The sequence below is a fragment of the Bos indicus x Bos taurus genome, chromosome 20 (assembly GCF_003369695.1).
Source record: "Bos indicus x Bos taurus breed Angus x Brahman F1 hybrid chromosome 20, Bos_hybrid_MaternalHap_v2.0, whole genome shotgun sequence".
Lineage (NCBI taxonomy): Eukaryota > Metazoa > Chordata > Mammalia > Artiodactyla > Bovidae > Bos > Bos indicus x Bos taurus.
The window spans coordinates 66,388,905-66,532,625 of NC_040095.1; the positions used below are offsets into that span (position 1 = coordinate 66,388,905).

General features: G+C 49.2%; 2 protein-coding genes across 2 annotated transcripts; one reads left to right on the forward strand and one right to left on the reverse strand.

Moving 5' to 3' along the window:
- Window positions 1–4,114: 4,114 nt before the first annotated feature.
- UBE2QL1 (ubiquitin conjugating enzyme E2 Q family like 1) lies at window positions 4,115–61,798 on the reverse strand. The gene is made up of 2 exons (XM_027520139.1): window positions 60,618–61,798; window positions 4,115–5,444 (listed from the first exon to the last, which is right to left on the reverse strand). Exons 1-2 carry the CDS (start codon window positions 61,413–61,415, stop codon window positions 5,313–5,315), a joined length of 930 nt encoding a protein of 309 aa, XP_027375940.1. The 5' UTR covers window positions 61,416–61,798; the 3' UTR covers window positions 4,115–5,312.
- A 65,888-nt stretch (window positions 61,799–127,686) lies between these two features.
- MED10 (mediator complex subunit 10) lies at window positions 127,687–135,904 on the forward strand. Its single transcript, XM_027520326.1, has 4 exons — window positions 127,687–127,888; window positions 128,901–128,984; window positions 132,429–132,531; window positions 135,285–135,904. The coding sequence occupies exons 1-4, from the start codon at window positions 127,767–127,769 to the stop codon at window positions 135,381–135,383; spliced, it is 408 nt and encodes a 135-aa protein (XP_027376127.1). The 5' UTR covers window positions 127,687–127,766; the 3' UTR covers window positions 135,384–135,904.
- The last annotated feature ends 7,817 nt before the right edge of the window (window positions 135,905–143,721 follow it).

Here is a 143,721-nt window from a genome sequence, read left to right on the forward strand (position 1 = left end):
AAGCGCCTCCTTGTTGGAGCTCGGCAGGAAATAGTGGTGAGTCTGCAGTGAGAAGGGCTACAGCGTTTATCTCCTCACCACATACTGCCTTCCTGACCCGCGAGGAGGACCTTGGAGCCGCCTCCCCCACCCCCGTCGGCTCTCCTATTTACTTAGCCCTATTACGACCTGGTGATAAACACTGGTACTTTCGAATCTGCGTTCTCTTTAAACATTCTGCCTTGATTATGTGTCTTTGGCCGGCACACTGGGCACCTGTGTTTCTTCTGGAGCCGAGCTGACAGTGCTTACTGCCGGCCCTGATGACAACAGTGTGTGTTTGGCTGTCCCAGTTCATTGGCTGGTCATATCTTACAGGTCAGATGGGCCCTGGGATCCAGGGATACTCAATACTATGTAAACTGGAGGTGGCAAAAATCAGATGAGTCAGACCATAGTGTCACAGCTGAAAGTTAAGGAGTGAAGCTGTCTATTATTTTAACGTCTTGGGAGGGGAAGAAAAGTTCTGTGGCCACGTGGACTGAGCTCCAAGCCCCTCACCATGGCTTCCCAAAACAGGAGGGAGTACAAACTGTCTTTCTCAGCAACTTGCTTTCAACGCAGAGTGGATGACTTTGGGTGATTTCCACCCAGCTCTGGAAGGTGTGTGGCTCTTTGGACCCAACAGTGAAATAAAAGGCATGCACTGGGATGCGGGTCGCATGAACTGCCGAATGGTCTGTGGGAAGCACCAAGGATGATCAGAAAGCACCACCAAGACAGTGGCCTCGGTGTCACCTCTGCAGTTGACTTTGAAAAGCCACGCTGGGCTTGGTGCCTCCACAGTAGGGTGTATCAAGTTAGACTTAAGTTCCTCCTAGATTCAGTGGATCCGCCCTCACTGCAGTTGGGATCAGCTCTGCTTCTCTAGCAAGCACATTCTGTGAAAATTCTGCATGCTTTTGGGAGGGTTCAGATGAAACATGGGAATCCAGTTGTTAGGGAAGGGGGCAGCCCCAGAGGCCAATATGCTGTCCTGCCTCCAGAAATCAGATCCGCAGACAGGGTCCCTGCAGGGAGAAGGGACAAGCGGCTGCCCAGTGCCCCATCCTGGGCCAGTGTGGATGGAGACCCTGCCCCATCCTGGCCTTCCCTCTTCCCAGCCATAGCTCAAAGCTGACTCATTCCGAAATCTTCCCTGGTGATCGGCCAGGAACACTCTGAGCCACAACTGCTGCAATGCAATTTAGCTGTCTGTGTGCTATTCTTGTCTGCTGAAGTCCTCCAGGAAGGAGCCGCGTCTTTAACTTCTACTTTCCCCGTATCTGAGTGGGTGCAGAGATGCTCACTGAATGTGCTTTACTGACTTAAAGGAAGGGGCTGAGGACAGAAAGCCAGCGCAGGATTTCAAGCTGACTGCATTCGAGCCACTGTAACGGCTCAATCTGAGCCCACATCCAAGTGCATTGTAATATACATTTCCTCTTACTCTAAAAATGACACTTCAAGTTCACATGACAGTTTTTTGCTTCCCAAGCATTTTCCATTGTTCACGTCCATTCTCATGCCAACCTGGTAGGAAGTTACAGCCCAGAAAACTGAGGCTCAAACAGGTGGTGTGACTTGCCAGTCACACAGACACTGCGGGCGTTTGTGTATCGGGTTTTTTCATGAGGCCAAAGTTCCCTCTCATGGAATAAGGTTGTGTCAAATCACTCAGTTCTGTCCGACTCTTTGAGACCCCATGGACTGTAGCCCACCAGGCTCCTCTGTCCCTGGAATTCTCCAGGCCAGAATACTGGCGTGGGTAGCCTTTCCCTTCTCCAGGGGATCTTCCCAACCCAGGGATCAAACCCAGGTCTCCCGCACTGCAGGCGGGTTCTTTACCAGCTGAGCCACCAGGGAAGCCCAAGAATACTGGAGTGGGTAGCCTACGCCTTCTCCAGGGTATCTTCCCAACCCTATGACAGAGCTATGAGGGAAGCTGCAGCCCAGGGAACTGAGGCTCAAACAGCTGATGTGCCTCGCCAGTCACACAGACACTGCGGGCGTTTGTCTTTCTGTACCGGGCCTTTTTCATGAGGCCCAAGTTTCTTCTCATGAAATAAGGTTGAATTATGATAAATGGAAAGAAGTTGGGGGCTGAAAAATTGAGGTCTAAACCCTGTTGTTTTTTTTTCTGAGTAATGAATTTTAGAAATTGTTAGTCTTCCAGAGACTCTGTGTGAGTGTGTGGAACTTTACTGATCACAGAGAACTTACTGAAAGTAAAAGTGTTAGTCACTCAGTCACATCTGGCTCTTTGTGACCCCATGGACTGTAACCCAGCAGGCTCCTCTGTCCATGGGATGGATTCTCAAGGCAGGAATACTGGAGTGGGTGGCCATTCCATTTTTCAGGGGGTTCTTCCTGACCCGGGAATTGAATCTGGGTCTCCTGCATGGCAGACAGATTCTTTACCATCTGAGACACCAAAGAAGCCGAGGAACTTCCTAAGCAGCAGTCGTTCTTGATCTTTGGAAAGACCGTAAGCTATACGCAGGTCCCACGCACAGCCCCTGGCCTGCTGTGGAGGGGACACCCAGGGGCTCGGGCAGTCAGTCCAGGAAAAGTGCTGGCTGGAAAGGAGGCGCATGGTGGTTTGCATTTTTCCTCCCTTGGTTCTGTGGGCACCGGCTGGATTCAAGTTCCTGTCTGTGAGCGGGGGTGTGGAGATGACAGGCCTTGAACACGTGCTGGCCCGTCTGATTCCTCCCTGCTGTCCACCTGCAGAGCGATGGGCTTCTTGGCCTGCGTGGGAACATGAGCCCTGCCAGACCGACCGAGAGGGCAGGAAGGACCCACACGCAGGGTCATCACGGAACATCCCCTCCGGCCTCTGCTGTTTGGCCAACTCTGTCATGTTTCCCTCCAGCCCCCAGAAAGGGGAATTCTTGCTTCTAAGAGTCAAAGCAATAGTTGAGTTTTAAATTATTCCCTGCTGCTTTTTAAAATAAAAAAGTCTTCCCAATTTAAGTGAAGACTAGCATTTTTTTTTAAACAAAGAGGTATTTCTTCTATCACTTCCGGTTTCTAACAAACCTAATGGAAACACCACGCACAGGAAGTTTAGGAGGTACAGGTTGGAATGGAGCCAAGCCAATGGTCTCCCTCCCCTTTGCCGTTGGCAGTCACCTTGCCCACCACCTGGCCGCCCCTGAACCAACCGTGGCCAAGCTGTTCCATCAGTTAATGAGCAGCACTCAAGTGACCCAGGTTTGGGTCAAATATGTACCTACGTTCCTAGTAGAAAGTTACTTTTATTTTACAATTGGAAGAGAGGACTTCTGGAAAGAAAGAAACCGAGGTGCTCTCCCTGACCAGTGCTTCTGTCCTAGGCCCTCACTCTCCCACGTGTGATTCCATTATAGACTGGAGCCCAGGGGCCCAGGGACCGGAGGCTGGATGTCACGTTTCCAGGACGGAGAATTCTGCCGTGGAGGATCAGGTGAACGGATACCTTAAGTTCATTGTCATCGAATTTCATGACTACATTTACTCAGAGGGAACTTGAACAAGAAGTCAAGCATCTTAGCTGCACAGAACTGCATGTGTATCCGGGGCCATAAGAACATGGTTAAAATAATTAAAGTAGCAATAAAGAGTGGATTCGGGTAAGGCCAAACCCTACTGGGGGAGCTGGCCCTCGGCGTTAAGGTTTGGTGTCTGAGAGCTCTGACCTCCTGGGACAGGTGTGTGGGACGCCAAGTACCCGAAACTGCCTGAAGGATCTAATATAGTGAGCAGAGACGCTTCCTCTTCCTTCACGATGCTAAACTGGGACTGGCAGCATCCGGGTTCGGCCAAATAACCCATCAGTCCTTCCAGCCAGTGTCCTATTGTCTTTCTGGCTGCTTCTGGGGACCGTTCCAATCCACTGGATTTTTGAAAAGACCATTGGTTCCTGAGACTCCTTTCCTGCAACTTATGGCAGGAATGCCTTCCTGGCACGTGCAGTATCTTAACTATGAACCCAGGAATCGAACCTGTGCCTCTGGCGTCTCCTGCATTGGCAGGTGGATTCCTTACCACTAGCGCCACCTGGAAAGCCCGAAAACAAATACTTTCAGTGGAAGAAGAGCCCACAACGACCAGATTCAGGTATGCGTGATTTTATTTAAAATGTGTCCAATAAGATTTTTCCACTTGGAATGAACATTTTACCTCTTTTCCGCATATTATAAGAAACAGTGGTTTCCTCATTTCATGGAACTTCTTGGAAAGGTCTAAGTAACTTAACAGAAGAGAAAACTGAAATTGTGGGGAGATTAAGTAACAGGAGTTTATATCCGAGCGAGGGTGCTCACGCATCGCGGCCTCGGGGACACACGAGTGACTACTGGGCCATGCAAATTGTCCTACCGTCACCAGGCCTCCGAAGGCAGTTCTGGCATTCCCCGCCACGCGCACACAGGACACGGGTCAGGTGGCTTCAGCGGATGGCACACTGTCTTTTGCTTTCGGCGGTGGGTCGACCAGCAGAGAGGAGACAGGAACACGAACGTCGTAGGAGCGTCTGAGGATGTCGGAAGAGACCCCGTCCGCAACCCGACCTGAGCGCCCCCCACCCCGGCGTCTGCACCCAGCTGCCCGGTTGTGGCCACAGCACCCCGCCTTCACCCACGGGCGTGGGCTGAGCTGCGGACCGCACATGCGTCGGCATCGGCCTTGGGAGCACGGTCTAGCCAAGAGGGCGGTTGCTGTTTTCCATCCCGAGAACTTGGCCATATTAAATTTTTTTTGTTCTCATGAACCAGCGGTCATAGAGCACAAACGAGGTCTACATGTCATGACACGGGGCCACAGAAAGATGTGTCTTCAAGTTACGATGTTGACCTGCTGGGGAGAGAAGGAGACAGGGGCACAGCGTACGGGGACTGGACGGGGCACGGCGTTCCTAGGGGCGTGTCAACGGGTCCAGCGAGGGGAGCTGAGCTTCCTGGCTGCTCTGTGGAGCTGCTGTCAGGAGGAGAAGCTAGAGGCCCAATGATGGGGTGGGGGCGGGGAGGGCAGGCGGGCAGGGGAACGTCACCATCTCGACGTGTGATCTAAAGTGACCTAGAGATGATCATTCATTTATCATCGAAACCTAATCCCGAACAGCGTTGGCTCCCCGTCCTTCTCTCTGTAAACACATCTGATCATAAATAACTTAGGCGTCTCCTTGGCATTCAGGATTCCGTTCCGAAGGCTGGAGTTATAAAAAGGATGAAGGGTGCTCAGCGTGGAGAGGAGATGTCAGGTGTGTGTGTGTGTGGAGAGGCAGCTTAAGCGTCTAGTGCACGGCGCGAACATCAGCCGTCAGACACGGGCGGGGTGACCCAGCCGTACTTTTCATGAGTCTTCACCAAACTCTTAAAGGTGGCCTCGGCTTCCTTGCGACTGAAGGACTTTTTCGACTTGCCAGCTTTCCTACAGATCCGCCCCTGGGTGAGAGGGAAAAGATGAAAAGCAGGTTAGAGCCCAGCAGTGATCCCGATTACCGCCCTCTTTGTAAAGAACACTCACAGAGGCGGGGATTTCTGAAGTCCGCGGTGAAAGGAGAGATAGGGAACATCATGGATTTGGTATCAAACGGATGCAGTAATCCAGCGGCAGGCAAGCTTTTGGGGGAGGGAGAGACACACGTGCTGCTGGCGTCCTTGGAAGGCGCTCATCCTTGGATGCTGGCAGGCGGTCTCTGGGAGGACCAGCTTTATCAAAAGAGCATCCATGCAGAACGCAGCGCGTCGCCCTGGAGGCGAAAATGCTATTCTAACTTCTCTTCCCTCCCACCTCAGGGTGCCTTTAATTACAACTTAGAGATAACGCATTTACGTATAATCTGTGTATTTATACATTCACACACACACGCACACTTGAACACTCTGACTTTTCACATTCAAGCTCAGGAGCAATAAGCGACTTTCTTGTATTTCATGCTGCGAGGGAACAAGCTCCTGAGAAGACAGAGGGGCCATAGACAGGAAGGCAGAAGCCTGGCCCTGAGTGTTCCCAGGGAGAGGTTCAGGTGAGGCCAGCGCTTCCCCTACACAGTCCCTGGGGGTGGGGAGCAAGGGAGAGGTTTGCCCAGCTCTCAGTGCCCGGGCAGGCCGTGGTCTGAAGGACGGAGCACGTGGGGCTGCAGTGAACAGAGGGTCTGGCTCATCTCGGCCTGGCCACAGACTCTAGACCATGAGAAGGAACCAGGAGACCCCACTGAGTGGCTGTGACTCAGGCCATCACACCCCTCGGGGAGCCCTGGGGAGGGAGGTTTAACTTGGTGGTGGTGGGGATGGGCGGACGAAGGACCACAGGAGCGGGGCGGGGCCGGACTCCCCGTCAGATGAGCTGTTGCTGTTCTTACTGCCCCTGGCTGGGCCAGTCCCCACGTGATAGCCCATCAGCAGAAACGCTGTCTGAGCCTCTCGGGCACATGTCCTTGCGCCCGACCTCCCTTCGCTCGCCTGTCCTGGCAGATCCGCTTCTCATCCCAAGCATCTCATACACACGTTTCGTAGGTGGGACGCAAACGCCCGCAGTTGCACCCACTAGTGAACACTCACCAATGATGCGCCCTGGGAAGGCTCTCTGCATTCCTGACACGTGACGCACAACACGGGCATGCACCACCCGTGCAAAGGGACCCGGACGGGAACCAGGCTCATCCCCAGGGCCTCACCGCATACCTGCCCCCCGAAGAGGCAGCCCCCAGGTCTGTGCGGCTGGGTGCGTGAGATCCCCCATCCGAGCTCTGATGAACCACTGACAAGTCCCCTGGGTAGACATCTGAATCCACGGGGGAAACGGCACTGATCCCCACGAAGTGAGAATGGGAGGCTGTGTCGCACATTTAAATTCAGGGCTTCTAGTTCCTTTTCAACACGTGCTGTCTTTCCAACAGGGGAGACTCAGAGCCACGCCTAGCCGAGGAGTCGGCCACTGGAGCCCCTGTTTCGCTCTGTCTCCTCTGGCCATCTCTCTGGCTGAACTTTTCCCCCTGCCAGTCAAGGGCAAGACCAGCTCTTCTAATTAGCTACTTTGTGCCCATACTCAGTCACTTCAGTCGTGTCCGACTCTCTGCGACCCCATGGACCATGGCCCGCCAGGCTCCTCTGTCCCTGGGATTCTCCAGGCAAGAATACTGCAGTGGGTTGCCGTTTCCTTCTCCAGTGATAAAGTATGAAGCGAATGAAGTGAAGCCATTCAGTCGTGTCCAACTCCTTGCGAACCCATGGAGAGTCCTGGAGTGGGTTGCCATTGCTTTCTCCGATTAGCTGTTTGGTCCACATCAAATAGGAGATCAAAGCAGTTGATCTCCTGCTAAAGGAAATCAACCCTGACTATTCATCGGAAGGGCTGATACTGAAGCTCAACCTTGCCCACCTGATGCTGACTCAATGGAAAAGACCCTGATTCTGGGAAAGACTGAAGGCAAGAGGAGAAAGGGGCAAAAGAGGATGAGATGGTTGGATGGCATCACCGACTCAATAGACATGAGTCTGAGCAAACTCCAGGAGATGCTGAAAGACAGGGAAGCCTGGCGTGCTGCTGTCCATGGAGTCAAAAGACTCAGACACGACTGGGTGACTGAAGAACAACAGCCATGTCAAATAAGCTGCTAAACGGTGAAGGAAAACGGGAAAAGAAGACAGGAAACCACCATGTACTGACTTCTAGAAACTCCCCGTGTCCTCTTGCTTTGCTTATGGGATGTAGTTATACTAGACACAAAGGGACCACGAGCAGCTAAGACATTTATAATCATCACTGTGTGAGCCAAGATCAAAGTCCAGAATTATTTCATTAAACACAGGCAAATGTACCTTTGCAGGGATGTCAGTATCAATTTCTACATAAGTGGGAGCAGGTATCAAGAGCTAATTTCTTTTGCATAAAACACCACAAGTTCTAACCATATCTATCATTCTTTTCTATGATACTGAAAATTTATGGTATGACTTGAGAATTCTGAACTAACGGCAGCCAGACAAACACCAGCTCACAATAACCTTGGAGTATTCCTGTGCTCTTGGCATGAACGTACACTTGGCTCATTCTTTGTGAAAGTCCCAATTGTTGCAGAAAACAACAGACAAAACCCCAAACGAACAGACCAGTTTTTGTGGCCTCTTCTCCCCGAGAAGAATGATGAACATAAAACACCAGCACCCAGTCAATTCAGCAGCTGGGAGACAGGGTCCGTGGGAGACAGAGTGCGTGTGTGGCAGCCGGGGTCTCAGCATCTCCACTGAGCTCAGCTGGCCTCCAGCACCTCCCCTCTCGCCTTGTGTCTTACGGCCGAGTTTGCAGCTAACAGATATTGCTGCATAGACCGCCTGTCCTCCTCTGATTGGCTACCTAAGCATCGCCCAGTAACACACTGGGCTTGAAAACCAGGGTGGCTGAGCTACGCTTGCTGAAATGTCCTTGAGGAGCCCACTGCGCCTGGAAGGTCAGGGGCACCCTCTCCACCTCGGGCCTCTTGATGGTCCAGGCCACTCGGACGTTGAACCAACTCCTATTCTTTTTTTTTTTAATTTTTTTGACAATGCCATGTGGCTTGTGGGATCTTAGTTTTCCAACGAGGGATTGAACCCAGGCCAAGGCAGTGATAGCAATGAATCCTAACCACTAGACTGCCAGGGAACTTCTTTAGTTTTTAATTGAAGTATAGCCGATTAACAACGCTGTACGAGTTTCAGGTGTATGCAAAGTGATTCAGTTATACATGCACACACACATATACATGTGCACACACATTTATATTAGTTCTCTGAGTACATGCGTTATGGACATATATTTTTTCCATTTTATATTATTACAAGATATTGAGTACAGTTCCCTGTGCTATGCAGTAGGTTTGTGTTTATTATGTATTTTATATACAGTAGCATGTTTATGTAAATCCCATATTCTTAATTTTATCCCTCCTCTGCTTTGGTAACCACAAGTTTGTTTCCTGTGTCTGTGAGTTTCTGTTTTGGAAATAAGCTCATTTGTATCACCTTTTTCAGATTCCACATATGAATGATATTATATGGTGTTAGTATTTGTCTTTCTGTTTCTGACTCCATTTAGCATGGTAATCTCTAGGTCCGTCTATGTGGCTACAAATGGCAATATTTCATTCATTTTTATGGTGAGGAATATCCCACTGTATATATATATATATATACACTCTATGTATATAGTAATATATGTGCATACACTGGGCTTCCCAGGTGGCGCTAGTGGTAAAGAGCCCACCTGCCAAAGCAGGAGACGAAAGAGACATGGGTTCAGTCCCTGGGTTGGGAAGAACCCCTGGAAGAAGGAATGGCACCCCACTCCAGTGTTCTTGCCTGGAAAATTCCATGGATGGAGGAGCCTGGTGGGCTACAGTCCATGGGGTTGCAAAGAGTCGGACACGAGTGAAGTGCCTTAGCATGCACGCATGCACATATATTAATGTATATAACCTCCTTTATTCACTCATCTGTGCATGGAGACTTAGGTTGTCTCCATGTCTTGGCTATTGTGAACAGTGCTGCTGTGAACATGGGGGTGCATGGATTAAAGGGTTTTTGAATTAGAGTTTGCTCCAGACATATGCCCAGGAATGAAATCGCTAGATCATATGGTAGCTCAGTTTTTTAAGGAACCTCCTTACTGCGCCATGGGCTTCCCTGGTGGCTCAGACAGTAAAGAATCCACCTGCAATGTGGAACACCTGGGTTTGATCCTTAGCTCGGGAACATCCCCTGGAGAAGGGGCTACCCACTCCAGTATTCTGGCCTGGAGAATCCCATGGACTGCATATGTAGCCCACGGGGTCAAAAAGAGCTGGATATGACTGACCTTCACTCACTCACTCACACTGCTCCATCGTGGCTGCGCCGGTTTGCATTCCCACCAGCAGTGTCTGAGGGCTCGCTTTTCCCCACACCCTCTCCAGCATTTGTTTGTAGACGCTTTCATGGTGGCCACTGTGACCAGTGTGAGGTGACCCCTCACTGTGGTTTTGCTTTGTGTTTCTTTAACACTTGGTGATGCTGCGTCTCCCATTCTTCCTTCCAGGGAGCAGTCTCCTGGAGTCTGGACTCTGGGGAAAACTGCAGCCTAACTTCTCTGATCCTCTGTGTGTGCGTGCTTCGTCGCTTCAGGCGTGTCCAACTCTGTGCGACCCCATGGCCTGTAGCCCACCAGGCTCCCATCCACGGGACTTCCCATGCAAGAAGACTGGAATGGGTTGCCATTTCCTTCTCCCTGATCCTCTGTACTGCTGCTGCTGCTAAGTCGCTTCAGTCGTGTCCAACTCTGTGCGACCCCAGAGATGGCAGCCCACCAGGCTCCTCCGTCCCTGGGACTCTCCAGGCAAGAACACTGCAGTGGGTTGCCACTTCCTTCTCCAATGCAGGAAAGTGAAAAGTGAAAGTGAGGTCGCTCAGTCGTGTCCGACCCTCAGCGACCCCATGGACTGCAGCCTACCAGGCTCCTCCGCCCATGGGATTTTCCAGGCCAGCGTACTGGAGTGGGGTGCCATTGCCTTCTCTGGACCCTCTGTACGTCCCTCTATAAATCAGGGACAAGACCCACTTTACAGCAGCACTACAAACTTCAGATAAGATACTGAATTTCAAAACGTGTTGAGAGTTTTAAGGTGCATACAACGAATTAAGAACAGTTTTTCTTATTTTCCTAACCTGATGGTTTCTCTTATCCGTTTCCATGTAACTAATACTCAGACAGTCTTTCCTGGAGATTTCCCTTCAAATAACTCTTGTTTTTCCCTAAAACACCTCCACTTTAATGCTAAAGGACCTGATCTGAGAGTTTACTCAGCCTACATGATAGCTCTGTGCTCTCATTAAGAGCTCAGAAAAGTACCCTCTCTCTCTTGATGACCATTAGCCTTGCTCCAGACTGTAAATGTACAGTTATACATAACCATAGGGTTCTGCCCCAATCACCTTAAAAAGCTCAAAATCTCGCTGTAATATTGACACCAAGCAGTGCTCATACGCACCCAGTTCCCTGGGGCTGCATCTGCCAAACACAGCCATTCGTGGGCGCTTGGTTTGATCTTTCTATTTTGCTCACGGATTTTTTTGTTTTGGGGGGGGTGTGTGTCAATCACAATGAACCACATGAGAACACTTCCACAGAGCTAACGAGTGACCCCAGCCTCACGTTCTGGCACCAGCCACCGGGTCTGCTGCGGCTTCTGCTACCCGCAGTGTGCACGCTGGACTTCAGTCTGTCTCTGTCTCCTACTCATCTCTCGTTCATTCATTCGCTCACTTAGTATGTTGAATCCTGGGTGTAGAAAGACAGGGACTGCGGCCCCTGCGGCAGGGCCTAAGATTCATCGAGGGGAGAGAACTGAAGTGTGTTGTCGGTGCTGAGACGGGGGGGAACGTCAGGGTTCCTCAGCCCCAGCACTAACTGACAACGCGGGCTGGGTGAGTCTTTGCTGGGGGGTGTCCCGTGCACAGGAGGATGTTCAGCAGCGTCTGTGGAGATGCTAGCGGTACTACATGAGCTATGACATCCGAAGCGTCTCCAGATGTCGCCAGATGTCTCCTGAGAGATAGAATCACCCCCGAACGAGAGCCACTGGGGTATGGAATAAAGATGGCCCCGAGCAAGGGGGAGACGGTCCATCTCCATTCATTCAGCAAATGGTCGCCCCAGGTCCTCCCGGAGTTACGAACTGGGCTGGTTACTGGGACTGCATGCGTGCGTGCCAAGTCGCTTCAGTCGTGTCTGACTCTTTGTGACCCTGTGGAATGTAACCTGCCAGGCTCCTCTGTCCATGGGATTCTCCAGGCAAGAATACGGGAGTGGGTTGCCATTTCCCCCTGCAACTGGGACTGCAGGGTTTTCTAAATTGGAAACTGCTTCTGATCCTCATGGAACTTATAGCTCAGCAGGGAGGGTGGGGCCTACCTTGGGGAAAGGGAAGGAGAAGAGGTAGGGTTCGTTGTCTGTGGGTTCAGAAAGATTTCCACGTCTGAAGACACTTGAACTGAGCCTTGAAATACAGGTGGAAAGTGTTTGCCAGGTGGGTGAGGATAAGGGACCCCAAAGTGGAGGTTGAAAGACATGGCTGGATTCAGAAAAGGATGGGAAGACACTTGGTGAAGCTAGGGTGTGTGTGTGTGTGTGTGTGTGCGCGTGCTTGGTGGGTGGGGGTGAAGAATTCAATACACCTGGCCTCAAAGCCCTGCTCCGATACCTCCTGGCTGTGTGACCTTGGATGTGTTAATTAACCTCTCTGAATTGCAACTTCCTCACCTGGAAAATAAGCATAATAACAGTACTGTATGCCACTGAGGTTTTATAGGGACTTGCTGGTGGGCTGCCATCTATGGGGTCGCACAGAGTCAGACGTGACTGAAGCAACTTAGCAGCAGCAGCAGCAGCAGCAGCAATGTATTAACAGGTGTAGGATGCTCAGCTCAGTGCCAGGCACAGGATGAACACAATAAATGTGGGTTTTCATCTTTGAAATCATCACAGACGATCTTATCCCTATTCTTTGGCAAAGTTAGTTTCGTTCTGCCCTCCTGGAAAAAAAATGTGTGGATATTATGATGGCTTATCCGGTCACAAAAACATCTTCAGGCAAGTCCAGTATTTTGTATTTGTAGGGCTGCTTTCCTAGCCCTTTCAGTAACATCATTTTAACTGGTTGACATAAACATATTCATTTGACATTTCTCACTTGATTAGATTTTCTTCTATTTTTCTTCTTTGCAAACATACTTTCATGACATTTTCATGGTTCACTTGCCCATGAATTACAAGCTTTGCTCCTTTAAAACTAGTAGGAACTTACAGACTCTTCATGCAAAGTTTTGAGGCTCCTTCACTCATTTCGTGTGTTGAATTACAGAGCGGCTGTAATTTGTTTTTAAAGTCTTAGAACGTGTGACTGTTAGTCTAAAAGCACTCGCACGCCCCACCCTCCCCCCATGTGGGTTTCAAGTGTGTGTAGTGCTCAGTGTAGACTCTCTCGAGGACGCCGCACGTGGAGGAGGCGCTCAGACCGGACCTGTGCTCGGCCTGAGGAAAACCCAGGAACACGCGGATTTGGAAGGAGGTCCGCTTGGAAAGACGGCAGTGATCTCACCTCTCTTTGAAGCTCTGCCATTCAAAGCAGGTCGGCTTACAAGTTCTAGAGGACAGATAAGACTCTGCAGTGAACGAGACCACTTCAGAGCAATGCTTTCCCAAATCAAAGGGCGACTCTGAAACCGCTGACCAGCGAGGAAGGCACTCCTGCTGGATGTGGTCCACTGAGGCATCAGGGAGAGGCTGATGTGGCTGGAAACGTGCCGAGTTGGTTCCGCAGCCTTGACCATGGGTCTGAGAATGTCTGTGTGTGTGTACGCTGCGTGTGCACGTGTACATGTGCATACATATGCATGTATGTACACAAACGCTCACATGTGTGCTTGTATGTGCAAGTGTGTACGTGTGCGGCTACAGTGATGTTGTTTAAACTGCAGGGAGAGAAATGTGAGGGTTCCTGAGCTGACTGGAACCCAGGAGTCACCTGGAGGGAAGCCTCAGGCCTCATACCTGGACTTGGAGGATGGTCAGTTTACAGGGGGAGCCCACCGCTCGTCAGGGACCCCACCCAGCACCAGCCAAGGCAGGGGAGGGGGAGCAGAGGGGGTCAGAAGGGCAGGCAGTGAGGGGGCAGAATGATGCTGTGGGCACGTGCCGTGTGGCCACCTGAGCAGGTAACGAGCTGGTGCTGGAAATGGTTCCTTTGGCTGGAAAAAATTTCCCTTTGGCTGGACCGCATGGCTTGCAGGATCTTAGCTCCCAGAGCAGGAATTGAACCTGAGCCCTTGGCAAAGAAAGCACAGAGTCCTAACCACTGGACTGCCAGGTATTGGGTTTTGACAGCATGAAAGCCCCTGATTGCCCGTGTGGCCCCTGTCCACAAGTGCAAAGGCATCCGCTCCGTGTCCGGCTCATGTCAGCTCCTGTGCTGCAGTGCTGGGGCCGCTTTCACACACTGCATCTCATTACACCTCCAGACAACGCTCCACTTCAGCGTGGTGGTCAGGGCTGGTCAATGGGCTTCCACTGACCGGCTGAACCTCCACCAGGCACAGCTGCTTCCCGCAGACCACCAGGTGAGGACCAGTGGGCCTGGGAGGGCATGGGACCAAGGGAGATGGCCCCGTGGCTGGGCCCGTGGGACACGAAGAGCCCGCCGGGAAAGGGCTTTGCCGGACCTGGGGGGCTCCCTCCCGGCAGCCAGCATGTCCGAGGACACAGAGGCTCAGCTCCCCACCACCCCGCGTCCTGTCCCTGTGCTGGGCATTCAGGTCCCTGTGCCCTCCTTTTGGGTTTTAACCAGAATTCATGCCCAGCATGGCTCCTGTCACATCATCCTCACACCCCGCCCCAGCTATTTGTAATTTAGTCTCAGATCTTATTGGGAACATCTTTGGTGAGACACAAAAAACTAAAAATAGAACACTGTACAAATACACTCCTGGGTATTTATCAAAAAAAGAAAAAAAAAACCACAAACCACTAATTCAAAAAGATACATGCACCCCAAAGTCCATAGCAGCATTACTCACAATTGCCAAGACGTGGAAACAATCTAAGTTTCCATCAACAGTTGAATGGATAAAGATGTGGTATACATAAACAATGGAATATTCAGTCAGTCACTTCAGTCGCTGAGTCGTGTCCCACTCTTTGCGACCAGGGACTGCAGCACGTCAGGCCTCCCTGTCCATCACCAACTCCCAGAGTTCACTCAAACTCACGTCCGTTGAGTCTGTGATGCCATCCAACCATCTCGTCCTCTGTCATCCCCTTCTCCTCCTGCCTTCGATCTTTCCCAGGGTCAGGGTCTTCAGCCACAAAAAGGAACGAAATTTTGCCATTTGCAATAACATGGACGGACTTGGAAAACACTGTGCTAAGTGAAGTAAGTCAGACAGAGAAAGACAAATACCGTATGGCATCACTTATGTGTGGAATCTAAAAAGCAAAACAAATTGGTATATTAAAAAGAAAAAAACAGACTCATAGATATAAGAGAACAAACCAGTGATTACCAGTGGGAAGAGGGGAGCGGGGGCAGTATAAGGGTGAAGGTATAAGACAAACTCCTAGGTATAAAATAAGGGAATACAGCCAATACTTTATGATAACTATAAACAAACTACACCTTCTAAAATTTGCAAATCACTATATTGTATGCCTATAACTTAAATAATATTTTATATCAAGTATACTTCAATTAAAAAATCAAGCCTCTATATCCTCATTGCAAAATACTATAAAGATTCTGCTGCTGCTAAGTTACTTCGGTCGTGTCTGACTCTTTGCAACCCATGGACTGTAGCCCGCCAGGCTCCTCTGCCCATGGGATTCTCCAGGCAAGCATACTGGAGTGGGTTGCCATGCCCTCTTCCAGGGGATCTTCCCGACCCAGGGATCAAACCTGCATCTCTTATGTCTCTTGCATTAGCAGGCAGGTTCTTTACCACTAGCGCCACCTGGGAAGCCCATAAAGATTCTACGATATATTAAAGGTCTTATTTTTATAATATAAACCACCAAAAAAAAAAAAAAAAAAAGACTGTGAGGCAGACTCTAGAAATGATCAACTCAAAACTTTCATCTCAGAAACAAAAAAGCTGTCTGTCTGTCTGGAAGTTATACCTTGAGGATACAAGGTCTGTCCTCTAACTCTGACACTGGGTACTAACTCATAGTTAAGACACACAAAGCCTATTAGAAAAGCGCGTTTCACAGCAGGCCGCTAGACCATCCCACTGGAACAGAGGACGCTGGGGGCAGTGTGCTCGTGGTGCTGGACGGAATGGACCCGCCCTCGGTGGCTGTAGGTGGAAAGCCCAGACTCCTCCGCTCAGGGAGTGGCATGAAGCTTTGCATGGGTGCACTCGTGGCTACACCGTCCTCTGCAGAAAGGCACTGTGGTCCCTCTACCGGAGACGTCCTCACAGAGCATCGCGGGGCTGCACGCATCCACCTGAGGCGGGCAGATCGCCAGCAGGTGATGCCGTGTCTAGGGAAGATAACTGGGTGAACCGGGGGACACCTGGGAGGAGGCCGGGGCTCTCTCCCCATCAGCACACAGCCTTTCGCTGCACACACCCCAGGAGCATTGCTCTTGCGGTCGACCCACCCTGAAAGACAGCAGTCCCCCACCTGTTTGGCACCAGGCACCAATTTCGGGGAACACGATTTTTCCACGGACTGGGGTGGGGTACGGTTTTGGGATGCTTCAAGTGCATTCCATTTATTATGCCCTTTCTTTCTGTTATTAGGACATCAGTGCCACCTCAGATCATCAGGCATTAGATGCCGGACATTGAGAATCCCTGCTTAAAGACAGGCCTGGTCTATCAAAGTTGCTGACGTGCAAAGGAGTGTATTTCCCATAGATAAACTGTATTTCCCATAGATAAACAGAGCAGACGTTGTGCGGGTTGCTGGAGACACCAGGGAAGGGAGATGGCCAGGGCTCGGCACGGGCCTGGCGGGTGGCACATTGGGGATGTCTGGATGAGAGAATGCTCTATGCTGTGCTTACTCGCCCAGTCGTGTCCAGCCCACCAGGCTCCTCTGTCCATGGGATTCTCCAGGCAACAGTACTGGAGTGGGTTGCCATGCCCTCCTCCAGGGGATCTTCTCCACCCAGGGATCGAACCCAGGTCTCCCACACTGCAGGCGGATTCTTTACTATCTGAGCCACCAGGGAAGCCCTGAAGGAGTGGATGCATGAATGCAATTGACCAGACTCGCGTGCCCTCCCTGGCAGGACCACAGGCCAGCTTTCCACAGCACTGACCCTCATCGGGGCCAAGGACGCGTGGCCACTGCCGTCAGGAAGGAAGGTCTTCTGGGCGGGAAGACTCTCCACTACAGTCTCTAAAGTGGTTTCCCAATTATTAAATGATCAATGTCTTCAGATAGTCTCTCTTGATTTTTGTGAACCTCTCAGGATGACAAAGTCAGCATCACTTTTATGTAAACCTGGATAATATTTAATAGAAATTAAAGTGAAGCCATATTATTTAACCCAGTGGTGCCCCTTAGCTACTATTCCTCTTTCTGTGATTTCAGTTACCCTTATCAACTACAGTCCAAAAATACTAAATGGAAAATTCCAGAAATAAAAATTCACAAGTTTTAAATCACAGACTGTTCTGAACAGCGAGATGAAATCTCATGCCCAGGCAGATCTTGGATACACTGCAGGTTTGGTTCTAGGCCATTGAAATAAAGCGAGTATCTTAAAGAGAGTCACATGAATATTCTGCTTTCCCAGCGCATATAAAGGCTATGTTTACACACCACTCTAGTAAATTAAGTGCACAATTGCATTGTGTGTAAAGAAACAATGGAAACATTTAAAAATCAGCATTAAGTGCAAAATGTTAGTCACTCAGTCGTGTCTGACTTTTTGTGACCCCATGGACTGTAGCCCTCCAGGCTCCTCTGTCCATGGGATTCTCCAGGCAAGAACCCTGGAGTGGGTCCCTATTTCCTTCTCCAGGGGATCTTCCCAACCCAGGGCTCGAACCCAGGTCTTCTGCACTGCAGGTGGATTCTTTACTGTCTGAGCCACCAGGGAAGCCCAAGTACAAAATAATGCTGTTGAAAAATCGGCACTGATAGACTTACTTGATGAAGGGTTGCCACAACCTTGAATTTGCTTAAAAAACAACAACAAACAACCCACATTATCTGCGAAGTACAGTGAAACGAGTTGTGCCTGACCGTCACCCGCAGTCCCACCCAGGCACCTGGGACTCGAACCCTCTCTGCCCAGCACTTCCACACAGAGAAGAAGACACAGTGTAGTGTTCAGTACTATCCATGGTTTCCCGAGTCTGCTGGGGGGCCAAGTGTGTCCCCGCAGATAAGAAGGGACAACTTGATAACCGTTAAACCATCCTCAAGCCACTGGCAGCACCAAAGGCGCAGTTCATGGATATTTTTGATTCTTGCAAAACATAAGCATCTCTTTCTTCTACATTTTAAATAAAGTTCTAGCAATTATGGGATCTGTTTTAAGACAGATTGCACTTTCTTAGGAGAAGCAAACAGGGAAAAAGGAACGTGATGATCAGACTTTAAATTATGTAAGATGATTGCTTCAGAATTATTTTTTTCTGGAGGCTCTGCCAATAGTTCTGCTTAAGCAACTGGGTCCCAGTGGGTTTCACCAGCTGTGTGGGACACAGGCAGTGGCAGCTGGACTTCACTCTTTAAAGGCAGTCGTGGTGGTGGCGGTGGCTCGTCCCTGCTGTGCTGGGCACTGTCCTCAGGACCCGGGTTGCATAGACTCCTTAAGTGGGTTGGGGGGTGGTCCCCGGACCCCCACCAGGTGGGCTCTGCTATCTTCAGTCCATCAACCCTGATTCACAGGTGAGGAAACAGACACAGAGAAGCCAACCACATGCTCAAAGTCACACCGGATCCCCCAGCCGAATCCCAGGCCAGGCCGGCTCTCACATCACGGAGCAGCTCCTGGGAGTCAGCGAGGGAAACAGGTACCAACCCTTCGCTGCGCAGGACGCTGCAGCCTGGCTGCTCTCGCTGGATTCGGGGCGCCAGGGTCCCTGAGCTCCTCCGTCCCCTCCCCTCTGCACCCTTCTTCCCACCTGGAGCTCACCCCATGTGCACGCTCTGAGCTGATCAGGGCACCCAATCTGCCTTCGGCACCAAGCGTCTGGCCCTACGGCCACCATCGTGGGGACCTCTGCTCCTGCCCGACTCTGGGGACCTTGGTCAGTCGGGCGCCTTCACCCCCCCAGGGGCCTTGTTCCCTGGGACGCCGGCATCCATGGTCTCCATCTGCTACACACAGGGCATGGGCAGAGCTGCTGGCCACGGGCCAGTCAAGGAGGGCATGTTCCCGTCTGCAAGCTGGAGGGCCCGTTTAACACAGCACAGCTGCCGCTTCTGGGTCTGCTGCTTCTTAGCGGATCTTGGCGCCTGGAGAAGCCGGAGAGCAGACCCTCTGCCCTGCCAGGAGATCCCTGTGGGGGATCTTTATCAGCTCGGTCACGCTCCCCTTGACCTGGCTCCATCACAATCATCAGCCTTCTCACAGGGGCAGCTCCACATCCTGGTGAGTGAGTAGGGCTCGGGGGTGTTTTCCTACCCACCGGACCTCTCGGGTCAGGATCGGGCCAACCCTCTGCCCCCACCCTCGACACATGACATCGCAAGATGAAGACTGTGGATTACTTTATTCTTTACTCTGTGTGTGTGTGTGCACGCTTGGTCACTTAGTCGTGTCTGACTCTTTGCTACCCCAGGGACTCCAGCCCGTCAGGCTCCTCTGTTCATGGGATTCTCCAGGCAAGAATACCGGAATGGGTTGCTATTTCCTCCTTCAGGGGATCTTCCCCACCCAGGGATCAAACCCAGGCTCCCGCATGGCAGGCAGGTGGATTCTTTACCATCTGAGCCACCATGGAAGCCCAAGAATACTGCAGTGGGTGGCCTATCCCTTCTCCCGGGGATCTTCCCGACCTAGGAATTGAACTGGGGTCTCCTGCATGGCAGGCAGATTCTCTACCACCTGAGCTACTCAAGAAGCCCTGTTCTTTACTACTTCACTGAATTTCAGGAAAGCGGTGGTGTTCCTAATGACGTGAAATTTCAATTCTGCCCACTGGAGAGACCCCACGCCTGCCTTCCACCTGCTTCCAGTGGGATGGGTCTGAGAAGGCAGGGTCTGCGGTCAGCTAGGTTCTGTTTCTCAAAGTGCTGGGTGAGGATGGAAGCCATTGAGATGGGGACATGATGAAGCCTCAGACAGCAGCTCAGAACACGGTTTGTCTCTGAAGAGCCACGCAGACTGGGTCTCCGTGCACACGTCCTGGTTCACACATCATGCCCTGAGCAGGAACCCTGGAGTCCACAGCTCAGCCTCCCCCTGCCTCCCAGGTGCCGGTCACTTACTGCTGGACACGGTCACCAGGGCGACCACTGCAGCCTCTGCGTGGACATCTCGGCCATCCAGCTTATCAACCTTCCAATCAGTTTTTCTCTAACTTCCCCATTTTCTCTTTACTTTGTATTTCTGCTGCTGCTGCTGCTAAGTTGCATCGGTCGTGTCCAACTCTGTGTGACCCCATAGACGGCAGCCCACCAGGCTCCCCGGTCCCTGGGATTCTCCAGGCAAGAACACTGGAGTGGGTTGCCATTTCCTTCTCCAATGCATGAAAGTGAAAAGTGAAAGTGAAGTCACTCAGTCGTGCCCGACTCTTAGCGACCCCATAGACGGCAGCCCACCAGGCTCCCCCGTCCCTGGGATTCTCCAGGCAAGAACACTGGAGTGGGTTGCCATTTCCTTCTCCAATGCATGAAAGTGAAAAGTGAAAATGAAGTCACTCAGTCGTGCCCGACTCTTAGCGACCCCATGGACTGCAGCCTACCAGGCTCCTCTGTCCATGGGATTTTCCAGGTAAGAGTACTAGAGTGACTTTGTATTTCTATGTAAGTTTAAAAGAATTTTTTATTGTTCATACCATTTTAAAGGTTTTTTTCCACTGATAGTTATTATGAAACATTGGCTGCATTCCTTGCACAATACGTTCCTGAGCTTATCTTACACCCAATAGTGTGTACCTCCCCCCCTCCTATGTTGCACAAACCCCACCAACTTTCTGGTGCTTCTCTGGTGGCTCAGTCAGCAAAGAATCTGCCATCAGTGAGAGGGCCTGAATTTGATCCCTGGGGAAGGGAATGACAACCCACTCCAGTGTTCTTGCCTGGGAAATACCATGGACAGAGGAACCTGCAGGGCTACGGTCTACGGGGTTACGAGTGTTGGACACGACTGAGGGACTAAACTATCAACTTTCTAGGCAGCTGTTTCTCAAAGTCTGGAACATCCCCCAAGAGTCCCTCGCTCAGCCAAGGAGGCCTGCTGGGCCAGCCCTTCTGGTTTTGAAGGTGGTGGGGGGAGGCGAGTGGGGGCTGGGGCCCTCCTGTCCTAGGGGCAGAAAGTGAGGGACTCCTTGCAAGCTCTGCCCACCCCCCAGCCCAGCGCACCTGCAGGTCACCCCGAGTGAGGGCTGGGAGAAAGTGAAAGCGGAGTCGCTCAGTCCTGTCCATCTCTGCGACCCCATGGACTGTATCCCACCAGGCTCCTCTGTCCATGGGATTTTCTAGGTACGAATACTGGAGTGGGCTGACATTTCCTTCTCCAGGGGATGTTCCTGACCCAAGAATGGAACCGGGTGGGTTTCCTGCATTGCAGGCAGATGTTTTACCGTCTGAGCCACCAGGAAAGCCTGGTGAGGGCTAGGAGCCATGGCAGTGACCAAGAATTCCTAATGGGGCTGAAACCAGGAGCCCCTGAACCTGGCCTGAGATGCTGGCTCCCGCGACATCGCTTTGGCTTGGGGTGCAGGTCATGGCCTGAGCCGGGCTGTTTGTGAGGCTGCACTCTCCTGGAGGGTGCTCAGAGGTGGGGTGGTGGAGGGGAAGTCCAGGGGGTGGCAGAAAGAGACTCAATCTGAGGCAGAAGGCTGTGGGGGCTGATCTGGGTCGGGGGCCATGTGGGAAGGTCTGTCCTGCTGGCTCTGCCCCCTCACGCGACCACAGAGCTCTAGCACTGATGTGAGCCGGTGGTCCCCAGGCTCACAGGTAAGGCCACCCCTGAGGATGGGCATGGAGCGATTTCTGACCCCTCACCTCTCCCTATGCCAAGGCGGGTGGGGTGCTCCTGCCCTAGGAACCATCCCGGAGACACCCAAGTCCAGTGAAGACAATGGAGCTTTGGCTGTAAAAATGGAAAATAAGGAGACTCGTGGGCGGGTGGGCATCACTAACAGGATGAGCCTTGAAACACTGCTCCAGGTAGCGGAAAGAGCCCGGCAAGTGTCACCAGGAACGCGGCACGCGCGGGGCCCCTTTGCTTCCAGGCACGTCCGCACACACTGGCCGAGGTCTGGGGTGGGTTTTGCACGCTTTCAGGATGCACCTGTGTCTTTTTTGGGGGTCCCAAGTTTCCATTCCATCCCACAATGAGTCAACATGGGGGCCCTGGCCAAACAGCCCTGTCCCACCTCCATGGCCTTAAAATGGGGTGTTTTGAAAACAGACCCACAGACAGAAAACAAACTTATGTAGCCATAGTTCAGATTCCACATATAAGCAATATCACTTGGTATCTGTCTTTTTCTGACTTACCTCCCTCAGAAATGGACTTATCTACAAAATAGATACAATTACGAATGGACTTAACTACAAAATACAGTTACAGATGTAGAAAATAAATTTATGGTTACTGGGGGGCAGGAGGGAGGGATAAACTGGGAAATCGGGGCTGACATAGACACACTACTACACACAAATGTATCGCTGATAAGGACCTGCTGTAAAGCGGGGACTCCACTCAATTCCATGTAATGACCTAAATGTATCGCTGATAAAGACCTGCTGTAAAGCGCAGGGACTCTACTCAATTCTACGTAATGACCTAAATGGGAAAAGAATCTAAAAACGAGTGGATACAGGAATACGTACAACCAATTCACTTTGCTGTACGCCTGAAACTAACACAACATCACGAATCACCGACACTACACTAAAAATGTCAAGAAAAACCAGTCTATGTTTACCAAAGGGGAAGGCAGGGTAGGGATAAATTAGGAGGATGGGACTCACAGATGCACACAACTGTATATAAAACAGATAACTGACAAGAGCCTACTGGATAGCACTCAGTATTTTGTAATAACCTATAAGGGGAAGAATCTGAAAAAGAATATATATTTATAATTTACATATATATATGAGATGTAGACTGAGTCACTGCGTACACCTGAATCTAACATGACATACTTCAATATACTTCAATATAAAAGAATGGGGAACTCTCTTTCCTGGGAAAAGTGGCCATCTATGTGTGAAAAACCTTGAGTAAGCAAGCAGCCTGTAGTAAACTTGAATCACGCCTGGTGTATTTGCCCGGAGAACTTGACTCTGACAGCTTTGTGTGCTGGCTGATAATGAGGTGCTAATGAGGTGCAGTGCTGGGGGCAGGGGCAGAGGAAGGGAGGCTGGGAGGAAGGGAGGCGAGAGTGGGAGCAGCCCCCCCGCCTTCCCTCCCCACCCAGACTCCCTCCCCCATCCCCACCCAGACTGCAGACACCCCCTCCCAGGACCCTACCGGGGCAGGCATTTCCCCACCCTGACTCCCGAGGACCCCGGCCTGTTCTGAGCCATGTCAGTGGTGCAAAGATATCCTAACACAGGAATCCTGGTGCACCTGACCTTAAAAACTAAGAGTGTTTCATCGGGTGTACTTTTTGAAGGGTCTTGGGGTGAAATGCAGCACCTGTACCTCGGGTGCAGCACCCATAACCAGGGCAGGTGCTGCAAGCCTGTGCACTTCCGCCGGTGAGCGTCCATCGCAGGCCAGTGTCTTGCTTCCACCGCTGGGGGCCTCTGCCCCTGCATTATGTCCCATGCCTCCCACCCCTCAGCCTGCCCCCCAGCTCCCTACACTGCCTTCCTTACACTGTTTTCTCATTAAATGAAGAAAGTGCTAGGAGTAATAAGAGCCCTACTGCACAGCACTCAGTATTTTGGCCACGTGCTATGAACACCTGCATAAAGGTAAGGCTTGCAAACCATCAGGGCTACATACTGCCATCCAGCCATAGGCGGATGTCACACAGGTGCTGGGCCCAGTGCAGGTGAAACCCAACACCTGCCTTTTCTGTTTGCAAGAAAATGCAGGGCAAAGATAACAGATGAAATAGCTTACTCAGTGCTGAGAAGGAAGGGGTGGGCATCTTTCTAGAAAACACCATGTTCTGTCACCAGAAAACAGTCTCAAGATTGTAATCAAGAAAGGAAGTCAGTTCTAAACTCAAATTTCTAGTCTCTGCCTGAAAGGCTTAGGAAACTGACGGGCTGATTCTGGCTGACCTAATAAAAATTTAAGAAGTGATTTTCTATAAGCACCTGGGATGGCTATTATTGCTTTCAGGTCATTACTTTAGGGATGTTCTGATTTCAGCTCTTTATTTGTATAAGGGTGGTGCTACAGAATCTTTTCTTTTTGATTAAGTCAGAACTATAGTAAGTAGAGAAGTGAATTCAGTCAGTGATTTTTATAAACATCACTGGGAATCTTCAACCAAAATAGACATACAGATGGGAATACCAGACCACCTTACCTGGCTCCTGAGAAACCTGTATGCAGGACAAGAAGCAACAGCTAGAACTGGACATGGAACAACAGACTGGTTCCAAATTGGAAAGGGAGTACCTAAAGGTGTGTACTGTCACCCTGCTTGTTTAGCATCTATGCAGAGAACATCATGTGAAATGCCGGGCCAGATGACTCACAAACTGGAATCAAGATTGCCGGGAGAAATATCAACAACCTCATATATGCAGATGACACCACCCTTATGGCAGAAAGTGAAGAGGAACTAAAAAGCCTCTTGATGAAAGTGAAAAAGGAGAGTGAAAAAGTTGGCTTAAAGCTCAACATGCAGAAAACGAAGATCATGGCATCCGGTCCTATCACTACATGGCAAATAGATGGAGAAAAGTGGAAATTGTGGCAGATTTCATTTTCTTGGGCTCCAAAATCAATGAGGATGGTGACTGCAGCTACAAATATGAAAGACACTTGCTCCTTGGAAGGAAAGCTACGACAAATCTAGACAGTGTATTAAAAAGCAGAGACATCACTTTGCTGACAAAGGTCCATACAGTCAAAGCTATGGAGTTTCCAGTAGTCATGTATGGAGAGTTGGACCATGAAGAACGATGGGCACTGAAGAATTGATGCTTTCAAACTGTGGTGTTGGAGAAGACTCTTGAGAGTCCCTTGGACTGCAAGGAGATTCCTAAATCAACCAGGGATCAACCCTGAATATTCATTGGAAGGACTGATGCTGAAGCTGAAGCTCCAATACTTTGGACACCTGATGTGAAAAGCTGACTCACTGGAAAACACTCTGATGCTGGGAAAGATTGAAGGCGGGAGGAGAAGAGGGTGGCAGAGGACAAGCTGGTTGAACGGCATCACTGACTCGATGGACACGAGTTTGAGCAAACTCCGGGAGATGGTGGAGGACAGGGAAGCCTGGTGTGCTGCAGTTCATGGGTTGCAAAGAGTTCGGCATGACTGAGTGACTGAACAACGAACAACAACAACATAAAGCTTGGGCCGGTCACAGTTCTGAGAGTGACATGGATCAACTTGCTTAATCCACACCATAGAGAGATCTCGATACCCGCCCTCATGAGGAGGAAACAGGCTCAGAGTTAAACAGCCCGTGGTCACACTGCAGGTGGAGCTGGAATCTGAATGCTCAGATGGTAACGAATCTGCCTGCAATGCGGGAGACCTGGGTTGGGAAGATCCCCTGGAGGAGTAAATGGCAACCCACTCCAGTATTCCTGCCTGGAGAATCCCATGGACAGAGGAGCCTGGTGGGCTACGGTCCTCGGGGTTGCAGAGTCGGACATGACTGCCTGGCTACCGTTCTCACTTTTCCTGCCCACCATGGATCTGCTGTACCAGGTAAAGCAATCCTCACTGATGCAGACATAAAGGCTGAGTGGCTCCCACCCACACGTGCCTAGGTTATCAGCAGGTTTGCACAATATCGGTCCAATCTTTAGTTGAGCAGTTCACAATTGTATTTAAATGTTAAATAGATTTCTAAAGGCAATAAACCCCGTTGCACCAATCCCTTTAACAGAAAGGATAGCTTTATTTCTTTATATCAGACTGTTGGATCCTTTCCTAGCCTCACCCCCTCCTCTCACGGTAATCAGGGTTATACTTGTTTCCTTTCATTGTTTGCCCAAATTAATTTTCCTCTTTTGTACAAAGGGACTGAACTTTGGGGCCAGCGGAAGAAGTGTATCCCTCCCTCCAATCCCTCCCGTGAAGACACGGGTCTATTGTTACACACAGTGGGTAGGGGGTTTGTCTTTTCTCAAAACTTGTTGCATGCTGAAAATGGCAGACATGGAACCTCCCCTCCCCTTCCCTTCCCTCCCCTCTGGGGACACGTGTGTATTACAAGCTGGCTGCCAGGCATGCCGAAGGGCGGGCATCGTGATGGAGATAGAGGTGCCAGGTTGACTGATGCCTGACCTGTGGGTACCTTCTACTTTATAATGCTGTGTAAACGAAACCTGTTCTACAAGTCGACAGCGATCCCTGCAAAGCCCGCTATGGTTTCTACATCATTTTCAACCGACCTTTCTCATTTATGTCTTGCTCTTTGGCGTGGCAGAGACAGCAACTATCACCTTCTACGGTAAAAGGTGGAAATGGTTGCTGGTAGGTGGGGAGCAGGGTCACCCCGAAAGAAATGCGGAGTCACGACTGGAACTGGGACCCCATTGATTTGTAAATATCCCTCCCGCATTATCTAAGTAAGCAGCAGCTTCCTAGATCTACCAAACCCCACAATGGGACCAAAAGGAGTTTCTGATTTATACATTATTAGTTACATAATCTCAATGTTGAGACTACACCATGGCAAGTCGAATTAATTTTGTTTTCTTTATAAAGATCAAGTTGGGTAACTATTTGGTCAATATAATTGTACACAATAACAATTGGTGTAGCCCAAAAAAAACCAGAGGGAGCCACAGAGGGCAGAATGCAATGGCACCCCACTCCAGTACTCTTGCCTGGAAAATCCCATGAATGGAGGAACCTGGTGGGCTGCAGTCCATGGGGTCTCTAGGAGTCGGACACAACTGAGCGACTTCACTTTCACTTTTCACTTTCATGCACTGGAGAAGGAAATGGCAACCCACTCCAGTGTTCTTGCCTGGAGAATCCCAGGGACGGGGCAGCCTGGTGGGCTGCTGTCTATGGGGTCGCACAGAGTCGGACACGACTGAAGTGACTTAGCAGCAGCAGCAGCAGACAAACACAGTGGGCTTCCTGGGTGGCTCAGATAGTAAAGAAGCCACCTGCAATGCAGGAGACTCGGGATCGATCCCTGGGTTGGGAAGATCCCCTGGAGAAGGGAATGGCTACCCACTCCAGTATTCTTGTCTGGAAAATTCCATGGATAGAGGAGACTGGTGGGCTATAGTCCATGGGGTGGTAAAGAGTTGGACACGACTGAGCCACTAACACTTTCATACTTTTCATAAAGACATAGCGTTTGAGGAAAAACAAATTCGACAGATAATGTTTGCACATCCAATGCAAACTGTGTTTTGCAGATACGTGAACTTTTTACTTGATGGACTTGCTATTAAGTCTAACAAAAACTATACAAATTGAACCCAAATATATTCTCAAGGCATCTAAAATGTAATACAAATTAAATAAGGTAATTCTTAAAGATTTCTGAGTAAACAACAGCATAATCAAATGTTCTGAAGAATCATCGTTTAAGTTTTTGAAACCAAGCAGGACTCGCCAAGAGTTGGACACAACTGAGCGACTGAACAAGATCAAGGACAGCGTGGGCCCCTCCCAGGGACAGGCTGTCTCCCACCCCTCTGTGTGTCCCCGTCTCTTGTCTGTAGAAAAACGTTAGTCTTCTTGGCCTTCTCAGAGTTCCAAAGAAGAAATTTAATCAGAGAAGTCAAACGATGAGCCCACAAAGGGGAACAGTCAAATAAGACAGAACAATAATAGTTCAGCCATAAAACAAAGTCGAGGGCCTTGAGTTCCTCCCTGAGGACTGTAGAAAATATTCTGAGCTATACCCTTAAGCTGTTTTTCAGATACTAAACCCCCACCAGGTGGGAGAAGTTAACTGTATGCTCCCTACAAGCGTGGAGACCCCAGGCCCGCTGGAACCAGAAGGTTGATGAGGTTGACTCCCAATATTTGGTTATTTCACCAAGAGTCCCTTGGACAGCAAGGAGATCAAACCAGTCAATCCTGAAGGAAATCAGTCCTGAATATTCACTGGAAGGACTGATGCTGAAGCTGAAGCTCCAATCCTTTGGCCACCTGATGCAAAAGCTGACTCATTAGAAAAGACCCTGATGCTGGGAAAGATTGAGGCCAGGAGGAGAAGGGGATGACAGAGGATGAGATGGTTGGATGGCATCACTGACTCAATGGACATGAGTTTGAGCAAACTCCGGGAGACAGTGAAGGACAGGGAGGCCTGGCGTACTGCAGTCTATGCGGTCGCAAAGAGCTGGGCACAACATAGCAACTGAACTACAACAACCACCTCACCACCAACCAATGAAAAAACAGGTCCATGAGCTGATCAGGTACCTTTGACCCTCACCCTAAACATTGTCTTTAAAACCCTTCCCTGAATGCCACTGGAGACTTTGGGTCTTTTGACCATGGGCTGCCCATTCTCCTTGCCCCATGTTGGATGCCTCACAAAAAGCACTGTGCTGTCCTTCACCACAACCTGGTGTCAGTAGACTGGCTTTACTCTTTGGTGACATTTGGTGGGAAGCATGAGAAAGCCATACTGGCTCTCAGGTGCTAGTCTACTGTAACTTAAGAGAATTGTATTTCCATTTCGGAAACTTAAGTTTCTAATGGGCTTCTCTGGTGGCTGGGACCATAAAGAATCTTCCTGCGATGTGGGAGACCCCAGCTTCAATGCCCAGGTTGGGAAGATCCCCTGGAGAAGGGAATGGCAACCCACTCCAGTATCCTTGCCTGGAGAATTCCATGGACAGAGGAGCCTGTTTATGTTTTGGCCACACCTCCCAGCATGTGGGATCTTAGTCCCACGACCAGGGATTGAACCCAGGGCCCCTGCACTGGAAGCACAGAGCCTTAACCACTGGACCACCAGGGAAGTCCCCTGGATACCTAATTTTAACCATGGATATAATGTATGGAGTTAGTCTGTATGGCAAGTTCAGGTCAGCTGTGATTATGTATTTTATGCCCACAGATATATTTTCATATACCTGTGAACACACAGCACAGACTGGAGGGGAACAAACCCCTTCTCACTGTGTGCTGGGAGGGACACATGAGGCTGAGGCATCCCAGCTCATGGTCTCGGGTACCCAAGGCCTCCATGGAGGCATCACAGGACCACATATCCAGTGCCCCGTGCGTGGTCCAGCCTCTTCCCAAGGGGGAAGCAGGGATCCAGGGGAGTCACCAGCACTGATGTGGTACAGGCTCCCTTGTGTCCTGGCCAGAATGCCAGAGCGAAGTGGGACGTGGGCGCTCCATGTGGCATCTCACACATCAGCTCATCTAATCCTCCCCTGGGAGGTGGACACGGTCATAATTTTGCAAATAATCCCGTGGAGAATGAAGGGGCGAATGGCTTCTCTGTGTCAGCAGAGGTAGACAGGAGTTCGTCAGCGACCCAAAGGCTACAGTCCACGGGGTCGAAAAGGGGCGGGTCAGCTGAGCAACTGAAGATGCGCCCACAGCGCCCAAGCCAGCTGCTGGGATCAGACTCGGAGCTCACCGCACCAAACCTGGCATCCTAGGACCGATGTGCGTCTCAGCTTTCACAAGAAATATCACCGTATCATCAGCATAAGAAATTGAATGGCTCTGAGTAGGCCAGGGTATACCAACCTTATCTGATGACAGGAGACCTTGTTCTCACATGCCACCCCCTGCCTGCTCTTGTCCTGAGTAACAGCCTAAGGACTAGCGCTCCTGCTGGAGGGGCCATCTCCATGGTGTCACAGATGGCAGTGCTGGATGGTCCCACCCCGACAGTGTGAGCACAGACCAGTGCTCTTAGCCCTGCAGTGAAGTGCTGGCTGCTCAGTCGTGTCTGACTCTTTGTGACCCCATGGACTTTAGCCCACCAGGCTCCTCTGTCCATGGGTTTCTCTAGACAAGAATACTGGAGTGGGTTGGCATTTTCTCCTCCAGGGGATCTTTCCAACCCAGGGATGGAACCCGGGTCTCCCTTACTGCAGGCAGATTCATTATTATCTGAGCCACCAGGGAAGCCCCTGAAGACTTAAAACCAACCAGCACACCAGTTCTGATCAGAGGTTTCCAATAAGCATCTTTAACAAAGTCAACATTTACAGAAGACAAATTTCTTCCACTTGACTGAAAACAGCTCATGCAATGGTTATGTTTACAGTCGACAATTTGGGATAGGGTTTATTTTGGAGGTGCTAATTAGATATCAAAGGGAGTGAAAGAATTAAATTATCAAAACTGCCCTTTTCCTGGGAATGGGAAAGGTAATACCAGGTATGTTTTGCAGTGATATTTTAAATGTTACAGGGCAATTTTTCACAATATCCTGGCTTTGTCATGTGATGTTCATGTTGGCTTGTGTTGTGATGCAAATATACAAAAATCAAGCTTGCTCGATCTTGATATTTGAAGTGGCAAAAAATGATCATTTGGTTCCAGCTTTGTTTGCCTGCCTTTCATGGTATTAAGAGTTTTTTCATGCCACTGGGATGCAATCGCCTGTTGATCTGGTTATTTGCAGATGATAGAATTGCCTACGCAGAAAATCCTAAAGGCTTAGCAATTTTTTTCAACCCCTGTAAGGCATGATTGACGGGCCAATGCTGTTTGTATTTAATGTGTACAACTTGCTGAGCCTGAGACGTGGCTGTTTTGGGGGAACTTGATGGGGTAGGCGGCATTCCTGCCCTGTGTTCCCACCTCCTGCACACTGAATGGTGGCCGTGTGGCTAGTTCTGGCCAGTGGACAGTGACAGGTTGGCACATCCATTGTGGGCAGCCAGTAGGAGCTGCCATGCTCAGCCATCCTCGTCCTCTGTGGCTGGGAATCTGATAATGTGCCTGACATCCTCTCCATGGAGAAGACACATGGTGGGAAGTGGCGCCAGCCCCCATCAGACCGTGTGCAGGAAATGCACACTCATCGTTGACACTGAGATTTGCGGGCATGCTCTGTTGCAGCAACGAGAGCTCCCTACTGTGATAAAATTCTTGACAAACAGTTGAAAACAATTTACATGCAACATGAATGATCCACAGAGGGCTGAGAAGAGCAGGGAGGGGGTCTTGTCCTACCTGACGCTGGACAGAGTAGCAAGCTAGGAGGTTGTGTCCCTAAGACAGAATAATGTTCGTGCAGGAGCAGGGAGATGGGTGAGCGGAGCCCACGAGGACTTTATGTTTGTGGGGATTGTACATAATCATGAAGGCAAAAAAGTAAAGGGCAGTGGAGGATGGCTAGGTCCCTGCAGTACACGGAGAAGCTGGGCTTCTCATCGCCCACAAAGCCAATGGACCACACTTGAAATGCAAAAGATATACTTATGAAGCTACTGCAAGAGCACACAGGGGTGTATCCTGCGATGCAGGTGTGAGGAGACGGGTCTTCACACACAGTGCTTGCTGCGAAGAGACGAATGGACCAAACTGCTGCAACATCAGCATCTTTTCTTCAATAAAAGACGAGAGAGAGAAGGACGGGTGGGCCACGATTAACCCAATTCTCTCTGCCCGTGAGGCCAAAAGAAAGAAGTCACAGTAAAAATGGGATGGAAATGGACATACATCTGTATGAATATATTATGGATATGTGAAAGTTTGACAGCTTTCCCATATGTCAACTATAACTGTTTAGAAAATGTAACGAAAACAAAGCCTTACTGACCAGATCAGCAAACACGGCCCATCCTGTAATGGGCAGCCTCTAGATCAGATCAGATCAGATCAGTCGCTCAGTCGTGTCCGACTCTTTGTGACCCCATGAATAGCAGCACGCCAGGCCTCCCTGTCCATCACCAACTCCCGGAGTTCACCCAGATTCACGTCCATCGAGTCAGTGATGCCATTCAGCCATCTCATCCTCTGTCGTCCCCTTCTCCTCTTGCCCCCAATCCCTCCCAGCATCAGAGTCTTTTCCAATGAGTCAACTCTTCGCATGAGGTGGCCAAAGTACTGGAGTTTCAGCTTTAGCATCATTCCTTCCAAAGAAATCCCAGGGCTGATCTCCTTCAGAATGGACTGGTTGGATCTCCTTGCAGTCCAAGGGACTCTCAAGAGTCTTCTCCAACACCACAGTTCAAAAGCATCAATTCTTCAGCGCTCAGCCTTCTTCACAGTCCAACTCTCACATCCATACATGACCACAGGAAAAACCATAGCCTTGACTAGACAAACCTTTGTTGGCAAAGTAATGTCTCTGCTTTTGAATATGCTATCTAGGTTTGTCATAACTTTCCTTCCAAGGAGTAAGCGTCTTTTAATTTCATGGCTGCAGTCACCATCTGTAGTGATTTTGGAGCCTCTAAGGTGGCCCCAAATCCCTGTTCCTGGGGTTCCTGCCCCTGGTGACCTGCAACGTGAGTATGGCCAGGACCTGTCACTTGTCACATGCACAGATCACGGCAGAGCTGATGGGATGTCCCTTCTGGGACAGGGCCTCTGCTGCGGGCACACTCTCTTGCTCTCTCTCCAGTTCCCTCCAAGGGAGGCCAGATGCTCCCCAGAGAGCCCGGGGGACGGGGTGGCCCAGCCAGCAGCCACCAGGGCCCAGAATGTAAGTGATCCAGGAAGCAGGTCCTTACCCCGTCAGGTCTTCAGATCCTCAGCTGATCTCGGCCCTTATTTCTACTTAGAAATTTGGCCTTTATAGTGGTAATTAAGGTTAATCAGGGCTTCCCTCATAGCTCAGTCGGTAGTCTGTCTGCAACACAAGAGACTCAGGTTCGATTCCTGGGTGGGGAGGATCCCTGGAGAAGGAAATAGCAACCCACCCCAGTATTCTTGCCTGGAGAATCCCATGGACAGAGGAGCCTGGTGGGCTACGGTCTACAGGGTCGCAAGAGTCGGACATGACTGAGCGACTGAGCACACAGCACGCACGAGGTTAATGAGGTCACTAGTGAGGTGTTAAGTGTTAGTTGCTCAGTCGTGTCCAACTCTCTGTGACCCCATGGGCTGTAGCCCACCAGGCTCCTCTGTCCATGGGATTCTCCAGGCAAGAATACTGGAGTGGGTTGCCATGTCCTTCTCCAGGGGATTTTCCCGACCCAGGGGTTGAACCTGCGTCTCTTACATGTACCTGAATTGGCAGCAGATTCTTTACCACTAGCGCCACCTGGGAAGAACTGGGAAGTCCGAAGCAAGCCCTAGTCCTATAGGCCTGGGGTCCTTATGGGCAGAGGACATTAGGGTGCAGACAGGCACAGAGGGATGCCCACTTACAGGGAGAGACGCCTCAGCAGAAACTGACCCTGCCCACACCTTGATATTGAACTTGCAGCCTCCAGAACGATGGGAAAATAAATGCCGCCTGGTCTGTGGTATGTTGTTACGGCAGCCCTAGCAGACGAATACAGATGCTATACCTCAGTTTTACAAAAGAAATGTTTTTACAGGACCTAGAGATTTTCATACTTAATGAAGTTAGACAGAGAAAGACAAATATCATATAATATCCCTTAGATGTGGGAAAAAAAAAACAGATATCAATGAATGTATTTACAAAACAGAAATAGACCCACAGATATAGAAAAAGAATTATGGTTAGAAAAGGGGAAAAGGGAGAGTGGATAAATTAGGAGCTTGAGATGAACAAATACATACTTGATGCTGAAGCTTCAACACTTTGGTCATGCGATGGGAAGAGCCTACTCATTGGAAAGGACCCTGATGCTTGGACAGATTGAGGGCAGGAGGAGAAGGGGATGACAGAGGATGAGACGGTTGGATGGCATCACTGATTCAATGGATATGAGTTTGAGCAAACTCTGGGAGATAGTGAAGGATAGGAAAGTCTGGCGTGCTGCAGTCCACTGGGTAGAAAAGAGTTGGACACAACTGAGCAACAATATATAAAATAAACAACCAGGACCTACGGTACAGCACAGGGGACTATATTCAATATTTTGCAATAGCCTATGAGGAAAAAGAACCTGAAAAGGAATGCATGTATGCATATACATGCAGAGCTGCATCACTGTGCTATAACCTGAAACTAACACGGCCCTGAAATAAACCAGAACGCGATTAAAAAAGCAAATACAGAGGCAGATAAACAAACAGGGAGGCAGTTCAGTGCAGGGTTTAAGAAAGAACCAGATCTGTTTTGTCAGTGAGACCAGGAAGTATGCATTGGAATAACAAGCACAGGGGTGTGGAGAGGCGTCAAGCTCACGCTGCTGGTGGGACGCAGCCTAGAGTGGCCCTGATGACAGGCAGTTTGACAACACTGTCCCATCCATATGTGTGCCCACCCCCTCGGATCCAGTGACCTGCTTCTGGGAGGGTCTTTCATGGCAACACAATCGCAGGGGAGTGACTGTGATGCACAAGAACGATAAGAGAGAAGGCTGCTCTGTGGGCAGCTCCGGAGCCCACGACTCCACACCTGGGGCGCTTGGCAGCCTTGCGGAGCGACCTGCTCGGGCTCAGCAACCTAATGTTTAGACGTGCGTGGTGCACTGGTGAGAAAAGACGTGTGGACTTCAGACCATCACACACACAGCACGATGCCATTACTGTGGAAGCTGTTACACTGGTGCAACTGTGTGTGTGTGCGTGTGTGTGTGAGCTCACGTGTGTATGTGTGGTGTGTGTGTGTGTAAAAAAATCATTATTTCTGGCAGGTAGAATTCTGGATCTGTTCATTCCCTATTTTGTACATTCTGCTATTGGATGGATTTTGTACAATAAGTATGTAATACTTTCTATAATCAGAAAAAAGCTCAGAATTTTACATGTTAGATAAAACAATGTATAACATTAAAATTTTGCGCATTATCACAAAATCCATGCTTTTCCTGGCCCCTTCAGGAAACACTGAGCCCTTGATATTCATGGTAAGAATAAAAACAAAAATATGATTAAAAACTGCAATAGCATCATATAAGTGTGTCATCACAAGTCTTGCCTTGAGTGGACAAAGGCCACAGCTGGCCACCCTCTGGGAAGGGCAGTCTTCTGAGAGTAGGGGACAAAGGCATCAGGCTGTGTGCTACCTTGTAGGGACCTTCGAGCCTCTGGACTCAGTGCCGGGCACAGAAGCACACCTGAGTCTTGGCTCCCCTCGGCAGCTCACGCACTGTTGGGCTCTGATTGCCATGGACTGATGCGGGCTCTTGTCTGAGTATCATGAAACGTCTCCTGGAAGAAGGAACACACCTCCACTGTTGGTGGGATGCAAACCAGTGCAGCCGCTCTGGAGAACAGTCTGGGGCTCCTTAGAAACTAAATAGGGGGTTCCTTAGAAGCTAAAAATAGAGCTGCCATACGATCCAGCAATCCTGCTCCCTGGCACACACCCAGAAAAGATGTAAACTCTAATGTGAAAAGATGCAAGTGCCCCTATGCTCACAGAAGCACTGTTTATCACACCCAAGAATGGAAGCCACCTAAGTGCCCATCGGCAGATGAGTGAATAAAGAAGAGGCTGTGCTGAGCAAGTCGCTTCAGTCGTGTCCGACTCTCTGTGACCGCGTGGGCTGTAGCCCGCCAGGTTCCTCTATCCACGGGATTCTCCAGGCAAGAACACTGGAATGGGTTGCCATGCCTTCCTCCGAAGGATCTTTCCAACTCAGGGATCGAACCCACATCTCTTACGTCTCCTCCACTGGCAGGTGGATTCTTTATCACTAGCACTGCCTGGGAAGCCCATTCATCCACAGGTGAATGGATAAAGAAAATGTGGCATGTATATACAATAAAATATTACTCAGCCATAAAACCAATAATGCCCTTTGGAGTAACAAGGCTGGATCTAGAGATGGTCATACTAAATGAAGTAGTTCAGACAGAGAATGACAAATACTATGATATCACCTATATGTGGGGTCTGAAGCGAAAGTCGCTCAGTCGTGTCTGACTCTTTGAGACACCATGGTCTGTATAGTCCATGGAATTCTCTAGGCCAGAATACTGGAGTGGGTAGCGTTTCCTTTTTCCAGGGGATCTTTCCAACCCAGGGATCAAACTCAGGTCTCCTGCATTACAGGCAGATTCTTTACCAGCTGAGCTACAAGGGAAGCCCAAGAATGCTGGAGTAGGTAACCTATCCCTTCTCCAGTGTCTCTTCCCAACACAGGAACCAAACCTTCCTTTGCAGGCAGGTTCTTTACTAACTGAGCTATCGGGGAAGCCCTATGGGATAAACACAACACAAATGAACTTATGTGTGAACCAGAAGCAGACTCACAGACAGAGAGAACAGACTTGTGGTTGCAAAAGGGGCGAAGGGGTGAGGGAGGGATGGATTGGGGGATTGGGATTAGCAATTCAAACGAGTATGTATAGGGCGGATAAACAGCAAGGGCCTACGGTATCACACAGGGGACTATATTCAATGTCCTCTGATAAACCATAGTGGAAAGAATATGAAAAAGAATATACAAGCAGAATATATATATATATATATATATATATACACATAAATCACTTTGCTGTACAGCAGAAACTAGCACAACACTGTAAATCAACTATATTTCACTACAATAAATTAAAAATAAATTAAAAAATAAAACATTCCCTGGTCCTACTTTAATCTCATAAGGGCATTTGACTCCAACTCAATAACTGTTGTTAAATTGAACTGAATTAGAGCCATCTACTTCTCTAATAAATCATGATATCATGGGGAAAGATCAAAGCCGGCTGCTACAGAGAACACCCATTTGTTGTTTTTCACTTAATTGGCTTTTTGTGGTTAACTGCATTAAGTGGAAGGAAAAAAAGCCCACAGATCATTTTAACTATGATCCTGTGAAAGTCAGCAACATCATTCCTAAATTAAAATGTAAATATCTAAGTGTATGCTGTTTGAGTAAGAAAATTACCGTAATACTTTAAACATGAATTTTTATTTTATAAGATGCCTTGGATTATATGTATTAAGGCTTCAGTCTTATGACATTTTGTTAGACTCTGATATTTGTGAAGTTTATGGAAAAATCCCTCTGCTTGTGTAACATCTGGGGTCAGTTGGTCTTGGCAATCAGTTGTGGAAAAGATGCTGCGTGTCCGTCATCTGCAAAGCATTTCATCTGGACACGCAGACGAACATAATTGTGATCGAAGAGATTCATTCAGGAAGAGTCTGTACAGTGTTCCTGACCTCTGTCAATGTTGGCCATGAAACCAAGCCCGCCTTGCCCTGCAGAGTTCCGCGTTCCAAGAGAACCAGAGATGGGAGGGCTTGTTTAGTCGGCCTGGAGCTGAACAAGGCATTCAGGATGCTGGAAGGAGAAGCGTGGCCTTGTGTATAAATTATATTCACTTCTGCCAGGAGTTGTCACCAAGAAGGGCTGTCCTGGCCTGTTCTCAGGCTGGTAGAGATACTTGGGGATATTTTAATGAATTCCTCTACTTTTGAATAAAACAAGAATGCATGCACAGTGCAAATGGTTGGATAAACAGTTTTCCCTGATAAACCTTGCCTCTGACGTATTATCCCCCCAAACTCTTAGGGGCTTGTTTGAGACATGATCAATAAATTTAACAATGAAGAATTGTTTTCTCATAGACTGAGTGATAGAATTACCATAAAAATGGAAATTAGGGTTTTCAGAAAGCATCCTACATCTAAGTTTGGTCAAGAGACATCTACAACAATAAATATCGGTTTTAATTTAAAAAAATGCAACAACTTGGGCGCATCAGCATAAAAATCAGTTTGATTAAAGCATACTCACTCCAATTTTGACCTCAATTGGTCCATTAATGTGGCCTTCCAGGATGGCTGAATCTCAAGCTGTGGTTTCAAATAAATCATCAGCACATCAGCATCTCTCCCTTTCGGTCCACCCAGCATGTCCACACTGCCTTCCCGACAGCAAACCCTCTAGGGTCCTCTGCCTCCGTAGACCCCCCGACAGATGCACAGGGCACAGCACCCCTTTTCTAAGACACCTGCTCGCAGGGCTGATGGAGATGCTGAAGGAGAAGGAGGCACCTGGGCGAAGCGGAGGAGAGGAAACACCGACCCAGAGAGAAACAGAAGGGTGAGTGGCTGGTCCAGGGTGGATGAAACATGGGAGGCAGTGATGGCTGGACAGCCGGGAGGGAGAAGCACATTCCAGTCAAGCAGGGGCCAAGTGGAGGGGAGGGAGCCACGTGGGAGCAGGGATGGGGAGATGTTCAAACATCATGAAAAGAAAAGGGGGGCAAAAGTCATGAGGTGCGGAGAATAACAGGGGGCTGGGGTGAGCACCAGGGAAATGGCGGGCCCTCAATCCCTGGTTTGATAAAAGCAGGGGGAGAAGGCCACAGCCCACAGGGCCAGAAAGAATCTTTCAGGAAGAGAAGAAAAGCATGAAAAAAAATGAAGGCAATTATAATCTTTAAGGAAAGCAAACAAACAAGGCATTCTGAAAAAGCGAAGAAAACAGGAACCTCATGCCAATGAGGAGGAACGTGTGCATGGGATGCTGTGGGAGGAACAGGGCCCGTGAAATGAGAAACATCCCGACGCTCGCTCCAGGGGCTTGCCGCGGAGGAGGTGCTGGGCCTCCGGACAATGACAGGAGACGGGAAACCGGAAAGCCAGGTCACGAGAGGAGAACAAGCGGCCAAAACCGATACGGTGTGAAAGAAAGACTCTGTTACGGGCTCAGCCATGTCTCCCAACATTTGTATGTGGAAGCCCTCACCCCTAGGATCTCAGAATGTGACTGTGCAGACAAGGTCTGTACAGAGGTAAGTAAGGTAAAGTGAGGTCATTGGAGGGGCCCTGATCCCACCTGACTGGTGTCCTGGTATTAGGTGGCTGCAGATGTACTTGCAGCCTTGCATTGCTGAACAGTGCCATTTGAAATTGGAATACATTCTTAAATAAACAGGGTTATGCCACAGAGGATGAGACGGCTGGATGGCATCACTGACTCAATGGACATGAGTTTGGGTAGACTCTGGGAGTTGGTGATGGACAGGGAGGCCTGGTGTGCTGCAGTCCATCGGGTGGCAAAGAGTCGGACACGACTGAGCAACTGAACCGAACTGAACTGATGCCACTCCAGTATTCTTGGGCTTCCCTTGTGGCTCAGCTGGTAAAGAATCCGCCTGCAATGCGGGAGATCTGGGTTCATATCCCTGGGTTGGGAAGATACCCCTGGAGAAGGGAATGGCTACCCACTCCAGGATTCTGGCCTGGAGAATTCCAAGGACTGTATAGTCCATGGGATCGCAAAGAGTTGGATGTGACTGAGCGACTTTCCCTTTACATGCTGCATTACTAAGAGGAGGCGATCAGGACACACACACAGGGACGGGCACGTGAGGACACTGAGGAGACGGCCGTCTACACACCAAGAAGCAAAGCCTCCAAGGAGACCAGCCCTGTGGACACCGTGGTCTGACTTCCAGCCTCCAGGACTGTGACAAATAAATGTCTGCTGTGTAGCCACCCAGACTGTGGCGCTTGCTGGCTGCCGCAGCCCTCCCATAATAATACAGCCCAGGGCAGACTCGTGTAAGGAAAGTCACTGCTGAGAGGAAGGAGGGGGAGAGGACAGAATGAAATGATCTGGCCTCATCGAAACCCCAATCAGGTGAAGACCACAGAGAGACAGACATTTACAGGGGAGCTCTTTCCCATTAAACTTACTTGACAAAATAAAGATCCAGCCCTCCATGCGGACTGATCATCTGAGGACAGTGGGCAGGACCCTCGCTCACTCTTTCCTGGACTCTAAATGCCAGCCTTCATGAGTGTCCCTGTGGTCTGTTTTCTGGCAAATCGAATGAGGACACTTCAAGGGCACATGATTAAAAAGCTCATGAGAGGAATTCTCATTTACTAAGACACCAGGATCATTTGGTGTTTAGAGGAGAAACAAAAAATTCAGATCACCTGGGATGCTCACGTTGCAGGGGGTGAAATTATTTCGATACTCAGTGTCAACCAGAAACATCATCTTGATGGAGTGCCTGTTGCTAAAAATGTCCACCTTACTGACACTGTAATTACAGTGCACTCAACACCTTTAATCTTTCTTTGATGATTCACGGTCTTGGCTACTGGAAGGTTACGAACTCAACTTCCTTCTATAATAGCTATGGGGTGTCTACTAGGCGGAAGGGCTGGGCTAATCCCCATGGCCCCACAAGCCCCCTGGAAGCCGCACCAAAGTGCTCCCCCCGGGAGAAGGTACTCCTCCTCTAGGGAGATGCTCCCACTGCGGGGGCGCTAGTCTGACTCAGGGTAGCCTGAGGCTCGAGTGCACACTTGGGGCGGGGTCGCACAGCCCAGCGGGAAGGCCTGCAAAGGCCGCCTTCGCTGACCCCAGAGCCTCCGAGCCCCCGGGGAGGGCTGGCAGGGGTTTGTTCTGACTTCCACATGACCAATCCTGTTCAGCTCCGACTAGGAAAGGCAGCCAGAATTGGACAAGAAACCTCACGTAGGAGACAGTGAAATCAGCTACTTCTGATAAAGGCCTTCGGAACCCTACAGACACACGAACAGTCTGCATGCTGAGCAATCCCACAGGATCTGAATGAGGGGATTTCCCACTGATGAGACGGCTCACCACCTTGACTTGGAATTTCGTGAGATGCAGGATTTTGAGTCTCTCATAGCTTTAGCTCCTGTGCTTGTCCCCTGTGCTTGGTTGTGACCTACTCTTTGTGACCCCGTGGACTGTAGCCCACCAGGCTCCTCTGTCCATGGGATTCTCCAGGCAAGAATACCGGAGTGGGCAGCCATTCCCTGCTCCACGGGATCTCCCCAAACCAGGGACTGAAGCTAGATCTCCTGCATGGCAGTTGAATTCTTTACCATCTGAGCCACCAGGGAAGCCCTTCAGTGTTCCCAGCACAGGACTTTAAACCATGCTATATTGGGGAGAGATCTGGTTGCATGCCAAGGAAATACCAAATGTCATCACAGCTCAGTAAGCAGCACTGAAATCCGGGTCTACAGGTCAATGTGTTTCCCCAACTCTGCTTAATTCCGAGATTCCACAGAAAACTTAGAATCTTCTGGAACAAAATTTCAGTATAAAATCATAATACAAATGCTAACTAAGCCTAACTGGGTTTGAGGAGATCTTTGAATCAAGGCCTGGCACCTGGTTCCCCTGGCCAGAGCATGGCTTGAGGCCAGTGCAGTGTCAGAACAGGTAACCTTGCAGTCTATACCAGTGTAAAGAGGGTTTCCCAGGTGGCACTAGTGGTAAAAACCCACCTGCCAAGGCAGGACAGGTAACAGACACGGGTTCCATCCCTGGGTCAGGAAGATCCCCTGGAAGAGGAAATGGCAACCCACTCCGGTATTCTTGCTTGGAGAATCCCATGGACGGAGGAGTCTGGGGGGCTACAGTCCACAGAGTTGAAAAGAGTCAGACAGAACTGAGGCAACTTAGCAGCAACAGGCAGCATAAAGAACTGGAGGGGTGCTCCACCCAAGGCCCAGCACGGAGGAAACTCCACCCTCCTCTGCACTGGTGGCCTTCTCTCCTCTTCCAGTTGCTACCAAACCCTTTCCCCAGACTGTCTGCTGCACATTCTTCTGGTTTGTACAACAGTAAAAGTTTTATTAAGTCAAAATAATACTGGAATCACTGTATGTTAAACTTAACACATGGCACCTGCTTAAGGTTTGCAAGGAATACGTTTCAAAGGGTTCAAAGGGTTCACTCAGCCAACCTCAGAGTGAAACCTTCTAGAGCATTCTGAAATATTTTCTAATATGCTGCTGCTGCCAAGTCACTTCAGTCGTGTCCAACTCTGTGCGACCCCATAGATGGCAGCCCGCCAGGCTCCCCCATCCCTGGGATTCTCCAGGCAAGAACACTGGAGTGGGTTGCCATTTCCCTCTCCAATGCATGAAAGTGAAAAGTGAAAGTGAAGTCACTCAGTCTCGTCCAACTCTTAGCGACCCCATGGACTGCAGCCTTCCAGGCTCCTCAGTCCATGGGATTTTCCAGGCAAGAGTACTGGAGTGGGGTGCCATTGCCTTTTCCTTCTAATATGCTACCTCTCTGTAAATATTGTGACTTACTGACTTAAAAGCATCACTATGAACAAAGCTAGTGGAGGTGATGGAATTCCAGTTGAGCTATTTCAAATTCTGAAAGATGATGCTGTGAAAGTGCTGCACTCATTATGCCAGCAAATTTGGAAAACTCAGCAGTGGCCACAGGACTGGAAAAGGTCAGTTTTCATTCCAATCCCAAAGAAAGGCAATGCCAAAGAATGCTCAAACTACCACACAATTGCACTCATCTCACATGCTAGTTAAGTAATGCTCAAAATTCTCCAAGCCAGGCTTCAGCAATATATGAACTGTGAAATTCCAGATGTTCAAGCTGGTTTTAGAAAAGGCAGAGGAATCAGAGATCAAATTGCCAACATCTGCTGGATCATGGAAAAAGCAAGAGAGTTCCAGAAAAACAACTATTTCTGCTTTATTGTCTATGCCAAAGCCTTTGACTGTGTGGATCACAATAAACTGTGGGAAATTCTGAAAGACATGGGAATACCAGACCACCTGACCTGCCTCTTGAGAAACCTATATGCAGGTCAGGAAGCAACAGTTAGAACTGGACATGGTACAACAGACTGGTTCCAAATAGGAAAAGGAGTACATCAAGGCTGTATATTGTCACCCTGCTTATTTAACTTATATGCAGAGTACATCATGAGAAATGCTGGGCTGGAAGAAGCACAAGCTGGAATCAAGATTTCAGGGAGAAACATCAATAACCTCAGATATGCAGATGACACCACCCTTATGGCAGAAAGTGAAGAGGAACTCAAAAGCCTCTTGATGAAAGTGAAAGAGGAGAGTGAAAAAGTTGGCTTAAAACTCAACATTCAGAAAACAAAGATCATGGCATCTGGTTCCATCACTTCATGGGAAACAGATGAGGAAACAGTGGAAACAGTGTCAGACTTTATTTTTGGGGGCTCCAAAATCACTGCATATGGTGATTACAGCCATGAAATTAAAAGATGTTTACTCCTTGGAAGGAAAGTTATGACCAACCTAGATAGCATATTCAAAAGCAGAGACATTACTTTGCCAACAAAGGTCCGTCTAGTCAAGGCTATGGTTTTTCCTGTAGTCATGTATGGATCTGAGAGTTGGACTGTGAAGAAAGCTGAGCACCAAAGAATTGATACTTTTGAACTGTGGTGCTGGAGAAGACTCTTGCAAGTTCCTTGGACTGCAAGGAGGTCCAGCCAGTCCATCCTAAAGGAGACCAGTCCTGGATGTTCATTGGAAGGACTGATGCTGAAGCTGAAACTCCAGTACTTTGGCCACCGGATGTGAAGAGTTGACTCACTGGACAAGACCCTGATGCTGGGAGGGATTGGGGGCAGGAGGAGAAGGGGACGACAGAGGATGAGATGGCTGGATGGCATCACCGACTCGATGCACATGAGTTTGGGTGAACTCCGGGAGTTGGTGATGGACAGGGAGACCTTGAGTGCTGAGATTCATGGGGTCGGACATGACTAAGTGACTGAACTGAACTGAACTGACTTAAAAGCCTGGCAGAGAGTAGTGGGATAAATGAGATTGGCAGGAAATGGGGAAAATGAAGATTGGGTACAATACACCAATATTCACTGTAATTATGTAGAGAAAATAACATGAAAAAGAAAGGGAAATACTGAGGAGCAAATAAATGGGTGATTTAGACATTCACACTTCTGAAAGATGACTTATGAAAAATTCTGTCACTCAAACTACACTTGACTTGTAAGATGAAAAATTCTATCACTCAAACTATGCTTGACTTGTAAGACTAGTTAATAACACTGCATTGTTCTTCTGAAGACCAAACAAATTATGAAATTCACCATAGGTTTAGAAAGCTGACATGTCAGAAGTGTTTCCTTGTGGCAGAAATCTTACATTTTCCTTTAACTTTTTGGGTCAACTTAATTCAATGGCACAGAATGGAAGTTTCCATTGACTCTGGGGATTGCTCCACAGGAATTCTGGACAAGGCTCCTTCTGTCCTGAATGCACACTAGTAGGGTGGTCTTTTACCTCGAGGAGTCCTGTAACAAGTTCATTCTGTCCAGCCCTTCCTGGCAGACTGTCTTCTTCCTAATTGTTATTGTTTTTATTCAGTCACTAAGTTGTGTCTGACTCTTTGCAACCCCGTGGACTGCAGCACACCAGGCTTCCCTGTCCTCCACTGTCTCCCAGAATTTTCTCAAACTCATGTTCATTGAGTCGGTGATGCCATCCAACCATCTCATCCTCTGTCGTCCACTTCTCCTCCTGCCCTCAATCTTTCCCAGCATCAGGGTCACTTCCAGTGAATCAGCTCCTTGCATCAGGTGGCCAAAGGATTGGAGCTTCAGCTTCAGCATCAGCATCAGTCCTTCCAGTGAATATTCAGGGTTAATTTCCTTTAGGATCGACTGGTTTGATCTCCTTGCAGTCCAAGGGACTCTCAAGAGTCTTCTCCAGCACCACAGGTCAAAAGCACCAATTCTTTGGTGCTCATCTTTCTTTATGGTCCAACTAATATCTGGATATGACTACTGGAAAACCCATAGCATTGACTACATGGACCTTTGTAGGGAAAATGATGCCTCTGCTTTTTAATACGTTGTTTAGGTTTGTCATAGCTTTTTGGCCAAGAAGCAAGTGTGTTTTAATTGCATGGCTGCAGTCACAGACTATAATGATTTCGGAGCCCAAGAAAATAAAATCTGTCACTGTTTCCACTTTTCCCCCACCTATTTGTTAAGAAGTGATCTTTCTAATTAGTAGCCCTCAAACTTGAATATTTGACAACACCTACTTAATGATGCTACAGAATGAGACAATAGGGAGAGAAAATCCCTCTTGGAAATTATCACTAAGCTCCTAGTCCCCACTTGAGGAGTAATGGTCTGGTTCAATGACATTGCCCTTGGGAGCTCAATAAAACAGGCACTTACTGTACCCTTGGGTCTGCTAGTCTGCCCTGCTCCTCAGGCTGGCCTTCTTCTCATCTTGGATCCCCAGGAAGCCGCAGGAGAAGTGCTCTGTCAGCAGCAATGCTGAATGCAAGCACTGCTCCGAGGTGGGGATCTGGCTTGTCCACGTCTATCAGAGAGCCCTGCTGGCCAGCATGCTCACTCCTTCCTCCACAATCTGGCTTGTCCACTTCTATCAGAGCCCCTGCTGGCCAGCATGCTCACTCCTTCCTCCACGATCTGGCTTGTCCATGTCTATCAGAGAGCCCTGCTGGCTAGCATGCTCACTCCTTCCTCCACGCAGACCTGTGGCTCTCACCTCCTGACATTGGCTGCATCCTTCCTACACTTCCTTCCAGATTTGAGCTTAGAGTTCTGGGCTGTGGGTGTCTTTCTGGGTTGGGCGCTGATCAAGACCCAGCTCTGAAGACCTTGGGTTTCTCCTGGCCACAGAGACGGCATGAGACCATCTATCCCTTCTTCAAACACCCCGAAAAGGTTAAACAATGGTCGTCTGTTCTTGTGAGGCATCTTAGCCCCAAGGGCAATCAAGTCAGGGGTTGACCAACAGCTGCTAGGTGCCTCCTCATCTGAATGGGGTGATCAGCTGTCCTCTGAGACTTCTAAGTGGTACATGGTTGGGGCCAAGCTGCAGATTGAGGGCTATTGATATTTTTTCTTGGGGTGTGTGCTAAATTGCTTCAGTCATGTCCAATTCCTTGTGACCCTATGGACTGTAGCCCACCAGGCTCCTCTATCCATGGGATTCTCCAGGAAAGAATCCTGGAGTGGGTTCCCATTTCCTCCTCCAGGATCTCCCCAACCCAGGGACTGAACCCTCATCTCTTACATCTCCTGCATTGGCAGGCGGGTTCTTTACCATTAACGACATCTGCGAAGCCTTTCTTAGGGTAGGGCAACTAAATGATCTCAACCAGAAGGTTCAATGACAGCCAAATAATGAGTTTACAGGAGGGGAAAAGAGACATAAATGCCTGTGAAATAAACAGTCTGAGCAGTGCTGGGTAGAACCGTTTCTATTTGCTGACTACAGTGCTGAAAACATTACCAACCTACAGGGGTAGTTATGGCAACACCACCCAGGCCCACACAGTGATTTAGATGTTGTTACAGAATCTACTTCCACGAAGCAGCTTCTTAGACTGATGCACCCTGCAAGCTGAGAGCCCCTGGGGATGGGAGGGGGCTTCATGTCTCTGGTGATCTCAGAGGTTGAATTTCAGATTTCAGTATTGCTAAGTTTGCGGGAAATCAGTGGGAGTACAACAGAAAGAACACAAACATCCTGGAGGACCAACGAACCGTACACTATTCCCTCTCCTCCTGAGAATGCTGGCTCCATTCATCGGAGTCTTAAGAGCTGGAAAAACCCCGAAGACATCTAGTCACTCTTTTGTCAAATGCAGGACGCCTTAGCCCAGTTTCCAGGCCAATGCTCAGAGCCTTAGCTGACCAAGCAATAAGAGAAGATTGGTGTTTGATGTTGATTATCTTCCAATTATTGTAATATATTGTATACATAGGTGGGTTGAACATTTCAACTACACTTCTTATGAATTTCATTAAAGAAAGACTTTCCCTTGAGTTTGGGATTAGCATACATACCGCTACAACATATAAAACAGATTAAAAACAGGGATCTAACGTATAGCACAGAGAACTACAATCAATATTTTATAATAGCCAATGAGGGACAAGGATGTATACACGTGTGTGTGTGTGTGTGTATATATATATACATAAATACCTATGTATACTTATTCATATATATATAAGTAAATATATATATACACAAATATACATGTATATACACTCTAAAAAAAAAAAAGAAAAGACTTTCTCTAAAGGTTATCAGTCAGGCAAAGAATCACTAAGTGAAACTCTCTTTCAGTTGTACTGAGGCAATTTGTGTTCATTCTGTGTGACCTGTGATAACTACTGGAAACCACAGCATTTGAAAACATTTAAAATTTGATTTCTGACTCAGCTTTTCATCTTGAAACAAAATGGAAGCCCCAAAGTTTTCATATGGACTTCAAATTCTGTAATAAAGAAAGCATCTCAACCAAGATGTGATTGAGAGAAGATAAATGTGTGAAATAATTATATTCTTCAATGTGATTTTCTAACAGCAGCAGCAGAAATTAAGGTAATTTAAAGATACTGCTAACAAAGAGGGTTCTTGGAGAGCAAGGCTGTAAAGCTGAAAAAGCTCTCAAACCTGTGCTTGGATAACACAATCATGGTTTGTATTAGAAATCAACTCTTAACAATATAAAATGACTTGATGATGGAGAGTCAGCAGGTGATGACAAGAGTCCACAAGGGTAGGTGACAGTTCTGAGAGAGCAAAGAGGGGGCTGCACTGTGATTTTTGTGAATATTATAAAACTCTGATCAAACAAAGAAAAAAAAAATCGAACCAACTGAATGTCAGTATCACTCGGAAATACTAATACTCATGAAAGCAGATTGCTTCCTGTGATGGATATTGATGGGAAACCACTTCTGGATCGCTGGTTGTACTTTTCTTATGTTTATTTCAATAAAATTCTACTTTTATAAGAAGAAGCATCTATTGATCACCTCCTGTATGCAAGGCACCTGCGGCCATCATTTCCTTTGAGCATCATAATACACCTGTGATGTGGGGTCATTTTCAGGTGAGGCAACTGAGGCTCAGGTGGGAAGCAGGCTTGGGAAGAGGGGTTGGGGTGCAGCCAGCCCCTGCGTGAGGTCCATGGCTTTATCCCAAGTCCACCCAACAAGACCATGACTGAGCTACATGCTGGGGTCCTGAACCTCATCCCCAGAGGTCCTGGCCATGAGCTGTGTGGTAAGACTTAAGTTCTTTCCCAAGACAGCTCTCAACACCTAGAGCCATGGGCTCCAGGGGCCACGAATCCTCAAGGGAACATAAGCTTAGATGCAAAAGCTGTCTTTATTTTCATTAACTCCTAACTGCAGTTCAGCACTTCATTTAGTTGTGCTTGGAAGTAACAGAGCAGAGCAGATTTAGCATTGCTTTCATTTTGTTACCAAGAGAAATCCCAGACATTTAAAACTCACGCAACAGTTGTGGATAGCTTGAAATGTCATCAGTTTCTTTCTATGTCCAGTTAGGACAGTAAATAGATTTCTTTTTAATATTTATTTTTATTTATTTGGCTGTGGAATCTAGCTCCCTGACCAGGGATGGAACTTGGGCCCCTGCATTGGGAGCATGGAGTCTTAGCCACTGGACCCCACTAACTAGGTCTTGATACTAAATGTGTCAATAAAGTCGTGCTTTTTAACTTCACGTTTTAGTTCATCATTTTAAAAAGGTGATAACTATATTCCTAAGTTGGACTGTTTTCCTGTGAATTTTATTTTGTGCATTTGATGCATTGTTCTGAGGAGGGGTCTCCAGATGTCCACAGATGCTCAGGGTGGCCTTGTGGGATCTGAGGTTGTAGGAAGGGGCTCCTGGGGCCTCTGGTTCCTTCTCTGATCTGCAAGAATAACCAAAAGGCATCCATCTCTCTTGTCTATGAAAAGGCGGATGCCAGGATCTTTTAAATAAAATTACAGAAACAAAAATCACTGTAATTCAATCCAGTAGGGTTCAAAGTCACTTTTTATTAGATTAGTTTTAGTTATGAATTAAAATAATTTCCTTTACGCTTAATGTAATTTTACCGGTTGGTTCTTATAGAAAAACTTTGTCTTTTACGGGCTAAGATTACAGTATTTCCTAATACGCAGTATAAAAGTGATCAAGGGAAAAACAAGCGGTTCTGTGAGGGGAGGGGCCACAAGGGCCGCTACGGGAGCTCCTCTGTGTTAGCGTCAGGCGTTCACCGGGTGAGGGCTTCCTGAGGACCCTAACCCGCATATTTTCGGGGCTCTGCTGGAGAAGGCAATGGCACCCCCTCCAGTACTCTTGCGTGGAAAATCCCATGGACGGAGAAGCCTGGTGGGCTGCAGTCCATGGGGTCGCTAAGAGTCAGACACGACTGAGCAACTTCACTTTCACTTTTCACTTACATGCATTGGAGAAGGAAATGGCAACCCACTCCAGTGTTCTTGCCTGGAGAATCCCAGGGACGGGGGAGCCTGGTGGGCTGCCGTCTCTGGGGTCGCACAGAGTCGGACACGACTGAAGTAACTTAGCAGCAGCAGCCTTCCCCAGGCCAAGCTGGAGGGGCTCCAACCTCAGGGGAGTGTGTCCCCTCACACGTGACCTACAGAGGACGCTTCCCTGAGACTTAGTCCTCTTGTACAAACTGAGATTAAAGAAATCATGATTCATTTAGTATTCGGATGACTTTTAAAAGTTACATTGTAAAAGCGCATGTCACCTTGTTACAATTAATTTAAGCTTGTAACAAATTCAGTTTCAAGTTTCCTTCATGTTATTTCCGCTGGCAGGGGAGCAGAGCAGGGTAGGGTGTGCCTCCAATCGTGGAAGACCGACACAGGTTAATCCTCGCTGTAGTGAAAGCTTACTTTTGTACAGTTACACGCAATACCTAGCTGGGGTCTCTTGGGAAGCAAAACCGGCTCCCAGCCTGACAGTCAAAATCACTCTCATTCATATGTATTGGTAAGGAAAAGCAATTGTTGTGTGTGCGCGCGCGCGCGTGTGTGTGTGTGTGTGCACAAAACGACCAATTTTGCAAAACAAGAATAGCTGCTTTTTATTATAATACCATATAATAACATTTGTAATTTCATATTCTGATGTTTGGAAATGTCTGATTTTCACCATCAAAAAATGGCAAGTACCTCCTTAACAATATTTTTCTGGGAAATTTCTCCTTCAAGTCTCAAGTGAGCTGAATTCACTTTTAAAATGTAATCTGATCCACTAAAATATAGGATTTCCTTCTCTCATCAAGAACTCTTAATAATAATAATAATAAATCTTGGGGATACTTGCTAAATATTGTGATGGAGAATTATTATTTTACAGAAACTATTTTTAAAGTAGTAATTTCTTCAACCTGTGTGGCTTCACCAATGTAACCATTACCTTCAGAAAGCATTTCTTTCTCCAGTTATCTTCAGAATCTTTAAAATGTCTTTCCTTTTTGTGTATAGAAGAAATAATGAAGCAATAATTCTCTTTCTCCTATACTTTGAAAGAATTAAAACTTTCTTCCATTTGACATAATAGATACAAGCTGCTGACTGTTGAATTTGGGCCAATACAGTTGTTTAAGTTTGTGGAAAATTCTGTACCATAAACTACGGAATTTTAGATTAGATTTGCTGGCTACATCAAGTCCCACCCCTTGTGTATTAATTCTGAGTTGTAGCAAAATCAAGCATGTTACCCTTACAAAGCTATCCCTGAGGAGCGTGGGGACCCATGAGAATGACCAAGCTGCACGGGCTACCTGGTCAGGGTTGCGGTGGGGGGTGCCACCTGCCAATGTGACAGCCCACAGGAACCAGGTGGCTCTGACAGACTGCCTGGTGACATCTCAGCTCTGCCCTTTTACTAGCCATCTGCCTCGGGCACAGATTCAACCTCAATGAGCCTCAGTTTCCCCCTCTGTAAGAAGGGGCTAACAACAGCACCTACCCCATAGGCTGTTGGAAAGATTTAATCAAATGACCCACTAAAGCATTTGCACAGCAGCCGGCCCACAGGAAGCACCTGGCAAATTCACAGCCTTACTGTATTTCAAATAGCTATGAGTGGAGGGGATGGGGTGTGTGCTCAGTTGAGCAAATTGGTAATGGACACATTTGTTCAGCACATATGATATGCTGAGTATTGGGTGAGGGGAACGTGAAACAGAGCTGCAGAAAGGTAATGCAGTCTAGCAGGATCAGCATAGAAATCAACATTGTCCAGACCACGCGGAGGTATTAGAGAACAGAGCCCTCGCGTTATTGGAGGAGTCATGGAGGAGTCTTCCTCGGGAGCTAAGGCATCTCGGCAGGGTTTTGGAGGATGGAAGGGGCTCAACTGATGAACGGGGGAGCTTTCCAGATCGGGGTGGGCCTGTGAACTCAGCAAAGGGGGAGACCTACGGTGTGCCCTGAGAGGGTGGGGCTGGTGGGAGAGGGACCTCCCGGGGGCCCCTGGTGGGAAGAGCCACACCCTGGGTGGGTGCTGATTGGGGGTTTGGATGTATTCTATAATGGTCATGACCAAGGGCGTGAGAAGGCCAGGTGAGGGTTTAGAGGAACCAGAGCAACGCCAGCAGGGAGGACGGAAGGGGATGGAGCAGCTGGACGGGGCACCACAGGAAGCCAAGAGGGGATGACACGCCTGTAGGGAGACGGTGGGGCGAGGAGAAGCCAGGTTGGGAGGAGGAGGTAGATCACCCCAGACCCGCCAGGTGGGCAGCGGCACCTTCTGGCCACTTCCTCCCTCTCCCAGGCCCCACCCGGCCCTCCTCTCCTAACCAACGCCACCTGGTCGGTCCCAATTCTGTTTATTCCCCTGACGCTCTCCATCTGGGGTCCTTTGTCCAGTCCATCCTAAAGGAAAGCAGTCCTGAATATTCACTGGAAGGACTGATGCTGAAGCTGAAACTCCAATACTTTGGCCACCTGATGCAAAAAACTGACTCACTGGAAAAGACCCTGATTGAGAAAGATGGAGGGCAGGAGGAGAAGGGGGCAACAGAGGAGGACGAGATGGTTGGATGGCACCATGGATCTGACAGACATGAGTTTGAGCAAGCTCTGGGAGTTGGTGATGGACAGGGAAGCCTGGCATGCTGCAGTCCATGGGGTCACAAAGAGTTGGACACGACTGAGTGACTGAACTGAACTGAGCAGTGAAACAAAACTTAGAAAAGCAGGCTAACCCTCAGTGTTACAATCAGGTACCTGCAATGAGCGTTCCTGCTGGGATAGTTACGCAGAAGCTTGGAAAACCCTGCTGACCCCAGAACCCTGCCTCTCATAAGTCCCCAATGCACATGCAGGCCATGGCCAGGTGTCCAGTCTGTACACACCAGTGAACAGGCCTTTTCTAAATACTAAGCAAGCAGTAACTGCAGGACTGCTGGACATATCATAGACACATGTGAGGGGGTTTCGCATCATCCCTACTAATCATCTCTTTGCTGACAAAGGCCCATGTAGTCAAAGCTACAGTTTTTCCAGTAGTCATGTACAGACATGAGAGTAGGACCTTACAAAAGGTTCAGCACTGAAGATGTGATGCTTTTAAACTGTGGTGCTGGAGAAGACTCTTGAGAGTCGCTTGGACAGCAAAGAGATCAAACCAGTCAATCCTAAAGGAAATCAACCCTGAATATTGATTGGAAGGACTGATGCTGAAGCTGAAACTCCAATACTTTGGCCACCTGAAGTAATGAGCCGACACATTGGAAAACACCCTGATGCTGGGAAAGATTGAGGGCAGGAGGAGAAGAGGGTGGCAGAAGATGAGATGGTTGGATAGCACCTCCTTCTCAATGGACATGAGTTTGAGCAAACTCTGGGAGATAGTAAAGGACAGGGAAGCCTGGCATGCTGCAGTCAACATGGTTGCAAAGAGTCGGACATGATGGAGCAACTGAATAGCAATCACTAGATAGTTCTTCGGAGAAGGCGATGGCACCCCACTCCAGTACTCTTGCCTAGAAAATCCCATGGATGGAGGAGCCTGGTAGGCTGCAGTCCATGGGGTCACGAAGAGTCGGACATGACTGAGCGACTTCACTTTCACTTTTCACTTTTATGCATTGGAGAAGGAAATGGCAGCCCACTCCAGTGTTCTTGCCTGGAGAATCCCAGGGACGGGGGAGTCTGGTGGGCTGCCATCTATGGGGTCACACAGAGTTGGACACGACTAAAGCTACTTAGCAGCAGCAGCAGCAGCAGCAGATAGTTCTTGGTGACCAGCACTTTCCACAAATTTTATTCACTGTGTGCCCAGTGTGTGCCTGGCACAGAGTGGGCACGCAATGCCTACAGTGCATGAACCAGCTAGTTATCCACAGTTCTGGGTGATCCTGCACCTGAGCCCTTGGAGCTGTGTCTGATCTGAGGTGAGGACTCTTTTGACACTCACGCTCCCTTTTTGCAGCGCTTCCACTCCTTAGTCCAGGGAGGCAGGCCTGGGTCATGTGACGGTCTCTTCTACACAAGCAGGGCTTCCAGAGGGCTGGTCAGGGTGGACACAGGACAGTGAGTTCAAGCAAGGGGGGGGGGCAGGTCTGCTGGTGGGAGGAGGGACCACAGACGGTGGATGTGGAATACAAGAGCAGTTCTGGTCCAGCCCTGGTCATCCATTACAATCAAGTAGATTTTCCAGCAGGACTCTACTAGGGCCTGATCTTATCCATGAGAAATCTCAATCTTCGATGATGGGGACCTGGCATTGGAATAATGTGGGCTTCCCAAGTGGCACAGTGGTAAAGAATCTGCCTGCCAATGCAGGAGGTATGGGTTTGATCCCTGGGTTGGGAAGATGCCCTGGAGGAGCAAATGGAAACCCACTCCAGTATTCTTGCCTGGGGAATTCCCATGGACGGAGGAGCCTGGTGGGCTACAGTCCATGGGATTGTGAAGAGTCAGACACTACTCAGTGGCCGAGCACACATGTGAGCCCTGGAATAATTCAAAGGCTTCCCAGAGCATCTAATGGACCCAGGGCTGACCACCTCCAGCAGAGAGGATAGGAGTTACCCCTCCCCTATCCCATCCCATCTCCCCACTCTCTTGCATGCGTGGGTGTGCAAAGTCACCTCAGTCGAGTTTGACTCTTTGCAACTCCATAGACTGTAGCTTGCCAGGCTCCTCCATCCATGGGATTCTCCAGGCAAGAATACCGGAGTGGGTTGCCATGCCATCCTCCAGGGGATCTTCCCCACCCAGGGATCGAACCTGTGTCTCCTTCAGCTCCTGCATTGGCAGGCAGATTCTTTACCACTGAACCACTGGTGAAGCCCTTCCCACCACCTTATCTACCCGGTAAGAATCTAGGATTCAAAAGAAATGTGGCTCAGAGAACCCACTATTAGAGGCTGTATTTTTTTTTTTTAATTTTATCTTTTAAATGGACATGAAAGTCATTTGTCTGGTCCCTTTACTGCCCCCAGAGTGGTACCACTGAGGCCGCTTTCCTTCTAAACCTGCATCACATATGCCTGTTCCTGGGGATGAGAAAGGGCAGGGCTCTGGGTTAAAACAAACTTCAACTTCTTAGTTGGTTTGGCATGTCCCATTGAAGTCCAAAGAAAAGCCCCTAAACTCTCCTGAGCCTGAAAAAGGAAAATAAACCTTTACACCGTTTCGTATAAATCAGACAAGTAAACACAAAGGCATGTACATCCTCCTTCTGTACGTGCTGATCTGAAAAGGCTACAACTCCGGGTAAAGTGAGTCACTACTGCTGTGAACTGCACCGTCAGCCCGGGATGAGCAGCCTCGCTTCGGAGCCGGCGTGTGGGAGCTCGCCAAGTTGGCGTGGGACTATTTTAGGATGCAGAGGCCTGGCCGTGTCCTCCTGCCCGCCCTACTTGATAGCGGAACAAGCTATTTTTTCCTCCGAACCATCGAGCACAGGGAGACCTCAGCCGCAGAGTCATCCGGCATGGGTGATGACCTCTGTCACCTACACGAGGGCACAGGACACAATGGCAGAGTGACTCATAAGACACCCCCCGCCCCCGCCCTGAATCTGCTCTCCTGGCTGAGTCACATGGCATGACCCACGCCCCTGCTGTCATTGTTTACACACCCGCTTCTCCTAGCTTCCCTTTAAAGGGGCCACGGTCTCTGTTCCAAGCTGACCCCACTGAGTGCGGTCCTGTGTGCACACAGGTGGGCTTCATTTATGTTACTCTGCAAACCAGCAACAGCCTCGAGAGAAAAGAGGTTGAACTGGTTAAGAAATTCCTGTTTGGGCTCCTCATGGGGCTGTGCGGTGATCCCACCGAAACTCAGCATGGAGTCCTACCCCCAAGCACCTCAGAAGGTAACTGTCGGTGTGTGGAGGGTCTTTGCAGAGGTAATCATGTCAAACTGAGGTCATTAGAGTGGGCCCTGATCCAGTAACACAAGGGCTTCCCTCATAGCTCAGTTGGTAAAGAATCCACCTGCAATGCTAGGAGACCCCGGTTCAATTTCTGGGTCAGGAAGATCCCCTGGAGAAGGGATAGGCTACCCACTCCAGTATTCTTGGGCTTCCCTTGTGGCTCAGCTGGTAAAGAATCCGCCTGCAATGCAGGAGACCTAGGTTCAACCCTGGGTTGGGAAGATCCCTTGGAGAAGGGAAAGGCTACCCATTCCAGTATTCTGGTCTGGAGAATTCCAGGGACTGTATAGTCCACGGGGTTTCAAAGAGCTGGATGCGACTGGGCAACTTTCCCTTTCACTGACCCAGTAAGACCAGTGTCCTTACAAGAAGGGGAGGTGAGGACACAGAGACAGAAGGAAGGCCACGCAGGGACACAGGGAGCAGACGGCTGTCTACGAGCTGAGCAGGAGGCCTGAGAACATCCTCCTCCCCTCAGAAGAAGCCAAGCCTGCTGTCACCTTGGTCTCAGACTTCTGGCCTCCAGAAGGTGAGAAGTAAATGCCTGTTGTTTGAGCGCCCCAGACTGCGGTACTTTGGGTCAGAGACTTAGCAAACCCACACAGCGCTTTCAGAATGTTGTGTGAACTACAACAGCTCAGACGCCAGTACACTTTAGGAACCCATAGGGCTGTTCTTCGCTACTTTTTGAGATTGCATTTGCTTGCTTCTAGTCGCTGAGTTGTGTTTGACTCATTTGCGACCCCCTGGACTGTAGCCCGCCAGGCTCCTCTATCCATGGGATTTCCCAGGCAAGAATACTGGAGTGGGCTGCCATGCCCTCCTCCAGGGGATCTTTCCCATCCAGAGACTGAACCCGAGACTCCTGCACTGGCAGACAGGTTCTTTACCACTGAGCCACCTGGGAAGCCATGGAGATTGTGCAGTAACAAGTAAAAAGCTACTTCCAGGCCTAGTACTTTGGAAGAAATCCTGAAGATGGGCTGTGTGTGTGTGCGCGCCAGACTCAGGAACACCCATGACACAGAACCCTTGAAGCGCTAAGGTTGACCTCCGAGATGCACTTTATCATCAACCAAAGCTGATCTGCAGGGCTGCTCCTTCTTCATCATACGTTCACAAGCTTGGACACCTGCCACTTTGCTGCGTTCCAAAATTCCAGAAACGATTGCTGTCAGGAAACTCAACTGTCCCAGAATCGCTTACCTATTTCTAGTTCAAACACCGAGAACTGAAGGTGTTTCAGTCCGACTGTTCTAATTCTTCTGCTGATGGCTGACTGTGTCCCTGTCCTCTGTGGACACAAATGATGACCACATAGGTCACCTCCAACCACCGGCTGGAGATAATCAGGGTCCTAGCTGGCCTGCGTGTGACTCTGCCATCAAGGACAACCACCACCAATGTGGGCTGGTGCTCAGAGCCTCACAGTCATTGCTGGTATCAGCACACGAAGCGGCATTCACTTCCCCTGATGGCGTGGAGCTAAGGTTCCCTCACCTGTATAGTGACCACTGGAACAGCGGGGCCAGGTAAGCTGATCGCCCTAATGCTCAGCTGCCCAGAGCTTGGCACAGAGCCAACAGTACATGCTAGGGGCCACTGCTGCTAATGCATCGACCTCCTGCTGGGTTGAGTCCCGTGGTTGGCACCAAGGGGGCAGAGGAGGAATAAGAAACTCTCTTTCAAGCGCCATCTGGTTCCCCTGCCCAGGGTGATATCTCACTAATTAAAAAGGAGACACTCAGGAGGGACACTGATCTGAAAATAGAACCCCAACTTAATGTACCCTCAAGCCACTATGACTCCTATACTGCTGAAGCTGAAGCTCCAATACTTTGGCCACTTGATGTGAAGAGCCAACTCGCTTGAAAAGACCCTGATGTTGGGAAAGATTGAGGGCAGGAGGAGAAAGGGATGACAGAGGATGAGACGGCTGGATGGCATCACTGACTCAATGGACATGAGGTTTAGTAAGCTCTGGGAGATGCTGAAGGACAGGGAAGTCTGGTGTGCTGCATTCTATGGGGTCACAAAGAGTCGGACACAACTGAGCAACTGAACAACAGCAAGTCACTTTGGGGAGCCTTCTGCTCAGACAAGTGCAAGTAGAGGGCATCTGTAGAATCATCAGTTATTCCGGGAGTGAGACCCGGTACACACAGGGCATGGCCTGGGCAGGACCGTCCAAGGCATGGCGATTTCTCTTTTAATTTCACAAACGAAGAGTTAGCTAAAATGTCTCTTTGTAGTCAGAAGAAGATTTGGTAATAAACAGGCAAGGTATGTACGTCACCATCTCTACACAGAATATATACAAAGAAATATTTGGTAAGTTAATTTAAAACAGACAAAATTCCTAAAGCAGCACACCAGAGATGTTGATAACATGGGGCCTCCAAGAGTCAGGTAACGTGAAATGGCTGATCCGTCACACCGCAAGATAAACCCAAACATTTAATGCTCAACACAAAATGGTGAAGCAGATCTCTTCTTTATGCGACCATTTGATTAAGAAAACCGATCTCTTCTCAATATGACCCTTAAAAGTATTTTGTCTTCCCTGGTGGCTCAGATGGTAAAGCGTCTGCCTACAATGCAGGAGACCCAGGTTCGATCCCTGGGTCAGGCAGATCCCCTGGAGAAGGAAATGGAAACCCACTCCAGTATTCTTGCTTGGAAAATCCCAAGGATAGAGGAGCCTGGTAGGCTACAGGCCATGGAGTCGCAAAGAGTCGGACACGACAAGCGACTTCACTATGCTATGCTCTGCTAAAAGTATTTTATGATGTGTCTAAAGGCAGAGAAACAAAATCAACTTTAGGCTATCCCCAATTCAGAAAGTTAAGCTTAGCAGTTGCGAAAGAGGAAACGGAGACTTTTCTAACTTTGTCCAGTAAGAAAAATGAATCCTAAAAAAGAAAGAGCCGACAGAGAGGGGAAGGTAACTAGAATGGAACCGTTCTGCCTTTTAAAGTAATTATTGGTTTGGTAGCATTCTTGGTTCTCTTTGAAAACCTCATCAGGTATTTTGATTGCTTTCCCAAAGCCTATTTATTACCTTTGACTATGGAAATAATTCGGTAACCAAGGTACGTGCGATGAACAACCTGTAGGTAGGAAATTCACAAAAGCAGGAAAGGCACCTAACACACAGGGCCCCCAAACTACCCAGACCCTGTCCTGCAGAGAAGCCTGAGACACTGGTGGGCGACCATTCCTCCAGTCCTTACACTGCATGTTGAGGGGTTTGTGTGTACCCTACACGACTCTTTTGGATGCTGAAGTTAGCAGGAAAAGGGCAAAGGAAATGAATTGGTATTTTTAAAAATTTCTGAGTCCTCTTCCTTTCAGATATTTCACATGCTAGACTTTAGAACAGGCTAAGTATAACACAATATGCTAGGTGGGGGAGGTGCTGAGTTCAACTAAGATTTTGAAACTAATAAATAAAAATGTTGATAATTACTTGCAACAATGAGGTCTCTATCTTGCCAACTGTATGAAGATTCTCAATTTGGAGTACGGAGAAAAGAAATATATACCGAAGGACTTGCCCAATTTAATAGAAGTGCCGAGGCACCAACAGAACGATCACTCACAGCACTGATGTGAACGTGGCAAATATTTATTAACAACTTACTAAGATAGATCTCTTCTTAGGGAAAAAAGTCCTTACTTGTCATTTGAAATCTTTATTTTCCTGCATCTTTAAAATGCATGCTGAGGTCCATGTGACCTCTGGGATCGCTTCCAAACCTAAATGCTATGATTCTATGATTATAAGGCAGAATGATATTCCTCTGCCCCATGTCCTCAAAGTCATCCCCATGAAGGATAAAAGATGGTAGGAGAGTGTTCTAGAGAGTTCTGATTAGCAGAGCTTTCTGATACCAACAACAGATGGCATTGCTGTGAAAAAGTCTTCCCCATCATTTGTACGAATCCTGATAATATAAACGGGACCCCCTCTGACCCCCGTGGCTTGTATTCCATCGCAGGCTCCCATCACATCAGAGCCAGCACGAAATCACAAGCTTCAGGGTGAATTTCTGATGTAAAAGCGTTAAACCTCGCCTTTCTAAAGCTGCCACATTCATGCTGTTTCAAACTGGAGAAACAAGCGGAAGCTAAACCCCAGGAAAGCTGGACTAGCAGCATAGTTACTTGGTGAAAACAGACCTCAGTCAAGAATTAAGTGCCAAGGCAATTGGCGTGGAATCCCAGGGGCTCCACCTCTAGTGAAATTGGCAGAACAAGCATTATTTGATTAGTGTGAAAGATCCTGAAGAGGCAGGTGACAGGGGACTGATGGCTTCTAAGATGCTGGCTGTAGAAAGAGCACATCGAGGTCATTTGGGGTCTCCTAAACAAAACAGTGATTCTCCATAAACCTAAAACACACCCACATAAAACTATGCTTTTTTTTTTTTTTTTTTTTAAAGTAACGCTCAATAGACCCACTCCAGTGTTCTTGCCTGGAGAATCCCAGGGATGGGGGAGCCTGGTGGGCTGCCATCTCGGGGGTTGCACAGAGTCGGACACGACTGAAGCGACTTAGCAGCAGCAGCAGCAGCAGCAGTAGCAGCAATGCTCAATAGAGATTTAGGAAAACATCAACCAACCTGAACATGATCAAGAGCATATAGCTTGGGAAGAGAAAAACCATCACACCTCTGCCTGCAGCTGCTGCTGCTTCTAAGTAGTTTCAGTCGTGTCCGACTCTGTGCGATCCCATAGACGGCAGCCCACCACGCTCCCCCGTCCCTGGGATTAGGGGAAGGGATTTCAGAAGGTTCATTCATTCTCCCTTCTCAGGTTTTCTGGGGGTTCTTTACAGTAAAGCTGCCATCTGGGGCAGGAGTTGAGAAGACTCGGACATCAAGCTTGCCCCTGATTTCAGTCGTCAAAAATCTTTAACCCTGATGGTGGATTTAAGCCCTGGGGGCATGAGGAAACTGAAGGAAGTTCATAGGTCTGAGAGAGAGCTAGATCTCCCAGGAGCCAATGGTCCTGGTGAGAGGCAGGTCCCAGGCGTTTCCTGGGGGAGTCTGGCCTGTCACTTACAGAACGACTCACACCACACCTCTGCCTCTCCAGTGAAATTTGTCAAGAGCAGAATTTTCACCTTGCACTAGATGCCCATCAGGACGAAGCAGGGCCAGCGAGCAGATTCGGCAGCAGGCAGCTGGCCCTCTGCAGAGACAACCCCCCCCACCACCCCCAACTCGCACGCAGGGCATCCCTGAGCTATTCGGGGGTGGGGGAAACCTGTGTGTGTGGCGGGTGAGGGGGCGATAAACTGGGCTGGACATTTAGATGATGAGATCCATATAAAGTTTCACCTTCGGGGAGATTATGGCTACAGGAGATGGGGAGGCCACGGAGGAGACCTGGGCGGGGGCGGGGGCGGGATGGGACGGGAGGGGAGGAGAGAGGGGGATTAGGGGGCAGAGGGGGAGGGAGGAGGCGGAGATGGTGGAGGGGCAAGGGGGAAAAAGGCAGGAGCGGATGGAGGCAGCAGGTTTGAGGCGAGGACCGGAGGTGGACAGGCGGATCCGGAGGGACGATCAGCGAGAAGGACGGAGGAGGAGAGACAGGGGGGCGTGCGGGAGGGAGAACCCGAATTCTGGAGAGGCGGAGACCCGGAGCGACGGGATGGGAAAGCGGGCAAGGGAGAAAACGCTCAGGCAAGTCGAGCGGAGGCGCCCGGGGGACGTCTCCCCGTAGGAGGCAGGTTTCAAGGGCGCCCCGCGCGCCCCGCGCGCCTCCCGCCCGCCCGCTTACCTGGCCCTTGACCAGGCTGGCGGCGAACTGGCGCATGACGGCCTCCACCGTGTAGGCGCTGGACCAGCCGCGCGGCGTGAGCAGCTCCATGCAGATGGCGCCGCCGTCCAGCACGTAGCCGTTCTCCAGGCGCGGGCTGAGCACCCGCATGAAGGGCGGCGAGAAGGGGAAGTTGTCGGGGAAGGTGAGGTTGAGCAGAATGAACTCGGTGTTGGTCTCCTTCATGTCCTGCCACAGCACCGAGTCCTTGTCCACCTGGTGCAGCTTCACGTTCCAGTCGAACAGGCTCTCGTCCACCAGCTCAACGGAGATGAAGCGGTCGCTGAGGCGCGCGATGTCCCGCAGCTCCTTCATGAGGCGCCGGCTGCGCACCTGCGCGCAGTGCTGCTGGCGCGCCGCGGGCACCAGGCTGCCGCCCGCCGCCGCCGCCGCCGCCGCCGCCGGGCCCGGCCCCGCCCTGGCGCCCGCCGCCCGCTCTCGGGGGCCCCCGGCGCCCGGCGCCCCCGCCGCCACCGCCGCCGGCGGCGGCGCCTTGTCGCGCGGGGCCAGCTCCGCCGCGCGCTTGCCTTTGCCCTTGCCGGGCCCGGGGCTGGCGTCGCCCGCGCCCCCGGCCGGGTGCGGCTGCTGCGGGGGCTTGTGGCCGCCGCTCTTGGCGCCGCCCTTGCCGCGCAGCGCCGCGCTCTGCGGGCCGCCGCCGCCGCCGCCGCCGGCGCGGTGGTTGTTGTGGTGGTGCTTGGGGTCCTCGGTGTCCCGGTTGTGCAGGCGGATGAGCCCGATTTTGCGGAGCAGCGTGGCCATCTTAGGCTCGGCGCGGGCGGGGGTCTCCCCTCGGCTCCTGCGCCCGGAGCCCGAGGGGCGCGCGGGGCGGCGACCGGCGACCACTCAGCGGGGCGCGGCGCGGGCCACCCCCGGCGCCGGCGGCCGTGGCGCAGGCGAGTGGGCAGCACGCGCTCTCGCCGGCCGCTGGGTCGCCGCTGTCATATGACGGGGCCGGCTCGGGCTCGGGCTCGGGCTCCGGCCGCCGGGGAAGCGGAGGCGTGGAGGGCGCGCGGCGCGGTGGTCCGTCCCCCCCGGCCGGTCCCCGGAGCCCGGCGTCCGCGGTCCTTTGTGCGCGGCCGCAGCCGGGGCTGGCTTCGAGTCCGAGCGCCGCGCCGGGGCGCGCAGAGCCGGCCGCCGCGCCCCGGAGGCAGCGAGGGGGGCCGCGGGCTCGGGCCGTGCCGTGCCGCGCGGGCAGCTACCGCGGGGCCCCGGCCGCTGCCGCTCGCGTCTCCGCCGCCGCCGCCGCTGCCGCTGCGGCTGCTGACATTGCAGAGGCGGCTGCTCCGTCTGAGCCGCGCGCGGCGCGGAGGGGGCGGTCCTGCCGGCCCGGGCGGGGGGGCGCGGGGCGGGGCCGTGGGCCTGCCTGCGCCGAGCCTCTCCGCTCCCCCCCAGCCGCCTGCCCGGGTCCGGCGGCTACAAGCGCACGGCCGCTGGGGGGAGACAACGGCGCGCGCCGGCCACACCGGGAGCCCGGCTGCGGGGGCGCCGCGCGCGGAGCCCGGCAGACGCGGAACGAGGATGCGAAGTAGGGAGACAAGGGGCGTGTGTGGGCACGCACTCGGGGTCTCGAGGCCCCCAGCTTTTCCGCCCCGGGATCCAGGCTTGGCCGCCGGCCGGTGACCTACCTCCGACCTCGCTTCCCCTGGTTCGAACAATCCCGAGGGGAAGGGGACGTCGGGGAAAGGATGGAAAGCAACCTGTTTACTGATTCCCTCGTCCCAGATGGAGCCTGGGGTCCCACACGGCAATCCGGGACCCGGGTCTGCGGAACCAGCGCTTTCCCAAAGACCAATCAAAGAATCGGGGACTGGGAAGTAGGACTCAGTGAGCGTGAGCGCCGCAAGCCCCTAAAGAATAGCCGCCCCCGCCCCGCCCCCCCTCCGCCCCCACCACGCCTCGAGTCAGGACTTTAGAAGATGACCGTTTCATGAATTGACCCCTGCGTCCCGGCCCGGCTCCTTTCGTCCCCTCCACGCCACAGGGGTCCTGCGTTCCGAAAGGGGAAGGAAGGGACCTCTGAGCACTGGCTTTTGCGTCCGACGCTGGCGCCCGCGGGTGCTCGGGGCAGGCCCCGGACTCCGGTACCCGCGGGTGACCTCGGGACCGGCAGCGGAAAGGGTGGGAAGCCTCCCTCAACTTGGGTGCTTTCATCCCTCCCCTCTCTTTCTGCCTCGAACCCATTGACAAGTATTTTTGTCTGGTGAAATTTCAAGCAAAAAGCCCCCAAAGCTGGACCAACCAGAGAAGCCGTGGAGGCAATGTTTGCAGCGATGGCGCTGCCCCGCGGGCCGGGTCTGATGTGCGTGGCCCGGCTGCGCAATTGGGAACCGGGTGGGGCGGTGATGAGCACCGCGGTGTAGGAGGTGTGTGCGCGCCTAGTCGCTCCGTTGTGCCCAACTCTTGCCCGCCAGGCTCCTCTGTCCATGGGATTCTCCAGGCAAGGATACTGAAATGGGTTGCCATTTCCTGCTCCAGGGGATCTTCCCGACCCAGGAATCAAACCCATGTCTCCTGCATTACAGGCAGTCTCTTTACCGACTGAGCTATGAAAGTAGGAGGAATCCCCCGGAAAACCCAGATGGCTCAGGGCTGACTCCAGACTTCTCCGCTGTTTCTGGTTTGGCTTTCATCTATCTCGAGGACCCTCTAAATTCGTCTGCCCCGCGTGTTCATTCTAATGTCATCATGATGATTGTTTCTAAATGTCTCTATCATTTTCACTTTTTCCAAATTGTTAAAAATTTTCACTATGAAAAGTAACTTTTCAGACCACCCCGGAACTAAACACAGATCTGATGGTCTGTGGTTGGGTTTTCTGGGGTTGTCTCCCAGCAGAGCAGGGTGCTGGCCAGTCCTCGCCGGCTTGTGGCAAGTGCATGCACGCTGGGACATGGTCCCTGGATCGGGACGAGGTACAAAGGTGTGTCTCCGTGGAGGCTGTTTTTTCAGTGGGTGGGACTGGGCAGAGCTTCTGCCCAGGCAAGATCAGTGGCTGGTGACCAAGTCTCGCTGTAACTGGCTGTGATGTAGTTGTCCAGGTCTCCTGAACATTTTTGTGACCCCCATTCTATCCAGCTCTGATTTTTAAAGAGAAGTGGAGCAGGAAGATGACAGGGTCTGTCTGTAAATATGCAGAGTTCATTTAACCTGTGGGAAGTCGGAATGTTAGAAGATCTGGTGGCGATGCTGGTGGGGACAGGCAAGCATTACATGTTTTATCATTTTCGGCCAGAGACGCCATCTCAGGTTTTATCTGACCCATTTTATTGATGAAGAAGCTGAGCAGCTGGCCCAGCTCAGCCCTGTGCTGGGCCTTGCACCCTGACCCCATGTCCCTGAGTCCTGGGCTGGGGTTGACCAGCTGCCCCAGAGTGTACCTTGCGCTACAGGGTTTCTGCTTGGGTTGAGTATTGGTCCTGCTCTGGAGCTGAAGGTGAGAAAGCCTCTGTAGATGAGACTGTCATCCCCACAGACTAGCGGGCCTTGGGGAGGCCTCACCTGAAGCAGGGGTGTCATCCCATGTGGTTTGGGAATTGTTTAACTGAAATCCCAGGCAGCTGTCTATAAGGTCTTTATTTCTGGTTGGGAAGATTATTAGAGTGACCATATAATTTATTCTCTGAATGCAGCTTTTTTTGTTTTTGTTTTTGTTTTTTAAGTAAAAGTTAAAATGAAAGAAAGTGAAGTCATTCAGTCATGTCCTCTGACTCTTTGTGACCCCATGGAGTGTAGCCCACCAGGTTCCTCTGGCCATGGGATTTCCCAGGCAATAATACTGGAGTGGGTTGCCATTTCCTTCTCCAGGAGATCTTCCAGACCCAGGGATTGAACCCGGGCCTCCCACACTGTAGGCAGACGCTTTACCATCTGAGCTACCTGGGACCTCATTTAATACTGATGGCTGAAGCAAAAAGCCAAAGCAGGACTGACCAGCAGGTGAGACTGTGGTCATTTTACCTGTTATACCTAATCCACTTGAGAGAACAGTATGCAGCAATAACCTTATAGCTATGGAGATTATATGGCAAAATGAAAATATTTATGATGAACTTAATAATTTCAAGTAAGAAAGCAGAGTGAAAAGGTATATCCACACTATAGCTACAGCTACATAAAGCTGTGTGTAGGAAGAATGACTGAAGGAGGAAAATTGAAATGGTAACAATTATTACATTAGTACAGGTAGGTATTCTCAATTTACTGTCCCCTCAACCCTCCAGTCCACGGACCCAGAGACTTGCTTCAGTGACTGCACGGTAAAGGCAGGAATGGGAAGAAGGACCTTTCCTTCTTATCCCAGGAGATTCTAGAAAGTTCCGTGTGAGAAGAATGACTGGGTAACTACCCAGCCTAGCAGTGTGTATAGGTTACACTTCGTGTTAAAATTTTTCTTATTTATTTGATTTTCCAACACTCTGAAAAGGAATAGGTTGCAGTTACAATGGAAAAAAAAGTTAACAAGTTTTTAAAATTTACCTTATTAGAGATTAAGTTTACACCATTAGGACAGTTGAATTGTGAGCATTTCGCAAAAGAAAATAATCTCTAAGGACAACTGCGGGTCCTGAGTTCCTTCTCCCTTCGCAAGCAGTGATGGGATGGGGAGGAGGACAGCCAGGGAATCTCTGCAGAGAGAGCCGAGGCCTGTCTGCCTCGAAGGGAAGAAAGGGACACAGGAAGGGAAGCTGGTTATCACCATCGTCATCGGTCGTCTGGGAATTGCGCTGTACCCGCCAATGACACTCCCATGAGCATTTGAATCAGTGATGTCGGGGCCAGCTCTCTCCAGTGGCGGTTTTTATAAAGAGATGCGGAACTGGGTCTGACCATTTATTTTTTTTGTCTCTAAGGGCTGTATCGATTTTTTCCAGCTGGTCCTATTTCTTTTGGAGTCCAGTCTCAAAAAGGCATCAACCAGACCAGCTCAGAAGGTCAGCGCCCGAGTCGTGCACATTGTTTATTCCCTTGAACGGAGGTGTTGAGATCATGACCAAAATTCAAAGACATTTTTTCACTAAAAGAATTCACTGCAAGGCAGCATAGTGTTGATCTCTGATGTCACTAGGCACATGACCTATGATGGCCTTCGTTTTTCCACCAATCATCAAAGCCAACACTCACATGGCAATTCGTAGCTTGTGTCATCCCAAGCACTATGTGATCTGAATCTTAATTCACTTAATCTTCAGCTCAGTTCAGTTTGCTCAGTCGTGTCCAACTGTTTGTGACCACATGGACTGCAGGACGCCAGGCCTCCCTGTCCATCACCAACTCCTGGAGCTTACTCAAACTCATGTCCATCGATTTGGTGATGCCATCCAACCATCTCATCCTCTGTCGTTCCCGTCTCTTCCCACCTTCAATCCTTCCCAGCATTAGAGTCTTATCCAATGAGTCAGTTCTTCGCATCGGGTGGCCAAAGTATTGGAGTTTCAGCTTCTGCATCAGTCCTTCCAGTGAATATTCAGGACTGATTTCCTTTAGAATGGACTAGTTGGATCTCCTTGCTGTCTAAGGGACTCTCAAGAGTCTTCTCCAACACCATAGTTCAAAGGCATCAATTCTTCGACATTCAGCTTTCTTTATAGTCCATCTCTCACATCCATACATAACTACTGGAAAAACCATAGCTTTGACTAGACGGACCTTTGTTGGCAAAGTAATGTCTCTGTTTTTTTTTTAATATGCTATCTAGCTTGGTCATAACTTTTCTTCCAAGGAGCAAGCATCTTTTAATTTCATGCCTGAAGTCATCATCTGCAGTGATTTTGGAGCCCAAGAAAGTAAAGTCACTCACTGTTTCCATTGTTTCCCCATCTATTTGCCATGAAGTGATGGGACCTAACACCTCTTAAGTAGGCAGCATGTTTAGCCTTACTTTATAGGGAAATTAAGTACCTGGTCCAAAATGATGCAGTGAACGGTCAGTGAAGCCAAGGTTCAAACCTGGACGGATGGTGCCGCGCCGTCGCTCTATGAGCACCTGCTTCATGCAGTCACTGCAGAGACCAGAGTGCAGGAGTCCTGCCCTCCTGGAGCCGGGGTTCTGGGGAGGACGTCTTTATCACCCTCTGAGCGCTCCCTAGAAAGTTGCTCTAGAAAGCTCTAAAGTAAAGAGCTTGAGGACATTAAGGAATATTCCATACTGTGTTCTGCACTTACCCAAGACCCACGATGGATGTAGAAGGATTTATTATTTAATTGAAAACTCAGCTTTCCATTTTACAACACAGACGTCTGAAGTCATAGCAGTGAGGCTCTTGCCCAGACTCACAGGAGGTGGTGGTGAGGGAGCCTGGACCCCTAGGCCTGATACCTTATCCAGATGCCTCATCCACATGCTGTAGGTTGTGCCATAACAGGGCAGGGCTTTGCTTCTTTCTCCCAGGGTACAAGCTCTCTCCTCTTGGATCAGACCTGACACTTGCTCCCTTGGGGTGAGCTGGGCGCTGGTTTGGGGGCAGGGAGGAGTGGCAGGTGAGTGTTGGGGAGGACTTCCTTGGGTATGATTAGCATGGGGCCGCCAGGCATAGAATGGCTTCCCTGGTGGCTCAGATGGTAAAGGATCTACCTGCCAATGCAGGAGACCTGGGTTTGATACCTGGGTTGGGAAGATCCCCTGGAGAAGGGAATGGCGACCCACTCCAGTATTCTTGCCTGGAGAATCCCATGGACAGAGGAGCCCAGCAGGCTACAGTCCACGGGGTCAAAAAGAGTTGAACATGACTGAATGACTAACATTTTTCCAGGCGTAGGAGCTAGTATCCTTATTCAGGTGTGGTGAAACTCTCCCGGCAGGCAAGGGCAGTTAGGGTTCTAGGTTCTCAAAGCTTTCGAAGTCACCCAGATGGGCCAGTCTCAGTCATCTGGGTTCTGTTTCTTCCCAATCCATGACCAGGCTCTCACACCTGAGTGCTGGCAAGGCCGTGAATTCAGTGTCCTTTATGATTCTGCAGCCTCAAGAAGCAGCTTTGGGGGCTGGTTTCAGCTGCTCCAGTGCTGCAGTTCTAAGGGTCATGATGGTCTCTTAGGGCCATGGTGGAGTGTCCTGCCGGCTCTGACTCTTCTTGAGCTGAGCGTTCTGATCTCTGAGCCTGTTTTCCTTCCACCAGCTCTCTCCCCACTGTGCAGAGCCCCCATCTTCTGCCTTTCCACTGTCATCAGTGTCTCTACCATCAGGGTCAAGTGCAACAGCTGTGTGCTCTCCCCAAACCTTCCTTTCAAGTGCATCCGCATCTCAGGCAGCACAGGTGCTGAACATGACAGAGCTGCTGCTGCTGCTTTGCACTGACTACCAGTTCACCATTTTCCACCAGCGCTGATTCCATCATTGTGCTCAAGTCAAAGCCGTTAGCTGGTCTTCTCAGTTTTTGGACTCACTCCTGGTGCTAATCCTATAATAGTCCAGGTCCAATCAGGAACACACAAGCTGGAATCAAGAGCACCAATCTCAGATATGCAGATGACACCACCCTAATGGCAGAAAGTGGAGAGGAACTAAAGAGGCTCTTGATGAAGGGGAAAGAAGAAAGTGAAAAAGCTGGCTTAAAACTCAACGTTCAAAAACTAAGATTATGGCATTCAGTCCCATCGCTTCATGGCAAATAGGAGGGGGGAAAGTGGAAACAGTGACAGGCTTTATTTCCTTGGGCTCCAAAATCACTGTGGACAGTGACTGCAGCCATGAAATTAGAAGATGCTTGATCCTTGGAAGAAAAAAATGACAAACCTAGACAACAGATTAAGAAACAGAGACATCACTTTGCTGACAAAGGTCCGTCTAGTCAAGGCTATGGTTTTTCCAGTGGTCATGTATGGATGTGAGACTTGGACCATAAAGAAGGCTGAGTGCCGAAGAATTGATGCTGTTGAACTGTGGTGTTGGAGAAGACTCTTGAGAGTCCCTTGGACCGCAAGGAGATCAAACCAGTCCATCCTAAAGGAGATCAGTCCTGGGTGTTCATTGGAAGGACTGATGCTGAAACTCCGATACTTTGGCCACCTGATGCGAAGAGCTGATGCATTGGAAAAGACCCTGATGCTGGGAAGGATTGAGGGCAGGAGGAGAAGGGGACGACAGAGGATGAGATGGTTGGATGGCATCATTGGCTCAGTGGACATGAGTTTGAGCAAACTTTGGGAGATAGTAAAGGACAGGGAAGGCTGGCATTTTATGGGGTCTCAAAGAGTTGGACATGACTTAGCTACTGAATAACAACAACAACAAATCAGCAACACAGAGATATGCCAAGTGTTTCAACAGGAGATATTTAATCTAGAAAATTGATGACAAAGGTACTGAGGTGTTAGAGAAACAAACGAAGAAACAGGGGTGCTGAGGAAGCCAAAACAGGGAAATCGCCCTTGGGTGTTAGCTGCTCACCGCCCAGAGCTGCGTGAGTGCTGGAATGGCTGCGGAGGGCTCCCCATCGCGGCCCACAGCTGCCTCCCCTCTGCCCTCACTGTGGTGTCTTTCAGGAGTTGGCAGAACATCCCTACGCTGTTCCTTCATGACCTCCAAAGGTCAGGTGGTCCAGTCCAGAGGGGGTCAGTGTGGGGACTGCCTAGAAGACCCCGTGAACCATCACCACGACCGTCGCTGAAGGCTTCCTCTTGGGCTATACTTAGCTTTTTGAGCAGAGAAGAAAGAGCTTGAGATGGCTTTTGTGATTACGGAATTTAGATTTTTCTCTTGGCAGTTGAGGCATGCTTGACTGATGAAATGAGTCATACATTCTTTTCTGAAGAAGCTGCTTGGTCCTGGAGAGGTTTCCAGAGATAATCATCTCATTCTTCCTGCCCTTTTTATCTTTGCTAGAGGCAAAGACAGTTCCTTTCTGGTTGTATGGAAGTGTAAAATGACAGCTGATATTGTGTGTCAAGGTGGTGCGTGTCTCTATTCACTGTTACCTTAAATATTAGCTCTAAATATGGGTCCAAATATAGTATTCTGGGAAAGTCAGTCCTGCTTCCTGACACAGCTGAGGGGTGGTGAGTGAAATATTGTAATTAGCTGAAACTGAGAGCATGTATTATATTTATCTTATGCATTTTCAAAGCATTAGAATATAATGGAATCTTCTGAAACTTTTTTGCTGTTTATCTTCCCAGCAGTGCGGGACAATAAATGTGTTAGTGCTCTCATGTCAGCTTTGAAAAAAATAATTAAAAATAAACTCTGCAAATTTGGTACTCAAAAATAGTATCTTATTTTCAAACTTTTTAAAGTAGACGGTTCATTTGCATTCAGTGAAGTGCGCAGATTTTTATTGCACGACTGAGTGGGTTTTCAAGCGTGTATGCACTTGTGTGGCTGCAGTTCAGTTCAGTTCAGTTGCTCAGTCGTGTCCGAGTCTTTGCGACCCCATGAACCGCAGCACACCAGGCCTCCCTGTCCATCACCAACTCCCAGAGTTCACCCAAACTCATGTCCATCGAGTCGGTGATGCCATCCAACCATCTCATCCTCTATCCCCTTATCCTCCCGCCTTCAATCTTTCCCAGCATCAGGGTCTTTTCAAATGAATCAGCTCTTCGCATCAGGTGGCCAAAGTATTGGAGTTTCAACTTCAGCATCAGTCCTTCCAATGAATACTCAGGACTGATTTCCTTTGGATGGACTGGTTGGATCTTGTTGCAGTCCAAGGAACTCTCGAGTCTTCTCCAACCCCACAGTTCAAAAACATCAATTCTTTGGCGCTCAGCTTTCTTTATAGTCCAGCTCTCACATCCATACATGACTACTGGAAAAACCATAGCCTTGACTAGACGGACCTTTGTGTAGCTTAGACTTTGGTTAAGATATGGACTATTTCCTTCACTCCATGATGTGTCAAGCCCGCCCTAAGCCTCCACCAAAGGCACCCTTTGTTCTGGTATCTATTACCATACAGTGGCTTTGCTTATTTTTGAACTTTTTTATTAATGGAATTATACAGTAGGTCCTCTTTTGTGTCTGACATCTGCCAACCGATATATAATCAATATATGGTCTCAAGGTGAGATTCATCCATGTCGTGCATGTATCAGTATTTTGTTTTATTGATCGGTAGTATTCATTGCACTGACTCAGTTGACATGGGTTTGAGCAAACTCTGGGAGATAGTGAAGGACAGAGGCGCCTGGCATGCTGCAGGTCATGGGGTCTCGAAGAGTCGGACATGACAGAGCAACTGAATGACAGTATTCATCGTATGAATATGCCACGATATGTTTATTTTCCTCTCGAAGGACTCTGGGGTTGTTTCCAGTTTTGGATATTGTGTAGATAGCCTCTGTGCCCACCGAGATGCAAGTCTTTTTAAGTGCCTGTTTTCACTTCTTTCAGGTTATGACAAGGAGTACGTCAAAGGCTAGGTCTATGTTTAATTCTGCAAGAAACTACTAAACTCTTCTCCAAGTTGGTCGCACTGTGTTCCACTCCCACCAGCATAACTGCTAGAAAATAAGAAAGAGGGTCCTCAGTGGACCTGAAACGCGGAGGCGTTCCTGAAAGACAAGAGCAGACTGAAGCAGATCGGCAGGGAAAGCAGTTCAGTGAATCCATGACACAAACGTTCTGCCACAGAGGCTGATCAAGAATGCCAAAGAATGCTCAAGCTACCACACAGCTGCACTCATCTCACAGGCTAGTAAAGTAATGCTCAAAATTCTCCAAGCTAGGCTTCAACAGGACGTGAACCGTGAACTTCCAGATGTTCAAGTTGGTTTTAGAAAAGGCAGAGGAACCAGAGATCAAATTGCCAACATCTGCTGGATCATGGAAAAAGCAAGAGAGTTTCAGAAAAACATCTATTTCTGCTTTATTGACTATGCCAAAGCCTTGACTATGTGAATCACAACAAACTGGAAAATTCTGAAAGAGATGGGAATACCAGACCACCTGACCTGCCTCCCGAGAAATCTGTGTGCAGGTCAGGAAGCAACAGTTAGAACTGGACGTGGAACAACAGACTGGTTCCAAATAGGAAAAGGAGTTCGTCAAGACTGTATATTGTCACCCTGCGTATTTAACTTATACACAGAGTACATCATGAGAAACGCTGGGCTGGAAGAAGCACAAGCTGGAATCAAGATTGCTGGGAGAAATATGAATAACCTCAGATATGTAGATGACACCACCCTTATGGCAGAAAGTGAAGAACTAAAGAGCCTCTTGATGAAAGTGAAAGTGGAGAGTGAAAAAGTTGGCCTAAAGCTCAACATTCAGAAAACAAAGATCATGGCATCTGGTCCCATCACTTCATGGCAAATAGATTGGGAAACAGTGGAAACAGTGGCTGACTTTATTTTGGGGGGCTCCAAAATGACTGCAGATGGTGACTGCAGCCATGAAATTAAAAGATGCTTACTCCTTGGAAGGAAAGTTATGACCAACCTAGATAGCATATTCAAAAGCAGAGACATTACTTTGCCAACAAAGGTCCGTCTAGTCAAGGCTATGGTTTTTCCTGTAGTCATGTATGGATGTGAGAGTTGGACTATAAAGAAAGCTGAATGCCAAAGAATTGATGCCTTTGAACTGTGGTGTTGGAGAAGACTCTTGAGAGTCTCTTGGACTGCAAGAAGATCCAACCAGTCCATCCTAAAGGAGATCAGTCCTGGGTGTTCATTGGAAGGACTGATGCTGAGGCTGAAACTCCAGTACTTTGGCCACCTGATGTGAAGAGTTGACTCACTGGAAAAGACCCTGATGCTGGGAGGGATTGAGGGCAGGAGGAGAAGGGGAAGACAGAGGATGAGAGGGTTGGATGGCATCACCGACTCAATGGACATGAGTTTGGGTGAATTCTGGGAGTTGGTGATGGACAGGGAGGCCTGGCGTGCTGCAGTCCATGAGGTCACAAAGAGTTGGACACAACTGAGTGACTGAACTGAACTGAAGATAAAGAATAGGATGGGGACTCCGGACAGTCACCAAGGTGATCCTTGCTGGGTCACAACAGGCAGCTTTGGAAGATCCACCCAAAGTTCGGAGAAAGCATGGGAGCCACTGGATATCTCAGAGTGAATTAGAAGCTGCTTATCTGGACAAATAGACTTCCCTTGTGGCTTGGACAGTAGAGAATCGGCCTACAATGCAGAAGACCTGGGTTCAATCCATGGGTCAGGAAGATCCCCTGGAGGAGGAGATGGCTACCCACTCCAGTTTTCTTGCCTGGAGAATTCCATGGACAGAAGAGCCTGGTGGGCTACAGTCCACGGGGTTGCAGAGAGTTGGACCCGAATGAGTGACTAACTATCCGATGACCAGTGCTGGTTTGCTCCTCTGTTCATGTCCTTCACCCACGGTCATGGAAGACAGCACATTCAGCCTCAGCCTTTCCTGGGGAATGAGCAGGGGTTCCTGAGCAATCCCATACGCAGAGAATGAAACACCACCAAAGGCTTGAGAAAAAAACCACCCAGAGAACCACCATCTGAGGAAACAAAGCTCAAAGAACAGCAAAAGAGATTTTAAGATATAGAACAGATACCTTCAAAAGCAATGTGAGATAAAATTTGTCCTGCTGTCTTTCAGGGGATGGCATTTCTGAGCATTGTTTTTTACTGAATAATTGTATACACGCCTAAATGAATTAATCCAGTAATGAATATTTAAATAGAAAAGCCTATATTTTTTAAACTTTATTTTTAAGTGGAGGATAATTACTTTCCAATGTTGCGTTGGTTTCTGCTGGCCAGCAGCGTGGATCAGCTGTGTGTACACATGTCCCTGCCCTCTTGAGCCTGCCTCTCATCCTCCGTCACCCCCTGCCTCTAGGTCGCCTCAGAGCCCTGGGCTGAGCTCCCCGTGTTAGACAGCAGGTTCACACCAGCTAGCTCTTTCGCACGTGGTAGAGCATATACGCCAGCTCTCCTATTTCGATTTGTCCCACCTTCTCCTTCCCCCGACGTGTCCACGAGTCTGCTCTCTACACTTGCGGCTTTATTTCTGCCTTGCAGATAGGTTCATTGTACCATTTCTCTAGATTCCAGAGATATGAAAAGCCCAATTTGATCAAAGCCATCCCCACCGGTGAGGCTGCCTGCCGGAGATGTTTGTGCAGTGGTCCCCGTGTTCAGGCAGCGTGGACAGGGAGGGGTGACAGTCTCGTGGCAGGAGTCGTTTTGTTGTTCCAGTGATATATGGTCCCCATCTGCTTTTGAAGCAGGGGATAGTGTCTCCGGTCAGGCAGCCTGCCCCAGAGGAATCCCATATTTCTTTGAGGGATGGGACCACATGAACAGCCAGGCAACGCGCGAAGGAGACACTGACTGCCCTGCACTGGAGCGAGTCGTGACTGCTGCTTGGCAGCTGAGACCATGGCGATGACACGGGGTCTCTGAGCTCAGATGTTTTCCCAGAATTCCTGGCACAGGATTTAGGGGAAGCTTTTATCCTAAGGTCTGTGGTAAGAGCCCCTTCAACAGACGAATCAGATGACGAGAGAGCCCTGGCAGAGAACTCTTTCAAACACATAGAAAAGGCTGGGGACAGAGAACAAAAAAAACTATATACTAGCTTAATTTAGAGCGAGCGTGAACTAGGGAAAAAAAGGTGGGAAAAGCCACGGTCAAAGGTCATGGTTCTGATGGAAAACAGAGGCCGTAATTAAGATGTGTGGCTGTGACTGTCTCTTCATGGATTTAGAAGCTACGAGTGTCCCAGAGTGCGAGAATGTTTCTTTAACCCGATGAAAGCAAGATATTGAGGGGCTGCTGCTGGTGGTTTGAGTCATCAAATGTTTATCTGTGAAGCAAATGATATTTGTCTTTCGTTTTATTCGTTTCTTTTTGGTGACGCTGGGTATTGGTTGCTGCCTGCAGGTGTCCTTGAGTTGCGGAGAGCAGGGGTTACTCTCGAGTTGCGATGGTCCAGCTTCTCCTTGTGGGGGCCTCTCTCACTGTGGACCATGGGCTCCATGGTGCACGGGCTTCAAGAGTCACGGCTCTCAGGCTTCATGTCCCGAGGCATGTGGAATCTTCCCAGACCAGGGATCAAACCCGAGTCCTGTGCATTGGCAGGCAGATTCTTCACCGCTGGACCAGAGGTGAAGTCTGTGAATGATGTTTCTGAATTGCCCCGGCGGACTCTGAGATGCCGCTCTACCTCTGTAACTCATGTTTGGGTTTCATTTTGTCCTTAACTTGTTAAAAATGTAAGATTTAATTATGAATATTTCTGCAAGAAATTGACGTGTTTTGGACACGGGGTGTGTGAGTGGGCTGGAGCGTATACGCAAGCATTGATGGGAAGACTCACTAGCAAGTTCATGAACTCTTTTTGAAGTAACATGAACTCTTTGGGAAAACATTTCAAATGTCCTGTGTCCCTACTTGAGAGGGTTTTGTTTTAGCCCTCATGGGTATTGTGAGCAGCACTTTTCTCTTCTCCCCAGACTCGGATCTCTGTCGACACTGGCTCACGAGCCAACAAAGGACAGATCAGCCTGTTTGTTATTCTAAAGCAGAGACCGTGCACGTTTCCGTCTGACCGTGGTTGCTCTGTCTCATGGAACTTTCTGGTTCTTGCTCCCGAGGTCACCTTCCAGCAATTCCATGCTTTTGGTCTCAGCATAAATGGCTCTGGGGCAGCATGAGCCCCACTGCCCAGAAAGCAGGTGACTCTCCCAGAGTAAATTATTATTTAGCCCTGGGAGGGTCCAAGGTTTGTACAACCATGCTTATCCTTCCTATGTACAAGGCCCTGAGATATTTTCTTATTTGTCCTGTCTTAATCCAGGCTAGTCGATTTCTGTGATTTCCTTTGTGTGTGTGTGTGTGTGTGTGTGTGTGTGCTCGCTCAGTGTGTTCAGCTCTTTGTGACCCCATGGACTGTAGCCCACCAGGCTCCTCTGATCATGGGATTTCCCAGGCAAGCATACTGGAGTGGGTTGCCATTTCCTCCTCCAGGGGACCTTCCCAACCCAGGCATCGAGCCTGAGTCTTTTGCATCTCTTGCAAAGCAGTTGGATTCTTTTTTTTAAAGATTTCTTATTTGTTTGGCTGTCCCAGGTCTTAGCTGCGGAACGGGGGATCTTTAGTCACAGCATGCGAACAGTTAGCTGTAACACGTGGGATCTGGGTCCCTAACCAGGGATTGAACCCAGGCCCCCTGCACTGGGAGTCCAGAGCCTTAGCCATTGGATCACCGACCTGGGAAGCCATGATTTTCTTTTACAGATGATGCTGAATGGACTTCTCTCTTTTCCAATAGGCTTTGCTCTGCTCTGTTAAAATTGTGTCCTACACCATCTCCTGCTTGTATGATGTAACTGCCACCCCCTCAACACACCATAAAGCGTTTGTTGCCCTGAAACATCTTATAGGGAGGAAAGCATTATCTCCATCTATGGCTGGACCACTCGATGTCAAGTCACTTTTGAAGAAAGAAGATGGTTATCTGTGACCCTGGGGGTAATCAACATTGGATTGCTCCTAAAATGCCTACAACTCCCCCACCCCCTTCCTGGGGTCTGGATGAGCCCAGAGGCCACCCCCATCCCAACCTGCCCATGTGTCTGAGCCCGAGCGTCTGAACAGCCTAAAACCTCCTTGCTGTTGTTTGCATTCACTTTAGCTGGGGAGCAAACGTTTATGACACCTCCCTCTGAATCTATCACTTTGCAATCTCATCTTTTCTGAGAAAATATTCTATAGTTTTAGTGCTGCTGTTTCATCTAGACAGCAATATTTTCTTGAAAAGAGATTTTATTCTGAGCGAGCCTCTGCAGAATAAGAAATTAGGCAATTTAAGAAGATAGATATTACTTCCTCCAAAACAGATAGCTTAAGCAGATAAGCCACGAGTCTTGCACACATATATATATTTTTTGAAAGCAATTACCATCTGCCTGATGAAGAAGAATAACTCTGCTGGAATTGGGGTTTATTGTGCAGCTTTATAATTAGGAAGCCTCTGAACAGAATAATATCCTTATCAGAATTCATGAAGAAGGGCTTCTAATATTTTTCTTTTATTTTCAAACTCATTATATGAACAACGTTTGGGGTTTTGGATAGAAGAGTTTATACGTATATGTCTTGCAGGGCAGAGCATTTTTGTGACTATATTTTTCGAGAAGGGGAGGAGCCCCTGCAGCTGAGGATCCTTCTTGGTTGCTCTGACATTTCTCTCACATCAAATGTGTGTGCTGAAGTGTTGGCCTCGATCGCCCAGCAGGGCTGGTTCTGGGCCAAGGAGGGGAGGTGGAATCCAGCTCTTAGGTCTGCCCTGTGATCCTGTGGTGGTCCCCTTCCTCTAGCAAATTCCTCCATGTGCCAGGATTGCCCAGTCCCTCATCCCTGCCCTACTCCGCTTCTGTCCTCTGTGCCTGAAAATGCCCCCCACCCCAGAGGCTCACAGCTCCCTGAGACCCCTCAGCTCCCCTTTCTTGGTTACCTGTGCCGCACAGGGTGCCAGTTATTTGAATTAGCCGAAAATGTCTACTTGAGCATGGCTGGGGGGTGGGGAGAAGCCCGTATCCTCCCTGAGAGATGGAGGGTTTCCTGCCACGTCAATAAACAAGCAGGCCACAGTCATCAGCCTCCAGGGCGTGCAGGAAGGAGAGCAGTACCTGCCACACTGGCCCCGATAGCTGAGAGGCACAGGAACGAACAATTTCAGCGGGCTCAGCCTCCTGCCTCTTACCGTACAGGGACAAGCACTAAATTCCTTACCTTGAAATGTGTGGTTTTCATTCATTCGCAAAAACACTTTTGATGTTCAGACTACCTGCCATTTGTTGCAAACCTCTAGGTAACCTGACTCCTCCCTGCCCTCCCCCTGCCTTAGAGTAGTTTACTCAGAATTACTTGAGATGCTGTCTCCTGGGCTTAAGGTCCTAAAAATTCCCACTGAATAAAACATTGTTGTCCAGTTGCTAAGTCGTGTCTAACTCTTTGCGACTCAAACTATGTCCATTGAGTCAGTGATGCCACCCAACCATCTCATCCTCTGTCACCCCCTTTTCCTCTTGTCTTTAATCTTTCCCAACATCAGGGTTTTTTTTTTTCCAATGAGTCAGCTCTTCCCATCAGGTGGCCAAAGGGTTGGAGCTTCAGCTTCAGCATCAGTCCTTCCAATGGATATTCAAGACTGATTTCCTCTAGGATGGACTGGTTGGATCTCCTTGCAGTCCAAGGGACTCTCAAAAGTTTTCTCCAACACCTCAGTTCAAAAGCATCGATTCTTTGGTGCTCAGCTTTCTTTATGGTCCAACTCTCACATCCATACATGACTACTGGAAAAACCATAGCTTTGACTGTTCAGACCTTTATCAGCAAAGTGATGTCTCTGCTTTTTAATACACTGTCTAGGTTGGTCATCTCTTTCCTTCCAAGGAGCAAGCATCTTTTAATTTCATGGCTATGGTCACCACTCACAGTGATTTTGGAGCCCAAGAAAATAAAATCTGCCAGTGTTTCCATTTTTACTCCATCTATTTGCCATGAAGCAATGGGACCGGATGCCATGGTCTTAGCTTTCTGAATGTTGGTATCTCTCAACTTTAGCTTGTTGTTGTTCAGTCACTAAGTCATGTCTGGCTCTTTGTGACCCCAGGGGCTGCAGCAAGCCAGGCTTCCTTGTCCTTCACCATCTCCTGGAGCTTGCTCAAACTCACGTCCGTTGAGTTGGTGATGCCATCCAGCCATCTCATCCTCTGTCATCCCCTGTGGTGACTATGTTTTAAGTCGACGTTCCCTTACCCCGAGACATCCATTCACAATTTTTACCTGTTACAGGCGGAATCAGGTCCTGTAACCCTCTGCTTCATGTGTTAAAGTTCTAACCCCCAGTACCTCAGAAGGGCCTTTTTGGAGGCAATTGAAGTAAAATGAGGTTATGAGGGTGGAGCCTGATCCAACAGGCCTGGTGGCCTTAGAAGAAGAGGAGATGAAAACACAGACCCGAGGCACCCAGGGAGGACCGCGGGAGGACTCTGGAAGAAGACGGCTGTCTGCAAGCCCAGGAGGGAGGCCTCAGGAAACACCAACCCTGCCGACTCCTTCAGCATGGATTTCTAGCCTATAGAACTGTGACCACGTGGTACTCTGTTGGGGCCGCCCTGCTGCTGCTGCTGCTGCTGCTAAGTCATGTCTGACTCTGTGCGACCCCATAGACGGCATCCCACCAGCCTCCCCCAACCCTGGGATTCTCCAGGCAAGAACACTGGAGTGGGTTGCCATTTCCTCCTCCAATGCATGAAAGTGAAAAGTGAAAGTGAAGTCGCTCAGTCGTGTCCGACTCTTAGTGACCCCATGGACTGCAGCCTACCAGGGTCTTCCGTCCATGGGATTTTCCAGGCAAGGGTACTGGAGTGGGGTGCCATTGAATATACCCACCCGCACCTTTGCGCTGGTGTGTTGGCCCAATGAGCCTCCACGGTGCCTTGCACACGGCTGGGGTCCGAGCTCACAGAGTCCTGGCCTGCTCCGCACGGGCCTAGCTTCTAGTTCCAACCTTCTTCTCCAGCTAGTTTGCGAAGCACTAGGTCTCCAAGGCTCACGTTTAAGTCGGCTGGAGCGCACATTTCATTTGTCCCTAAAACACTGTTCTGTGCGGGGATTTCGTGCCCAGACTGCCGCACAGTGGCGCTGGGACTCTTAATGTGCTTGGGGTGTGCTTAGTCTCCTCCGACTTTTTTCGACCCCATGGACTGTAGCCTGCCCATGTCCTCTGTCCATGGGGATTCTCCAGGCCCGAATACTGGAGTGGGTTGCCATGCCCTCCTCCAGGGGATCTTCCCAACCCAGGGATTGAACCCAGGTCTCCCACATTGCAGGCAGGTTCTTTACTGTCTGAGCCACCAGGGAAGCCCAAGAATACTAGAGTGGGTAGCCTATTCTTTCTCCAGAGGATCTTCCCCACCAAGGAATTGAATCGGGCTCTTCTGCATTGCAGGTACCTGGGAAGCACTTGGAACCTTAATATGTGAAACGATTTCCTGGCCATTCGTTCTGTCTTTCCTGACAACCCTCAGGCAGACACACTTGGCCCTCAGCCCCGGAGGGCACACGTTTTCCCTTTTCCTGGGACTACTGAAGCTTCCCCTGGGCTTGTCCCAGAAAGTGGTGCTGGGGCTCTGAGACCACCCAGGTGGGATCTGGGACAGACGGGATGGGAGGGGGCGCTGAGTCCTGCTCCCTTCATCCTGCTATGGGGATTCATGTCACTGTAACAGAGGCTTCTGCCTGTTTCAGGGCGGTGATGAACAACAAGAGGAGGAAGCGTGCAGAGATGCACAGGCAGAGGAGTGGCCTGCTGACCCGAGGTTAGCACCTGTGGGGGAGGGGGCTGGAGCCACGGGGGAGGGGGGCTGGGACCCGTGGGGGAGGGGAGGCTAGGGGAGGGGGGGCTGGCACCATGGGGGACGGGAGGCTGGCACCCATGACGGAGGGGAGGTTGGCACCTGAGGGATAGGGGCATCAGCTTCCTGGGCCAGGAGCTGCTTGCTTGCTCCCCCATCTTCCAGTGGACGAGCCCTAGGCTGCAGGAGACTCTGGAGCCCAGCCCAGCTCTGCCGGGGCCCCAGCCTGGGAACCTCTCCAAGGCAATGCAGAAGCAAGGACGAACAGCCCAGGCGTGCAACCAGAGTGAGCTATTTTAAAAAGTAACACGCAGGAGCTGTGTTTGTGACGTAGAAGCAGTCCACCTGCAAAGTGGGATAATGATGCATCTGCTGATGAGCTGCAGACGTCACTGACTCTGAGGTCATAGGGGCATGTGCGAACTGCCTTGTTAAAAGTCTAGGGTTTGCTGAATTCTGTAATAGGAAAATGTAAAAATATTCAGGCTCGGGACTGACGTTAAATTATTCAGATAGGAAAGTAGTGTTAAACTAGAAATATGTAAATAGAGAAAGCCTTGAAGTCATCCTGAAGATATTACCCTGTCTCCAGGGAGAGTTCCCCAGGGTGGCAGCTGAAACAAGATTATGTGTTTCTCAGCGTAGTTGCCCCGGGGCTGCTCATTTCCTAAGCTGAATTCATCTGGTTTTTTTTTTTTTTTTAACTTTTAATTTTATATTGGAGCATAGTTAATAAACAATGTGGTGTTAGTTTCAGGTGTACATATCCATGTATCTATTCTTTCTCAAATTTTTTTCCCATTTAGGTTGTTACGAGCAGAGTTATCGAGCAGAGTTCCTGTGCTTTACAGTAGGTCCTTGTTGATGGTCTATTTTAAATACAGCAGTGTGTATGTATCAGTCCCAAATTCTCTTACTATACATCCTCCCATCCTTCCCCTCTGGTAACTATAAGTTCTTATCTAAGTCTGTGAGTTTGTTTATGTTTTGTAAATATGGTTCAAAAGGATATGTACACCCCAGTGTTCACGGCAGCCCCGTTCCCAATAGCTGAAGCACAGAAGCAACCTGAATGTCCACTGACAGAAGAATAGATAAAGATGTGGTGCGTATATGCAGTGGAATGTGATCCAGCCGTGAGAAAGAATGAAATCACACCATTTGCAGCAGCATGATGGACCTGGGGACTGTCACACTGAGTGAAGCGAGTCAGACAGAGAAGGACAAGGATTTTATGGTATTGCTTATACGTGGGGTCTTAAAAAAATGACACAAATGAACTTATTTATACAATAATGCATTTGCTTTTAACAACAACCTATCTAAAAAGGAAAGTTCAAAGAGACTTAGGGTCTCCAATATGATATATATTTACAGATTTAATATATACATACAAAATTATTATGGTTGTTAATGCTAATTAAACATAATGGAAATCATTATATTTAAGTGTAAATAGTTATAATATGTAACATAGCATGTTTATATTCAGTTCAGTTCCGTCTCTTAGTAATGTCTGACTCTGCGACCCCATGGACTGCAGCACTCCAGGCTTCCCCATGCATCACCAACTCCTGGAGCCTACTCAAGCTCACGTCCATTGAGTTGGTGATGGCATCCAACGATCTCATCCCCTGTCATTCCCTTCTCCTCTCCCCTTCAATCTTTCCCAGCATCAGGGTCTTTTCAGATGAGTCAGCTCTTCGTATTAAGTGGCCAAAGGATTGGAGTTTCAGCTTCAGTATCAGTCCTTCTGATGAATATTCAGGATTGATTTCCTTTAGGATTGACTGGTGATCTCCGTGCAGTCCAAGGGACTCTCAAGAGTCTTCTCCAACACCACAGTTCAAAAGCATCAATTCTTCAGTGCTCAGCTTTCTTTATAGTCCAACTCTTACATTCATACATGACTACTGGAAAAACCATAGCTTTGACTAGACAGACCTTTGTTGGCAAAGTAATGTCTCTGCTTTTTAATATGCTGTCTAGGTTGGTCATAACTTTTCTTCCAAGGAGCAAGCATCTTTTAAGTTCATGGCTGCAGTGATTTTGGAGCCCCCAAATATGAAGTCTGTCACTGTTTCCATTGCTTTCCCATCTATTTGCCATAAAGTGATGGAACTGGATGCCATGATCTTAGTTTTCTGAATGTTGAATTTAAAGCCAGTGTTTTCACTCTCCTCTTTCATATTCACCAAGAGACTCTTTAGTTCTTCGTTTTCTGCCATAAATGTGGTGTCATCTGCATATCTGAGGTTATTGATATTTCTCCTGGCGATCTTGGCTCCAGCTTGTGCTTCTTCCAGCCCAGTGTTTCTCATGATGTACTCTGTGTATAAGTTAAATAAACAGGGTGACAATATACAGCCTTGATGTACTCCTTTTCCTATTTGGAACCAGTCTGTTGTTCCACATGCAGTTCTAACTGTTGCTTCCTGACCTGCATACAGGTTTCTCGAGAGGCAGGTCAGGTGGTCTGGTATTCCCATCTCTTTCAGAATTTCCCACAGTTTATTGTGATCCACACAGTCAAAGGCTTTGGCATAGTCAATAAAGCAGAAATAGATGTTTTTCTGGAACTCTCTTGCTTTTTTGATGATCCAGCAGTTGTCGGCAATTTGATCTCTGGTTCCTCTGCTTTTTCTAAATCCAGCTTGAACATCTGGAAGTTCATGGTTCAGGTATTGCACATTGAGCATTACTTTGCTAGTGTGTGAGATGAGTGCAATTGTGTGGTAGTTTGAGCATTCTTTGGCATTGCCTTTCTCTGGGATTGGAGTGAAAACTGACCTTTTCCAGTCCTGTGGCCACTGCTGAATTTTCCAAATTTGCTTGCATATTGAGTGAAGCACTTTCACAGCATCATCTTTTGGGATTTGAAATAGCTCAACTGGAATTCCATCACCTCCACTAGCTTTGCTCATATATTACACAGTACTATTTGTATATATTATATATACATGTGGGCTTCCTTGGTGGCTCAGACAGTAAAGAATCTGCCTGCAATGTGGGAGGCCTGGGTTCAATCCCTGGGTTGGGGAGCTCCCCTGGAGGAGGGCATGGCAGCCCGCTCCAGTATTCTTGCCTGGAGAATCCCATGGGCAGAGGAGCCTGGCGGGCTACGGTCCTCGGGGCCGCAGAGAGTTGGACTCGACAGCAGTAAAGGTATGCGTGCATACCTGTGGCGCCTGTGCTCCGCAGTGTCCGACTCCTCGTGAACCCGTGGACCACAGCCCTGCAGTCTCCTCTGTCCGTGGGATTCTCCAGGCAAGAATACTGGAGCGGGTTGCTTTTTCCTTCTCCAGGGGATCTTCTCGACCCAGGGATTTAACCTGCATCTCCTGTGGTTCCTGCATTGCAGGTGGATTCTTTACCTGCTTTTATGTTATTATAAATGATATGATTAGTGGAAAATACTCCAGACGTATGCTCTGCAGTAAAATGGCATTAGGCGTAGGGTTTGCACATGGAGGTCAGGAGAAAGAAGACATCTTTCCTGTTCCCAAGGTCATGTTAACCCAGAAGAGCGCAGCATATGAATTAACATAGCATCTTTTTAACAAAAACATAGCTTAACCCAGGAACAGAGGAGCCTGGTGGGCTGCCGTCTACGGGGTCGCACAGAGTCGGACACGACTGAAGCGACTTAGCAGCAGCAGCAGCAGCAGCAAGGTGAGAACATTATTAAATATATATTTTCTTATGAAGTAAAAAAAAATGACTTAGTAAATAGGAGGCTGTTATTACTACTTTCCTTTGCAAATATATTTGCCCATGTTCTTCCAGTCAGTGATTTCTTTGTGCTGAGCCTCTGCTTATGCGTTTATAACACCCTCGTTTCTGTGTATCACTGGTTTTTGCTAGCTCTCATTCCATGAGGATCTGGGGACTCCTGCGTTGGGCTGCTGCTACTTTTCTTCATTGGCCTTCCCAGGTGGCTCAGTGGTAAGGAAATAGCTGCCAAGACAAGAGACAGAAGAGGCCGGTCCGATCCCTGGGTGGGGAAGATCCCCTGGAAGAGGCAATGACAACCACTCCAATATTCTTGCCTGGATAAATCCCATGGACAAAAGAGCCTCCCGGGCTACAGTCCATGGGGTTGCAAAGAGTCAGACACAACTTAGCTGCTAAGAACACACACACACACACACACACACACACACGACTTTCCTTCATTACTTACATAATTTCAAAATTATTTCTCAATCTCTTGATTTTCCGAAAGATTGCTTTTCCTATTGTGTAAATGGTTTGAGCCAAGAGTTGAATTTAATGAGATGTTGTTTTTTTGACGCTCGATAAATAAGACGTCATTTAACCAGGGCTTTTGCTATACAAAGAATGAGAAAATTTAACGAGTTCCAGCACGGCCCTGGCAGCTCACTGCCCCCGTCACACTTGCAAATGGTTTATTAGAAACTCCTTTTACTCATCAATTTCCATTTGCTTCCATTTTCTAAGTTGTGGCTTATGTCTGCAACTCTCCATATTTAATCTAATTCCAAAGTCAAATTACTCTTGGTTTATTTGGATTAAACAAGGTCTGCTGTGAGGCAATTTTGCAGGTGTGAAAAACCTATTATTCACTTTTCATAGAGCATTGCCCTTTTCCTGCCAAATAACAAATTCTACTGAATCACTGTTGAGCGGGAAAGTAACCTTCATCTTTATGTCTCAGAATTGGCAGATCACTTTTAAAACTCTTCTTCCCCTCTATGTGTGAGACAGCAAAAGAGACACAGATGTATAGAACAGTCTTTTGGACTCTGTGGGAGAAGGCAAGGGTGGGATGATCTGAGAGAATAGCATTGAAACATGTATGTTATCATATGTGAAACAGATCGCCAGTCCAGGTTCAATGTATGAGACAGGGTGCTCAGGGCTGGTGCACTGGGATGACCCTGAGGGATGGGATGGGGAGGGAGGAGGGAGGGGGGTTCAGGATGGGGAATACATGTACACCCGTGGCTGATTCATGTCAATGTATGGCAAAAACCACCACAATATTGTAAAGTAATTAGCCTCCAATTAAAATAAATAAATTAAAAAAAATTAAAACTCTCCTTCCAAACCTGAGGAGGTCAGATAAGGTTTCATTTGTTCATTCATTCATTCATGCATTCAAGGAGTATTTGTTAAATGTGGTAGACTAGGCTAGACTTTTATAGTTAAAAGAATAGTATAGACTGCAACTCCGGAATGGCAGGGGTTAATATTCTAGTTCAGCCATCTCAACCTGGCTACATACAGGCTCACGGGGGTGGGTGCATGGGGCTATCTTGGGATAAACTGATGCCCACTTCTCCAGGGCCAATTACACAGAGCCTCCTGGGTGAGGCTCAGATCTGGGCAATTGGATTGCTTTCCCGGCATCACCTCTAGCCAGGTTGGGCTTGCTGGTCTGGTGAGACAGGCAGGAAACCATCGCCCTCTGTGCCATGGGCAGTGATTCAAATGGCCAGTGTGGCTGGTTGAGCAGCTGGAGCCAATGTGGCCCCACGTGGACAGAGTTCTCCCCCAGGGCTGCACCCTGGGTCTGGAAGCCCAGAGGCCAGCCGCTGGGCCCAGGGCAGGTTCTGAGAGGGGTGGTCTGTGTCACTTGACACATTGGTCCTGTACAGGCAGGCAACTGCTAGTGTGTTCTCCAGGCCTCGCTGGTAAGCCAGACACAGTGCTTCCAGAGGGTGTAGAGGGTCTCCCACGGGACTCACATGCCCAGCTGGGACAGAGCAACAAGCTGCTTATCACTGCCCCGGTGACCATGAACTTGAGATGGGAATTCCACCGAGAAGAAGAGCTGCAGAGGTGGCAGCCTGGTCACCGTTAGCAGCTTCTTTGTTCAGTCGCTCAGTCCCGACTGGCTCTTTGCGACCCCATGGACTGCAGTACGCCAGGCCTCCCTGTCCATTACCATCTCCTGGAGCTTGCTCAGACTCATGTCCATTGAGTCCATTGGTTGGTGATGCCATCCAACCATCCCATCCTCTGTCATGCCCTTCTCCTTTTGCCCTCAATCTTTGCCACAGTCTTTCCCTGTCTTGAGTTGGCCCTTCCCATCAGGTGGCCAAAGTATTGGAGCTTCAGCTTCATCACCAGTCCTTCCAGTGAATATTCAGAAGCTTCTTAGGAACAGAATTAATCAGAACTCCCTCCCTCATCTGTTTTGTCCTCTAGGTTGAGACTGTGGGCAATTAGTGGCCATTGTTAAAGACGATGGAAGCTACACATGTGCTTCGTAGAACCAAGCCTTCTTAGCATCAGGGGTGCGGGGAGGGATGGAGAAGCACTGCTGTAGATATTACAGGTCTTGCCTGTTTTCCGTTTGACCTTCCCTTTGTCCCTCCTTGATCCTCCAGGTTGGAATCCATAATCATTTTCATGGCCCACAGAGCCTCTCCCCAGTGAGTACTTTTTCTTAATGGATGAAGCTGAGCCAGGCCGGTTGGCAGTAACTCAGGAAAGTGCTGAAGGAGAGAAGGGGCCTCTGGCTGGCTGGTGATAAAGGTGCCCTCGGACCCTGTCCCACCGAGGATCCGGCAGCAGTCTGCCCACTGCTGGTCTGTGCCGGCGACCCAGGTGCCCTTTGGAGACTCTGCCACCCCGAGCACGAGCTCATGACAAGTCCCAGCTCCCGACAAAGCGGCCGGGCAGTAAGTGCTGGGGACATTGTGTTCTGCCCATAAAACAGAAATCATTCGGTTTTGCATGCATGCACGGTCAGTCCTGTCTGAATCTTTGTGACCCCCTGGACTGTAGCCCTTCAGGCTCCTCTGGCCATGGGATTTCCCAGGCCAGAATACTGGAGTGGGTTGCCATTTCCTCCTCTAGGGGATCTTCCTGACCCGGGGATCGAACCCGGTTCCCCCACATTGGCAGGAAGATTCTTTACTGTCTGAGCCACTTGGGAAGCCCCGTTCAATTTTAAAGGAGGTTTTTCATTTGTGTGCTTTTGTTTGAAATGAACTCAACCTTTTACCGCTAGGAGAAGTTCTTGGATGAATTTTATTTAAGCCATCTGAGACTGCCCTGGACACTGACTGGCTCATAACAGGTGAGGTCTTTGGCTGCTGGAAGGAATATAATGTCCGGCGGTGCCTGTGATGAAGGACCACCGACTGGGTGGCTCAGAAGCACGGGAGTTTCTTCTCTCCTGGCTCTGGGGGAGCAGACGTAGGAGACCAAGGTGTCGACAGGCCTGAGCTCCCTCTGATCCTCTAGGTCAGCCCTTCCTCACCTCCTTCTGGCTTCTGCCGGCTCCCGGAAATCCTTGGGGCTCCGAGGTTTGCAGCTGCCCCTGTCCCCACAGGGAGACCTCCCTGTGTGTGTCTGTGTGTTCACGTGGCTTCTCCTCTTCTAAGGACCCTGCTCTTTGGGCTTGGACTCACCCTAACGGCTTCTTCCTAACTTGATTACAGCTATAAGGAAGCCTATCAAGGGCACGTTCACAGGTCCTAGGGGTTGTCATTGGTGTTGGCGTTCAGTCGCTCAGTCGTGTCCGACTCTTCACGACCCCATGGACTGCAGCACGTCAGGCTTCCCTGTCCTGCACTCTGAGGACTGCACTTATCTCTTCTGGGGCACAACTTAATCTATAACAGAAGATGAGGAAAAATAACACAGCATGCTTGTGTGGGAGGTGGCGAACAATGAAGGAGGAGTAAGGAGGAGATGGGGATGATGGTGGACAGAACCTTGGGGGCCGGGGAGGGGGCGCTTTGTTATATGAACGTGCCGATCATCGCAAGTCCTCTACCAGCTATGTCTGTCCCAGGAAATACATCCAGCTCACAGGACAGTGAGTTTCCATTTGTCAGTATGGTGTTACATCGTGTGTGTGTGTGTGTGTGTGTGTGTGCACGTGCGTGCTTAGTCGCTCAGTCGTGTCCAACTCTTTGCGACCCCATGGACTGTAGTCTGCCAGGCTCCTCTGTCCATGGGGATTCTCCAGGCAAGAATACTTCCTGGAGTGGGTTGCCCTCCTCCAGGGGATCTTCCCAACCCAGGGATCGAATCCAGGTCTCCCACACTGCAGGTGGATTCTTTACCAGCTGAGCTCCTAGGGAAGCCCAAGGATACTAGGGTGGGTAGCCTATCCCTTCTCCAGGGGATCTTCCTGACCCAGGAATCGAACCTGGGTCTCCTTCATTACATCACGGGCATGATTTAAATCAGGAGGTGAATATCTTGGTTTGTGGAGCAAAGTACACAGTCTGTCTTTCAAGTCACGTTTAGGCTGGACTGGGCTGTGGGGCGGGCGGAAGACAGGCGAGCCTGCGGATGCGAGGAAGGAAGAAGCGATGACGTCATGCTGAAGCCTGACCTCAGTCCAGGTCCTGGGGGGCCATCCATCCGATGCCCCTGTGACGGTGCCCACTGACCTGGGAGCTGGCCTCACTGCCATTACAGTATGAACTGACCCTCTAGAGCTGGGCAGAGCTGCCTTCTGCTTCAAAAAAATGGAAAACAAATAATCAGTTGTTGGCTCTCTGATACCCTGCTGACAAGACTTGGAAAAATCACACAAAACTGGAAGGCTGAAGTTGTCCCCTTTGTTGAAAATATAGAATCACGGAAGCGAATTTCCTGGTGACACGTGAGTGACACAAGGGATTTCTCTAGGGGCTCCGAAGGCCCTCAGATCCTTAGAAGAGCTAAATTAAACCTGATTCATCTCAACTTCCAGGATGAAGAGAAACTGTTGGGAGCAGCAGGTTGGACTGGGAAAGGGCATGGCCTTTAGCGTTGGTCAGACATTGTTCATAAGCCTGAGCGTACAATGCCCAGCTGTGAGAGTGGAGCCCATTTAAGTGTTGGCTTTGTACAAGAGGGAGTAAATTCAACCCACCCTTGGGATGTGGAGGGATTCACTCTGAGAACGTGTATGAAGGACTTTGCTCAAGGCCTGCATTCTGCGGCCCCTCAACAAGCATGACACCCAGAGCACGTTTCTCAAGGAACAAACTGATGCAAGCGGGGCCTCCGAACGTGAGCTTAGCTGCAGGTGGAGTCTTTAGAAAAGAAAGAAGGTGAAACTGCTAGTCCACCATTCGTGTCCGACTCTTTGTGACCTCCTGGACTGTAGCTGGCCAGGCTCCTCTGTTCATGGGATTCTGCAGGGATGAATACTGGAGTGGGTTGCCATTTCCTCTTCCAGGGAATCTTCCCGACCCAGGGGTTGAACCAGGTCTCCTTCATTGGCAGGTGGATTCTTCACCAACCACTAACGTCACCTGGGAAGTCCTCTTGTAGGGGCACTAATCCCATTTGTGAGGGCTCCACGATGGTGACCTAATCACCTTCTGAAGGTTCCACCTCCCAATGCCATCATACTGGGGACTAAAGCTTCAACATATCAGGTTAGGGGCAAACATTAGGTCCACAGAAGAAGACTCTTGAGAGTCCCTTGGATTGCAAGGAGATCAAACCAGTCCATCCTGAAGAAAATCAACCCTGAATATTCATTGGAAAGACTGATGCTGAAGCTGAAACTCCAATACTTAGGCCACCTGATGGGAAGACTCGACTCATTGGAAAAGACCCTGATGCTGGGAAAGATTGAAGGCAGGAGGAGAAGGGGACGACAGAGGATGAGATTGTCTGATGGCATCACTGACTCAATGGACATGAGCTTGAGCAAGCTCCAGGAGCTGGTGAGGACAGGGAGGCCTGGCGTGCTGCAGTCCATGTGCATTTATGTGTGTGTGCATAAAGAGTTGGACGTGACTTAGTGACTGAAAACATTCAGTCCATAGCAAGGGTTATTAGAGTGGGTTCCAATCCAATGTGACTGGAGTCCTCATAAAAGGGGGACATTCAGGTGCTGAGAAGAGCATACACAGAGGCCACTGTGGCCATTTACCAGTCCTGGGGAGAAGCCTGGAGCAGGCTAGCACGTTCGGAGCGAACGTGGCGCCGCCATACCTTGATCTAGGACTTCTGGCCTCCAGCCTTGTGAGCAATGTATTTCTGCCATTTGAGCCTCTGCAGTTGCTGGTACTTTGCTACGACAGCCCCAGGAAGCTCATAGACAGCAGTTGGGGCACCACAAAAGCAGGAATCAGTCCTCTGATCTGCCAGATGTTACCCAAGGTGGGGACCATTTCCACTCTACCAGCCACACGATGCCCAGGGCAAGATCAGTGTCACCTCCATAAATGCCGTGGCGCTCAGTCACCATGAGGACCCAGACAGTCCCAGCAAAGAGGCCCCTTTAGCAGCTGCTTTGCTATTTCTTTCTCTGTTTTTATTAGTGAGATCTATAAAAAGATTTGAACATCTTGAAGACTGGGAATGCGTTTGGGTGCAGCACAGGCATGGAAAAATCCCCCCAAGAAGAGTTCTGAGTGTTGGTGACATCACGTGCTATAACAATGTCTAATTAGATGAGAAATTATTAAATTATAAAACGTGAAGCTGGGAAAGTGAACTCAGCCTCCTGCAGGTATAATGACATGTCTCTCCATTGGCTGACATTGGATTCACAGGGTGAATGTCATACGGGCTCCCGCCACCGTTCTAAACATGAGCCTCGTCAGGAAACATGCCAAGGTGACAAAGCCAGTGAAAAAGGAACCCTCTTCTTATTTGGCCTCTGATATTTTATTTGCACGGTGATGTGATAAGACTGTTTAAGGTTAATCAATGCCAACTGGAAAGTTAATCTTGACTTATTTGCTTGCTTTGTATTTTCTTCCACGACTCTTTTGGTTTCATAATCATTTACATTCTTCCACTGGTGATGACTGGTTTGGATGAATGAGTGTGGGGTCTGAAAACACTGACAACTTAGAATCGGAGTCTGGAGGGGGCGTGCAAGCGGGCTTCTCAGCGCGATCGTCCCTGGGGCGGGCTTGATCTTTGGTGGCCTTCCCTGTAGAGCAGGGGGTTTAGCAGCCTTCTGGTTCTATAGCTACTGGATGTCTACAGAAACCCCCTCCCTTGTGAGGACCAGAAGTGTCTCCAGATTCTGCAAAGTGACTTTGTGGAGGGACACCATTGCCCCTGTGGCAAACCTCTGGGTTACAGAAAGAGGGTAAAGGATTTGGCAAGGACAGAAGACCTAGGCCCGTATGCGAGTGAACTCTGAGCTGCCGACACCCAAGGTCTCCTGCTGGAGTACTGAGGACACCTTTCACCTCCGGACGGTTCCACCTTCCAAAGCCAGTCATCTTGTTTATTTTCCCAGGTTTACATGATGAAATCAAACACAGAGTTATTGATAAAGCAGAAATGAATGATGCTGTATCAGTTTGCTAGGGCTCTCCTAACCAAAAAAAAAAAAAAAAAAATTCATAGACAGGGCAGCTGAAACAACAGGAATTTATTTTCTCAATGTTCTAGAGTCTGGAAGTCTGAGGTCAAGGCTGGGTGTGGTGGGACCGCCTTCCTCAGCTTGTAGATGGCTCCGTCCTGCTGTGTCCTCACCTAGCCATTTCTCTGTGTGCTCAGAGGGAGATGGGGGAAGGGAGAGAGACCACCTACATGTCTCCTTTCTTCCACGAAGAACACCCTGGATCAGGCTCACACCCTCCGATCTCTTTGACCTTCCTCACCTCCTTAGAAGCCCCACCTCCAAATACAGTCACTTGGAGGGTTGGGGCTTCAACTTGTGAGTTTTGGAGGACACAATTCAGTCCAGGACAAATGCCGGAATTGTAGCTCTGACCAGAGATTCCCGGGACACAGTCAGTCCCAGGGGATCAGGAAGAGGAGCCTCCGCTTTGAATCACATCTGCCCTTCTCCAGGGCCCCCCTCGGCGTGGTTGCATTTATTAATGTCTCACTCGGGGCTCTCTGATCTCCCGATTTGTGGCGTGTCTCCTGCTCTGTGTTTGATCATCTGGAGTGATAGCGAGCCAGGATGGAATAAACCAGACCGAGCGGCCCTGCTGGGCTTTGCAGCTGGCCCTGCTGAAGTGGCAGGATCTCTCCTGCTCCTGGTAGTAAGTTTCCCTGCCGGATGATGAACTTCCTGAATCCCTCCTGATATCAAGTGCTGGGCAACTGGACTGTTTGGAGGAGGCTGCAAGATGAGAGAAAGAGCACAGGCTCATTGGAGCCCAAGGAAGAGCTCTCTGTTTACCTGCAGCACCCACTGGATGCACCAGCCACCGGGCCAGGCACCATGGGTGCAACACAGAGCCACCCAGAGGGCTGCATCCTCGGCAGATGGAGGGGTCAATCAGCTGGGGATTAATGGCTGGGGACGCTGAATGACAGGGAGAAAGGTCCACAGAGTCGGGAAGCCCTGGAGCAGGGGCTTTGTCTACTTTGGGGGTAAGTCACAGAGGGCTTCCTGGAGGAAGCAGCAGCTGAGTCAAGATGATTTTATGTAGGAATCTGCACACTTGTTTTAGAAATTTAAATGGAGGCCAGGATATTTTTTCTGGGAGATTTGATTCACATCTTCCACGGCATTTTAATTACTTTGAAACTGGTTATGTTAAAATGAAATTTGGGATTATTTATTTAAAAGATTTTAATCAAATTGCCCTAATTAAGGATGTTCCTTAAATTAAAGGGGAAGAGATGCATCTTTTTCGTTTCTTTACAGAAGCAGGAATGCCTGGAAGGAAAGAGCTTTGCTAAGAGGCAGCCCAGGAAGCTGAGATCCTAGAAGGTGTTGCTCAGACATCTCTGATGTGCCGGGGTCCCAAGACAGGTGCAAGAACCCAGGGCCCATCTAAAATGTCACTCAGGAGGGTGGGCTTGTGAACAACTAGGAGCCAAATGGTGTCAAACTACTGCGGAGAGTAGACAGCACTCTATTTCTTAATGCAGAGGGACTTGAATGAGTTCGCATATTGAGCAATCTCCTTTAACAATATCTGTGTTTAAAGGAGACTGTGCAGAGCTCACAGGTCTTATGTTTTCGATTTGTATTTTGTCCAGATCTGACCCCCTTCCTTTTCCAGTTTCCTCCTGTTCTGAAGGTGGTTTGGGTTCCAAGCAGCCTGCTATGTTCTGGCAGGCATTCCCACCTGACCCTTCTGACTCCGCCCGCGGGCTGTGGAGTGCCCTGCTCCACCACGCAAGCAGTTCTGTGTTACCAGCTGGGGGTCCCACCACCCCCACCCCCACCTGGAGACAGAGTCCAGTCCCCTAGACTAAGGGCTCATTCCTACAGGACCCACCCCCGTCCCTTGGCCACTTTAAAGGCCCGCTCACCTGTGCTTCCGGCCTACCTACGGTTATAGGTCCAGTGATTCCCCCCCTTCCTCGGGTTTGACTGATTTGCTAGAGCGGCTCACAGAGCTGCAACACCTTACTTCCTGGCTCTCCAGCGTATTATAAAAGGAGAGACCTCGGGAAGAGGCAGACGGCAGAGACGCGGAGCACAAGGCATGGGGTAGGGGCTGGGAGCACCGGCCATCTGAGCACCAGTTCACAGCCCAGAAGCCCTCCCTCCCCAGGCTTCTTATGGGGGCTTCACTACAGAGGACGGATTGCTTGCGTCGTTCAGTCTCCAGCCTCTGATCCCGCGAGTCGGGGGTGGGACTGAAAGATCCACCGTCTAAAGCACTCTGAAAGGTTGAGTCCCTGCCCACCCGCCCTCCTCCTTGCTGCCTTCCAAAATCATCTCGTTAACAGAACGCTAGACACAGGACTCGCCAAGGGTTCTGGGAGCTCTGTGCCAGAACCGGGGCTCAAGTATCTCGTTCTTTCTTTTCTTTTTATTGACATATAGTTGATTCACAAGTCGTGCTCCTTCCAGGGGTACAGCACCGTGAATCAGTTATGATATTTACGTAAGCGTTTTTAGATTCTTTTCCCGTATAGGTCACTACAGAGGATTGAGCTGAGCTCCCTGTTCTGCACCGCAGGTTCTCATTCATGATCTATTTGATGGGTAGTAATCGTATATGTCAGTCCCAGGTGGGAAGATCCCCTGGAGGAGGAAATGGCAACCCACTCCAGTATTCTTGCCTAGAGAATTCCATGGACAGAGGAGCCTGGTGGCCTAAGTCCATGGAGTCGCAAAGAGTCAGACACGACTGAAGTGACTGAGCGCTACCATCACCTCATATGTCAATCCCAACCTCCCAGCTTATCCCTTATAAATCACAGTATCACATCGCCAAGCCAGTTACTGAGATGACTCAACGTCTTGTTGGGAAAGGAGAAATCCTTCCAGATGAGGGTGTAGGATACCTCTGTAACCCTTGAGTCTTAACCTTGGTTGCACAATAGAATGACCTCGTAAATAGTAATTTAAAAACAATTAAATGAAAATCTCTGAGACTTCCTCTGATGATTCTGACATGCAGGAGAAGAATAAGCCCTGTTCTAGAACAACCTTGGGAGAAAAGGAGTATTTTGGCTCTGGAAGACATGTGTAGGACCCCACGATGCGTGTGTGGGGCAGGACGTGGACACACAGCTGCTGGGTTGTTCCTGACCAGCAGTCCCCAGCTTTCCTGCCCTCCTGAATCACTGGAGCGGTTTTGAAAACCTGAGTCCATCCCACGGGCCATGTTCACAGACACATCAGTTTATTATTAGTATTTAATGTTCAGCCAGGTTTGAGAACCAGGGTTGTAGACCAGGAGTCCTCACGCATGAAGATGCATCCAAGTGACCCCAAGGGTGTGCTAACTCACAGGTCACTGTCCCTCTTCTACCCCAATTCCTGATTCAGCCAGTGTGCCTCTAACACACCAGGTGATGCAAATGCTCCAGGAACGCCCTTGTAGAACCTCCTTCTAGGTCAAGCTAAGTCTCTTGGACTTCCTCCCGGACACAGGCTAGTTCTGCAGCTCCTACAAGGGAGAGCAGTGTGTCCAAGTAGACAAGTGTCCGCAGTGCTCTGGACCAGGTAGATATACACTCTGTTCCTTGAGGATCAGAGTCACAGGCTCACCGTTGCTACAGAGGAAGCACTCCCATGGCTCCTATCTTTGATCCTCGGTGGCTTCAATCTATCTTACCTGAATTTGGCCATGGGCTGTCACTGTTGAATGGCCAAAGCCAACAGGACATTCAAAGAGATGACTGCATTCCAGCCATTGATGATTCCTTCCCCCAACCCTTTTGTGATGCTGAAGAAAATTAAGCAAGGATTAATTTAGTCAAAGCTATGGTCTTTCCAGTAGTCATGTATGGGTGTGAGAGTTGGACCATGAAGAAGGCTGAGCACTAAAGAGTTTCGAATTGTGGTATCAGATAAAACTCTTGAGAGTCCCTTGGACTGAAAGGAGATCAAACCAGTCAATCCTAAGGGAAATCAACTGTGAATAGTCATTGGAAGGACTGATGCTGAAGCTGGAGCTCCAGTCCTTTGGCCACCTGATGCGAAGAGCCGACTCATTGGAAAAGACCCTGATGCTGGAAAAGATTGAAGGCAGGAGAAGGGGATGACAGAGGATGAGATGGTTGGAAGGTATCACTAACTCAGTGGATATAAATCTGAGCAAACTCCAGGAGATGGAGCAGGACAGGGAAGCCTGGTGTGCTGCCATCCATGGGGTTGCAAAGAGTCACACATGCCTTAGCGACCGAACAATACAAGTTATTCGGGATAAGGCGAGATAAATTATTCAGCAGTTAGTTTGACATTTAGAAAGCTATTTATAAAAATGATCATTTCTCAAGAAAATAAAAATAGTGAGAAAACTAAAAATTGGCAGTTCTAGCAGCAGGAGATAATGCGATGCAGAAGGCATTTTCAGGGTTTCCTTAAAACATATTTTGGGTTTATTCAGGGTTCTTTCTCCTCGCTGACATTCAGCTATTCCTCTGGCAAGATTCTCCATTCTTCCATTTTTTTTTTTCTTTCAACATTGATTGTTGTACCAACATCCACATCATCGGTGTCATCTTCCGGGGGTGGGTCAGCTCCTCTCGGTCCTCCCCGGCGCTGGGCAGTGAGGAGGAAGAACTGGAATCTGTGTTCCATGAGTGGGTGTTTGGTGGCATCACACAGGAAGTTCCGTGATGCCACACACAGGAGAACATTTTTTAAACTCTCAATTCAAGTAGGAGGTGATGCTCTTCCCTGTGAGAATTTACATCTCCTCTCTCTCTCCCTCCATCCTGCCCACTCCTGGCTGGGATCTATCAAGGGCACAGCTGATGAAATATACCCTGTTCAGAGGGACCACACCACAGGAGCGTGGGACAGACTCGGAGTGCTATGTGGGTCCCTGTTGGGCTCCCTAAGTGAAGGCTGAGAGCAGACATGGCCAACTGTCATGGGTCCGCCATGTAATAGCACCACTCAAGCAGCCCAGACCACATGTGGGAAGAGTAACACAGGTCTCACAAGTCTGGATCCACTGGGGTGGTATCCATCCTGATTTGCGGCTGAAGTTAATTCTCTGAGGAGTCTTATCAGAATCCACCAAATATCATGCCCAGTTGGCTATGAGCTGTAAGTATAGTCCACTGATATGCTTTTCATGGCGTGGGGCCAACATTCTCAACAGATCCCTTGGGTTTATAAAGCTCCAAGTCCAGGTGTCTTTTTGGGTGTCGTTAAACACAGCTATGTACCTGGGGGACCCCTGCAGGGCTACTATCATTCGCTGTGTGCTGTGTGCGCGAAGTTGCTCTGTCGTGTCTGACTCTTTGCAACCCCGTGGACTGTAGCCCACCAGGCTCCCCCGTCCATGGGATTCCCCAGGCAAGAATACTGAGGGGTGAGAGGTTGCCATTCCCTTCTCCAGGGTGTCTTCCCCACCTGGTGATCGAACCCGCATCTCCTGCATTGTAGGTGGATTCTTTACCCACTGAGCCACCTGAGAAGTCTGGGTATTGTTAGAATGTCCCTCAATTTATCTTCTTGGAGGTTTTCTTTCATGTCAATACTCAGGATGTTTGGGGGAGGAAGGGGAGGTCTGCTGTAGCCCATCACATCGGGGCACCCGATTTGGACACGACATCCCTGGGCAGGATAACCCTGGTCATGTGGAGTGGAGATTCCCAGATTTCTCCACCATAACCTTATTCCCTCCCCTTGCCATATTCTGTCTTTTGGAATCAAGTGTCATGGAATTGAGCCCACAGGCAAGAATGATGTTACGTTCTACCCGCTAGAGGGGGGAGTAGTTACACAGACCTTCTGGATTCGTTCCTGAGCAGGGCTTTTATGAGAGGTGGATCCAGGTGTTCCCGGACCTTATCCCTTTGCAGACAACAAGTGATGAAAACATCAGTGGCTCAAACAGTTCTTGTTTAATGATGACCATGACAAACACTGGTGCTTGGTTCCCAGGGGGCTCATGCCGTGGCTTTTATGCTGAAAGGGACTTCTTGTCAAAGGCATGGGTGAGCTACGTGAGTCCGAGTGGATGGCCTGTCCATCGCACCCTCTTTTGGAGAGTTGCACTGATCACCCCAGCCTGAGACCTACCGAAAGGCTGGGAAATGAGGAGGAGCCTCCCTGACAACAGGTGAAAGTGAAAGTCGCCCATGTCCGACTCTTTGCGGCCCCATGGACTAAATAGTCCATGGAATTCTCCAGGCCAGAATACTGGAGTGGGTAGCCTTTCCCTTTTGCAGGGGATCTTCCCAACCCAGGGATCGAACCCAGGTCTCCCAAACCCAGATCTCCCGCATTGCGGGCAGATTCTTTACCAGCTGAGCCACAAGGGAAGCCCAAGAATACTGGAGTGGGTAACCCATCCCTTCTCCAGCGGATCTTCCTGACCCAGGAATCGAACTGGGGTCTCCTGCATTGCAGGCAGATTCTTTACCATCTGAGCTACCCAGGAAGCCTGACAACAGGTAGACAGTCTTAATTAACAGAGACATCACAAGACAATTTCCTGAATGAGGTGGAACTGACAACCTCCTCTCTCAAAGCTGTAATTAAAGAAACAGTGGAGAAATGTTATCTTCTCCAATTCTGCACATTCAAACTCACCTGTCACAAACTATTGTTAAACTCCCTTTGGTGTCAAAAGCCTGCTTGTCGAGATCATTTACACTTGAGTGCGTTTGCTAACAGAGGTTTACTTCTTTAAAAGGCTCGCCAGGTCTGGGGGGCTGGGTTGTGACAGTTCAAATCCACCTTCTGTCTATCAATTATTTCAGTTACTCATGCTGGGAACAATCTTGTTGAAAATCTAACCTTTTTAGGTGCATTTTTTTTTCCTATTAGGTTTTTGCATGGGATGTCAACAGTGTTATCAAAAAGAGATTGGGGTCTGGAAGCTATTAATTGAGCTCTTCCCAGGGAGCTTTGGATTTTTCTCTGATGTAAAATCTCCCAACTTCTCACTAGCTATCCATTTTACACATGATAGTGTATATAAGTTGATGCTATTCTCTCCATTCGTCCTGTCCTCTCCTTCCGCTACTATGTCCACGAGCCCACTCTCAACATCTTTGTCTCCATCCAGTTCAGTTCAATTCAGTCGCTCAGTCTATCCAACTCTTTGTGACCCCATGGACTGCAGCATGCCAGGCCTCCTTGTCCATCACCAACTCCTGGAGTTCACTCAAACTCATGTCCATTGAGTCAGTGATGCCATCCAACCATCTCATCCTCTGTCATCCCCTTCTCCTCCTGCCCTCAATCTTTCCCAGCATCAGAGTCTTTTCTAATGAGTCAGTTCTTTGCATCAGGTGGCCAAAGTATTGGAGTTTCAGCTTCAACATCAGTTTTTCCAGTGAACACTCAGGACTGATTTCCTTTAGGATGGACTGCTTGAATCTCCTTGCAGTCCAAGGGACTCTGAAGAGTCTTCTCCAACACCACAGTTCAAAAGCATCAATTCTTCGGTGCTCAGCTTTCTTCACAGTCCAACTCTCACATCCATACATGACCACTGGAAAAACCATAGCCTTGACTAGATGGACCTTTGTTGGCAAAGTAATGACTTTGCTTTTTAATACGCTGTCTAGGTTTGTCATAGCTTTCCCTCCAAGGAGCAAGTGTCTTTGAATTTCACGTCTCCATTGCTGCCCTACAAAGAGGTTCATCGATACCATTTTTCTAGATTCCATACATATACATTAACAGACAGTACTTGTTTTTCTCTTTCTGACTTACCTCACTCTGTATAACAAGCTCTAGGTTCATCTACCTCACTAGAACTGACTCAAATTCGTTCTTTCTTATGGCTGAATAATTATTCCGTTGCTTAGATGTACCACAGCCTCTTTACTGATTCATCAGTTGATGGACATCCAGCTTGCTTCCATGTCCTGGCTGTTGTAAATAGTGTTGCTATGAACATCGGGGTACATGTGTCTTTCAGAATGATGGTTTTCTCAGGGTATACAACCACCGCCCTGAGAAAACTAAAATCAAAACCCCCAATGCAGCAGTTTTTATTCGTGATACTGACTTATTGATGAGTCAGGAGAGGAAGCACCGTTTGCCCCCATGGGATCCACATGGCCTTGCTCTCTTGGAGGCAGAAAAGGAAACAAGGCTGGTACTCAGGTGGGAGGGTCAGCCTGGGGCTTGTGCTGAGGTGGTGGTGTCCTTGGCGAGGAGGCAGCGTGTGTGCGTGGACGGTACTCAGAGCTGGTGACACACTGTCTTACCACAGTCACACAGACCATGGTCTGCACACACTTGTGCTTGATCGGTCCCGAGAGTCTGGTCTGATTTTTTTTTTTCCTCAAGTCTGCTTGCTCTGGAATTGGACTATTGAGAGGGATCCATTCTAGACACGCCCATGTGAAATCCTCACAGAGGCCACTGGATGGGGATGTCGGGGGAAGAAATGAACTTCTCTGTAAGATCGGCCAAGGATCTGAAATTAGATGGCCTGGGTGGTTGACTTATTCCCTCTGCAGAATCCTTTTTATCAAGGAGCTGGCCTGCCCCTCTGCCCACCATACCACTGCTTTGTTTTGGCCTCGAGGTGCTCGGGGCGGAAGGTGCAGAGTACCCCGACTCTGCTGACCTGCAGCTTGAGAGAAGGCTCAGAAGACCTGTGCTTGGAACGGTGCATTCTGAGACATGGAGGGTTTCTTGCCACATCAGTAAACAAGGATGTCACAGTCATCGGCGATTCCAGCCCTCTGATGTGAACCAGTGAGCCCTGAGGACATTCAGAAAGAAGAATACCTGCCATTTAGCAGCCATCAGACTGCATCCACTCCCTCGGGTGAGCATAGTCAAAGCTGAGGTCTTTCCAGTAGTCATGTACGGGTGTGAGAGTTGCACCATAGAGAAGGCTGAGTGTTGAAGAACTGATGCTTTTGAACTGTGGTGTTGGAGAAGACTCTTGAGAGTCCCTTGGACAGCAAAGGAATCAAACCAGTCCATCCTAAAGGAAATCAACTCTGAATATTCATTGGAAGGACTGATGCTAAAGCTGAAGCTCCAATCCTTTGACTACCTGATGCAAAGAGCCAACTCACTGAAAAGACCCTGATGCTGGGAAAGATTGAGGGCAGGAGGAAAAGGGGGCAACAGAGGAAGAGATGGTTGGATGGCATCACCGACTGGATGGACATGAGTTTGAATAAGCTCCGGGATATAGTGAAGGACAGGGAAGCCTGGCATGCTGCAGTCCATGGGGTCGCAAAGAGTGGGACATGACTGGGTGACTGAACAACAAGAGCAAAGGAAGCTCAGGGTGTGAAAAACGCAGGATGCTGGCTCCGCATAGCTGAGACGCCTGTGAAAGGAAAGATTTCAGTGAGCCCAGACTCCCGCATCTTCCACACGATACATGCTTTGCTTTAATTACCAATCATCTTTTGATATTCATGCTCCCTGTCCTTTGTTGCAAAACTTCTCTATAAGCTGGCTCCTTCCCTCGCCTCCCTGGAGCCGTTCTCTCGTGATCACTTGAAATGCTGCCTCCTGGGTCTGAGTCCTAAAAATTCCAAAGAAAAGAAAGAAAAGAAACCAAAGAAAACAGAACTCTCAGCCTTTAGATTGCGTGTACTTTTTTCAGCCTACAATTCCTTCATTTGAAAACACACATCTTTCTTCCTTATGACTGCCAGCTCATTCCCAAGAGTTTCCTGGGTTGACATTTAAATAAATCCTCTGTTCTTTTTAGACTTGATTGCCTTTATTAAAAGAGGACCCTGTGAACACAGAACAAAATTAAAGGCGGGGAGAGTGACAGGGGGAAGAGAAAGAACGGAAGCCAGGGCCCTGTGCTCACCGCTGGCTCCTGTCTGACCTCGCCTTTGGTCGTCCTGCTGAATCAGGTCGCTGCCCACAGAGCAGCTGGCTCTGCTGTAAACCTGTGTTTTTCCAGGGAAGCTCTTGGCTTGGAACAGGCATTCCTGGGGCTGCTGAAATCGAGAGGGGGCAGGAGGCCAGAGACTAGACGGCCTCTCTGAGAGGGACCTGGCTGACCAGACGAGGTGACCACAGCTATGCAACCTCTGGGGCGGACGCCCAGCCCTGGCCGTCATGAGTCAGGAGTTATATCCCTGTACTTTCGTAACTCTGCCGTCGTGCCGTTGACCTTGAGGGTGAGGGAGGCAGGCAGCCTATTGAATGGGACTTGGTCAAAGAGGAATGGGCTTCATGGCTGAGATTTCCTGCTCACTGGTGCTTGTGCCAGGAGAGTAAGTCACCATATCAATTTCAAAGCACTGATAGGAGCATCTATGGAGGCTTTTAATCAAGCTTACTCATTTAAACAAGATCATCCACCTGCATTACGTAACCAGACAGGTATATTCGCACCTCTGGTGCCTGGAGAATCCCAGGGACGGCGGAGTCTGGTAGGCTGCCGTCTATGGGGTCACACAGAGTCGGACACGACTGAAGCAACTTAGCAGCAGCAGCGGTGTCTAAAATTTAGTGTCGATGTCATAATTCAAGATAAAATAAGTCCCTCGGCTGGAGAAACACTAAAGTGGACATGACTGCTTTTAAAGACATTTTTAACACGTTTCTCACCAAGGCATGCTGAAGTTGGAACTTCTGTGCGACCCGGAATGAGTCAAAAACTCCACAGGCTTCAGTGACTAAACTCTGCCACCAGATCAGAGAAGCCACCTAAGGGGCTTGTGCTGGCAGTAGGTTCCGCAGGGAGAAAGTTTTTATTTTTATTTGTGATAAGAAATTTGGTGCTGGGATAGCCCCCGGGGGTCTTTGTCCCCCGAGCCTCGTCTCACAGACGAGCAAGCTGAAGCCGGGAGGAGGATGAGGGACCCCCGGAGGCGGCCACCAGGGAGGGTGGGGCAGCATGTACATCGTCACCGCTTGGTCAGGGGAGAGCAGGCCTCCACTGGCCTCAGACACAGCATCTCGGGTGGCTTGGACGGCCCACCCACCCCTCAACCCCATGTTCTCAAAGCTTCTTTTCTTCTATCTTGACATTTCCCTCCCAGGATTTGACTGTAACCACCTACTTCCTAAGAACGCAGAAATCATCAGACAGGACGGTCAGGTGCCCTGTGGTCAGGAGCAGCCCAGGTCATCACCCACAGCTGATTTGGTCCTGCTCTGAAACCCCCTGGGCAAAATCAGGATGTGGGAGGGCCCAGATGGATAAAAGAGGACCGTGTGTGTCCCAGTTGGTCCAGGAAACAAACATTTTCCACTGGGATTCTGGATGCTTATGGGCATTTATTTAGAAATTAACTAGGGGGGAGGGATGGATTGGGAGATTGGGATTGACAAATACACACTGCTATGTATAAAAAGCACACTGCTACATGTAAAATGCACACAGCTATGTATAAAGTGCACACTACTATGTGTAAAATACACACTACTACATATAAAACAGCACCCCACTCCAGCATTCTTGCCTGGAGAATCCCATGGACAGAGTAGCCTGGCGGGCTACAGTCCATAGGGTGTCAAAGAGTAGGACACAACTGAAGTGACTTAGCACATACAGCCACATATATAAAATAGATAAGTAATAAGGACTGCATGTATACGAGACCACCTTACCTGCCTGCTGAGGAATCTATATGCAGATCAAGAAGCAACAGTTAGAACTGGACACAGAACAACAGACTTGGTTCCAAATCGGGAAATGAGTGTGTCAAGGCTGTATGTTGTCACCCTACTTATTTAACCTATATGCAGAGTACATCATATGAAATGCTGGGCTGGATGAAGCACAATCTGGAATCAAGATTGCTGGGAGAAATACCTATAACCTCAGATACGCAGATGACACCACCCTTATGGCAGAAAGTGAAGGAAAAATAAAGAGCCTCTTGATTAAAGCGAAAGTGGAGAGTGAAAAAGTTGGCTTAAAACTCATAAGCTTATGCCATCTGGTCCCATCACTTCATGGAAAAACAGATGGGGAAACAATGGAAACAGTGAGAGACTTTATTTTCTTGGGCTCCAAAATCACGGCAGATGGTGACTATAGCCATAAAATGAAAAGATGCTTGCTCCTTGGAAGAAAACTATGACCAACCTAGACAGCATATTAAAAAGCAGAGACATTACTTTGCTGAAAAAGGTCTGTCTAGTCAAAGCTGTGGTTTTTCAAGTAGTCATGTATGGATATGAGAGTTGGACTATAAAGAAGGTTGAGCACTGAAGAATTGATGCTTTTGAACTGTGGTGTTGAAGACTCTTGAGAGTCCCTTGGACTACAAGGAGATCCAACCAGTACATCCTAAAGGAGATCAGTCCTGAATATTCATTGGAAGGACTGATGATGAAGCTGAAACTCCAATACTTTGGCCACCTGATGCCAAGAACTGACTCATTGGAAAAGGCCTTGATGCTGGGAAAGATTGAAGGCAGGAAGAGAAGGGGATGACAGAGGATGAGATGGTTGGATGGCATCACCAATTCGATGGACATGAGTTTGACTAAGCTCTGGGAGTTGGTGATGGACAGGGAAGCCTGGAGTGCTGCAGTCCAGAGGGTTGAAAACAGTTGGACATGACTAGTGACTGAACTGAGTATAGCATAGGGAACTGTAGTAAACACTGTGTAATGGCTTATAAGAGAAAAGAATCTAAAAAATGGTATATATGTGTATATATATATACACCATTATATATGATTCACTTTGCTGTACCTGAAACTGATCAGTTCAGTTCAGTTCAGTCGCTCAGTCACGTCCAAATCTTTGTGACCCCATGAATCTCAGCACGCCAGGCCTCCCTGTCCATCACCAACTCCCGGAGTTCACTCAGACTCACGTCCATCGAGGCAGTGATGCCATCCAGCCATCTCATCCTCTGTTGTCCCCTTCTCCTCCTGCCCCCAATCCCTCCCAGCATCAGAATCTTTTCCAATGAGTCAACTCTTCGCATGAGGTGGCCAAAGTACTGGAGTTTCAGCTTCAGCATCATTCCTTCCAAAGAAATCCCAGGGCTGATCTTCAGAATGGACTCGTTGGATCTCCTTGCAGTCCAAGGGACTCTCAAGAGTCTTCTCCAACACCACAGTTCAAAAGCATCAATTCTTCGGTGCTCAGCTTTCTTCACAGTCCAACTCTTACATCCATACATGACCAATGGAAAAACCATAGTCTTGACTAGATGGGGAGAAGGCAATGGCACCCCACTCCAGTACTCTTGTCTGGAAAATCCCATGGACAGAGGAGCCTTGTAGGCTGCATTTGGCAACGTAATGTCTCTGCTTTTGAATATGCTATCTAGGTTGGTCATAACTTTTCTTCCAAGGAGTAAGCGTCTTTTAACTTCATGGCTGCAATCACCATCTGCAGTGATTTTGAAGCCCCCAAAAATAAAGTCTGACACTGTTTCCACTGTTTCCCCTTCTATTTCCCATGAAGTGATGGGACCAGATGCCATGATCTTCGTTTTCTGAATGTTGAGGTTTAAGCCAACTTTTTCACTCTCCTCTTTCACTTTCATCAAGAGGCTTTTTAGTTCCTCTTCACTTTCTGCCATAAGAGTGGTGTCATCTGCATATCTGAGGTTATTGATATTTCTCCTGGCAATCTTGATTCCAGCTTGTGCTTCTTCCAGCCCAGTGTTTCTCATGATGTACTCTGTGTATAAGTTAAATAAGCAGGGTGACAATATACAGCCTTGACATACTCCTTTTCCTATTTGGAACCAGTCTGTTGTACCATGTCCAGTTCTAACTGTTGCTTCCTGACCTGCATATAGGTTTCTCAAGAGGCAGGTCAGGTGGTCTGGTATTCCCATCTCTTTCAGAATTTTCCACAGTTTATTGTGATCCACACAGTCAAAGGCTTTGGCATAGTCAATAAAGCAGAAATAGATGTTTTTCTGGAACTCTCTTGCTTTTTCCATGATCCAGCAGATGTTGGCAATTTGATCTCTGGCTCCTCTGCCTTTTCTAAAACCAGCTTGAACATCTGGAAGTTCACGGTTCACGTACTGCTGAAGCCTGGCTTGGAGAATTTTGAGCATTACTTTACTAGCGTGTGAGATGAGTGCAATTGTGCGGTAGTTTGAGCATTCTTTGGCATTGCCTTTCTTTGGGATTGGAGTGAAAACTGACCTTTTCCAGTCCTGTGGCCACTGCTGAGTTTTCCAAATTTGCTGGCATGTTGAGCGTAGCACTTTCACAGCATCATCTTTCAGGATTTGAAAGAGCTCAACTGGAATTCCATCACCTCCACTAGCTTTTTTCATAGTGATGCTTTCTAAGGCCCACTTAACTTCATATTCCAGGATGTCTGGCTCTAGGTGAGTGATCACACCATCGTGATTATCTTGGTCATGAAGATCATTTTTGTACAGTTCTTCTGTGTATTCCTGCCACCTCTTCTTAATATTTTCTGCTTCTGTTAGGTCCATACCATTTCTGTCCTTTATTGAGCCCATCTTTGCATGAAACGTTCCCTTGGTATCTCTAATTTTCTTGAGATCTCTAGTCTTTCCCATTCTGTTGTTTTCCTCTACTTCTTTGCATTGATTGCTGAAGAAGGCTTTCTTATCTCGTCTTGCTATTCTTTGGAACTCTGCATTCAGATGCTTATGTCTTTCCTTTTCTCCTTTGCTTTTTGCTTCTCTTCTTTTCACAGCTATTTGTAAGGCCTCCTCAGACAGCCATTTTGCTTTTTTGCATTTCTTTTTCATGGGGATGGTCTTGGTCCCTATCTCCTGTACAGTGTCACGAACCTCCGTCCTGAAACTGATACAACATTGTAAATCAACTATACTTCAATAAAAATTTAAAAAGAGAAATTAATAGGAATTTAAATGTCCATGTAAATATATTATATAGCACTAAACACTATTGTATACAAAATGAGAGACTTCCCTGGTGGCTCAGATGGTAGAGAATCTGTCCACAGTGCAGGACACCCCAGTTTAATCCATGGGTTGGGAAGATCCACTGGAGAAGGGACTGGCTACTCCCTCCAGTATTCTTGTCTAGGGAATCCCATGGACAGAGGAGCCTGGCAGGCTACAGTCCATGAGGTCAAAAAGAGTCAGACACGGCTCACTGACTGACATTTTCACTTTCATATACTAAATAAATGCTAAATAATACTAAAACTCATCAACTAGGATCTAGCCACACGTCTCTTATATGATGTTAATCACCCAGATGATTTTACCAATCATGGTTTCCTGACTTGTTTTTTAATGGCCCATGTATCTCTGGAGGGAACGGTCTTAGAGAACGTATTGGTGAGTATTTATCCACACATCCAACATGCCTGTGGCTTGCAGCTCCTCTGGCCTCTGTTGTTTAACTTGTGTGATTTGGTCAAATTGTTTATAAGTTCTGTTCTTCCCCTGAGCAGAGAAGGCATCAGAGTGTATCACCTGATTCTTCAAATATCTGACCCCTCTTCAGATCCTTCTCCATTGCTTCTGAGAGCTCCATGAAGAATATCGGAGAACAATCTAGTTTCCGAAAATTCACCTGCACATTCAAACAATAATGTTTAGAATGGATTTGAGCGAATGTCTAGGGTCTTCCCTGTCCTTTAAATTAAGGCATCTGGAATGCTCATCCTATACTTCTCAGATAATTTTTATATTTTTCAGGGTCTGTTGGGACCTAGAGCACCCCAGATTTCTGTTACCAGGATTCATGTTCACATATTAACCAACTGGAAGCACATCCCAGGCAATGTGGCCAGTTCAAACTAGGAAACCAATCCAAACCCAAGTCTTCCCTTCTTAACCCCATGTCTCTTCCATTCTATATAATTTTTTGATTGACTTTTGGTGAGTCTTCGGTGCTGTGTGGGCTTTTCTCTAGCTGTGGTGCACAGGCTTCTCATCGTAGTAACATCCCCCATTGTGGACATGGGCTCTAGGGTGTGTGGGCTTCAGCAGTTGTGGCTCCCAGGCTCTAGAGCTCAGGCTCAATGGTGGTGGTCCACAGTCCCACGTGGCATGTGGCATCGTCCCGACCCAGGGATCAGACCTGTGTCTCCTGCATTGGCAGGTGGATTCCTCATCATTGAGCCACCAGGGAAGCACCCCCACCCCCACCGTGTCCCTTCTTCTATCGCCTCCCATGGGATTTAGTTTCTTTGTCTCTAAATTTAGAACCGAAACTAGGTGACCACTACAACATTCTCAGTTTTAAGATTCATGCTCGCAAGCAAGGCTATCTGGTTTCATACATCATTTGAGGAGTATGCCTATAAAGAAGCAAGGGAAATCTGTGAATAGCAGAAATATACATTTGAGAATAGACCACATCCTCATTTTGACATGATGAAAGAGTTCTGTTTCATTTGGCTGCAAATCATCATACTTTGATTTTTGTTTTCATTGGGGATGTCTTAGAAATTGCCTCTTCATCTTGACCCAAGAAAACCAGACCAATTTTCAGTTGGGGTTTGGTTCCACCAATTTTGGTGTCACATAAATATCTGATTTGATTCCCCTGTTCTTTATACTTAGAGGATTTTGACATGGTTGCAGGAGATGCTGTGTTTTTTCTAAGGATCAAACACTCCTCCATCTCTCAGGAAGACCATTCCATGCCTGAGAATTTATTTCCTAGCAAAAACATGGTCTCAGTTGGTAAAGAGTCTACCTGCAATGCAGGAGACCCGGGTTTGACCCGTGGGTCAGGAAGATCCTCTGGAGAAGGAAATGGCAACCCACTCCAGTGTACTTGCCTGGGAAATCCTGTGGACAGAGGAGCCTGGTGGGCTTCAGTACATGGGGTTGCAGAGAGTCAGACACGACTGAGTCACTGAGCACACACACAGGAGGACTCAGAGGACTCAGCATATGGTCACAGTCACAACTGTGATTTATGTGGGCACAGTCCATAGGGTCGAAAGAGTCAGACCTGACTTAGTGACTAAGCCTACCTAAAATAGCAACAATGACAACAGCCAGCACAAACAATCCCTATTGCCTCATCCACCTCCCTTCCCTGAAAGTAGAATTCTTTTCTGAAGACATTCAGTGAAATGTCTTGGGAGAATTCAGGCAGCTAGCTGTGGGAACTGGTTTTCCAAGCAGCGTCCTCCCTGTGTTGCATTTAGGGCCCTGAAACATGCTGGTTGTCCCCACCATCCCCAGCTGGGCCGAGTGAAAGCGCTCCACCCACACACACGCAGCCCACAAGCAGCTGAGCTCTTGCTTTGCACTTCATCAGCAATGGGTAAGCAGGGACCAACTGAGGAGAAACGTGCTCGCAGTGACTGCAAAGCCCTGTTAGCATTGCAAGAAAAGAAAGAAAAAGGAGAAGAAACAGAGCAAAGCAAATGGAACTAACAAGGGAACAAGAGAGCCCTTTACTGGGTGTGAAAAGGCCCCCACACTATTCAGTGTTCTCAGAGATTCAAGACATAACACGTCTACTAAATAAGAAAGGGAACAATCGGAGAATAAGAGAATGCTTTTTTGAAATAAAAGATAATTGCTGGGATAAAAAATTTGAAAAGTTGGAAAATGAAATAGAGAAAATCTTCCAGACAGCAGAATAACAGCAAAAGAGACTGCATATATACGCATAAACTCCAGTCGTGTCTGACTCTTTGAGACACTGTGGACTGTAGCCCACCAGCTCCTCTGTCCATGGGATTCTCCAGGCAAGAATACTGGAGTGGATTTCTTCTCCAGGGGATCCTCCTGACCCAGGGACCAAATCCACATCTGTTGTGTGTCTTATGTCTCCTGCGTTGGCAGGTGGGTTCTTTATCACTAGAGACACCTGGGAAGCAATAGGGTAGAGTATGGGAAAAAAAACAAAAGGCCTGAAGGAAAATTGTATGAGGCCTGATATGTGACTAATAGGAGTAAATTAAAGAAAGCAGAGGGAAGGAATAACATATAACAGAGATTGAGGACTTTCCAGAATTAAGGGACTAACGTGTTCAGATTAAAACAATCCACGGAGTTATCAGTGCCATGACTGAGACCCCCCAGCCCTGACCACTGAGTTATCAGTGCCATGACTGAGACCCCCCAGCCCTGACACATTCCTGGGGGGATTTCAGAAAGCCAAGGGTGCAGAAAGGCTCTTTGTGTAAATAAACGTTGGTTTGAAATAAGATCTCTTGTTACCTACACTGGGTGCTAAAAGATAATGGAGTGGTCTTTCAGGTTCTAAAGGAAAATGACTTGGAACTAAGATTTCTCTACCCAGCCAAACTATCAAAGTATAAACTATGAAGGCAGGATGAACACATTTCAGATGTGTGAAGATTCAGAAATTGTATCTACCAGTGTTCTCTCATCAAAGGTTACTTAAAATTTGTTTTATATTTTCCAGGTCTCCTGTGAATGAGCTATCATACTCCCATAATTAAAGAATATATATTTTTTAAAATTACTTCCCTAGTAGTTCAGTTGGTGAAGAATCCACCTGCAATGCAGGAGATCCCAGTTCAATCCCTGGGTCAGGGATAGGCTACCCACTCCAGTTTTCTTGGGCTTCCCTGGTGGCTCAGATAGTAAATAATCCTCCTGCAATGTGGGAGACCTGGTTTTGATCCCTGGGTTGGGAAGATCCCCTGAGAAAGGAACAGCTACCCACTCCAGTATTCTTGCCTGAAGAATTGCATGGACAGAGGAGCCTGGCGGGCTACAGTCCATGGGGTTGCAAAGAGTTGGACACGACTGTGCAACTTTCACTTTCACTTAAGTTTATACTTGAGAAAGGCAAACAAGAGGAAGATGTGGGGTCCAGGAGACAATGAGCCACACTCAGTAGGAGAGAAGCTCCCAGATGTCAGTGATGTGGCCTGGAAAGTGGATCCAGGCTAGGAGGGTGAGGATGGGGAACTCCTGCAGGTCATTCCAGCAGAAGGAGGGTTTGACTGGATAGAACAGATACTGGAGAAGGTAGTGGTGGGGAGGATGTGAACAAGGCCAATCCTTAAAAGACATGAGAAAAACAATGAACAGTACAATAAAAGGAATGGATTCAAAACACACCATTTGGTTCTCAAAAAATGGCATAGTCTCAGGAAGGTATTACTGTTGGCTGCTTTGTAATGTGTGGAACCAGCCCTACAGACGAAGCCCTGAAGAGCTCATTCAGATCATTGCTAGGGGTCTAAGTTGCTTATACATTTGAGGGATGTGTGATTTATACTGATGGAGTTAAGAGATGAGAGGGCATTACTAAAATTACTAAGGAATCAATAGGAAAATTAAAAAATAGAGATGTACTTTTTGGGACCAGGGCTGGGGCACAGTAAAGACTTCACCTGTCAAAGGATGATGTCAATATGTAATTGACAGGTTGAGTAATGCTAACTGTTGTTATTCAGTCACTCAGTCATGTCTGACTCTTTGCAACCCATGGACTGCAGCACACAGAGCTTCCTTTTCTTTCGCCATCTCCTGCAGTTTGCTCAAACTCATGTCTGTTGAGGCAGTGATAGCTTCCAACCATCTCGTCCTCTGTCGTCCCCTTCTCCTGCCTTCAATCTTTCCCAGCATCAGGCTTTTTTAACAAGCACATTTTGTAGAGATATGCTCGGAACCACTGGAAGAGGAAACAGCAGGCAAGAGAGGGCATTTGGGAAGCAAGAGGCCCAGGACAGCTGCTCTTTGTAAGTCCTCCTGTATGTTTTGAGTTTTTTATTCATGTAGTGCATAGAAGTTGGAAAAGGTATACAATATATTAAAAACAAACAACAAACCAACCAACCACAAAGGGACTTTCACTAGGTTGCCTCGGACTGGGCAGGAAGCAGCTATGGAAACTTCTGCTCTGTATACTGGAGATCCTGTTCTGGTCTAAGTTCTGGGTTCCCGGTTTCATACCCTTGCTGTTCCTACCCTCCCCCACCCCAGGAGATTCCCTGCTTTTCCTGCCCTCTCCCCCAAAGGATGCAGGCTGCCCTCAGCTTGGAAGAGACCATGAATACCTCGCTTCGATTTCCAGATGTCCAAGGGGCTTATCAATTGGTTGTTGAGTGAAGATAAAACTTTGAAGTTAAAACATCATCTCTCACCAGGTGTTTATGGCTGTCTCTCTCCTCTGAACACCCCCCAGCCTACACAGCTGCACACCTTACAGGCACACTCACTCACACACACTCACATGTGCCGAGTGTCCCCATATCCTCCAGGACATGACCTGAGGGGCCTTTTCAGAGCAATAGCTGACTCCTGTCAGAGGAAGGTGACCGGGGGTAGGGTGTTCACTAGGGTAACTGTAGCGGGAATTAATCAGCTGTGAGTCTTACAACCTCAGCACACCCCAGAGAGTTCTGGAAAATCTGTGGAAAAACCACTGTTTCTACCCAAAGGGCTCCCATAAAGAAATAGCCTATAACAGAGAAAAGAGAAAATGAGGGAGACCAAGGAGCTGCACCAAGAAGTAATAAAAGAAAAATGAAATTCTAAAGTTAATTACAGTAACATATGTAAAAGTGCTTGAAATGGAGTGGTTCCTTAATACTTGTTAGCATAAAAAAATCCCTGTCCCCAATTTAACTTCTATAAATAGTACTAAGTTTTGAGACGTGTTAATTCACCCTCTCAAGGAATGAGAACTCATATGCTATTTGGAAAATATGGAATTTAAACTCTAGCAATTATTGTAGAAGGATGAATGGCTCAGCAGTAAAGAATCTGCCTGCAGTGCAGGAAACACAGGAGATGCAGGTTCCATCCCTGGGTCAGGAAGAGCCTCTGGAGGAGGAAATGGCACCCCATTCCAGTGTTCTTGCCTGGAGAATTCCCGGGACAGAAGAGCCAGGCGGGTTATGGTCCATGGGATCTCACACGGCTAAAGTGACTGAGCATGCAAAGTATAATAAAATATATAGTTGGGATAAAATATATACCTTAGAAAGATTATTTATCTTAGTGGTTTATGTGTTAAGTACAAAAGTCTTTGACAATTTAGAGGCTGGACGTTTTTTTTAATTTACTGTTATGATTATGCAAAAAAGTTATTTATGCTTTTAATCAGAACCAGAGCTGGATAATTTCTTCTGTGATTATGTTTGTGAAATATGTTATCCTCAGATTGACAGACTGGAGATTAACATGAAAGAGTGAAAGCTAAGAAAACACAGCTCTTGGGATGGTGATATTCTGGCTGTGGGTACACATACATAATTCAGCAGAGCAGACCCCATGAATAGACCCGTGACACTCTCGGTGTGACAGTTTCTTAGCAATTTTACACGTCTAAACTAGTCATTAGACCTTTATCCAAGGGTTGGAAAAGGCATGGTATTGAAATGAATGAATATCCAACTCGTAACTCCCAGGATAACTACGTGGGCCCGCGTGAAGGGTGTTAGGGGGCTGTGCTGTCACAGGTGGGGAGGGGCTGCGGAGACTGGCCTTGGCACCTTGGGTACATTTCAAGTCCCAGGCATGGGAGGCAGGCCGTGGAGGACAATTAGCGGGCGGAGGCTGGATGAGTCGTCTCCCACTGTGTGGCAGAGAATTATTTCTAATGGTGAGAATGGGTTTAAGTACTGAAGTAAAAGTCCTATAATACAGGACTTCCCTGGTGATCCAGTGGTTAAGAATCTGCCTGCCAATGTGGGGAACAGGGGTTTGATCCCTGCTCTGGCACGATGCCACATGCCATGGAGCAACTAAGCCCAGGGGCCACAACTACTGAGCCCCCGCCTAGAGCTGGTGCTCCGCAGCGAGAGAAGCTGCTGCGATGGGAGGCCCATGCACCCCAACAAGGAGTAGCCACCCCACTAGCCGAAATTAGAGAAAGCCCATATCAGCGACAAAGACCCAGCAGAGCCAAAAGTAAATAAATAAAATTAAAGGATCAGATTAAAAAAAAAAAAGTTGTATAATACAAAAAATATTTAGTAAGCATTTGAACCCGAGAAAATTCCATGCTGGGTCATATAGCCTTGCTCTTCTTGCTAACAGGCAAGTCAGTGCAAAACCCCACCTCACCTGAGTTCATAAATCTGACTGCTGTGGATGCCACATTAGGTGCCCCAAAGTCCGAGAAAGACATTCCGAGTTGAGTGTTTCAGGGTGAAGTTCCTGTGGCTCATGGAATTTTCAAATACTTCCCGGAGATGCTACTTGCTAGGATTCCAGGTGTGGTAATGGGAACAGGAATGTCTATGTCTCAGGGTTAGCAGGGAGTGAACTCAGGACAGACTCCAGAACGTCCTCTGTGATTTGATGAGTATATTAGCTCCTTACTGCCTCTGCAACAAGTTGCCACAAATTTGATGGCTCAATACAATGGTAATTTATTTTCTCACAGGTGTGAAAACTCATTGGGAGGATGGATACTGAAGCTGAAGCTCCAATACTTTGGCCACCTGATGTAAATAGTCAACTCACTGGAAAAGACCCTGATGCTGGGAAAGATTGAAGGCAGGAGGAGAAGGGGATGACAGAGGATGAGATGGTTGGATGACATCACTTAAGCGATGGACATGAGTTTGAGTAAACTCTGGGAGTTGGTGATGGACAGGGAAGCCTGGCGTGCTGCAGTCCATGGGGTTGCAAAGAGTCGGACACGACTGAGTGACTGAACAACAACAGAAGGGTCTCCTCACCTCCAAATCCTTAATTACACATGAAGAGGCCTTATTTTTTTTTTTTTTTTTTGCCAAATTAGGCCACATTCCTAGGTTCCAGGGGCTGGGCCAATGAACATGTCTCTTAGGGGCCACTGTTCAATCCCCTACAAAGATTAACCAAGTGACACAGGAAACCTGTCAGGTGGAATCTCTTGACCAGCTGTTCCTCCTGTGCCCAGCAGCCCTGTTGTCTTAGAAACCTGTTCTCTGGAGCTTGCTGCCTGTGTTCAATCCTGGCCTGGCCTCCACCGGCCACACAGCTTCAGGGAAGCTGCTTAGCCTCCGTCTGCCTCTGTCCTGTATCTGACAGAGAACAGTAGCATCTGTAGACTGTACTCTGCGTCGTAAGGCTGCTTCGAGGATTGCGTGCGTGGCAGAGTGCTAAGTTGCTTCAGTCGCGGCCGGTTCTGTGCAACCCTGTGGACTGCAGCCCACCAGGTTCGTCTGTCCATGGGGATTCTCCAGGCAAGAATACTGAAGTGGGTTGCCATTTACTCCTCCAGGGGATCTTCCCAACCCAGGGATCAAACCTGGGTCTCCTGCATTGGCCGTCCGGCTCTTTACTAGCGCCACCTGTGGTGAGGATTGAGAGTGAAAGTACCTGAGTTGTGTCCGACTTTTGTGACCCCATGGACTACACAGTCCATGGAATTCTCCAGGCCGAATACTGGAGTGGGTAGCCTTTCCCTTCTCCAGGGGATCTTCCCAACCCAGGGATCGAACCCGGGTCTCTTGCATTGCAGGCAGATTCTTTACCAGCTGAGCCACAAGGGAAGCAGAGTTAAAATATGTGAGGTGATTATGAGCAGCCTGGCTCATGCTGCCTCTTTAGAAGGGCTGGTTTCACTTGCAACCACCCAGGATGTGAGCGTCTGCTACGGCCCTCGTCCATAGTCCAAAACCGCCACAGGACCGCACTCTAAAACCAGCAAGCTGCATCACCCTTCAGGCAGGTCCCTGCTCACATGATGCTGGAGGAGACTCCCCACCTGCCCCTCCAGAGCCTCGCTTTCTGCTAACCGTGGGCGCATTTCCTACTCACCCTCCCTGTGGTCACTTGTCCCTGTGTCCAGCTCCCATCTGAGTCACTGCTCCGCCCTGCCCTTCCAGGTCCTTACACCCCACATCACCTCGAACCTTCCAAGGTCCCTTCTCTCCCCACCTTGCTGGGTTTCTTTCCAGCCTCCACTGTGCACTGCAGACCCCTGGATGACCACCCTGAACCCTTCGAGTCTCACCCTACACGCTCTCCCTGAACCTTCTCAGCCCATGCCTGGCATCTGTGACCTGTGGTCCTGGGTCCCCTTCACCCCTCCTACCATGGCCATGACATGACCTTGACACTGAGCACCCAGGGCATCTTCACAACGGTCTGCTGGGTATTTCCACTGGGAAACCCCCGCAAACAGATTGGCCTCCACGTGCCTGGGACCAACTCCGTGCCCCTCGCTTCCTTCCTCTGGATTCTCTTCATCCTTGCCTTCCTGCCGGAACACAGAGTCACACATGGTTCTTCCCTTGGTCTCTCCTCCAGCCGAGTTCACTTGAGTGTCCCCACAGACACCCCACCTCTCTACTCAGGCTTCCTGTCTTACATGGACTCGTGTGGAAGCCAGGACCACTGAGAACGGCAGCCAAGCCCACGCTCACTCAGCTCTCACCCTCAGAGGCTCCTGCAGATCGGCCCCCACCCAACAGCATTCACTCCCTGAGACCTTGTGTTCCCGCCGGACAGACCCACGGTTCTTGTCCGAACCCCAACAGTGGCCCCAGACCTGGATTGGCATTCAGTTTTTCAGATTTCAGAAAGTAGTATGGGTGTGACAGTTGATTGCATTTCTCAACATGGCTGGGCTAAGAGGCCTCCTGATAGCTAGGAAAACATGGTTTCTGGGTGTGTCTGTGAGGGCGTTTCCAGAAGGGATTAGCATTCAACTCAGCAGACCAAACAAAGACCCCCCTCACCTGTGGAGGGACTCAGCAGATCAGAAAAGCTGAGGAAAGAGGAATTTGCTCTGCTTGAGTGGAGACATCCATGTCCAACCCATGGACATCATCACTCCTGATTCTTGGGGTTTTACACTCAGATCAGAACTTAGGTTTTCAGCTCCTCTGGTTTTCAGGCCTTCACGCTGGTACTGAATATTCCCTGGAAGGACTGATGCTGAAGCTGAGGCTCCAAATCCTTTGGCCCCCTGATGCGAACAGTCGACTCTTTGGAAAAGACCCTGATGCTGGGAAAGATTGAAGGCAGGAGAAGGTGGGGGGTGGCCAACAGAGGATGAGATGGTTGGATGGCATCATCGACACAATGGACTTGAGTTTGAGCAAACTCCAAAAGATAACGAAGGCCAGGCAAGCCTGGTGTGCTGCAGTCCATGGGGTCACAAAGAGTCAGACGTGTTTGAGCGACTGGACAACAATAATCAGAGATCAGATCAGATCAGTCGCTCAGTCGTGTCCGACTCTTTGCGACCCCATGAATCGCAGCACGCCAGGCCTCCCTGTCCTTCACCAGCTCCTGGAGTTCACCCAGACTCAGGTCCATCGAGTCAGTGATGCCATCCAGCCATCTCATCTTCTGTCGTCCCCTTCTCCTCCTGCCCCGAATCCCTCCCAGCATCAGAGTCTTTTCCAATGAGTCAACTCTTCACATCAGGTGGCCAAAGTACTGGAGTTTCAGCTTTAGCATCATTCCTTCCAAAGAAATCCCAGGGCTGATCTCCTTCAGAATGGACTGGTTGGATCTCCTTGCAGTCCAAGGGACTCTCAAGAGTCTTCTCCAACACCACAGTTCAAAAGCATCAATTCTTCGGCGCTCCGCCAGATCTACATATATATCAATAAGTTACATATCTTACCGGTTCTGTTTCTCTGGAGCACCCTGGCTGGCTGACCGCCACCCCTAGGCTCGCTGCCTGATGGGTATGCAGGTGGGTCTCTTGCCACCCTCATTGGCCAGCTCTTCTCCAGTCCTGCCCTGACTACAGGGAGGACTGCACACCCGCCCTTCCACCGGCGCCTGAACAGAGATTCCCGGCCAGGCTCCCACTTAGGAAAAGTTACCTGTGGGAGTCGGGACACAGTGCTGCCTCTGCCAAGGCCCTTAGATCCCAGCCTCATGTCTCCACCTGTCCCCAGCACCCCTCGGGGACACACACTTGATAAACTGGAATTGATGAGAGTGATCCAGAAGGTGTTTTCTGCCAACAGCCCACAGGAGTGAGTCATCCCCACCAGCCTTTGTGCTCAGGGAAGGCTACATAGTAACCTTTCTGTGAGGATTGGAAGGGCTATTTCCCTGGGGAGGCTCTGGGTGGTGGGGACAGAGAACCCTTGTTTGGGCTGCTACTGGACTGCCATGGTGATTGGACATCCAAGGGAAGGCTCAGAAGCAGCAGTTCAACAGCTAAGGTATTGGGTTTCCAGGTAAACGAATACTAGAGGAGTTACTTATCTATTCATTCATTCAATAAACAGTTTTTAGCATCTTCACTGTGCTCATCACTGAAGAACAAGAAAATTAACGACAGTCTCCACCCTGGAGCAGAGGAATAACTCAACAGCTGTCTATACTATAATACGATATGTTCTATAATAATAGTTACAGATTATGGTAACTATTGGGCTTCCCAGGTGGCCCTAGTGGTAAAGAACCTGCCTGCCAATACAGGAAACATAAGAGACATAGGTTTAATCCCTGGGTTGAGAAGTGCCCTGCAGGAGGACACGGCAATCCACTCCAGGATCCTTGCCTGGGGAATCCTATGGATAGAGGAGCCTGGTGGCTACAGTCCATAGGGTCGAAAAGAGCTGGACATGACTGAAGCGACTTAGCACACAGGCATAGTAACTACTACAGTTACTATAGTAATAGTTACAGAATGCTCAACGTGGGTCAGACACTGTGCAAACACTGTACTAGCCTCCCATCATTTATCACTCCCAAGAACTCTATGGAAAAAGAGCCTGTTTCCCCCATTGTATAATAAACAGAGAAAACAGAGGCACAGAGAGGTGGATGGACTTGGCCAGTGTCTATACAAACAGTAAATGGTGGAGCCTGACTCAAACCCACATGTATCAGCTAGTGCAAAGCTAGATGTTGTGACAAAGAGTTCCCAGATTTCATAGCAATAGCTCACAATTACAGAGAGATATGGTATTCTGAGTGTTTTACATTATTACTCCATTTGCTTCTTGTAGCCATCTGAAGTTGCGTAGTCTTCACCTCCCCAGGGCTGTGATGAGAGCTGAGGCACAGGACATTAAGCAACTTGCTCAAGGTCACACAGATATTAAGCGGCAGAGCTAACTAAGTGGAATTGGAACTGACAAAGTGACCCCTGCCGGTCATTGCCATAACCACCCTGCCACACTATACTAACACTGACTTCTCCCCCACTCTCAACAGTTTTGTGGTCCATACTGGTGGGGTAAGTCTGCTCTGCCAGGCATCCCAAGACCCACATTCTGTCCATGTCTTTACTCCTCCATCCCCAAGGATGCCAGTGTCTGATACAGTATCCACTGCTGACAAGGCTCTTTTACAATTAAAATGTGATTCCTCAGCTGCCCTAGCCACACTTTAAATGTCCAGGGGCTACCACCTTGGACAGTATAGGCTAGAAGATTTCCATAATCTCAGGAAGGTCTATTGGACCATCATTGCCTTGTCCAGGTCCAGGCAGAGACATGAGGGGAGTGGTCGTGGGGAAAACCCAGCAGATGCGTTAAGTCCCAGACCCAAATCTGACCACATCGCTTCTGCTTGAATTTCTCAGTGTCAAGGCCATGCATGCCTGGGAAATGTGGCCCAGACAGGCAGTTATGGGCCTGACTTCACTTCCATTTCCATGGAAGAAGGAAGTTCAGTTCAGTTGCTCAGTCGTGTCCAACTCTTTGCATCCCCATGGACTGCAGCACACCAGGCCTCCCTGTCCATTACCAGCTCCCAGAGCTTACTCAAACTCATGTCCATTGAGTCGGTGATGCCATCCAACCATCTCATCCTCTGTCATCCCCTTCTCCTCCCACCTCCAGTCTTTCCCAGCATCAGGGTCTTTTCCAGTGAGTCAGTTCTTCACATCAGGTGGCCAAAGTATTGGAGTTTCGACTTCCGCATCAGTCCTTCCAGGGAATATTCAGGACTAATCACCTCTAGGATGGACTGGTTGGATCTCCTTGCAGTCCAGGGGACTCTCAAGAGTCTTCCCCAACACCACAGTTCAAAAGCATCAATTCTTGGGCACTCAGCTTTTTTTATAGTCCAACTCTCACATCCATACATGACTATGGAAAAACCACAGCTTTGACTAGATGGACCTTTGTTGGCAACATAACGTCTCTGCTTTTTAATATGCTATCTAGGTTGGTTATAACTTTTCTTCCAAGGAGCAAGAGTCTTCTAATTTCATGGAAGAAGGAAGGGTGGGTTTTATTTGGATTCTGCAGTCTCCACCGCACTCGCATGCCTATAAGTTGGGTCTCTGGTTTTAGCCTCTAGTGGATCCACTGCCTTCACAGGAGAGAACAGGTTCCAACGTGCCAGAGCTCTGACCAGAGAATTACAATTCTGCCTGAGTCAGTGAGTGAAAACATTCCTGAAATGGACAAGTGAGTTCCCCAAGTATGGGACAAAAGCGTGAAAGGACACTTCCATGTAGAGGGAGGAACCCAACAGAGGCAGCAGACAAGGGCCACCAGGGGCCAGCCAGGCCCTGGGGTGGTGAGTACTTGGAGTTCATTCTTTTTTTTTTTAATTAGAAAATTTATTTTTTTGGCCATGCCCTATGGCATATGGGATCTTAGTTCCCTGACCAGGGATTGAACCCACGTCCCCTGCCTTGGATGCATGGAGTTGTAAACCACTGGACCACCAGGGAAGTCCCTTGGGATTCCTCTTGAGGCCTGGAAACTCAAAGGGGAGATGAGGGCTGCAGCCCAAGTTGCTGGAGGATGAGTATTTTCAGACTACACGGTCTACTCCTCTGAGGCTCTCATGTTGTTGTTCAGGGAGGTGCACCTGCTTGCCTCCTCCAGCCCACCCACAGAACTGGGGTAACAGAGCAGAGCAAGGGTGTGTGGATGGCGTTACACAGAGAGTGTAAAAATCTACAGCAGATTATTAGTATTATAAGTAATTATATTAAATATATAATTAATATTATTATTAGTTATTATTAGTTAATATTAATAGTTAATGTTAACTGGAGAGTTAGTTCATGGTACAAGAAGAACAGCTTGACTTTGTGCATGTTTGGTAGAAGCTCACAGAAGGGGACCACGTTCGTCTGTCACATGCTGGGTGCCATGCTGGATGTTTTACGTGTTTATAGACATGACTTTGATTCTAGGAGGAGACCGCTGATGACCAAGGTAATTCTTACAGTCATGAAGCAAGGAAATATTAGGACTTTGTCCCTTGCTGGCCACACCTGAGCTCCATTTGTAGACAGTCAGGCAGACTCAAGGAATGCCATTTGGAATCATCTAGGGCCCAGGGCTGTGAGGAGTCATTTGCTGGAAAGTGTGAGGGTGTCGATGTCACATCTTGTCACTTGTGAATTATGCAGAACACGTGCAGCATTGTGTGTTCAGTCACTCAGTCATGTCCGACGCTTTGCGACCCCATGGACTGTAGCCCGCCAGGCTCCTCTGTCCATGGGATTCTCCAGGCAAGAACGCTGGAGTGGGTTGCCATTTCCTCCTCCAGGAGATCTTCCTGACCCAGGGATTGAATCTGTGACTTGCTTGTCTCCTGCATTGCAGGAGGATTCTTTACTGCTGAGCCACCAGGGAAGCCCCATATTCAGCATTGTTTATATTTAAAAAAAATGCTTTTTTCTTAGCTTAAGTTCAGGGGAGTCAGTATGTCTTGTTGCAGAAGTGCAAGTCCTCTAATCTATTTGTTGTGGGAAGAATATGACTCAGGATTCATTGTCACCTCTGCATCAACCACTTGTGTAGCCTTGGAAAGGGTGCTACCCTTCCAAGCTTCAGCTTCCTAACTGAAATTGGGGAGCAAATGTACCTCGCTTGGAGGGCTGCTTGAAAATTATACTTAACATATGTAAAACATCTAGTGTAATGCTTGTCTCTGAGCAGCCTGTCCGTGAACAGCCACAGTCACGATTGTGGTTTTGATTGTTACTTGACCTGATGTGGTGCCTGCAAAAAAGCAGCTCTCAGATCCCTAAGTGCAGTGGCCAGAATGGACCAGAGGCCCCAGTGCTTTGCCCAGAAACCTATTGCAGTTTTTGCTCCCAGGGACTGCTTCCAGCCAGTGACTTGGTGAGGCAGGAATACTAAGTCATGTTCGTCCTGAGAGATGTGGGACTCTGCTGGTGAGGGATTTAGGTTTGAAGACTCCATAGTGGTCTTCCCTAACTCTCCCTAGAACTGCCCTGCCGTCTAAGATGCTTCTAGCCTGCCAGCTCACCCTGTTCCTTCCTCTCTCCTCCCCTCACACCTTCCCTCCCTCCCTGCATCCTCCTTTCTCTCCTTTTCTTGGAATCAGAACTGCACGTGGGTCTGATGGTTCTCCCAGTCTTTTCTGATTCCTTCCCAATTTTCTTTTACCAATATTTCTTTTAAAAGTATCTTGGATACTCAATCCCATCTTGGAATCTGCTTCTCACAGGAGCCATACTAGCATAACTAAAGTCATTTTCCAGAAGGTTAGGAGGTTGACACTAGTTCTGGTGTCCCTTGTAACCAAAGTTGTGCAGACCTTGATCACAGCCCCTCTCAGCTTCTGTCTTCCAGACTGAAGGGTTTTGATATATTTTCCTTAGTCTTCTGACACAAGCTGCTTCTTGTTTGCTTATTTTGGGTGCTCTTTGCTGGCAGCGTCCCGGTTCTCTTTCTTGATTAGAACCAGAAGCAGGTGTTCTCCACCCATGGGCACAATGATTTTCTGCAAGGTAAGGATTTGCTTTCTGGATCGTCTCAATTAGAAGAGCTTACACCAAATGCATTTCTCTTCCTAGTGTTTAAGACAAACTTAGAGTTCTGCTGAATGTCCCCAGTTTTTACGCTAGGGTTTGAGATCTCAGGACTTAAGCAACGTACTGAAGGAGCTAACAGGGTGAAAACTGGCATGAAGTCTGAAAGGTTTATATTTCTGTGTTTGTGTGTATAACTGGCTAAAGAGTCAGATGTCTTAGCGTTTCCCTCTTTCCATAATGCTTCCCCTGTCTCCTCTTGAACCTGTGGCAAAACTCTTCATCAAAACTTAATGGTGAGTGTCAACTGCGTACTTCCATCCTCTGATTGGCTTGCATGAGAATCTGTAGGCGACAGCAGTGTAATCTTGTCACAGGTCCATCACAAAGAATTTCAGGTGGAACAACAGATGTTTCATGTCAAAGGAAGTGGAAGAGAAATCTTACTGCCTCTCAGTAATTACTAGTGTGAAACCAAGACACAATTTATTATTTTTACGGCACAAATCTCACACTTTCACTGGCATGTGACCCTAATAGAATAAATGGTAAATCTGATTTACTTGAACACTCACGTGTCAATGAGGTACTTATGGAAAAATTCTTTCAGCATCCTTCACCAGTTGGAATTATTCTGCTTCTCAGTTCTGTGTTTAAGGAAGCTTTTCTGGCTTCCATTTGACCATGTATGGTGCACATTATAGTAGCTTCCTCTTAGGGTTACGAAGAATAAATGAGATAATCCATATAAAGGGCTCAGCAAAATGCTAGATACTGGCCTCAGTGTGATCATGATCATCGTCATCATCACCATCACCATGATAGTCATTAAAGCAACAGAGCTGCAAATATTCCCTTCTGCTAGAACTGCTAATGTGGGGGAAAATCACAAAGAGGAAGGCAGAAACCAGCTGTTTTGCCCTCTTGGTAGAATAGCTGCAGTTTTTTTAAACTTAAGCTGAATCTGGTTCTCAGTATAAATGAGAATGTATGGCAAAAAATATTCCAAATGGCATCCCTAAAGGCCACGAGTGCTGATCAAGCAAGAAGAATGCAAATGGAAAAGAAAGAAAAAAAGAAAGAAAGAAAATGCCTCCAGATTCCAAGGTCACAAAGTATTAGAACCCTGGAAATTTCCACAGGGCAGACCATGCTGACCTCAGAGGGGGACGGAAGCAACACCCTCAGGTCAGCAGAGCCCCACCTGGTGTGCCTCTGAATCGCTGGGATTTCCCAGCCTAATTCTATTTGCTCTTGGAGCCTGGGGTGTTTACATCTTAAACCATTCCTTACAAACAAATCAACAATATTTACCATGCTCAATAAAAGGAAAGCAGCCACAGCTTAGCTGCTTCGAGAGGAAAAGCAAGAATTTTCCTGTTGGTCTCAGTGGACTTGAACGGCATTTGGTTTCATCAGAGAACAATAGTCAATGGAACAGTGAGTTAGGACAATGAGGAGATAAGTGATTTCGAGATTCTTGCAAACTCCGGCCCTCTCAGTGGATCTCAATGGCTCTTCTTGGGATGGTTTCAAAAGTCAGACTTGAAAACCTCCCATTCCTATTCTCAATCTCACCAATGGAAATGGGAGAAGAGAGGAAAGAGAACACTTTTGGGAACGAAAATGGGAGCTGATGGCTAATCACAGATCACAAGAATGTAAAGAGTGAGACCACAATTGTACTCATTGTGACCTGGCCTGAATTAAATGTCCTGCGAAGGCCATGGCACCCCACTCCAGTACTCTTGCCTAGAAAACCCCATGGATGGAGGAGCCTGGTGGGCTGCAGACCATGGGGTCGCGAAGAGTCGGACACGACTGAGCGACTTCCCTTTCACTTTTCACTTTCATGCATTGGAGAAGGAAATGGCAACCCACTCCAGTACTCCTGCCTGGAGAACCCCATGGATGGAGGAGCCTGGTGGGCTGCAGACCATGGGGTCTTGAAGAGTCAGACACGACTGAGTGACTTCACTTTCACTTTTCACTTTCATGCATTGGAGAAGGAAATGGCAACCCACTCCAGTGTTCTTGCCTGGAGAATCCCAGGGACGGGGGAGCCTGGTGGGCTGCCATCTATGGGGTCGCACAGAGTTGGACACGACTGAAGTGACTTAGCAGCAGCAGCAGTCACAATACACAGAATGAGTGATACATTCCTGAACAGAAGAGGTGGGTGTTACAGGTTCAACTGTGTCCCCTCCAAAAACACACATTGGAATTCTAACTCCCTGTCCCTAAGAATGTGACTGTTCTTGGAAATAGAGTCTTTGCAGATGTAACTGAGTTAAAATGAAGTCACTAAGGTGGGCGATAATCCCATACGGCTGATGTCCTTATAAAAAAGGGGAAATTTGGACAGAGACACGCACACAGGGAGAACGCTGTCAATGTGAAGGCAGAGAGCAGGTTGATGCATTTACAAGCTAAGGCGCAGGAAGGACTGCCAGCAAACCCCTGGAAGCTAGGAGAGAGGCTGGAGCAGATTGTCTCAGAAGGAATCGGCCCAGCGGACGCCTGGGTCTCAGGCTTTGGGGCTCCAGGCCTGTGAGACCACACATTTCTATCCTGTAAGTCCCCCGGTCTGTGGTATTTTGTTGCAGCAACCCTAGGGAACTGATACAATGGGCAACAGGATCCCAGACCAGCTGACTATGGGCAGAAGCAGCAGCTCAGAGCATCTCCAGGCAACCTTGTCCACGGCCACGGCTGCTCTTAGAGACTGGTCCATGATGGGCTAGGGATGCAAGTATAGAAGGCAGCAGCAACAACTTGCTCAGTTCAGTCGCTCAGTTTTGTCTGACTCTTTGCGACCCCATGGGCTGCAGCACGCCAGGCCTCCCTGTCCATCACCAACTCCCGGAGATTACTCAAACTCATGTCCATTGAGTCAGTGATGCCATCCAACCATCTCATCCTCTGTCGTCCCCTTCTCCCGCCTTCAATCTTTCCCAGCATCAGGGTCTTTTCCAGTGAGTCAGCTCTTTGCATCAGGTGGCCAAACAACTTGCTAAGTGCTGAAAAAAACAGAGGTGGGGGGAGCACAGATGGGGCTGTAAGTCTAAACCTCAGAAGTACCCATTTCTCTTAATTATATGGAGAGCAAATTGCCCCCAGGGTCTACTTGACAGAAAAGGATGGCTTCCTGGGGAGTTACATCCGTGGTGAAAAAGCAGGCATTTTGGTTCTGTCTGTTGCTTCCTTTGTTTTTTCCCCCGTGGCCTTCAAATAATCAAAAACTGTTCAGTGAGCTAGTTTGCATACATCTGGGACTCTGGAGGATGTCTAAGTTTGGATTCCTGTCCTCAGAATTCCTAAAACACAGCTGGGAAGCTAAGGTATAAGATACCTTGGGGTTTTAAAGATGAATGGGAAGTACACAGAGGTTCAGGGTCAAAAGAGGCAGACCATAGGGAGGACAGGAGTGACAGCCCAGTGCTGCTCTCTTGGCTGTTGAGTATTTCCAAAGGTCTATCATTAAGTCAAATGCCTTCTCTCAGGTTACAGTATCTACCCGCTATTAGGACCAGGAAGTCTCTATTAGTTTTCTCAGAGGTTTCTTTGTTAAAAAAAAAAACTAACCCATCAATCAAGACCCTGATGCTGGAAAAGACTGAAGGCAGGAGGAGAAGGAGACGACAGAGGATGAGATGGTTGGATGGTATCACCGATTCAACAGATATGAGTTTGAGTAAACTCCGGGAGATGGTGAAGCCTGGCGTGCTGCAGTGCACGGGGTCACAAAAAACCGAGCACAACCGAGCAACTGAACAACAGCAACAAGTCAAGTTGAATTTTATCGTGTCTGTTTAAAGAATCTATCTGAGAGGTTTCTCTGCTTTAATCCTCAATGGACTTAAATACATAAAAGATTTCATAATATTCACTATTCTTGAAGTCCTAGGAAGAGCCCAACAGATAATTTTTTCCCCAATGTGATGTGTGACAGACTGAATTTTCCAAAAATGGCTTAGAAAGATCTCGATTTCACTTGTTCTTCCAACAACCGGCTTCTCATTTCTTCCGTTGAGAGACCGGGGTTTTGTTCCTCCCTGGGAAGCCATCTGTGTGACAGCGACGGTGGGAGAGATGCTCGTGGACTCTGGAGGCAAGGCCATAAAAGGCAGTGCAGCTTCTACCCACTTCTCTTGAGCTATGTGCTCCTGGAACCCAGCCACCATGAAGCAATGATGCCCCTCTTCAGAGACTTATGCAGAGGTCTGTGGTTTCTAGCCTACGGTCTAGCTGGGCTCCCAGCTAACATCCATTATCAATGTGATGGCTATGGGAGTGAGCCATCTTGAAAGGAGATCCACCAGACCCAGCCAAGCCATCCAGCCAGTGTGACACGGAGCAGGGGGCAAGTTATGAATGTCATACACAGTCCACGTTTCAAATTTGTGAGCAAAATAGGGGCAGATAGTTGTTTCAAGTCACTAAATTTTGAGGAGGCTTGTTTATGTAGCAGTTGATAGTTCATACAGGATAATTGATTCAATTTACTAATATTTTGTGACTTTTACATCTGCTTTCATAAGTAAGATTGGCCCATATTTTCTACCTTTTTTTGGACTGTCCTTGTCTGCATTTCCTATCAAAGTTACATAACTCTTTAAAACTGAGCTGGAATGTATTTCTTCTTTTTCTAGTCTCTGAAAACATCTAAGATTGAAATTCTTTTCCTGATGGTTCAGTGGGTAAAGAATCTGCCTGCAATGCAGGAGACATAGATTCAATCCTGGGGTCAGGAAGATCCCCCAGAGGAGGAAATGGCAACCCATTCCATTATTCTTGCCTGGAGAGTCTCATGGACAGAGGAGCCTGGTGGGCTACAGTCCAGGGGGTTGCAAAGAGTCTGACCTGGCTGAATAGGAACACTATACATGATTTAAAAAAAAAAAAAAAAAGAACAAACTAGTGTTAAAAACAGTCAGAGTTTGATGTCTTTGGTTTCTTTGAGATTTTTGTCTCCTGGGCCAGTTTTTGGAAGGTTAGGGTCTATTCTGATTTGGGGTTTTTATTTTTAGGTTAACTTTTGGGAGTTTCCTAGAAAATTGTCCACATTCTTCAAGTTTTCAAAATATGAATACAGGTTTCAATGTTACTGATTTATGTTCCCTCATTCATCTATAATATTGTTTATTTTCTCTCTCTCTATTTTCCTGATGGACTTGCTGAAGTATGTCTATTTGACTCATCTTTTTAACAATCAGCTTTTCTTTACTGTTCATCTTCTAGCTTCTCATGAAAGCAGAGAGAAAACTAATGAAAGTTTTCAATTATTTACAAACAGTACCTTTAATTTGTATTATAGTCGGTAAAGAATATGTCTGCAATGCAGGAGGCCTGGGTTCGATCTCTGGGTTGGAAAGATCCCCTGGAGAAGGACATGGCAACCCACTCTAGTATTCTTGCCTGGAAAATCCCATGGACAGAGGAGCCTGGTGGGCTACAGTCCCAGGGGTCACAAGAGTCGGACATGACTTAGCGACTAAACCACCACCACCTGTAATTCGCATACTCAGGCAACAACAACAAAAAAAAGTCTTTTCATCGTGGAGTAAAGCTACTCTTTCCAAGTACGGCCCGCTGGGCTTCAGCTTTCTTGGCATTTTCTCTTCTAACAAACTTCAGGTAACGGTCAGGTTTCGTTTATCCCGATTTTACGGATGAGAACAAGAGGCTCAGAGGCTAGCGAACTTGCTCAGGGCCAGGGGAGACGGAGCGGGCACCCAGAGGTCTCCACCGCTGGCTCTGTGTGTCCCTCAGCCACGCCTGCAGGTCCTGAGGACCAACACGTGCAGCGCGCCGCTCACCTGGCGGGCTTAGGGATGCCGAGGCAGGACCGAGCTGACTCCGCCCCGCCCCGGTGGCCCCGCCTAACGCCCCTCCCCGCGACCTAACCACGCCCCATACCCCACCCCGGCGGCCCCTCCCCACCCCGGCGGCCCCGCCCCATCCGGCCCCCAGAGGAAGCGGAAGTGGTGGCGGGCCCGGACGGAAGCAGGAAGCGGTGGGGCAGGACGAGGGCCGCGGTGGTGTGCGGGCTGCGCGGCGATGGCGGAGAAGTTCGACCACCTGGAGGAGCACCTGGAGAAGTTCGTGGAGAACATCCGGCAGCTCGGCATTATCGTCAGCGACTTCCAGCCCAGCAGCCAGGCCGGGCTCAACCAGAAGCTGTGAGTGGCACATGGGGCGGTGTCTGCCTGGGCCGGGGTGGGAAGCCGGGTCCGGCCGCGAGCCTCTGCCTGGCCCCTACTCTTGCTCGGGGGCCTGTCCCTCCTGGTCCAGGCTGTGCGCAGGGGTGCTCGCGGCTGCCTCCTTCCCGTTTTGCCCTGACTGGGACCTTCCCTTCAGGCCCCATTTGGAGAAGTCATTAGGGCCAGATAACAGTTTACCGTTTCTGGAGGAATCGCATGACGGTGGGTGCTGGGGGGCTGAGAGGGGCCACGGAACGCTTATGAAATAGTTTTTCTGGCAACAGCCTTGTGCAGGCCCTGGTGCTAGGCCCCTGGGATGGACCAAAGGCGGAGTCAAATGCTGTGGATAAGGGCTTGCAGCTTTACGGAGGTTCAAATATAACAGCCGTGTTTGCAACCCCACCTTCATACGCAGGCTGTGGGACCAGCCCGGTGTTCTAGGAGGACTCCCAAGCCGAACTGAAATTAAACTAGGCCTGGTGGCTTTCTTCCCCAGACTCTGAGGCTGGACTCTTGAAGGCCAGTCCACTGCGCGCCCCTCCCGCCACCTCCCTTGTTGTCTCAAAGGGTACACAAAATCTCAGAGGCTCCCGCCCTTATTCCTGTTGGTTTGTGACCCCTCAGTATTGGTAATTCCTTGTTCAAAAAGAAAACCAAGGGATATGTGAGCATATTGTGTAACTCCAGAGCTTTCCGGGGAATCCTGAGCTAACCGAAGAGCTGAGAGCTGCGTGTCACCTGTTCCTGGGTAAGGAACAGGCCTCTAGAGCCCTCCTCGGCTGGGTGTGGGTGCTGCCCAGTGTGCTCATCTAAACTAACCTGCTGCTGCTGCTGCTAAGTCGCTTCAGTCGTGTCCGGCTCCGTGCGACCCCATAGACGGCAGCCCACCAGGCTCCCCCTTCCCTGGGATTCTCCAGGCAAGAGTACTGGAGTGGGGTGCCATTGCCTTCTCCAAAACTAACCTAATGTTCTCTTATCGCTTCTCCCCCAGGAATTTTATTGTTACTGGCTTACAGGATATTGATAAATGCAGACAGCAGCTTCATGATATCACGGTCCCTTTAGAAGTATTTGAGTAAGTACCGTACTTGATATTCTGGTTCTTGTTTGGTTTTCCTGTAATGATTTCCTTATCATAGGGCTTTTCTGGTGGCTCAGATGGTAAGGAATTTGCCTGTGATGGAGACCTGGATTCAGTTCTTGACTCGGGAACATCCCCTGAAGAAGGGAATGGCAATCCACTCCAGTATTCTTGCCTGGAGAATTCCACAGACAGAGGAGCCTGGTGGGCTACAGTCCATGTGGTCACAAAGAGTCAGACACAACAACTAACACTTTTCCTTGACCACCAGTGTTTAAGTGTCTGCTGTGTGGCACGGACGGTCTGGGTGCTGGGCATATTCGAGGGAAAAAAGCAGATAAAAATACCTGCCTTCATGGAGCTTCAGGGAGTCCCTGGTGGCTCAGATGGTAAAGAGTCTGCCTGTAATGCAGGAGACCTGGGTTTGATCCCTGAGTCAGGAAGATCCCTTGGAGAAGGAAATGGCAGCCCAGTCCAGTATTCTTGCCTGGAAAATCCCATGGACGGAGGAGCCTGGCCAGCTACAGTCCATGGGTCTCAAAGAGTCGGACACGACTGAGTGACTTCACTTTCACTTTCATGGAGCTTATGTTCTAATGGAACTAAACAATTAAAAAAAAAAAGATCTCAGTATAGTATTGTTGAAAAAGAGTTACAGGTGAATAATGGCTCTTGAAATATTTGAAAGACATCATAGGCTCTCAAGATCCTACTTAGCTGAAAGGTCAGCCCCATGACTTCCTGACTTCTTTTTTTTTTTTTTTTTCTTGAGAAGGAGAAAGTCTTATGTGGCTATATTATAAATTAAAAAAACAAAAACAAAAACTTAAAGGTAGAAACAACCCAAGAAGTACGAATTTGGTGTCTCCCAGACTGCCCTGGCAGTAATAGTTCTAGGAGATGATAATATGTGCTTCATTGGGGGGGGGGAAGTTCTTCCGAGAGGAATGTTTGGGAAGGATGTTTACTGTTTCCTGCGAGAGAGTCAGCTGCACCCGGGTATAGTCATGGCCTGGAGAGCGCCTCTGGGAAATGAACTCCTTTAGGTTTTATTAATCCAGGTTTTAGCGCCCTGATTTCACAGGTGAAAGAACTGATAGGTAACTGCACTGTCTTGCTAGCTAGTCAGTGTCGGAGCTGGGGCTAAAATTCTAGGCTTGTTAAAATTTTACTCTATTGAATATTGAAGTATAGTTGATTTACAGTGTTTTAATTTCTGCTCTGTAGCAAAGTGGTTTAGTTACATATGTATTTTTCTCGTGTTCTTTTCCATTATGATTTCTCATGGGTGCTGCGTGTGCTTCCCTGTGCTGTACAGTAGGATCTTGCTGTGTGGGTAGGATCCTATACAGACTGGTGCGCCTCTGCTGATGCCAAGCTCCCGTCCCTCCCTTGCCCACCCTCTTCCCCCTTGGCAGCCACAAGGCTGTTTCTACATCGTGAGTCTGTCTCTGATTCGGAGGCATGTTCGTTTGTGCCGGGTCTTGGATCCCATGTGTAGGTGACAGCATGTCACGTCTGCCTCTGCCTGTGTGACGTCACTTGGTGTTAGGTGACAGCATGTCACGTCTGCCTCTGCCTGTGTGACGTCACTTGGTGTTAGGTGACAGCATGTCGCGTCTGCCTCTGCCTTTCTGACGTCACTTGGTGTAGGTGACAGCATGTCCGTCTGCCTCTGCCTGTGTGACGTCACTTGCTGTGATGCTCTCTAGGTCCATCCGTGTTGCTGCAAGTGGCGTTGTTTCCTTCCTTTTTAAAGGCAGAGGAGTGTTTAACTGCGTGTGTGTGCACCACATCTTCTTTACCCGTTGATCTGTGTTGTCTCCACGTCTGGGCTGGTGTAGACAGTGCTGCTGTGAACTGTGATACGTGGCCGCATGTGTCTTTGTGAATTTTAGTTTTGTCTGGATATATGCCCAGGAGTGGGATTCCTGGATTATGTGGCAACTCTGTTTTTAGTTTAAAAATCCTGGACTTGTGTTGTCTTTGACCAGGGCCAGTTCTCTGGGCTAAGCAGCCTTACTCCCAGAGCTGGCTTGGAACAGCAAGAGAAATCTGGGGCTTTCTCCAGTAAAACTGCAGATGTGAATCACTGGAGCTCCGTGCACAGTAGAGGGAAGAGTTCTCATTGTACGTCCCCAAGTGTCAGAGATGGACGTCCTAGTCACAGCGCAGCTCAGCAGCGGTGCGCCAGTGAGGGCGCACAGGCTGCGCTTCTCAGGGTCTCAGCTCTGTCCTGTCCTGCAGGCCGAGGGGCGCGCTGCCCAGGGGCGAGCTGCCCAGGGGCGCGCGTTACAGCTCCAGACTCCTGTGGGTGAGGCGCGGGAAGGTGGAGCCCGATTCCCCTTTCCGGAAGAGTCCTCATCAGAGCCGTCCTGGCCCTCAGTGTGTGGGATGAATAGATTGACAGATGCTTAGGAAAGGATCAGTAGACGTGTATACACTGCTATATTTAAAATGGAAAACCAGCAAGGATCTACTGTACAGCACAGGAACTCTGACAGTGTTATGTGGCAGCCTGTCTGGGAGGGGAATTTGCGGAGAATGGATACACGTATCTGTACGGCTGAGTCCCTTTGCTCTCTGTCTGGAAACTACCAATGTTGTTAATTGGCTACGTGGTGGTGGTTTATTCACTAAGTCGGGTCCAACTCTTGCGGCCCTGTAGACTGTAGCCCGCCAGGCTCCTCTGTGCCTGGGGATTCTCCAGGCAAGAATACTGGCGTGGGTTGGCATTCCCTTCTCCAGGGGATCTTCCCATCCCAGGGATTGAACCCAGGTCTCCTGCATTGCAGGCAAATTCTTTACCATCTGAGCCACCAGGGAAGCTCATACCCCATACTGCTCATACCCCACTGGCTATACCCCAGTACAAAATAAAAGGTTAAAAAAGAAAGTAGTACATCAGCCCCGTCTCTCCCCAGTCTGTGACCTGATCTCAGGACGGGCAGGGCCTGCTCTCCTGCTCGGGGCTCTCCCCTCTTGCGTCCCCTCCAGGACTGGGTGCACCCGGAGTGTGGCTGCTTCTCGGCAGGCTCCCTGTGTTGCCCAGGCCCGAGGCTCCGGCTCACACTTGGTTCTCTCTTGTGAAGAGCTGCCTGACCTTACAGGCTGTTGTGAGGATGGAAAGGTGGTGAAACCTTTTGAAAAACACAAATGCTGAGACATGTGTGAACTGGCGTGGCCGTGGAGCTTGCTTGGGTTATAAGTGACCATCACTTGACTTCATGAGTTATTCATACAATTAGAAGTAACGTGAGTGCGAGTGACCCCTACGTGTGTAGCGAAGGAACCCTCACTCAGCCGGTTCCTGGACGCAGTTCCCTCTAAACAGGGCCGTGTGAGCTTACAAGCTCTGCCGTTCTTTTCCCCCGTAAGCAAACTGTGAGAGGAGGTGTCAGGCGTGAGGATGCTAACGGCGATGTTTCCTGTTTCCAGGTACATAGATCAAGGGCGAAACCCCCAGCTCTACACCAAAGAGTGCCTGGAGAGGGCTCTGGCGAAGAACGAGCAAGTTAAAGGCAAGATTGACACAATGAAGGTGAGCTGCTTATAAACGGAAGGATGTCAGAGCAGCGGGCAGTGCTCACAAAGCCCGTTAGGCGATTGACACAATGAAGGTGAGCTGCTTATAAATGGAAGGCGTGTCAGAGCGGCAGGCAGTGCTCACAAAGCCCGTTAGGCGATTGACTCAATGAAGGTGAGCTGCTTATAAACGGAAGGCATGTCAGAGCGGCAGGCAGTGCTCACAAAGCCCATTAGGCGATTGACACATGAAGGTGAGCTGCTTATAAACGGAAGGCGTGTCAGAGCAGCGGGCAGTGCTCACAAAGCCCGTTAGGCTGATGGCTCGGTGAGGCATCCGCTGTTTGACCGCCTTACACAGTTGGCGACTTCTGAGTTGTGTAGCAGGTTGTTGCTCAGTCGTCGTTTAGTCACTAAGTCAAGTCTCACTCTTTGCGACCCTGTGGACCGCAGCATGCCAGGCTTCCCTGTCCTCCGCTCTCTCCCTGAGTTTGCTCAGACTCCTTGTCCATTGAGTTGGTGATGCCATCCAACCATCTCATCCTCTGCTGCTTTCTTCTCCTTTTGCCCTTCATCTTTCCCAGCATCAGGGTCTTTTCCAGTGAGTTGGCTCTTCATCTCAGGTGGCCAAAGGATTGGAGTTTCAGCTTCAGCATCAGTCCTTCCAGTGGATATTCAGGGCTGATTTCCTTCAGGACTGACTGGTTAGATCTCCTTGCAGTCCAAGGGACTCTCGAGAGTCTTCTCCAACAACCACAGTTCAAAAGCATCAGTTCTCCAGCGCTCAGCTTTCTTTATGGTCCAACTTCCACATCTGTACACGACTACTGGAAAAACCATAAGCTTTGACTATATATGGACCTTTGTAGGCAAAGTGATGTCTCTGCTTTTTGATTTGCCGTCTAGGTTTGTCAGAGCCTCCTTCCAAGGAAATAGGTAATAAAATTAAATACCTTGGAGACGTGTCATAGCATAAAAAAATGAAACCATGTGGCAGTCTTTCAGGAAAGTCCCAGGTAATTTTTGTAGTGTTAGCTGTCGCTGACTTCACTGTGCTGTTTTCATTTGTAAGGTTTTAGCGTCTGCAGCATGCACGGGATGCTCTCTGCATCCCTCGGTCAGGCCCGTCCCTGCCACTGCAGGTCGTGGGCCTGGAGGCTTCTGTACTTTCCTCCTCTCTTCCTCGGGGATCCTCGCCAGCAGCCAGCTCACGCCCCCTGTACCCGATTCCCTGTTCTCCACGGAGGCCCTGCTCTTTCCACGACTCTTGGTGTTGATGAAGTCCAGAAAGCTTGGCATCTTGAGCATGATACCTGGAATTGTTTCCTTACACTGAGTTGCCCATGATTCAGATTGTGGGGCGGGTATTGCCACCCCTTCCCATTGGCCTCCGACGGGGAACCCCCCTGCCTCCACCCTGGTCTTCCTTCTGGCCGGCCTGGCAGACCTTGAGCCCCTCATCCCTGGCCACTCCCCTGCCATCTCTGCTGGGACCCCCGCACGTCCTCTGTGCCCTGCCCACTCTCCAGGGTCAGCATCTCTGCCCCTTTGAGAGGCCTTGCGGGCCAGCCTTCTCTCCATCCCTGCCCCGTGTCCCCCGCGGCCCGAGCCCCAGGAGACCAGGAGCACGAGGTGTGTGTTGCCGCTGCTCCCCGGGTGCAGCGTGCCGCATGGTGTCTGGCGTGCTGCGGGATGGCTGCCTGGGGACCGCAGTGACGGCCGTCCTGTGCTCAGGGAAGGGGCCCTGCCCCAGGCATGCTTGTGCCGTGTTGGCTCGTGTGGCGCCCACGGCCTCCCTTCTGCTTTGTCAGCCGGAGCCCCAGCTGCTCTTGAACTGGGCGTCATCCCCGTGAGCTGGGGTGGTTTCGACCGCGTGTGGCTGAGCTGTGTCGTCCAGCAGGGGCCGCCACTCAGGAGCAGGGTCACGGCCCCTGGGGGGTGCGCTCCCGGGTCCCTGCACTCCCGTCCTCCCCGCCGTTGGGAAGGTTGCCCACCCGCCCGCCGGCAGTGACGCTAGTGGCTGTCCGTGCAGTTTGCATTCCTTTCTCTGCCTCTTGGTGTCATTTCCTGTCACCGTGAACACCTCACGGGACAGCTCGTGTGCCCGGTGGGCCGTGTGCTGAAGCCTGCTCGAGCTCTGTCTTCCTGGAGTGTTGGTGTGCAGCCTCCTTTGAGGATGTCTTCCTGTTTTCACCTAAGGGCGGTCTCTTGTTTATCCCTGCGGTACGGCTTTACTGTACAACTCGTTAGAAAAGGCTTTGAGATGCTGGCCGGTACTAGCTGCATCTGAGGTCGGATTAAGACAAATACGCTGATAGCAAGGCTCAAGGAGCCCCAGCATTTGGGGAAGACTGGTTTCTGGGTTCTCCGAAAGCCTCGCTCAGGCTGTGCGCACACAGTGGCCTGGATGTGGTTTGAGTTAATAAGTGCCCAGTTAAATATTCCACGATGATTCCTGTGCTGTGTGTCACGTGCAGAAACCCTCTCTGCCCGTGCAGCTGGCTCTTTGTCGGCAGAGGCAGGAGCAAAGAAATGGCGTTTGAGTGAAGCTTACCTTCCAGGCAGCTCTGCTGTACCCAAGCTGCCGTACCCGCCGCGGTCTCGGGCAGTCACCCGCTGCCGTGGGCCCAGGGTCACCTCCGGGGCTGAGCACACAGCACCATGAGGGCACGGTGTCTCCTGAGCTCGGGGCTCAGTGGGCTTCTGCTTTAACTCGGGTGGTGGGTCCCCAGCAAAAGCATGCTGACCGTGTATGTTTTTCCTCCTTAGAAATTTAAAAGCCTGTTGATTCAAGAACTTTCTAAAGTATTTCCAGAAGACATGGCTAAGTACCGAAGCATCCGAGGGGAGGACCACCCTCCCTCCTAACCACACCCGCCCTCTGTCTGAAGACCCTCCTCGTCCTGCAGAGTTGGTCGTGGCCCTTAGGCCGCTGTGACTGAGCGCATCGTCCGTCCCCTTGTCCCCGTTGCGGGCCTCTGGGGATGGGGCCTGCGGGCGTGTGGGCAGTGCCCCCAGCCTGCCCTCCCCGGCGCTCCGTGTGGTCCTCACCCCTCAGACGGCTGGTGATCACACAGCTTTGAGCGCGAGGCATCTGCGTCTCCACGGCCAAGCAGCCTTGGAAATAATGTGACAGGTAAACCAAATGTTTTTAAAACCCGCGCTGACAGTTTTCTTGTAATGTACTCTTTCTGTTCCTTTTTTTTTTTTAATGTCAAAACTGAAAAAAAAAAATGGGAAAAATTGGTTTAATACGAGAAGTACTTTAAGTTGGTTTTAAGTACTTTAAATTGTATATTTTTGAGTGTGGTGCATAAAGAATGCATTCATTGGAACTGTGTTTCCAAGGACTTCAGTTTGTCTAACGTAATAAAGTCTTTAAATACTTACTTGCTCCATGGAATCGTTTCTATAACATTTTTATAATTTAGTACTGTGTGTCTTGTAAACCATGATCACTTCGCTCAAGTGTGAGGAATATTGGTAAAATGTGTCCTGTGGGCATTGGAACAGGAGAAGCAAAAGCAGAAGGCAGAACTTGATGCCCCGAAGCCTGTCTCACAGGGGGCCTCGCGGCTGTAGTGACCACAGTTCAGGAGCGTTCCTCCCCCGCCGCCGCGGGGTCCCGTGTGTCAGCCTGGGGGGCTGCATGGGGTTACTGTGCCCTCTGACCTGCAGGGCCGGGCAGGCAGCGGGAGGCGGTGTGGCTGCTAAACTTGGCAGTGCTGTTGCTGCATCCGTGGGCTGACTCAGAGCCGCCGGCCCAGGGCAGTGGTTCTCAAGGGTCTCACAGACCACCTGCCCCAGAATGTCCTGGACTCGTTCATTGGGAATGTGGACCTATTGGGTCAGGGGCTCTAGGCTTGGGCCCCCAGAACTGCTTTGCTGGTTTCCCGCCCCCAGAGACTCCGGACCCCCCAGGATTGAGACCCACGCTGGGGACTTCAGTCTCACGGGGAGATGGGGGTGGACAGGGGCACCTGCCCCAGTGACTCCAGACCCGCTAGGATCGAGACCCACAACTGGGGACTTCAGTCTCACGGCGGGTGTGGGTGTGGACAGGGGCACCCGCCCCAGTGACTTCTCACCCCCGGGATTGGGACCCTTCAGTCTCACGGTGTCTGGGCGTAGTGCGGGCTGTAGTGGCAGCTGAGTCCAGCTGTTGGCTCTCAGCCGCCCCTTCCTCTGGCATGGGGGCTCCTGTGTGCCCTCGCTCCCCAAGGGGTCTTGTGTTGGCGAGGAGTCAGGGGCCAGGCCCCTAAGGAAATTGCTACCTCCTCGTCAGTGGTTCGTCCTCTCCTGAACGTCACCGGGAAAGGCCTCCCCTCCTGACCCGGTTTCTGCTGGATGAAGACTGCCTGTCTGGTAGGCCTGGGCCCTGGGTGCTCCTGCACTGGCCCTGCCACCTCCGGCTGCCCTGTCAGCACCTGTGGGCATTGGGAGGCCTAGCTCCCACGAGTCCACTCGGTCCCCAGCACAGTCCCCGAGCTGCAGGAGGTGGTCCCCATCACGGCCCGGAGCGGCCTGGGTCCCGCAGCCAAGGCTCGTGGCAGGCGTGTAGAGAGCGCGTGTGGCATGCGGCCTGCCTGTCCAGCGTGGGTTCTGGTGCGCACGGTTCCACTGGCCGGGAGATGGCTTTCTTCTGCACTTCGCACAGCGACCTGACCGCAGCAGACCCTCCCCGTCCTCTGGAAGCATCGCACGATCTGGATGTGGGCTTCCTGAATCCCCAGCCTTGGAAGGGGTGTTTGCACCCCTCTGCTTGGCTGCCCGGCAGGTCCATAGGCATCCTCGATTCCCATTTGGGTTCCGGAATTTGCAGGACATAGCTGGCAAAGGGGGTTGTTTTGCCCGCCCTGGGCCCGAGGATCAGGCAGCCTTCGGCCATTTACTGTGGATCCTTGAGAGCATGAATGGAGATGCTCATTGAGCCATCTGTGACTCTGCAGAGCCCCAGGGTGGGGTCTGCTGACCCCGGCCCAGCAGGGCAGGGCTCGCGTAGCAGGCGTCCCTCTGGAATGGTCTCCCATCTCCTTTCAGTACAAGTTTGGGCGCACGGTCAGCCTTGGGACTTGCTAGCATGTTTCACGGGTTATCTCCGTTTTGCACCATGCCTGCCTGATATTGGCATTCTCTGCATGTGCCCACCAGGTCAAGTCCTGTTCAGGATGACCAAGCAATGCAGGCTCGGAACGGATACCAGGGTCAGCAGGCAGCCTTCCTGCAAACTCAGTGTGAAGGTGGCGCGTGGAGTGTAACTGTCCACTGCCTTTAGATTTCCCTGGAAGCTCCAGGACGACATCCCAGACTCAGGACCTGCACCCTTACCTCGGGCCCCTCCCCGCCCCCTCCCCCCACCTCCCCGCCCCTCCTCTTGTTTCAGTTAGAAAGTTAGAACACTGATGACTCATTATCCTGGTGGCAACCGTCCTGATGGGCTGCCTCTCTTCAGTCACCCTTACTCTTCCTTGACACCTAGTCAGTTGCAAATTCCTCCTTTGATTTTTAAATCTCCCCTCTGCCCACTTCCCCTACACACTAATCAACGAACCAACCAGCCTGAAAGCCCACTGGTTTTCAACCGTGATGGCACCAAGATGTGGATTCCGGGGCCTGAGCTTTAAATCAATGACCTGCATAGATTATTTTAACGATTGATCACCTAAGCAACCTCTGCAGTTAAGAAAATGAAAGAAACCGACATGAAGCCCTGACTTTATGCAGAAGTAGGATGGACGCCCTTCTTGTGTTTGGGTAGATAATCAGTTGTGTTCCGAAAATACAGCTAAGAAAGTCACCCAGTTTTGCTGTCCTGACTGTTAATACTGTGCTTTTTATCCATCGGGATGTTTTTCCTACAAACACGTGCACAGATGAATAGCTAGATGTGGAATTATTCCTGTACACGTGGGTTAGTAACTTGTGTTTTTCTTAAACAGCATACCATGAACATCTAGGGCAGTCAGTAAACTCCGACGTAACGCTTCTGCGTGCTGTGAACGTGTCGTGTGAACGTGCTGTGAACGTGACATGTTGTTACTTGTGTGCCACGCCCGGGTTAAGCACACTACGTTTGTTGACTTAAGTCCCCAAGGAAGCCTGTGGGGTAGTTTACAGACAAGGTAGCTGAGGAACAGAGAGGTAGGCAACCTGCTCAGGTCACCCAGCTAACAGGGCAGGGGAACAAGGCCTGCACCTAATTTCCAGAAGCTGGAAATTGAGGTGGGCAGGGTCACGGTCTCCAGGGGCTCCAGGGGCGGGTCCTTCCTGCCTCTTCCAGGTTTTGGATGCTCCGGGTCACATCACTGTAGTCTCTGCCTCTGTCTTCACTTGACCATCTTCTCTGTGTCTCTCTCTCCTTTTTAAAAAAATCTTTTGAATTTGTTACAATATTGCTTCTGCTTTATGTTTTGGTTTTTTGGCTTCAAGGCATGTGGGATCTTAGTTCCCCAACCAGGGATCAAACCTGTACCTTCTGCATTAAAAGGTGAAGTCTTAACCGCTGGATCACCAGGGAAGTCCCTCTGTGTCTCTTATAATGATGTTTGTCATTGGAAAATCCAGGATGGTCTCATCTCAGGGTTCTTACCTACATGGGCAAAGACTCTTTCTAAATCGCGTTTGCAGATTCTGAGAGACAGAGCTGTGCAGGCCGGCCGCCGTTTGTTTTCCACCCACCACTCCGCCAGATAAGCCACGTCTGGTGTTCAAGGCCCTGGCCATGCTGACTTGGGAGCTGCCGTGTCCTTTCTCCCACCCAGATCCACCCAGAGTCCCGCCGCACGCCCCCTGCCTCCCAACGCCCCCACCCCAGAAAATGTCCGCGTCCCTCTTCCCAGCAGAGGCTGGTCAGGAGCGCAGAGTCTAAGATCTGGGGCTGGCAAGCCCGCTAAAACACGACGTGTCCATGGAGAGACGGGAGCGGCATGTCTCTTCTCCCTGGTCCTGTAAGAGCCTTTTCTGCTCTCAGTAGTCACAGGCTTTCTGGCTTGGCGATAAGGAAGAAATACTGTGGCTGACAGTGTAAGTTACAAAGCAAAGAGACTAGCATCCCTGCAGATGGCCTTCACACACACACACACACACACATATACACAGACACACACACACATATACACAGACACACATATACACAGACACACACATATACACAGACACACACATATACACAAACATACACATACACACATATACACAAATGCATATACACAAACATGCACACACACATACACAGACACACATATACACATACACGCACACACACAGACACATATATACACATATACACAGACACACACATATACACAAACATATACACATACACATAGACACACATAGACACACAGACACACAGACACACCCACAGCTGGCAGCGCCTTGTGTGCATGGCAAGCAGGCTGCAGGAGCTGCTGGGGGTGGTCAGGGGAGGGCAGGTCAGGTTCCTGAAGAGCCTCCATGTCTCCGTGGCTGCAACCGCGCTGGAAGACGCTCCCATTGGGCTCTGAGAGGAAAGGTGACGGGTCAGCTCCACACGTCCTTGTGTGCCGGGGCCCTGGCCCACGGGAGTGCAGGTTGCCTGTGGCTTCTGAGCATGTGGGTGAGGCTTCTCCCCAGAGCTCGTCAAACACAAGCTCTGCTAGTCATCCGTAGGAGCACTGGTTCAAAAACCAAGCATTTACAAGGAATTGTGGTTTTTTTGGGGGGACGGGTGGGTAAGTGTGCTATGAACAGGCTTCCCTGGTGGCTCAGAGGGTAAAGAATCCGCCTGCCATGCAGGGGATGCAGGTTTGATCCCTGGATCAGGAAGATCCCCTGGAGAAGGAAATGGCAGCCCACTCCAGTCTTCTTGCTGGGAATTCCCATGGACAGAGGAGCCTGGTGGGCTGCAGTCCACGTGGTGTCAGAGTTGGACTCAACTGAGCGACTAGACAGCAACAGTAAAGTCCTGTGAACACCAGGAACGACCACGCACACGTCCTGCTAGATTTGAAAACAAGCTGGCCACGCGGGATTAGATTAGATTCAAGGGTTGCCTTCAGCTGCAGCGTCTGCCTCACCCAACCAGTGGTTCACCCTTCTGTCCGCTCCAGCCACGTGGCGCCCTCCCCCACGGTGACTGAGGGACCCCTCGGCTGTGTGAGCTGTTCAGGTCAGGAGAGATGGAGGGTTTCCCCCAGAACCAACCGCAGACGGCCGCGTGGTCTCAGCTGTCCAGTGTCCAGGGCCGTGAAGACTATGTGTCTGCGGTACCCGGTAAAGGCTGCTGGGAACAGACCAAGGCGTGTGGTTCTTCTGCACAGTTCTCAAGGCATTTTAGGCGCTCAATCAACTGTGATCCGACAATAAAGAGTTGCTTGCTTCTATTACTTCTCTCTGAATTTTGCTGAGTCTGACTGTCTTGGCTCCCAGAGCGACTGTCTGAGTTTTTTTTGCCTCCTAACAGTCCACCCACCAGGATGCTCAGCGCTGGTTAGGGGAGTGGGCGTCGGGTGGGGGAGAGGTGATGAGGAGGAGGCTGGTGATATGAAGACAGCTCCCTGCTTAGACAGGCTTGGAGGTGCCCGTGCCCAGCCGTTTGCTACTTCCTTTCTTTTAAACTTCTCCTTCCAAGACAGGAAGTCCAAGGCGGGAGGCAGACAGATTGGGCTGGCCCTGAAGTGGGTACAGACCGCGCGGCTCCCAAGAGCGGTCTTCCGGCCCTTTCCATGGCGGAGACAGCAGGATAACAGAAGTGGGGCGGGCTGCTCGGCAGCTGAGCAGGCAGACCGAGAAAGAAGGCCTGCGCTGGTGGAATATACAGCCCCGGCCGTATTTATAGCAGCGCCTGGTTCACAAGGAGAGATCCGCGGGGCCGCCCCGCCCCCTTCCCGCTGCGGCTGGGGCTCCGCGGGCGCTCGAGCTCCTCGCAGGCGCGGCTTTGCTTCTCTGCTTTCTCTCCCGTCCCGGCTGTGTTCCGCTCCGCAGTTTGCCTCCGCAGTTTGCCCAGTTCCACAGACCAGTTTGCCTCTGCTCCGAGGACTGGCTCCTTGGGCTTCCCTAGTTGCCCAGCGATTAAGGTGCTCAAGTGTGAGATAAGCAGGACTGTTAGAATCTCTTTCAGGGGGAGCTTTCCCACTTTTATTTATTTATTTGTGCGGAATGTTAGTTCCCCTTGGGATGGGATGTTTCACAATGACCCAGAAGCATTTATTTTTTCCCACGATCTTTGACATTTCGAAGGCTTTTAGGGGTGATTAAATCTTATATAACATCAGCAATACTTTAAAAAACAATTTTACATACCTATCTCACTTGATGATGTAAACATACATCAAAACTAATCATGTATATGTATATGGTGGTGGTGTTTAGTTGCTAGTTGTGTCCGACTCTTTTGTGACCCTATGGACTGTAGCCCACCAGGCACCTCTATCCCTGGGATTTCCCAGGCAAGAATACTGGAGTGGGTTGCCATTTACTTCTCCAGGGATCTTTCTGATCTAGGGATCGAACCTATGTCTCCTGCGTTGACAGGCAGATTCTTTACCACTGAGCCACCAGGGAAGCCCTATATGGGGAGGTGTGTAATTTTATTGCATTCATTTTATTACAATTTTATTTTATTACAATGATTATTGACTTTTACTGTTTCATGTAGGTTGGCTTCGAATTAGGGAAGTTTCAAAAAGCAGTGAGTAAAAAAGATAGTTATTTTTTCTCCTGTGACAAGCAATTCCAGGTTGTCTGTCCCAGACAACTGAAGCTCCTCACAAGCATTAACCAGGACCCACCCACACTGATTTGTTTCTCTCCTTGCCATTTTTAGCACATAGCTTTTTTGTCTTCACATCACAAGATGGCTGCTGTACCTCCAGCTATCATGCCTGCATTCCAGGAAGAGTAAACATAGACGAGGAAAGACAAAGGCTGATGGACAAAAGGATTTCTCCTGTGGAGGCTTTGTCATTTTATTCTAGAAGGGCTCTGTCTCTCAGGGACTTCTGCCCACACCTCACTGGCCAGAACGGTGTCTCATGTCTGCCGCAAGAGCAAAGGTGGCAGGTTATCTCACACCTTAGCTTACACAGCCTTTAGAGCAGAGGCAGGCAGGAAAGGTGGGAACTGGAAATGGGGGTCAGACCTGCTCTGACACTTTCAGAACAAAGGGTGACCCGGGTCCTCACATTCTGGGTGCTAACGTTGATCCTTTCCAGCAGAAACTTACTCTGTAGGGGTAACTTATTGCTGTAGGGTTTGAATTTTATTCTTTATTTTGCTTCATTAGTTTGATGTGTGTGTTTCTGTCACATTTATGATGTGAAATGGCTTGAAAATTGACTTGTCTGATAGGATAGAGCCCAGAATGTGAGATACTCATAAACCTCCATTGCTGAGCTGAGGTCTGAACAATGAGGCAAAGGAACATACATGAAAATTGACTTGTTATTCTGCAAAAATTAACCAAATATAGTTCTTTAACAGATTTTTATATTATCTCCTTTAGTTACTAAAGGGGTTATCCTTCTCTGGGGCTTCCCTGGTGGCTCAGTGGTAAAGAACCCGCCTGCCAATGCAGAAGATGCAAGAGACTCCAGTTTGATCCCTGGGTTGGGAAGATCTCCTGGAGGAGGAAATGGCTTCCCACTCCAGTATTCTTGCCTGGGAAATCCCATGGACAGGAGGCTGGCGGGCTACAGTCTGTGGGTTTGCAAAGAGTTGGTCACCAATGAGTAACACACAGGGGTAACTTAAGGCTAAAACCTTAAATTTCATGTAAGCAAGTTTGGATCCCAGATGCAGCTCTGTGAGGTTTTCAAGTTTAGTTCATCTGGCGAGCAGTGGGGTCTTTTACATTAGGAGCCTGAAAGTGCTAATTACAAAGGTGTGTTACACCCTGCTGTCTAAACAGAGCTTGAAACGAGAAGGGCCAGGACTCGGGAACTTCCATGGGATCACTCTGGGAATTTGGGTGATAATATGGATGATAAAGTTTCAGGAGCAGAGGTGCGTCGGTGGCCCGCTTCTCCTCTTGTCCCAGAGCTGCAGGGGAATGGCTCGTTCACACCTTGCCCCAGGCCCATGCCACCACCCGCCCCTGCTGGTTTCACCTCTGCCCTGCCTGTGTGGTCCCAAGTCAGAGGGCCGGATGCTGCTGCAGCCAAGATGCATGAGATGGGCAAGAAAGGCAGGAAGGGTGTCCGCCCTGGTCGTCTGAGATGGGAAGATT

What these genes read in the sequence shown, in the direction of transcription:
- UBE2QL1 (XM_027520139.1), bottom strand. Translation starts at nt 61,415, where the DNA reads ATGGCCACGCTGCTCCGCAAAATCGGGCTCATCCGCCTGCACAACCGG. An exon ending in CCAGCCTGGTCAAGGGCCAG is followed by an intron (nt 5,445 to 60,617) that starts GTAAGCGGGCGG and finishes CCTCTCACCCAG; the next exon opens with GGGCGGATCTGTAGGAAAGC.
- MED10 (XM_027520326.1), top strand. Translation starts at nt 127,767, where the DNA reads ATGGCGGAGAAGTTCGACCACCTGGAGGAGCACCTGGAGAAGTTCGTG. An exon ending in GTCCCTTTAGAAGTATTTGA is followed by an intron (nt 128,985 to 132,428) that starts GTAAGTACCGTA and finishes TCCTGTTTCCAG; the next exon opens with GTACATAGATCAAGGGCGAA. An exon ending in GCAAGATTGACACAATGAAG is followed by an intron (nt 132,532 to 135,284) that starts GTGAGCTGCTTA and finishes TTTCCTCCTTAG; the next exon opens with AAATTTAAAAGCCTGTTGAT.